The sequence below is a fragment of the Vigna umbellata genome, chromosome 3, assembly GCF_029865625.1.
Source record: "Vigna umbellata cultivar VRB3 chromosome 3, Vumbellata_1.0, whole genome shotgun sequence".
NCBI lineage: Eukaryota > Viridiplantae > Streptophyta > Magnoliopsida > Fabales > Fabaceae > Vigna > Vigna umbellata.
In genome coordinates, this window is record NC_142167.1 from 17,423,205 (window position 1) to 17,546,650 (window position 123,446).

Here is a 123,446-nt window from a genome sequence, read left to right on the forward strand (position 1 = left end):
AAATATATTAATTAAGAGTGAAACTTATTTGTATGTCATGTGTTGCATTAATAAATTTTAAAGTGAACTACATCAACTTCTTTTCCTATGTTTCAAAAAAGTGACTGATGTTTTTCTGCCTCGTGATTGGTTTTTCGCGCATAAACGTGGATATAAATTTCTCTCACTTTTTTTATATTCTGAAGGTTATAATATGAAGGGTTAAATATGTTTTTAGTTCCTAAACTATTGGTCGTTTCTGGTTTTCGTTTCTGTTTTAAAGTAAGGTACAATTTGGTCTTCATTCTTCATTTGTTGTTAAATGAGGACCAAATTTTTAAACCGTGTTTAGTTTTTGAGGACTAAAACGAACGTTTCGAAAAAAATCAGAACCAAATTATACCTTATTTTGAAAGAGGGACGAAAATAAAAAACGGTCAATAGTTTAGGGACTAAAAACATATTTAACCCTATTCTCAAAGTATATGTTAAGGATTACTATTTTGTTGCACAGTATTTATCATTACCAAATAAAATTAATTGCATATTTTCCTGTTTTTGACTTCACGGAGATATGTTGCAGATATTATGGATAATATTTTCAATTGTATTTATATATTTAATTTGACAACATGCATTGAATAAGATAAGATGGGTATATATAATAAAATTATAAATGTAATTAAAAATTATTAATAGTACTACTGTAGTAATCTTTGTCCGTTAAAATTAAAAAATACTTAGAACGAAGAAACACGCTTTTTGATACAGTTGTGCCAAAGTAAAAACAGCATTCATGGGAATAATTAATGTCAAAAAAACTAATATTTATGTATTAATAACACTAACTATAACTTACATTTTAATTAAACTCATAAATGAACACGTATTCCTAAGCTTTACAGCTTGAATTGAGCTCAAATTCAAACTAAAACAACCAATTTTACCACACACATTCACAGCTATTTAAACTCCAAACAATTCATAACACAATTCAATAACTCTTTAAAACGTCAAAATCAAAATTTAACTATCAAAATATCATATCTTTAACCATTAAAAAAACATAATTCAAACAATTTTCGTTAAATAACATTCGTACAAAAAGTATATATTATTGTGATCAAGTCACGAATAAGTAATTCAAATCTTTAAGATATTATTAAAAATTAGGAAAGTTTATCTAAGGTTTAATTCTACCCAAACTTAAACTCCAACTAAACTCATATATGAAAGACTTTGATATTTTGGAATGCGTACAAAAACTTTCCAAAACCAACTAAAATAAAAAAACTTACCATAAATAAAATTATGATAAGACAAGCTTTATCCTCTAGTAAAGTTATTAAGACAAACTCTGATATATGAAACGGGTAAAATTTTTGAAAAGAAGTCAAAAAAGACAAAAGAAAATTCATTTCTATAAAGGTAATAATTTTTTCAAATGAAGTTTAAATAGTTAATTTTTTCTATTTATAAATTTAATATTTAATGAAATATTCATCATTCATCTCAATTATATAACTTCCAAGTTAAAACTAAACTTTTTATTATTACTAAAACTCCTCAACTAACTTTCAAAATATAATAAACATTTATTTTTTGTATACTTTATTGTATAAAATATTAATGTTAGAATTTGTTGGGTTGTTTTGTTATATTTTTTTATCTCACTCTTGCTTTACTCTTGATTTCTTCTTTTTACTTTTTAAAGACACACACCAAGAAATACTTCAAATGATGTAAAATTAAAGACATCTGATTACAAAAAATAAGAAAATACTTTTTAAAATTTAAATAGTTTTAAAATCATGTAGCGCAATAAAATACAAATAATTTTTTTTATGTTAGTATAAGAGTACTATAAACTCCCGTTTCAATAACTTTTAATTTTAATTTAATTTTTTAATTTAAAAACATAATTATTATATTTTAATGTTACTATAAACTTGAATAAGCATTTTTAAAACAGAAAAATATTTGATTTAGGAGTCGATATTTAAAATTTTATAAGACTTAGCATATTTAAAAATCAATAATGTTACTTTGATAATATTTTAACATCATTTATGTGTCATTTTAACATCATCTATGTGTTATTATGTGATTAGTCTAAAATTACTCCATAATAAACAATAATAATAATCATAAAAACTAACATAAACCAACCACATAATAACACGTAAATGATGTTAAAATGTTGTTAAAAAATGTTGTTAAATATCATTATCTATTTAAATATTATTTATGCAGTAGAGGTGTTATTCATGAGAAGCGTGTTGGAAGTGGGCAAGGTCACGTGGAATGGTTACTCATTCAAGAAAAATGTTTAAAAGTGTGAAAAAAAAAACAGTGAAATTCACTACGGAACAAAAATAAAAGATCGTTGAATTGACAGAGCAAGAAAGAGATTGCGACCGAAAGTGACTATAAGACGCAATAAGTGTGTCATGACACATCCACTTCCCAATATCATTCATACAACAATTAACTAATCCTTATCACTTTTAATTCTTTTTAACGTATTCAGATAATATTTAATTAATTATTTTCTAGTTTCTATTTCTATATTTAATATTTAAAGAACATGTATTTTCCCTTTTTTTTTAAATATTTCATTTTTTATCTACGTCACGTTTTTATTTTTTTTCCTTACAATTTCGTGTCTTTATTAAACATAACATAATGTATTATCATCTACAATGTATGATAGTTTTCTTCACAAAATATATTTTTATGATAATTTTTTTGTTAAGAAAAACATTAATCATCATAATAAATATTACAATTTTGAGCATGTTAAAAAAGAGAACATAATTGCATGTTGTATGGTAATAAAGAAAATTAAAGTTATAGTTTGATATCTCACTTTGAATTTGAATGTATACGTAGAAACAAATAAAAATAAATATCTCTTATGAGTTTTTTTTTTAGATAAGTAAGGTTTGATTTCATTTCTTATTAAAATATCAAAATCTATTATGTTATTGACTATTACACCAATGTTGAAGTATTTATAAATGTTTAGTTTTATTATGAATAAAGTGTGTTAGAGATCACATTTCAATTAAAGATAAAATTCAATTAAAATATATAATGCAAACAAATTTTTAACATACTCAAATTCTTACTTACCATGTGATTGTTAATTCTCACATTTTCATCCTCTATATACAATTTTGTTAATTTATTTTCTTAATATAAGACCACTAAAATATTTTTTTTAAGAATATTATTACACAATTGTAGAATATTTGACATTTATATGCTTACTACATTCTTTGCATAATTTTGATATATATAATTTTTAGTTGTACGTACTTTTTTTTTAATTCTCATATATATATATATATATATATATATATATATATATATATATATATATATATATATCCATTGGGTTAAAGAGTCAGACACAATGTTGGTGTTTAGTATTGTTGTAATCTTCGATTTTGTATCCCTATTATGACATGTCATCACATTTTTTAATCACTTTAAAAAATAATTACATCAATTATTTAAATAAAATTAAAAAAATTTCAAGTTTTAAAAGTAAACTAAAAGTTCTATTTATCCTTTTTATGAATAACAATACAAAATTATAAATATAGTTGAAATTTTGAGTCTTGATTAATTTATATTAAGAGTGTGATTTATCCAATTCATATGTTTTTTACATTTCACCAAATATTTTTCTCTAAATATATAAATTCTCCTAACTTTCAAAAATCAATGTTGGTCAATTAATTGTTTCAACTACAAATTATGCCACTACAGTAACAAAAATAGGTCTAAACCAAAATGACTTATGATTTATTTTAGAATAGGTTACCTTAAATAAATATATGTTTTTAACTAAACATGTTTGATCTAATTTTCATGTAAGTTAAGGTTGGACTAGTTCACATATTGATAACGGTTTTTAATTAATGTATCTAGAATATTATTATTAAATGTATTATTATGCGATCTTTTATTTAGATAAATTTAATATAGAGGATTTTGAGAGGTAAATAAAATATTTAATCCTTACTTTAAACTAATTAGTAGATAACTTCAATTTAATAAAAAAACTTAAAAAGCTCTCCATTAATTAAGTGTGAAAGAAAAGAAAAATATACGGTGGCTCTATGCCATGTGTTTACTCTTCAAACATATATATCATTTTTTTAAAATATATTATAAAATTTTTAATTTAGTTGATTTATTTGATTTTTAGTTCGGACAAACTCATGTTGACATTTGGTTCAAAATGACTTGTCTCAAACTTTAGTATAAGTTAATTTAAGACAACTTTTGGTCCAAGTGTTGAATTCAACCAAATTTATGTAGTATCGCACTTAACTAAATTCAATAAATTTTTGTTGTTGTTAAAAACGACTTTTGTCAAAATTCGATCAGGGTCAATGTGGCCAAATTTTAGACAGGACAGACTGAATATTTGACGACCCCGGTCGAAAATTGGTCAAACTCAACTGTGACGGCCTTGGCCAAAATTTGCCTGAATTTGACTTATTTGACCTCGGTTCGATTCAACGAGTCATCCCCAACTAAATTTCTGCTGAGTTGGCCTCGACCGAAATTTGATAGAGCACCATTTTCTCTTGGTTCAAATGCAAAGTTACATTCTAGATCTTTCCTTGGTTACTTTACTAGGGCTTGGTTGCGAATTTTGGAACTCAACTTTAATTCTTTGAGAGATTGCTGCAAAATCAACAAAAAATCATCAATCTCCGTATTTTCTTCTTTTCGGTACCTCGTTTTGTAATTATAAATTATAAGGGATCGTGTTACTTATAAATTATGATCAATTAAAACATTATAAATGTCAAATTTATATGAAAATTTTTCGTATTCTAAACACTTACCAAACGATCACTAGTAACTTTCTCTAGCCAATGAATATGAGAAGCACATGAAACTTGGTGCTACCGGTGAAGAAGCTGAATTAGTAAAGTGTTTACTTGTGCTAAATTGTTTGAGGTAGTTAAAGACTTGAGCAACCTAAACCATGATATAACTTATAAATTGGTTGGAGCAGTTTTTGCAACTTGAAATAACTAGTTTTGGACTCAAAGAGACAAATTAATCAAACTAACTTCACCTATGATAACCTGCATAGAATATTAAAGTTAATGTGGTTTACTTAATACCTATAGTCTTGAAGTTGTGTTTCAACTAGTTTTGGCAGTTTGTATATAATTTTAACTTATGAGTTTCATGACAAGTTTTAGGAGGTTTTGTAGCTTTTTTTGGTTTTAAATCACAACAATGTGTATAAAGCTTGTTCTTAAACATAATTCATTGTTTTTCAATACAACTTTCATTGGTATAACTTCCATTAGTATTAGATTCCTTGGAGTAATTTCTGAAGTTTTCAAGCTTTCAGATAACTTCATTATGAAATCTTCTTAACTAGGTGAGATAGGCATAAATAACTTTAACATATTTGTAATTCTAAACTAGGTTCTATTCAAATCTATATTCTCTTTAAATTTTGTCTTTTATGGTTGTTTTGGTCGATTTGTCAATCATCTCTACTTTCATATTAGTTTTTTCTACTCATTTTCATTTGCAATGCAATTAATCATGTTTGTTCTCTACTTATAAAAAAAGAACCTAAAATGTTATCCACAAAGACTCAATTTTCACTCTTACACCTAACTAAAGTCGATTATGGAATCGTGTTGATGTTATAGTCATGATTATACTCCAAGAATTTAAAAAATGAACATTGGCAAGTGAAATTGAAAGTTTTTGAACATGAACAAAATTATTAGTTTTTGGTTTAGAGCACACATTTTTTAGTTTCACTAAAGCTAAACATATATACATTTTTTTATTTCTTAATTTGTTTTTCATCAAACTTGTAGTCCTCAACCTATTTTCATATTAATAAACATGTTCAATCATTTGTTTCCAATTTCAATCTAGATTTCCTGCTTTTTACACTTAGGTAGTTATTATTGTTAAAATTCTTGTGCATTAGTTTTTGCTTCGTTTAAACATTGAATTTTAGTTTTTGTGATAATACTACCATTAAAGGTGTCAAATTAATACTATTTATAATAACTTCAATGTTGTTTAAACACTTAATTTTTATATTGATATATTTTAACACATGTTATATTGAGTTTTTTTTTATTAACAAGTCTAGTTTCACTAAGTAAGCCAACATTATGAAGTACAAATAAGTATTTTTTTTACCAAGTCATTTTTTACTCAAATAATTATTATTTCAACAAGTCAGTCCTATTTTAACTTGGGTATTTTTTCAGTTTCTAACCATTCTTGATTGATTCCTTTTAAGTATTATTTCGTTGAACCACTTCTTACTCGACCAAATATTATTTTAATACGACACTTTTGACTCATCCCAACTATTTTTTCGAATTTAAACCATTTTTAGTTGACCTTGTTCAAGTACTATTATAAGAAGTCACTTTTAACTTAACTAAGTATTCTCTTGATGCGTCACTTTTGACTTATACAGACACAAAGTTTGAGTGATCAATAAATCACAATTTTAACTTATTAGAGAGGGTAGCATATTTTGATGTATAGAATGGTTAAACTCTTTCAAGTAGTTTGTTATGAACACAATAATATCATTTCTCACAATAAGCATATAATATTAACAACATCTTTTTCAACAAAATCTTCTATATTTATAACTTAAGAGAAAATAGTTGTTGCACATCTTTTGTAGCTTTTATGAGTGTCTACCTATGAGATTTTAAAACGCATTAAATGTCCTTTAATTACCATCAGGCATGGTAATGCTTTACAAATTTAGTTAGATGACTTCTTTTCACATTTGGACAAAGTACAGAGTTTGACCTTACAAGGTGATTTCGAAACATCTTTTGACACATTATTCAAAAGATATTTGATAGATATAATCTGGAAATACTTGGAAGAGACATACATGTTTTACAAGTATAAAATAAGTATTTGTTATCGTTTGACATATACTATAAAATATACTTGTGTTTGTCAAACAAAGTAAAATGATACACGTGCACAACACTTGTTTGAGGAACTAAATTAAACCATTAAGACACTTTAAATTATGTTTTATACTTAAATGCTTGAACACATGATTAAACTTAAAAAATAATATGTTGATTTTTTTTCTAACAAACAAATTATTTTTTCCATTACTTTTCATCTCTTACAAATTATTACTTAAGAATAATTATTATTTTTATTTACTTTTATTTGTTTTTGTCACATATATTGTAAATGTTGAAAAGGTAATACACCATTTTGAAAATAATTATATGAATTTAATTTAATTTATATAGTTAAAATTAAGTTAAATACGTTTTTAGTTTTTAATTTTTGATGTGAAATTGAAATTCATTTTTTTATGTCAAATTTTAATGTAAATTTGATTTTAAAACTTTAAAATAAATAGATATAGTTATTTTAAACCAACTTCTTTTTTTTAGCTTATTTTATATTGGTATTTGAACTGTTCCCATTTTTAAAACATCATAACTCAAATGTCAGCTTGGAAAGTCATTTAATATATAAAAGAAAAAATTTTATGGGATTAAGAAAATTATATTATTTTTAAGATTAAAATCAAAATATATTTTGAGATAAAAATGAATTTAAGTTTTTAATAGGTACTACAAATATAAAACCCTTTAATTATTTAATTAAGTTTAAAAATAAATTTTAATCATTAATAAAAATCATCTTATATCATAAAATAAACACATGCCAAAATAAGGTGTGTAGACTCTTTTGTAATTTTAATATATTTATCTTGTAAAAGTATGAAATTAATTTGAATGTATTGACGAATTTATATACTAATATTATATTACGATTGTTATATATATATATATATATATATATATATATATATATATATATATATATATATATATGTCGCAACCAGATTCGCGACGGGACGACGATCCAAAAAGAAAACGGGTTTTGAAAAGAGATTTGGAGTCGCCACCATAGTTTATTATGGAAAACTACGGAAAAACCTCAAAACGATAAAGCTCGGTCCACGAAAACCAAAGATTGGGTTCGGGAGTCGGTTACGCGTGGGGAAGGTGTTAGCACCCCACAACGTCTGCCCTGAGGCAGTACCTTTAACTAAATGCACGAATATGATGTGGTTTTCAAAATGTTTAATTATCCCCTAAAATAAAATTATAAATAAACAAAATATATTTTTTAGTTTTTTGGGCCCGACAAAGATTGACCTTGCTCCTACGTATTTTCATTCAAAATGAGAAATCAGGGTTACGTAGTTCTGGTTAAGAGATTGTTTGTTGTTTGGAAAAGCAGATGTTTTTAATTTTTGGAGATTTTATGTTTTTAATATTTTCGAGAAAAAGAAGGTAATGAGTACTAGGCCAACGCGAAAGATCGCACGAGTACTCATACCTTTAAAACGATATTTTAATATGTTTAATTATTTTTTAAAAAGAGAAATAACGATATTAAGCACTAGGACGATGCGGACGATCACACGAGCACTCATACCGTTATTTACTTATTTAGGAAAACTTGAGAGTATTGAGTGCTAGGCTGATGCGGACGATCGCACGAGCACTCATACCATCGTTTAATATTACGTAAATAAGAGAGAAAAGTATTGAACACTAGGACGATGCGAACAATCACACGAGTGTTCAACCTTTAAACGTATTTTTTGAAATTTTATTTAAGAAAAGAAGAAAAAGGTTTTTAGCACAAGGACAACGCGAGCGGTCACACGTGTACTTAACCTTCAAAACGTATTTTTTATGTAAATTTATTTAAGGAAGAAGAAAAAGGTTTTTAGCACAAGGACGACGCGAGCGGTCACACGTGCGCTTAAACCTTTAAATATTTTTGTAATAATTTTTATAAAAAAGAAGAAGAGGTTTTTAGCACAAGGACGACGCGAGCGGTCACACGTGTGCTTAAACCTTTAAAAATATTCTTGTAAATTATTTTATTTAACCTATAAATATTATATATTTCAGGATAAGTACATGTCTAAAATAAATAGATAGAACAAAATAAGATAAGAGAATAATAAAAATAAAATAAATAAACAAAAGAAATCAAAGTGGCCGAACGAGCGTTCGTTGGGGATAGGACGAACGTTCACTGGTAAAGGACACTAAATGACGAGCGTTCGTCAAGAGAGATAACGAACGGACGTTTAAAAATGTGGGATGAATGACGAACGCTCATTGAAGACATGACGAACGGACGTTGAGAAATTGATGTTGAGAGACGAGTGTTCGTTGGGGAGATAATGAACGAACGTTTGGTCAGGAAGCTTAATGATGAACGCTCGTTGAAGACATGACGAACGGACGTTGAGAAATTGATGTTGAGAGACGAGCGTTCGTTGGGGAGATAATGAACGAACGTTTGGTCAGGAAGCTTAATGACGAACGCTCGTTGAAGACATGACGAACGGACGTTGAGAAATTGATGTTGAGAGACGAGCGTTCGTTGGGGAGATAATGAACGAACGTTTGGTCAGGAAACTTAATGACGAACGCTCGTTGAAGACATGACGAACGGACGTTGAGAAATTGAGGCTGAGAGACGAGCGTTCATTGGGGAGATGACGAATGGACATTCATAAATGGAAGCCTAATGACGAACACTCGTTATTGAACGGACGCATAAACAGTTACTTAATGACGAACGTTCGTTATTGAAATAATGAACGGACGTTCAAAAATGGAAGCTTAAGGACGAACGTTCGCTATGGACACGACGAACGGTCGTTCAAAAATTTAAGCTTAAGGACGAACGTTCGTTATCGACACGACGAACGGACGTTCAGAAATGTAAGTTTAAGGACGAACGTTCGTTGTTGAACGAACGTTTAAACAATGTAGCTTAATGACGAACGTTCGTTATCGGAAATGACGAACGGACGTTCGTTGGGGAGATGGCTAACAAATAGTCTGTCCACGAAATGTCCGAACGGACGTTTGAATACGGGACTAAATAACGAGCGTTCCAAAAAGGCCAAAGGTTCCCGGACGTGCGTTCATTTCTGGGCTTGGCCCACATGGTTAATTTCTAACCTAGAATTCCCCAGGGGTTCCGCCTTCTCATTCTCATTCACTCCTTCACGCCGGCTCGTGCCCTCTCTAGAGATCCAAGATCTCTTTCTCAGCACCACGACTCACCGCCATCTCTGCCAGAGCCGGCCACCGACGCTTCAAACAGAACGCGCCTTGGCCTCGCCGGCGACACCTTGCGCCACCAGAACCACCGTCAGCCAAGACACCACCGTCTCCACTCTTCTCTCTTCGAAAGCCAGCAATTCTCAGGGAGGGTTTTCCTCCACCTTCATCTCCGATCCGTTCGTGTCATCATCACCCATTAACATCAACTTTTACCATCCATGACGAACACAAACACTGCCACAATAAAGCTCCCCGTGCCTATCCTCGCCCTCCTCCTCGGCCACCTCCACGGCCACCTACACGGTCACCATCACACAGCGGACTACTACTTCCAAACCGCTAACCACAAAACAACCAGCCACTCCTTTCCTCTCAAGCCTGCCCAAAGTAGGGGTATTAAGCCATCGCCTCCAGCGTCCCATTCATCCTCACCGAAAGAGCGAATCCAGTGGAGGAGATTTCGAATTTCAGAGGGTCCATTTGAGTCTTGGGACGTAAGGGTTTTCACGAAAAATGGTGCAATGAGTAAAGTGGATATTACTGGGTTAGCGTTTTTTGGCAGTGATTTTTACTGAGTTTCCAACGAGAGTATGATGTATGTATATGGTAACTATGGAATCAAGCTGACCGATGATGATAGCAAGCGGTCATGGAGAAGGATGATGACCACACACCATAGTGTTTTTGAACAGATTATAGGTAATCCTCGTATGCGTTATCATTCTAATTTTATCATACTTCATGAGAAAGAGAATAAAGGATAAGCTGCATACCTGAGAATGCCTCTGGTATTCGTCACTTCAGATCTCCTCTGCCTCCCTTCGATGATCTCCTCTCGTCACCCTCTAAAACCTTTCTTTTCTCCTCTGATCTCTCTCTCCGCTCTTTCCTTCCCAAAGATCTCGGGCCCCCCCAAAATCCCCTCTAACCACCTGGTCCCCTTTTTTCCCTTTCCAAAATCTTAGAAAAATCCTTTCTAACAACCCCGGTCCCCCTCCTTCGGACACGTCTCACATACCCATTTCCCACGTTTTCTATTTTCCCCTTTTTTTAATTTTTATTTTATTTATTATTTTTTTTTAATTTTATTTTTAATTTTATTTTTCAATTTTTTAATTATTTTGATTAATTAACTCTACTAAAACAAATTGAAGATAAGAAATAAAAATTGAATTAAAAGCAAAAATCTAAATACATAAAAAAAGAATAAAACAAAAAAGGTAAAATAAAATAAAAAAACCAATAAAAATCCATTTTTTACAACCCAGACAAAATTGAGTGTTGACAATATATATATATATATATATATATATATATATATATATATATAATTTTTTATTTATTTATATCTTGTTTTTTTCATAATAATTATGTTTATATTAACGACTTTTTTTATATAATTATTAACTGATAATGCAGTATAAACTATTAAATACAGATACATAGTTATTGATTCACAATATTAAATGATCGGAAACCACCAAAAAGTACAAATATTTAGTTGTCATATTTGAAATATTGTGTACATGTCAACCAAAAAAAGTTTAAAATAGTTTATTTTTTGAGAAATGAGAGTAAACAAATATATAATTGTATTGGCTTTAGTTATCCAAGTGGAGATTGTCCACTTTTATTTTATAATAATTAAAAAGTAATATTTTTTTCTTATTTTTATTAGGTTTAATACCTTTTTTGGTCCTCGAAAGGGACAAATGTTCAATTTGCGTCCTACGTTTTTTAAAAAGTTCAATGTGATCCCAACTTGTGAAAAAAGTGTGCAATAATTAAGGTAAGGGCGTTCATTTTTTAACGGGCCAGCTAACCGGGTGTACTTATTTCAAGACACTTCCTTCACAGTGATAAATCCCAAATCCTAATTTCTCTGCAACCCAAACTCTAACCTCTGATTTATTCACCACTGCCACGTTATCTGTAATAATATAACCACGTATTAACCTCATACAGTCACTTATCAACCTTCCCCAAACACGTTGCAATCTTCAGTACACCCTGTTAGCTGGTCCGTTAAAAAGTTAACGCCGTTACAAAAAATGATTTAATTGCACACGTTTTTCACAAGTTGGACTACATTGAACTTTTTAAAAGAGTAGGACGCAATTGAACATTTGCCCCCTTGGAAGGACCAAAAGAGATATTAAACCTTTTTATTAAAATAAAACATATTATTCAACTTATAGAAGATATATTTTTAAAAGGTAATTATAAAAAGCTATCTCTACGAGGGAAAAACATGTTGCATGTTTATATATTTTTGTGTGATAATAAATTATTATTTTGAAATTAAATATAATTTTTTTTATAATTTGATTGTAAATAATTTATATTTAGTTTTATAGGTAGTTTTACAACTGAAAAGATATTTAAGTTTAAGAAAATAGTTAAATTTTAAGAAACTATAAAATTAATAAAATAATTATTTTAATTTAAGAAAACACTTATTTAAAAGATAAGTTTGAAAAACAAATATGAACATTCAAAGAAGAATTTAAGTATAGATATAAATATTTTCATAATTTCATTGTAAATAATTTTAATTATTTTATAGGCAATTTTACAATTAAAAATTATTAAGTTTAAAAAACGACCAAGATTAAATACAAAGAAAATTTGAAAATATGATACAAAAAGAGAATCCTTGTATATATAGATTTAAATATAAACAAGAGTAAAATTGATAATAAAATATATAAAAAAATGCATTCACTAAAAAGAATTTATTTATTAATAGATATAGATATTTAAGAAAATTTTGAGCTGGACTATGCATATTATATTATTTGAACAACATCATCTCAGTTATAAGAATATTTGTATGATCTGAAATAACATTTGTGAATTAATAACTTCACACCATGATAATAATATCCCAAAACATTTAATCAAAGTCCACAAAGAAATTGTAAAATTGACTTAATTTGTTTTCATCCGTACTTAATTTATATTAGGAACATTAATCAGATTAATATAGTGTTTAGTGGCAGAAAGTTTTGCTAATAAATGAAACAGTAGAGTAGAAATTAGGCCCAAGGTGATTCAATTGGGAACCCTATGCTTTGGAACAGAGCGCAAAAGTTATACATTTTATAAACCTTCTCTCCTACTTTCAAACCCAACCCAATCTCAACCATTGATTTTCTCTCTCTTGTTTTGTATCTTTCACTTTCTTTTCTCTGGTTCCGATTTAGGGCACCCGAACTTGGTCTTTGACTCAGAACTAGCTCTGATCTGCTTCTCAGGTACTCTCTCTTCCTCTCCGAGTTGATCCCGACTCGTCTTAACTTCGATCTACTATGCTTTCCAGTTCATCATTGTCTTCCTTTAGATCCTCATAACTGTTTTTCCTCACTCCTAACTCTGCACGCTTTTATTCAAGTTCTTCAGCTTCGAATTTAGGCGTAGGTTATTGTTCATAATTTGATTCTCTGAAGTGAAACCTATCTGTTGTTGCCAATGGCTGGTAGTGTGGGGCTGTTTCTTTCTGTAATATGTTACATGCTTGCTTGCTCTACGATGTGAAAGGATTGAGGAATACGCAATTGCAAGATTTAACGCGGTTGAGTTTCTGTTTCTTGTTGTTGCTCGTGATTATAACTGTGTCCGCAATGGTTTCTGCTTCGAATTTATTTCTTTTCCCGCCTTGGTGTCTTTATGAATAAATTATATACATGGTTGGAAATTAATTTAGATTTAGGGTTTGCGTATCGTTGCTACAGCTAAGCTTAGCGCAGTACGTATATTTTTAATTAGTGAACGGGGGAGTTGTGGAATATGCGTCGGTTGTTTCTTTCGTGTTTTTAAATTGAGTCTGGAGTCGAAGTTTTTCTGTTAACTGCAAATTGGGGTTGACATGAGTGTGTTGGGACTGTTGTGACATGAGTTGTGATGAGTCCATCTATGGTTTTCTATTTTTGAAACAAAACTGGAACGTTTCGAATTTTATGGATGCATTCCAGTTGTTTGGGGCTTTTTGTATCGATAGGAATCACTTCACAATTGTGAGTTGATGTGGTTGTGGACAATGCTGCAACTTCAATATGTAGAATGCCAGAAAATAAATAAATAAAATGTAGAATCAAGATCTAATAGAGGTTTTATTTTTCCTGCAATTTCACGAGGTATCAAGGATCGAACAAACTTGCATGTTTAGAATAAATATTATATCCACCAACAATATAAAGGGTTTTTATGCTGCTACCCAATCACAAACCATCGTTAGTGATAAATTTGTTAGTGTTTTTAATAATACCCATAAAAGCCATACTTAGGATGAGGTTTGATATGACTATGAATATTAAACTTTTAACTTAATATTGCATGCCTGTTAAACTCATAATGTTAGTTCGTTTTGCAAGTTTTACCTCGTTTGTTCTTGAAGTTTGCGGACGTTTTCATGCTATTTGTTTGAAGAAATAACCTGGATTTATAGAGTACCATGTTTAGTTATTAGGGACTAGCCCCGTTGTTTTTTCATTTGGAATAACCCAAACTCTGGTTGAACTCAGCTTGTGTCTTGATCAGATGAGTTCAGTGAGGTTTGGGCTGTTTCAACTAAAAAATCATGATAAAACATGGATGATTTTCATGTTAGTTTGGGGGAAGGAAACGGGATCTAATGGGAGAACTTGTCTAATGTAACTTCATTTTTCATTTTCACTAGTTTGGTTTAGTTTTCTTTTATTGTTGGTTACAAAGAAGTTACTGCATTGTATTGTGTCTAATATTGTCTTTTACGTCATGTTATTTTAGGTTGTTAAGGAAACACTTCTCATATTGTTCTGAGGACTTTGAATACAAAGGAGGACCATTTTCAGCAAGGGATGATTTTTGGCTTGACATTTTGAAATTCATGCCATGTCGGGGTTACTTAATGTATTCCCTTATGTCCCAAAAAGCTTCTCGCTTTCCCATCTTTGTTTCATTTTTGTCTCTTAGTGATTATTTTCAGTACTTGATATTTCCCTTCACTCTTTTTCTTGGTCATGCCTACTAAACTGTTGTAATGCTGTATTTTAATTTATTTTAAGGAATTTTTTTTACCTTTCTTTTGCTAAATTGAAGTAGATGACTTATATTGGGGTTTATACGATTTCTGTTCTCAGTTGAGTTACACATTTCATCTTGATATATTTTCCTTTCATTCATGTTCAACTCATTAACATTTCTAGTAATGGCTCTGTTTGGTGTATGATGTGTTACATACAGGCATGGTAGCATGGTGCTTTGATTAGGCTACACGGTTAAAATATGTCTCCACTCACCAACGGCCATTTGTTATAAGACTTTTGTGGTGTTTAAGGATTTTAGTAGTACACACCTTTTTTAGAATGCTTTGCCAAAATTTTGAGGAAAGAGATTTTGGAGATTTAAACTGTCTGACAAACAAAAGGACAGTGGCATCTATTCGAAGACTGTTATATGATTGGAACATTATAGGACAATCAGGAGTCCTCAATTCATCTTTATTATTCAAACACTTTTAATCATGTTATCTAAAATGTATTTTACGAAATCTTTTTATGTGCTTGTTTACTACTGGCACTTTCCTCTGTGCATGGTTAGAAAATTACAATAATTTTTAAAACTTCAGCCCTTTCTATAATATTATACATACGTATCGTAAGATGCTGATTTCACTTTGCCTTATGTATTTTATTTTTTTAGCATGCTTATCTTAATTTTTAATCCTAGAAGAGTTTTCCTTGCAGTCTTCTCTGAATGGATCTGCTTCAAATCTTCCGGATGGTGCCGGACGATCTTTTGCGACATCGTTTTCTGGTCAGTCTGGTGCAGCCTCCCCAATTTTTCATCACACTGGTGGGGAGCTTTTACTGGATTTACTTCATTTCATCTTTCCGTCTAGTTGTATAATTGATAGGTTCTTGCTGCAGGAGCTATTCAAGGATTGCACAATATTCATGGGAGCTTTAATGTTCCCAACATGCCCGGTTCACTCACATCGAGAAATTCAACTATAAATAATGTGCCATCGGGTGGCGTTCAACATTCCACTGGAAGCCTTTCTAGTGGAAGATTTACATCCAACAATCTACCAGTTGCATTGTCTCAAGTATGTATTCTTGGTTTTTGGGAGTTTGAGTGTAACAATTGAAAGTTTGTGTGTATTCTAACCTCTCATTCTGTTATTCTATTTTTTTGTTAGGCTATTTACTGGTTTTTCACCTGTCCCCATTATATTTGCAGCTATCTCATGGAAGCACCCATGGACATTCAGGAGTCACCAATAGAGGAGGTATAAGTGTTGTAGGAAACCCTGGATTTAGTAGTAGCACAAATGGAGTTGGTGGTTCTATTCCTGGGATTCTTCCTACATCTGGTGCAATTGGTAACCGAAATGCTGTTCCAGGATTGGGAGTATCCCCAATTTTGGGAAATGCAGGTCCTCGAATCACTAGTTCTGTGGGAAACATGGTTGGTGGAGCGAATATCGGAAGGACTGGTGGAGGATTGTCTGTGCCTGCTCTTGCGTCTCGTCTAAATTTGGGTGCAAACAGTGCATCCAGTGGTTTAGGAATGCAAGGACAGAATCGATTAATGAGTGGTGTGCTTCCACAAGGTATGCATTTTTATTGTTATAAGTGCATTAATGGTGTGATATTTTTTTCCAAGGGATTAATAGTGAGGTTATTCTTCATATTTAGCATCAAATTCATATAAAAACATTTATATATTAATGTGTGTGCATGTAAAATTTTGCGCAGCAAGATTTACTGCTACACTTCTTTTTAGGGATAGCTTTTCCTCTCTTTCTAGTTCAATTTCTTGGATACTGTTTTGTGATGCCTTCTTTGCAGTATCAATTGACAACTGTATTGGTTTTGCAAGTTACTGGTTGTGACATGTTGGGTAATTTGTTTGAGTCTCTAAAAGTCTCTTTGCGCAAGGCTTAAAGCTGCATAAGATGACCCTCCCTATCTTCACGTAATGTGGAGCCTTCATGCACCAGGCTGGGTTAGTTTAGTCCTGTATAAGTTACATCAGGGATGTGTCAACATAATCTGCTTTTTCAGACGGGGTTTTGGTCACTGTTGTTAGATATTAGCTGGCAACAGAAATGCAATTATAATGGTATCACATTGTGAAAGCCACAAGAGACATCACTGTGGCTGCTTTTCTCCTTATGGCTACCTTGCGTTTCATGGATATTGTGTTTTGTGTCCGGAAATGGCAGAGGGGTGAGGTTTTAGAGCGAGCCCATGCCCCTCTTGTGAGATAAGAGAAAACAACTGAGCCAAATTAATTAACTTAAGAATATATGTAAAATATAATTTAAATATATCAACTTGTTGAATAGCGCCCAGTACGTTGACTGCGTTGTTGATTTGATATAGGAGTGGGCTTTGTCATTTATGATTGTAGCTGGTGCAACCACTTATTGTGGTGAGATTATGGCAATCTTTCGTGAAGTAGGAGTGTCTTCAGGGTCGGATCAGAAAACTCGTCTGGGCCCTGAATCATATCTGGTTTTCGCAGGATAAAAGAATCACGTTTGTCTCATTCACATTTCATTTTTTTTTTAACTTTTTAACCCTTTTCAAATAAGAGCTCCTATTAATTGTTGTTACTTTTTCTATTTTTGTTTTTATCTTTTTTTTATTTTATTTTATTTAATCTTGTCTTTAGAGACTCTTTGATGTTTGGAAGTCCCCCATAACTTGTCTTTAATCTTGGGGTTTTACTTGTATAATCATCAGGTAACTTCACTTAAAGCCAATAGGTTTCCTGATGAAATCTAACATGGTATGTTAGGAGTTCCACATTGAGTAGGATGAGGCACTTAAATCATTAAACTTAAGGGACTAGTCTCTTGGATTTAACTTTCCTTTTGTTCTTAAGTTGGTGCTTTCATTGTGAGTTGGGTCATGGAAAAGGCTACCTATTGGTTGGTCACTCTGATTCTATCTAGGGTTGACTCCTTAGGTTGCCATGGTGGATGGCGTTGCAGCCGTTGTTGCTTTGAGCAAGGCAACCACCAAACAATAGAAACTCCTATTTTGGACAACTATTTTCGTTGTTGAGATTCCTGGTGGTAAGATATCATGCATTTTGGGGTTTTCTTTCAATTGCGATTTGTTTGAAAACTGGAGTGATCAAGATACATATAGTGAATTCTGTGTGTTGAATTACCCCACGGAAAATAAATGTTTGTGCGAGGAGTCATAAATACAAGACCATGCAGTTATTTTAGTCAACATAATTACAACCATGTAATCATCCTTTTTTATAATAGTTCTAGAAGAGGGCAAGCCGTGTATTGGCTTTAAGTCCAGAAACAGCCGTTGCAGCCGTTGTTGCTTTGAGCAAGGCAACCACCAAACAATAGAAACTCCTATTTTCGACAACTATTTTCGTTGTCGAGATTCCTGGTGGTAAGATATCATGCATTTTGGGGTTTTCTTTCAATTGCGATTTATGTTTGAAAACTGGAGTGATCAAGATACATATAGTGAATTCTGTGTGTTGAATTACCCCACGGAACATATATTTGTGCGAGGAGTCATAAATACAAGACCATGCAGTTATTCTAGTCAACATACTTACAACCATGTAATCATCCTTTTTTATAATAGTTCTAGAAGAGGGCAAGCCGTGTATTGGCTTTAAGTCCAGAAACAGCCTGTTTACACATTACAAGGAGTATTTGATGCTTGGGGTAGGTTAGTTTTACTACAATTAAATGTTTCTGGGATTTATAGTTTGTGGCCGTTATGGTATGAAATTATTATGTGATTGCACCACATGCAGACATATTTATAGATATTTTAATTGTCAGGATCTTTTATTTATAAGATTGTAATTCATTTTGAAGATTTCCTATCGTTTGCCATATGTCTCCCATGTTCCTACGACATTCCACAACCAAACCTATTTAACCATCTATGTTTAGAGTAGAAGATATAAGTTTGAATACTTATTTTCTCAACAAAAAAGAGGTGTTGAAGTTCTGTGGTTACTCAATTATGGCTCCATTGCTGTTGCCTTGTAGCAATTCATGTGATTTAAATTCATACTGCAATTGTGGACTGTTGTGCTGTTGTGGGTACCTCTTTAACAACAGTAGTGCAGCTACAACATTGTGTCCACAACTTTTAACTCTGTACAGAGCTGAACTTTTAATGAAGCCAAAGGCTGAAAACTTGGAAAATTTTTAGTTCTGAAGATAATTCCCATGTGTCTGTCTATTCATTCTTGTCTCTAAGCGACATTATTCTGCTATATTGACAATCATGGACCAGACTGGTGGATTGTTGTCCTTGAGAGTAGCAGCAACTCCCTGTTTTTTTACCTTTTTTTAAACTTGATAGTGGGACATGCCTTCTGGTAAACGTATTCCTCTTATTTTCCTGCAAATTTGTTGGCTGAGGTGTCACTTCGCCATTTTGTTTGTCAAGTGATATTAAGAGTTTTCTTATGTGATTTGCGGATGTTGTGTCTATGGTAGCAAAATCTGATTGGAAGCAACTGAAAGAACTGCTTGTTGAGATATGTATGAATTGCATGATTAAGTTTTTTGTATGTTTCTCTGTGTTGAGTATGTAAGTTTCCCCTTTGAATGGAGAAGACTGGTAATGAACAATTTTCTTGATCCAGGATCTCCACAGGTAATTTCAATGCTAGGAAATTCTTATCCCAGCGCTGGAGGTCCACTTTCCCAAAGCCATGTTCAAGCAGTAAGTAACTTGAACTCTATGGGAATGTTGAATGATGTGAATACCAATGACAGCTCCCCTTTTGATATCAATGACTTCCCTCAACTGACAAGTCGTCCCAGTTCTGCTGGAGGGCCTCAAGGACAGTTGGGTAAGAGAAGATAAATGATGTTTTATGATTGGTTTATTTGTGCACCTTAAACAATAAATAATGGTATTACCAAAAATATTTCAGGTTCTTTACGAAAGCAGGGTCTTGGCGTCAGTCCCATTGTTCAACAAAACCAAGAGTTTAGCATTCAGAATGAAGATTTCCCAGCTTTACCAGGATTCAAAGGTGTAGTATGCCTTCTATTTTGAAGGTTAAAGAGTGTCTTCTTAGAGAGAGAGAGTGGTTGTTCAATGAAATTTATACTATTTATTAGGAAGGTCTTCTGGATCTGTATGCATGTTTACTTTCAGAGTTGGCTTTATTACTCTCTATACTTTTATTATTCTCAGTATTGTTTCATTACTTGGTTTTGATATTTATATGCACCCTGCTTTCTGTTTCAAGATAAGCATCTAAATTATCTATTATATATTTTTGAGTATGCTTTCTTGTCTCAATTTTTGCAAGGGAATTAACTACTTTTTGGTTTGCGCTGAAGAATTTTTTATTGCCTAGGTGGAAATGAGAGCTATGTTTTTGTAATTATTTTTGGTTACAAGTGTTGATTAACTGAGTTATACTTGAGCCAAAGTTGCTTATTTGATCTCAATATTTGTTTGTTGCCATATTCTTTGGGCAGGCGGTAATGCAGATTATGCTATGGACATGCACCAGAAAGAACAACTTCATGACAACGCTGTACCAATGATGCAATCACAGCATTTCTCTGTGAGCTACATGTTATAAAAGATTTTGAAATCTTATCTTCTGTACAATATTGATGGATCTAAGAACTGTTTAAAAGGATCTAGAAGTCTATTTACATTTCTCTGAACTTCCCATGCTTTCTATCTGCAGATGGGAAGGTCAGCTGGTTTCAGCTTGGGGGGTACATATTCGTCACATCGAGCACAACAACAACAGCATGCTCCTTCAGTCAGTAGTGGCAATGTCTCTTTTTCATCCGTTAACAACCAGGATCTTCTCCATTTGCATGGATCAGATATTTTCCCATCTCCACATTCAACCTATCATTCACAGGTGCAAGTTATATTCATCAATGGGGGAGCTTGTTTCATAATGAATAAGCTCCTATTCCCTACTTTCTCTTTGGTTTATCTCGAGATGTGCTTTCTGAAAATGAAATTTCATATTTCTCACTGAAGTATTACAAAGTGCTGACATTCTTATTGCTGTTGTATTTTGGTTTAGACCAGTGGACCTCCTGGTATTGGATTAAGGCCTTTAAATTCTCCAAATACAGTTTCTGGTATGGGTTCATACGACCAGCTTATCCAGCAATATCAACAGCATCAAAACCAGTCGCAGTTCCGCCTACAAATGTCAGCTGTAAATCAATCATTTAGGGATCAGGGCATGAAGTCTATTCAAACCACACAACCAGATCCATTTGGTTTGCTTGGCTTGTTAAGTGTGATCAGGATGAGTGATCCTGACCTGACGTCTCTAGCTCTTGGAATTGATCTAACTACACTGGGGTTAAATTTGAATTCATCAGAAAATCTTCACAAGACCTTTGGTTCTCCATGGTCTGATGAACCTGCTAAGGGCGATCCAGAGTTTAATGTGCCACAATGTTATTATGCTAAACAGCCACCTGCTCTACATGTGAGATTTTTACATAATGTTTAACTTTCAAACCATTTCTTTGGGCTAATTTTTGTTATTGCATGATGCAGCAAGGATACTTTTCAAAGTTTTCGGTGGAAACATTGTTTTACATATTTTACAGGTGCCTATAAAATCTGAATATCAATTACTTTTTCATTGACTTGCCTGCTATTTTATAATCAAATATAAAAATAATCTTTTTTGCAGCATGCCCAAAGATGAAGCACAATTATATGCCTCCAATGAGCTGTACGCACATCTCCCCCAATCTGTCCTTTGTTTCTTTTGTTGATTTTTTGGATGATTTGAACTCATTTGTAATTTCTTTTGGGATTAGTATAATTTGGGAACAATTAGACGGTTGGTAAATTAAATAATGCATAGTTTGTACATAACCACTTACTTTCAGTGTTCCTAAATTAAAACAATTTAACAAATTCCTAACTTTTGATTTTCGGAAATCGTTTTCCCAATTGGATAACTTCTAACTAAGTAGGGGTTGTTGCTCGCAGTTACAACAGAGGTTGGTTTTATCACAAGGAACATCGTTTGTGGTTTATAAGAGTTCCCAACATGGAGCCGCTGGTTAAAACAAACACATACGAGAGGGGATCTTATCACTGTTTCGAACCAAGCATATTTGAAACCGTCCGCAAGGTTAGTTTTTGCAAAAATTATACTCTATCGGTGGTGCTCGTGAACTCTTCCTCCTGCTCCCAAGATATATTATTTTATTCCCCAATAAGTATTGTTCTGTTTGTAGGCTCTAATATACAACCTCCTTGCAGGATAATTTTGTTCTTCATTATGAAATGTTGGAAAAGAGACCCCATCTGCCTCAACATTGAGGAGGAAACAAACTTTATTGTAAAGTTTCATTTTGGATTTAATGCCTTGGAGTCATTTTGCAGCATTAGTATTCTTCAGTTTGGCGCCTCTTCCAATCCTGTCGCTTTAGTAATCCAAGCTATTATCATCATCATCATTATTATTACTACTACTATTATTATTTTTTTTGGCTTAAAACGGACAATAATTTAGGATACATAGGATAAACCTAGCTGTCTGACAAACATGGTTTTCTGGCCATTAGCTAAATCAACGTAGGAAAAAACCTGAATCCAAAATGGATGTACTTTCAGTGAGTTATATCTCCGAAATAATTTAACCTTAATCTGTTAGGATCAGATATAAAATTGGACTGGTAGGGAGAAAACCGGAATCCAAAATGGATGTGCTTTCTGGGAGTAAAAATCAGTAAATGAAAAAAGTTTTGAACTGATCTTTTAATAGTTCTTCTAGTTTAGTTATTCAAAAGTACTTTTAAATGAATATTTATGCATGAGTCGAAGTATGGGTTTTTATTATTTATTATGATATTTTCATTTTGCTAGATGTGTTATATAAATTTTTAATGAATTTGTATCATGTTTATTGCTGACTATTATTTTATATTTAAAACATGTAATTATTTGAATTAATGAATTACTGAAAAATCTATCTGAATTATTAAAATTTGAATTTAAAAATGGTTGCCTCTGCGTTGGAATTTTTAATAAATTTGTTTAAAACATATTGCATATTTTCCACCCTTCTGATGAAGGATTTGAATAGAAGTTATTTTTCACCTTTTAAAATATATGTAGATTAGGCTATCCTCTAACTGGAAATAACCTGCGTATTAGTATATTGCATAGCTTATGTAGAGGGTGTATTAAGCATCACAGGCTAGAATGCTAGATTTAATTCAAAACCCATTGGCCACACAGCTTTGAATACCTCAAACTTTATGTTGTATAGCTTGGAGGTCAAGCACATTACTTTTAACTTATTAGACGTCGACACTGCCATTTGTTTTCCGTTTTTTTTATCGTTGACACCTGAAGGTTTTCCATTAATTATAAATTGCTGAATGTAATTGGGAGAGAAGTTTGGGAGATTATGTGAAAGCTAGCTTTTGTGATTGCATTTTGAAATTTCTTCCGCTGAGCATATGGTTGGTTCTGTGATTGCGCATCGAGGTTCTGTTGCGTTAAATCAAAGATGAGCCTGAGTGATATCGAACTATTTGTCGTCAACCAATGACTCGCACTTTATTGATCTTTTACCTGTGACTTCATCCCTCTAACATCCCTGCACCCTCATTCATTTCCTGAATTTGATTTTATTATTTTCGTAGTTTACTTTATCCAATGTATCAGACTACAAATATTATGTTGAAAACAAAACCGTAGAAATGACTGGGTAAGAGGCGAAAAAGTCCAAACATTTCAAATCGTCACCAATCCAATCTTTAAAAGACGCTTCGATTCACTAGCCGCAAAGCAAAATCAGTCGGTTCAGAAACAAATGACTGAAGGTGGGAAAATATAGAAACTTTTGTTGCACGTGCTGATCACAAAAGACTTGCTTCGACCTAGTTTACACAAGTGTATATTTAAATTAAAAACTAGCATATCACTGCTTTAAATTTCAAATATCTGAGACCAATTTATACAATTATTAAAAATAAAATGACTAAATGTCATTTTGCAAATTGGTTTACTCTACACAGGCTTCTGTAAACCAGTATACCTTCAATTTGTGATCGGTGAAATTGGTTTATAAACTAATTTTGGATCTCCTCTACTAATCCAGAATAGTTCATAAACCAGTATACCTTTACAGTTATAGAACAAAGTACAGATCTCTGTTTTAGAGGTTCTCCTGCAAATGTGAATTAGAGTAAATTAATGTCCACAATAAAATCCTAATCTAATTTCCCAGCATTTGTCTACTTTAGCAAATTGCAGCGTATCAGAGAATTTTTGCACCTAAGATAGCCAGTACAATCAGGGCATCATTAGGACAAAGCTTGACTTAGTAGTCAATATGGCTTAAGAAACATTTTATGAAGATTGGGTCGAGCCCAAAACCAAGCTTTTGAGGTCCTTCATTTGGCTCTCTAGAAGTTCCCTTGTACTCAAAATCCTATCAGATGCACAATCCTCATCCTGTAGAAGATGAGAAGAAAAACAGTAATGCACAATTTGCATTATTCCAATTATTCAAAATAATCTAAATAAAGTGTGCATGTTTGAAAGCAATTATTTTAAGAAGATAATCCATTATTCTTTAAAAAATTTACGAAAATTAATAAAAATAAGTGATTATTTCTTTTAAAAAAATAAAACCAAACGCCATAAACTGGGTGTTCAAAACATTCGCGAATGTGTCACTCCCCATCCTCAGATAATGAGAAAGTCCGTCCTTCAAATATTGCTTCTATTGATTATTTGCTGTTTGGATACGTTTTTAAAATAAAGAAATAAACTAAATATAGTGTGTTCAGCTGCTACATTTTTCTTTATAATCTTATAAAATAATTGTGTACTTTATAATCTAGCTATTAAAAAAAATCAACTGCACAAGAAAAATTAACTTGAAAGCACAAGCCATAAAATACCATTTCGAAAAATAGCACTACTTTAACTTTTTACCTCGAAGGGAGACATACACAAAACTTATATGATATGCATTGTGAGAAGAGTACGGGATGAGTAGTTACTCACCTCACCGGGTGAAGCTGCTACAAGTGTCAAAAGAGTGACTGTGGCAGTCTGATAATCAGTTAAAATCTTGCATGCCGACTCGTCTACCTTATCCTGAAATCAATACATATTAAATAAAATCACGGAGAACTTCCGAAAAGTTGTTGTAAATCATTACATTGACTAGTTGCAGTCAAACTCACAAACTAACTGCAGAATGGAAATAACTAGGGTAATAGATTACTTCTCTCAACACTCCTTTAGCCCTTTAGGCGTCCCATGCTATTCAGCTTTAGATAGTGAGCAAAATAAAAAATATTATTTGAGTGTTTTTCAATTACAACTATTATTTTTATTAGAATCTTGAGGTTTCCTTTTTCCTCGTTATCGTCAAAGCTAAACGTGCCCAAAACACTCATTGTATGTGGTGTTAAGCAACACAGGTGTCACATTATTTTCAACAAAAATGTGTAAAAAATATTACAACATTTACTACTTGCGTTAATATTATATCACACTGCAGCAGCTGGTAGATCATCAGGTAACAATGATAAAAAAAATAATAATAAAGCGAGCCCCTCCAACCCCGAAAGAAATACAGAATAGACACTCAATAATCGAGTATTGAAAAGAGTTAATTCAACCCAACTTAGTCCCTCAAGAAAAAAAAAAATCAACAAACAATACTTAAACATTACTTTCATGGAACGCTTGCGATTGAATTGTCCAGCTTTTTAAGGATCAAAGTGTCTTGGAAATAGAAAATTATTATTACTGGAAGTACAAAAAAATCTAATTCCAAGGTTGTTGCCCATCTACCATTGTTGTCTTTAGTCTGATTTATGCAATCCGTGTATATTTGATTTTACATTACTAAGTGTTTATAGTTGTGATTTGATGCATAACTAAATCAAATTGACAGAAAGAACATACCCTTAAATGAGAAATGGCAACGGAAATGGCCCTTCCAGGAGCATGAAGAGCTTTGTGGTAAACCTATTCATACAAGGATTTATGTTTATTAATTAGACAAAGGGAGGTGGGGACAAAAAAGAAAGACTTTAGTTACCTGGATATAAAGTAAAGAAACAACTTTTGCTAGAAGTGATACGGGGTCAGTCTCAGCAGAAACTTGAGATGTCAATTCCTGTTTAATAATAATGATAGAAGGCACTCAGTTTAAGAACAACCAAACTGTAGGGTATCATTAAAAAACTGATTTGAGTTTTATGTGGAATTGCTTCCCTAACTACTATTAGGGAGAATTACAATCTAAGAAGTATAAAAAAAAGATATCTAATAGGGGAATTAACTGAAAGAATAGCAAATCATGTTGAAATTACAATTAATTATAAAGATAAACCGAACCAGAAAGGATCAGTTAACTATACATTGAAACTCACTTAATATTTTCTTGGAATATCTTAGATGTTCATACTGGCAGCTAGCAAGTATTCCATGCACTGCACAGGTATGCTTAAATAAGAGAAAAACTTATTTATGAATAAAAAAAAATTAAATGACCAATGGATTATTTCATTATTAACAAATAATATTTTATTTTATTATACAGGAATATATGAAATACATAAGAGTTTAAAATTGGCTAGAAAACTTTGAAAGTAAATTATTTAAATGAATAATATCCCAATTGATATGGTGTGTTATTAATTTATATTTTAAAATTAAATTAAAGTTAAGACTACCAAAGATTACAATAAACATTAAACACATGGTTCATTCTAAAGAAGTTATCGCCAATTTGATATCAAGTATAAAGATGCAAATTTTAAATTTTTAATGAAATTGAAGATAAACAATTTTAAGAAATAATATTTGAAAGGAATAAAAAGATGTAAGAGAAGCTAAATGACTGAATGAGGAAGAGAAGAGAATGTCTCTTTAAGAGTGAGGACTCGAATTTATAATATAGGGGTGTATAGCATACATGTATATATAGCAAAACAAACTAACGAGCAATTTTAGGAGTTAACTTACAATTTTTATTCATTTAATAATTAGGATTGAATGTTGTAATTGTTCTCACATCCCAGATTGATTAGAGATATGACTAAGTTGAAGTATATAAATGGATACAAATTTCGTATTACAAGTTGGTTTTACGAGACTATGTTGGGTTTAAAGTCTACTTAATAAGATGGTACAAGAGTTTATCCTTAATACATTTTGTTAGGTCCATCATCTTATCCACTATTGGACTATCCATCAATATTTAATCATGCTCAAGATATCTAGTTCTGAACATGGGAGTGTGTTATAAATCTCACATTAACTAAATATATGACGAAATTATATTATGTAACTAGGTGTACACCTTACCTTACTAACCCATTACGTAAAGTTGAGTTAGATTTAAAATCTATTTTCTAAAAATAATTAATGTTTGCACTAATACTTTGGTCCAGTGGTCCCATAATCATTAAGTGGTAGCCTGATCACAGCCTTGTCCAAGTGACGGCAGAAATTTGTGGATTGAAAAGATACTACACTTGGAGTCTCCTTTTCAACTATTGTCTACTGACAGAAGAGTGTTATCTCTCTTGCTCACAATCTGACTCTCCATACTCACTAAGCTCAAAAATATTGACCCGTTCTGTCATTTTCCTGCCAAGCAATTGTCTGTTCAGCACATCCCAGCTCATAATAAGGCTGAAGCATCTTGAGACAAACTCAAGATACTTTAGCCTTATTCTAAGTACCACCCACCTTGAGTTTGTGGGTAGGGGGAGGAGAATTGTACAAGAGAGCAGTTCTTTGCCTGACTCAGGCAATTAGTGGGTGGTTAACTCAATTACACAGTTGTCATAATGACAGCTGTCCTACAAACACCTCTTTAACACTTTGATTCTATTAGAAAGTGGGTTTTTAAACCTAACTCAACCCCACAAAACCGGCTTGTAAGGTGAGGTTTGCACCTCACTTATATATTATCATTTGGCCTTATCTCTAATCGATGTGGGACTTCCAACACACCCCCTTCACGCCGAGGTATAGACATCTCGTGCGTGATAGTAGAAATGGGTGGTCCGATAGCGGCCCGATTGCGGGTGGAAGAGAAGAATAGAATGCCCACTTAGAACTCGCTAGGATAGGCTCTAACCATGGCTCTGATACCATATTAGAAGTGGACTTTAAGCCTAACTTAACCCCACAAAACCGGCTTGTAAGGTGAGGTTTGCACCTCACTTATATATTATCATTTGGCCTTATCTCTAGTCGATGTGGGACTTCCAACAGATTCAGTGCAAGTAATATGATATATTTCTTCTCAAATTCTCTTTGAACCATTCCGTGTTAATGCCATAACCAGCATCAACAATATTTGAAGAAAAATCTAGCCTCCACTAAATTCTAGTAAATTTTTTCATAAATGTAAACATATATATACCTTACGATATGAATGTAAGAGTGTTCTTTCTAGTTTCTTGTCAAGCTTTTTCAGAGGCAGCCCACTGGAAAAATTAGTGATGAACTATGTATAAGGTATCACATCATGAAAGAACAGTAAAATCAATGAATAAGTTCTACAAACAAATATAGACTCAATACCTCTCTTCTGTAACCATTCTAAACGCAGCCATGAATGTCTCCACACTCTGTTGTATTGAATACTCAAATATTAGTTATAGTTTTAAGAAATAACACAACAATATGCCTTCTTGGATGAGTTTCTCTCTATAAGCTCATTTTAGAAGAGAAAAAATAAGAGGAATAATTGAAATTAGTTTCTTCATATGCTAAAATTAGTTTATGCATGAGTTCATTTGTAAAATCTTTATAATACAGTTTTTCTACATTTTTCTTCGAACTTGAGCATAAGCTAATTTTAGGTAATGGAGAAGTTAATTTCTTCTTTTTCTTCCTATTCTTCTCTCTTAGAAAAGTTTATGGAGAAATTTCTCCAAATAGACCCAACTCCAACCAACTAGCAGTATTTGTTGAGAACTGAAACGTCAGGTAAACCTATGTAAAAAACCTTTAAATGAGTAGTGTTTCTGAGTTAAAAATGCTGACCTTTCCTTCCAATGATTCGACAACAGCAAGAGCCTTGTTTGCAAGAGCTCCTGGAAAACTCTTAGACTGCAAAAGAAAATAATATAAGAGATTGATATCATTCTATGTGGTCCTTCAAAATGGTGATACTCAGCAAAAATATGACACTGAACCAACGTTTGCTCACTAAACAAAAATATGATGCCCAGTGTCAAATACTATATAGAGCCTTATTCTTACAATTGCAGTTCTGTCAGCAGGACTAAGTGAAACAAATTCAGAATTTGGAGCTTCCTGCACGTCAAGTCCATTCTTTAATTTGTTGTGCTCATCCTGCAGATGATAATTTAGAATTAGATTTAGATCTTATTAAACTCGAGAAACATTAACAAAGGGTTAGATATAATACCAGGTTACGAAGAAGCAAATCCACCATAGGAGCTGCTACTGTTCTTAGTAAATGCCTATGCAGAACAACCTGACCATCAAATAAGCGTTAACTTATTTAAAGTTCATCAATGACAACAACACAAAATTCCAAATAACTGAATCAAACTTACAGAAGTTGATTGATCATCTTCAAACAATTCCAAGGCTTTTTCATACAGCTGCATGTTTAAGAAAGACTGCCAGAAAAAATAAACAATCAACATAGGGAAATGTACACACTAATTTTATATGTCTAGAAAAGTATCCCCAAATGAAAGAAGGAAAGAAAGCTACATAAAGACAAAACAATAGTGAATGCAGTAAAACAAAAAAAGAAATGCAATTTTAGCAGTCAAACCTCGTCAAGTTTCTTCTGCAAATTATCAAGCAAACGTTTCATTCTTTCTGCATTGTTTGTATGCAGTGCCTTCTTTTTCTCCACCCAAGAACTGATTATTGTAGGCCTTAATTGGTTAGCCAAAGGCCTAAGAATTATTTCAGGATCATCTATACCTATCAATTTATATCACTACATTTGAGAACATTGGGTAAAATATATATGAAAGAAAGAAAAAAATTGATAGCTAAGTCAACAGACCTTGTTCTTCAAAATCAGAAACTAATGCTGTAATTTTCTGCATGATCCATTCTTCTGAGGGACTGAGATCTTCCTCTTTTATTTTAAGCAACTCTTTCCTAGAACCTGTCTTTGAATCAGATGTTTGTGCAGATGTGTCCTTACCTCTTTTCTGGCCTCTCTTAGATTTTGTCAAAGTCTGTTCCTGGTTATCTGCACCACTTTCAGATAGATTTACTGCTGCATTCCCTGTGGCTTTCCCCTTTTTCTTCTTTGATCCTTTATCAGCTTGCCTGTTGGCACCAACATCATTTACCATCTCATTGGACTCATTCAACCTGCTCAACTCCCGCCCTACTTTAGCTTCATTGGGTACTTTCACATTTCCAGGCATGGTAGAGCCAGCAGACCTTGAAACATCTAACGTCTCCAACTCTTTCACAACATGATCACAGATGTCCTAGTAGATGATGGAGAGAAACATACAGGCATCAGAAAACCATCGATAAAAAATAGTTGGAGATAGATATTTTCATTCAACAGTAACTTCTACACTTGATTTTCAGGTCTTAAGCAAGAAAGGAGAAGAAGCAAAACAAAATCTGCAAATTGTGAAGGAAATTAATCACAGAAAGGAATATAAAGCCAAAAAGGTCATACATATGTTCATCTAAAAAAGGGTCGAACATATAAGCTATCATCTAACTCAGTTCTAAACAGTAGATGACAATGCAGGCAGTTTATATCACTACTTTTTTTAGGATTCCCATTGATAGCCGTGTATGGAGACCTGAGTAGTAATTTTCTGAACTGTTTATTCATGGCAGTCCTGAACCCCTTGTAAGACAATTTCATAACAGACGTCTAACACCTAAACTTTTGTTCTTATTGCAATAATAAATCTGTTAAACCAATCTTCAAACTGCACACTAGCAGTAGTGCGTGTTTGCCTAACTAAATAGACAACTTGGTTTGTAAATTAAATAATTAAGTTGACATCTACAAAACTACATCAAATACCACATCATACCTTTATAAAGCTGCTGCTCAACACATAAAAATCCCCAAAAATGTGTGCTTTGTTAGACTGCAAAGAAATTAAAGCTTATCAACACATGAATCAACAGCACTGAACATAAGTCTGCGATATAGTTTAGTATCACCTTAAGAGCATTTTGCACAGATTGACAAAAGGACAACATTTTAGAAGCATCTTGAGGTGTAAAAGATGAAGGTAACAAGGAAAGAGAATCACTCCTGCAACATTGTTATATTAGAATACAATGCTTTGAAATAATTGTGTTCTAAACAGTAAATATAATTTTCTAGAAACATGGAATTATCCCGTTCTGCCTAATGAAGACAAAAAGTGGGGATAATGGAAAGAAATTTTAAAGAACTTACCAGCTACCACGGTCAATAGCATCCTCCGTAGCAGCATCTAGCATCTCAATCATAGATTGATGAACAAATGTGGTAACCAAAGGTTTGCCTTCAGGGTATCTGGACTAAATTGGATTGCGCAAACTTAGGCTTCATTAACTAAGCTAGGGAAACAAGTAGTACAAAATATTTATTTCACAAATATCTTTGATTCTAAAAAGAATCAACACAAGAAGAAATTAGCTACCTGCAAAAATTGAATGGGCTGGGGAATTCCAAGTTTGTGCAGCGCCTCATAGGTTATGAAAGAATTCTATAGCATACAAAAAAGATGGCATAAAATGAATACAGCAGTTTGGAATTTTTCTTTACCAGAAGAGACTGTGAAGTTTACAAAGGCATTTACCAAAAATATACATGTAAAAGATAGAATATACAAAGAATAAACGGGTAGAAGTCAGTCATTACACAAATCCAATCTAGCGAACTTGTATTGAAAGTTTATATAGCTCTGATCAACGGATCATATGAAATAGGCCAAAATGTTGGCAGCTTCAACAAAAAGGGAAAGATTAGAGAACTGACAGATCATACCTGAGAAAAAAATGACTCCACAAACTCCCTTTGTGCAACAGCAAATACCTGTTGTGTGACAAAAGTAGCGTAAGTCATAACAAATACTTCAAAGATCTATTACCTAAGTTTATTTCCTGAAAAGGTATAAGCTATTGCAGTTTATTTCAACCCATGGCCACTAATGGTCACACCGTCAGGGAATTTATTGATGCAAACTAAAAGCCTAGTTAGGGAAAGCATCTATTAACAGGTTAATTATTACGAATGTATAAGCTTAGAGAACAATTGATTCTGCATTAGAAACTGCATAATAGCAGGTGTACAAGAAATAGCTGCTGGCAATTATGTATTAGATATATATTTGAATGTAGATTGTGTAATTAGGAAGGGTGCAGTTATTTGCATTTTGTGGACAGAAAACATTCTCTGTAGGAGACTTTCGTCTGTGAAGCACTAAGTGTATAGCTGCATTGTTCATGATTTCAGTGCTAATGTCATACTTTATCAATTGGCGTTCTATAAATATTGACTGACGAACAGGAAATATACTTGAATCAAAAGAATACCAAAATCCTCCCAATTACTGTCAATTAAACACTGGGTGGACATGGATCCAGAGGGGAACCACTCCACAGGCCCAAAACAAATATGAGAACCACAATCCAGGTATCGCTCTAGCAATGTACAGAGGAATTCAAAACAGGCCACTTACAGCCGGTGTCCAATGTACTCCTGCACGAAGTGACCCTAGAACCTCCCCTTCCTTCACCAGTCCGTTAAACAATGACTGGAAGAAAGATCCTTCAACAGCCAAACCGCTGGTTCCGTCAATTTCTTGCAGCAACTGCTGCAACGAACTCCATACCACAGTCAAATTGGTTGGAACAGTGGTACCCCGCACAGCGCCTCGAACCATGGCACCAACACGAGCCACGTAGGCAGGAGTATACAGTTGGCCACCTTCAAGCCTTCCTTTCACCTATTTTCAAAATCCAGCACTCATCAAAATGCAATTCTCACTCTCCTTGAAAATTCAACAAAGCACATTCAAACCAACACACACAGACTCACAATTCTTCCAAGGCGCGGGTCCAACACGGAGGCAACCAAGTCCAAACCGACGTTCAATTGCGCCGCGATCTCCGTCAGCGCAATCTGACTACACTCCTGAAGCCTCTCGTTAATCTCTTCCGCGACTGAGTCCCAATAAGAGCTAGACATGATTTCTCCCTGAGTCAACATGAGTTCTCGGTGTGCTGTTACAACGCTCTGCGCCTGCTTCTCCACGTAGTACAAGTCAACTCCAGTAGAGTCAGCGAGATCGATCAAAGAAACGCGCCCTAATCTCTTCACCTCAGCCACCATATCATTCCTCAGTTGATCCTATCAACATGCGCAATCGCTTTAATAAACTTTTGATTAAGATTAAGCATTATCACAACTCAGTGAACGAAGCTATGGAATATAATAGATTATCGGTTACTGAATCCATTGAAAATGAAAATTGCGAGCGATGAAACCTAATCGGCAAAAGAAGAAGCAGAGAGAGCGTACGAGAGTGATGTACTCTTTGCCGGAGACAGTGTGGAGAAGTTCGAAATCAATGATTTGGAGTTGCTGCAGTTTTTGGACCAATTCGACGACGTTTCGCTCTGATAATCGAATGCTCGACTTGGCTTGCTGCGCGAACTCGAATTGTCGCTGCAGCTCGAGCAGTTCGTCGTCCATGGTTTGATCTTCACGCACACTCCGAATGCGTTTCTCTTTCGCCCTTCGGAAGATCACTGAAATGTTCTTCGGTTTGTATTTGTAGTGACCACTGAAATTGTGTTTAGTTACACGTTTTTGTTGAAGAAAGAATTTCGATCAAGGAACAAATCAATAGTTTCCCAGTGCTCTTGTTTATTAACTTATTATTTTGTATAGTTTTATAATATAAAATTTAATTTTTATGCGGAAATAATTTTAAGATTTTATTAAATTTCAACTTATTGATAAACTTGTGTATTTAATTCTTTTGACTTTATATTAATTTTTTTTCTGTAATTTATATTTTTTATGGAGTTCCTGCTATATAGCTTTTTTAATTGGTCGAGAAATGCTTAGTCAATTTTTTTATTTACTTTCACAAATTAAAAAAATATAAAAATTTGTAATTAATTTGAATCAATATTAAAAATATAAATGACTTTGATTTTATTATAAATGTTAGATAATATTTTTCTTATTTATATTAATGATAAGTAATAGTTTTTGAGCTATTATAAATGAAGACATTACATTGAAGAATATGTTTGACTTCGACATGTATAAACAAAATTTTAATTAATGGAAAAACTGAATAATATATATTTAATTAAAAATATAAAACATTAAAAATACTAAATATTAAAAATATTAAAAATTTAATTAAAAATATTTAACTTTATAATAAATGCAAAATTTAATTTTAAATTACAAAATTTATATGATATTCTTCTTTCATTAAATTTAAAGTTTTATAGAAGGGTGTTGTTCCTCCACCACCACTCCTTGTTTCCTCCACTTCTCCAACCCTTTACAAAATAAATTTAATTACAAAAATAGTCTTTTTTATTTTTAACCTTATTTATTTACTTTATTCTGAAACCCTAAATTCCTACCTATTTTTATTCACCCATTTTCACTGCACAGCCCCACTATCCCAAGTCTCACTTTCTCTCTTTCCATATTTTCACCCCCTCCAACTCTCATTGGATCCGTTTCTTCTCATCTCCCAATTCTTACTTCTCTTCTCCATATTTGTTTGGTTCTTCTTCATATTTCTGTCTCCATATCCGTTTGATTTCTTAGTGCGATGGTGTGGCTTTTCGTGGTGCGGCGATGCGGGGTGTTTGCGGTGGTCATTCGGCAGTGCAACGGTTTGAAACGATAATGAATATTTTATGACTAACAATAATGAATATTTTATTACTAACATCATAAAAAAATAATTTTATTGACATTGATAAAAAATTCTAAATGACATCAATGGAAACATATATCATTACTGTTGGTAAAAAAAATGATTGCAAAATAAATCTGGAAATTAACCACAATCGATTATAAATATTCATTATTGTTAGTAAAATGTGTTAAAGTATATGTATCTCAATTTCAAAATAATAACGGAATAAAAAGATGAAAAATGTATACATGAATTAATTAAAAATTTTCAAAAGTTCAAAATTCTTACTATTTAATTATAATTTAAAATTTTCTAAATTTAAATGATCAAATTCCTCTCTTAAAGTTTTAAAATTTCAATATTTTAATTTTTTATTTAAATGATTATATAAAATGTTTCAACCTTTTTATAAAATTAACTATCCTCCACAATATTTTTTTTGACACATTGCGACATATATTTATTCCTCATGTATCAACATTTTTTTATGTGAGATTGCATAACTCTTCGTACGTTGGTGTGGGTAAGATAAACAAAAAGTTCAAAAGATACAACAATGGAAATAAGCATAAAAAAACAGAGAGACAAAAGAAAATGAAACATAGAAACATGGAACCACCATTAAAATGATTGTGTTGTTTGGATAATGAGATCGAAGAGAGAAAGAAACAACATAATTGTATGCTTGTTGGTTAAGCATAAACAAGACCATCGCATTCATGTAGGAGATTAGAATGGGTAGAAGTTAAAAAATTATTAATCTTAAAAATAAAATTGTACTTAATGGTAAAATAAAAATAAAAAGGTGGAGGGAGGAATAAAACATGAATAAGAAGAGGTAGAAGGAGTAAGAGGTGGTGGTGGAGGGAGCAACACCCTTTATAGAATTTATATGTTAAAATTTTCTTAATAACTTAAATACTATTTTGTTTCAACGGTAAACCACTCTTTAATCAAAAAGGATAAAAATCCTTTTTAACTCTTAATTAAGTTTATTAAAGAAAATAAGATTTGAACTCGAATCTAGATAGTAGATGGACTTAGATTAACTATGTTGACCCATTTATTTGGATTTAGAGCTTCGACCTTGGGACGTTTTTACTTTTTCGTAAAAGCAAACGCACTCTTTGTTAGGAGGTTGATCCACAACTCTTCTTATCCACCATTTTCGAATTCGATGTCTAATTATTACTTGGTAAGTCGTCATTGTACCCATAACCAAATTAAATATGACTTTTTAGATAATTATTATAAATTGGAAAAAATTATCGTGATATTAATCGAAAATACAATTTTTAATATTATGAATCTATAGATTATTTAGTATACTCTTTATCTTCATAAATTTTTAACAATTTCTTATTTTTGTATTTGTAATTTGGTGGAATAAACTACTTTTTAATAATTTTTAAATTGTAATTTCGTCCTCAATTTGGCATGTAGCAGCGGAGGCCACGTCGGGAAGCATTGCAGGGGTTGGACACGCTAGAGGAAGAAGAAGGAGATAATTTTGTCATTTCGTCACTGCTTTGGAGGTGTAGGAAGGAAAAAGGGAGGTGCAAGAAGAAAGAACCCTAAGTAGAAGGGTCCATGGGCTTTAAGCATATATAAAATTAAACTGATTATATGAAAATAAGCATCCACTTATAGAGTAAAATACTTTTACATTTTCATTCAATTACAAATCGCATATATGATAAGCATGCTAAATTTAATGATAATTACGTCAATTATAATCGGTTGATAATGTAAAATTTGTTTTGCTAAAAGTACATACGTATTTCTTATAAAGTCTCGTCCTCAAAAAATAACAGACTCATAACACGTTGATGAGTAAAGATGAGTAGAGGTTGATTCAGATGAGAAAGTACTATATATGCTAACGGTATAAATCTTTTTGACATTTCACCTAACAAAGTAATGAAAAACTATCACCATAAGAAGGTCATTGGCTTTAATAATAATTACCTTAAAATGTATATTAATCATGTTTTTTTATCTGGTTAAGAGTTCTAAAACTTTTACATTAACAATATATAATTATTAAAAGTCTAATGGTTGTATCTTATCTACATACAAAAAATGTATACATTTAACTCATTAAAAATCGTTGTTGATATAAATTTTAAAATGGTTAGAGTAAAAGTTAAACAAATTTATAGACATACTACTGTATAATTGTTTTTTCTTATATCTTGTACTCACCATCAAAGTCTCTTTAAAATGACAGTTTCAGTTAAACCCTTTTCAATGTCTACCTGACAAAAAGAGAGTCCAAACCAAAAAGTACACCGATGTATTTTTCTGTGGATAGTAGAAAAAACTACTGAACAAAGAAACAAAAATAAAGACTGATTCAACCCAGGTCATTCATTCAATCCAGAAATGCTTAGACCCAATAACAACCATTCTCTTACCTTTTTATATGTCTTCATACATTTTGTCGCATAGCAGAACAAACGGTTCACTCTGACAATTATTGGGACAGTTTTTTCTGGGCATCTTGTCGTTTTGCTTTTTATTTGTTTGTTGCAACTTCATTGTACCAAAGATACTAGAAAACTGTCTCGCCTGGTTCAATGAACTGAAAGAAAAATTATGTTTCTTTTTATCTTTTTAGTATTATGGGACACGGACAAATTTACATGACTTTTATATTGGATAATAATAAATAACTTTACATTCATTAATCATGCATATAAACTTTAAGAGATTAATTATTTGACCCATAGTGTCTGTAAGTTGGGTTAAAAACCTGATTAATCACTTAAGAGAATCTTGTTTAAGAAATCTGGGTTATATTAAGCTGGTTAACCAAATAAGGTATATTATGTTCATGAGAAATTGGAATCATCAAGTAAAAGTAAGTGAAGTTTTTAGTGGTTGGTGTTGCAGTAAGATGGGAGAAAGAGAGTAGATAATCAGGAAAGTGTGATGATAATCACTGTAGTTGGATATAAATCCGTGAGGCACAGAAAAGAAGAGAGAAAATGAAAAGAGGAACCAAAGCTTTATTAGTGATTCTATATGGCATAAAGTATCTTGCGGTCATTGTTTAGTAGCTCAGAATCTGACATAACTGATACTGAAAAAGACCTTGACCTGCTTCCCATTGAGGATTTCCGAATGCTCCTTAAATTTGAGGCCTCAATGCGATGCCTAATAACCCAGTAACACATGGTGCCCAAAGTTGTGGCCATTATAGTTGTCCCTATGATAGTGACTCCAATTGCAAGCCACTTTTGATCCTTTCCCACCACTACAAATGAAAGTGCTAAGAAGGCCACAGAAATTAGAACACAAGCCAACCACATCAGCTTGTTAATGATGGCCATCATCTGCTTCTTTGCCTTGCTTTCTATGATCACAACCGAGGTCTGCACCACCACCACAGCCAGAGAAATGAAGAGGGCAATGGAATCAAAGACAAAGAAAATGAGAAATGCAGCTTGTGGGGCTATGTTTGCTTCACCAATGGTCATCCCGGAAGCTGGAGGAATGTCTTTTGGATCATCAGCAAATTGGCCAGGGACAGTGAAAATAGCTGCAAAGGCAACTGTGGCAATGAGGACTGCAACCACAGTGGTGGAGTTTATTGCATTGTTGAGTCCTTCAGCATGCATTTTGTTGATACGTTTAGCTATGCCTTGAACACCTCTTCTAGTTTGGCGAGTGTGTTCCAACTGGTGGTGGACTTCATGTTTTATGTCACTCACAGTTTGTTTCAACTCACGTGCTGTGGCTGTTGCTGGCTGAGTCTTTAAGGCTTTGGCACTTCGAACACCGTGTTCCAGTAGAATGTCTTTAACTTCAGAGTTCCCAGCTTTTTCAGCAGTGTCTAGTGCAGTTTCGCCAGACTTGTTAACTGCCAAGGAATCTGTTTCTGTCTGTCCAACAAGCAACTTAACAATCTGCACAAACAGAAATCAAGAGTTCAGACACTATCATTAATCCAATAAAAACTATTAAAATTAACTTTCTTCTGGATCAAGACTGATTCCTACAATTGTTTCAACATCGTTTCTGGTAATTGATGCTTCAACTCAAAAAACTAAGCATGAAAATAAGATCATGTTCTCAAAAATCCCTTGTATTTCTTTCATTATTTTCAAAGGCCAAGCATGTTAAAACCAGATCTAATTTCACCCCTTTAGAAAGTAGAAGCCAAGGGCCAAAATCTTCAAAAGAATTCTACCATGAGACCTCGGTCTTAGGTAAAGATCTGAACTTGAACGGTGTAGTGAATATTATAACATCAATCATAAAGTAAATTTCAACCAAATGATAGGCAAATCTATTGCTTCATCTTTCATCTGTCCCAGGAACAAGTGCATAATAGGTATCAAAAGTGTGATTCAAAATGACTTTTGCAAAATGATTACACAAATATTCTGGACTATCACTTCCTTCGTCTTCATATTATAGTAAACATTATGAGCTCGTTTTGAATTAAAAGAACGAAAGAATGAAACAACTTATGTGATCAGGAAAATATCATTCAAGCTGATTGCTACCATGAATTCCTAACAGAGTACTATTCTTGTTCCAACTGCAGGATACCACATGGACACATTTATCCACATGCATGATCTAAATCACAATCCATTTCTTATAATCATAACCTTGCATATGAAGTTTTTATGTAAATATTAGCTTCATTGTGACAGGCATGGTCTAATTTACCTGAGCTCTGCCCTTCCTAGTTGCTATATGCAGTGGCGTGTTACCCTTGTTATCAACCATGTTTATTGTTGAGGGATCAGCTTTTATCAACTCTTCCACCACCTCAAGATTCTGTCCCTTCACTGCCATGTGAAGTGCTGTCTGTCCCTTCTTATCAGTTCGCGTTGCAACTGCAGGCTCCTTCTCCAGAAGTGCTTTCACAACCTCTACATGTCCATTTCTTGCTGCAGAATGCAAAGCCGTTTTTCCATTACTTCTACCAATAGTTGCCAGACTACTACCTGCTTCCAATAGAAATTTTACAATCTCAATGTGCCCTTGTAATGCAGCAGTGTGCAGGGCTGTGGTGTTGGATGGATCCACTGTCATTGACAACTCAGAATGAGCCTCCATTAGGATCTTCACAATATCTGCAACAGAGAAAATTGTTAACCATTTACGAAAATAATAAGAAAAACTAAGAAAAGACGACAGTGACCAACATTCACAGGTAGAAGAGAGATTCAAATTCTTATTAGATAACAGATACAAAGAGTCTCAATCAATGATTCAATGAAACAACCCGTTATTTTACCCCAGGGCCTAAACTGAAATCCAGTAAACTGATTCAGATTTTGAATTCAACAAAGATGTCCTAGTTATTGTTAGCATTAGTACATCTAAGAACAAAAGGGTATCCAAAATAGTCCTAGATTGTAGAACAAAAGGGTATCCAAAATTTACACCTACCGAGTAGTGATTACAAGTTAGGTTACAATCCAGGGTGACCCGTTGACAAAATATTCAAGGAATCTCAAAAGAAACACAATTGAGATTCCCTCCGAAGATCACACACCACAAAAGAGCAAGCATATAAAGTCATATTGAAGGCATACCTAAATCGCCTTGTTTGGCAGCAATGTGGAGTGCATCAAAACCATTCCTTGCCTTAGTTCCAGCACCAGCAAGATCATAATATTGAATCATCTCCCTAACTATATCAACATAACCATATTCAGCAGCAACATAAAGCACCGTTTCTCCAGCATGGTTCTGCTTTGTCAACAAAGCACGCAGTTCACCCCCTTCAGTGCAACTAACTGTGTCTTTCAGAACGCTCAGATTCCCTGCTCTTGCTGCAGAATGCAAAGGGGTATCATCCCTTTTACCTGTCAATTGTTTTGTCATTTTTTTCCTTGGCGTGCTTGCTGATACAGCTTGCGGCTGCACAGTTGGTGACTCCATTGGATTTGGATTCACACACCACCCTAATTAATCTCTCAGTTTGACTCCAACTACTGTATATCAGAATTCAGAACCTTCTTTTCTTCCTTCCAGCAAAAACCCAGATCAACACTAGCATCTTTCATCCCAAACAACTCTCTCTCATTGAAGCAACTCAAAGGAGAGGATCATCCAAATCAATACTCAAAAACAAAACTCAAAACATCAGAAACTTTCTACCCTCCTGCAAGACTCCAGAATCACTGCACTGATCACCCAGAAAAAAAAAAACTGAGTTCAAACTTAAAAAGTTAAAAAAAAAACAAAAAACAAAAAAGCCACAGCATCAAGCTATGATTTTTCTTATTGCATTTTCTTCATGCTTGAGAGAAAGTGTGGGGAGTGCAGTTTCAATAAGAAGCAATCAAGAGGTGCAAATTTGATAAAAGAAAAAGTAATCATGGGTGAGTGTGAAGGAAGGTTCTCAGTCTCACCTGGTTGTGTTGGGCTTGATAGAAAGCATTGAGATTTGAGGGTAGCTTTGGTTGGACACCCTGTAATGTAAAGAAACCAACTTTGGAGACAGAGAAAAAAAGAAGATGGAGAAAGTGATTGGGTTGAAGGAGATGAATATTTAGAAGGCGTAGGCAATAGATGGCAATGATTAAGACATAAGAGACGAAAGTCACATGTAAGCAACAACTTTACGCGAATCTATATCAGAGATAACTTCCAACTTAACATAGTAGTGACGATGGAAGAAGGAGAAAGCGTTGCGAATGATATGAATGAAATGATGGGAATAAAAAACTGAAACTGTTTGATGGAAAAACAATTCAGAACAGAACAATTAAAAAGGGAAAAGAGTCGCTAACAGCAAGGGCGGTGGCTAATGTGGTGAAAGAGATGCACGAGACCAAAATCGAAAGAGTCCAATGAATGAAAACGGAATTAACAGAACCACGCGCATTTGAATTCCCACTTCCGCGAGTGCGCCACGCTTTTTCTTCACGCGCTATAGTTTTTGCCCAGTTGACTCCTCCATCTCTAATTTATGACCTCAATAAAATTATCCACAATCTATTTAATTTTTATTTTTTCACTTTGGCTGAAGAAAATTATTTTTTTATCAATTCAACTCGTTTTGAAAGGAGTTAAGATTAATTCACAAATAAGTTAAAATATATTTTTAAAATAACTAATATTAAAAAAAATTAAGTTAATTTTAATTTTTAAGAAATTGCTCCTACCATTTTTTTAAAAGTTTGTCTAAAATATTCGGCATAATAAAAATTTCCTCAATCTCAAGCATCACTTCTAACACAACCTTTCCTTTATTCGAATGTTATTGCATGAATTCAAAGAATCTGTGTTAATTACATAAAATAGAAACAAATTGCGTATAATATTCTTAATTCTTAAGAAAGCATAGTTTAATGTGTTTCATAATGATTAAGTAGAGTCTAAAGCACAAGTCATTATTAAAGTTTTTTATTTTGGCAGATTAGTGCTACTTTACCTTTTTAAAAACTTTTATTGAGTTTTAATTTAATCATTAATACTCTTTTTTCTTGATTTTAATCATTAAAATTTTGCTATCGTATTTCGGTACTCTCTTTGGTTTCTATCATAAAAGTTTGCTATATTATAGTAATGTTAACTTTTCATATTAATCTTTTAAGATACCTTTTTTCTATTACTTTTTAAACATGACTTTTCCCATTAATCCATAGTAAGCTAAAATGTTCTTTTCACTTAAAAAATATTTTTTTTTATCAAATCGAAAAGTTTAAATTTAAAAAATATTAAATTGAACTTAAATGGAAAAAAAAGTTAGAGAACTAAAATACTATTTTTTTTTCTAAATTTAAAATTGTAAGCTTGTAAAATTCATTCTCAATAATTATATTCACTTTTTCTGAAGTAAACACCACCAACCTATATGATTATGTAACAATTAATGGGTGATCCAAGTAAAATATACGGTACTTGTTCTCATTAAGGCTTAAGATTCAATTATAAGAAAAAGCTAGTGTCGTTGTGAAGATTACATATTACTAATAAAAGATTTGCCTATTATAAAAATATTTGTAGTGTCATTAAAAAAACACTCATTCCAATTTTAATTTAATTTTATAAAACAATAAATTAAATATTTTATTTTATTTATATTGTTTTTACAAAGTCAAAAAGGTACTTTGCAAATACTTCAATTTATAAATTTTACAATTTTTATTATCTAAAGTGTTTATTCTCTTCCTACGTAAAATGAACGAGGATTATGTTAAATGTCAACTAAAGTATTAAATATGTAATTAATGATAATGTAAATAAAATACATAGATAATATTGTTATTTATAATATAATTTATTATATTTTTGGTCTCATTTATCTTGCATGAGTTTGTCTTTGACCATATTATGCTAAATTACAGAGTAATTATTACACTATCAGTTCTAATAAATCGATAGGTAATTGGTCAGGCCATCTAGCAATAGTCACATACCATACCATGGAGGTTAGACATGTTTAGAAGTCACGTATTGGATGGTTGTTATATGTCATATCCTCCTACAATGAGACCAATAATGATGTTATATATATAGGGGTTTGCTAACGTGCGTACACCTGTTTTTTAGTTGGTATATTTTAGCAATGTGTACCGGGTTTTAGTTTTAGTAGACAAAAATATCCTTATATAATTCTAAGTTTTAAGGTTAAGGGTATTTTAATAATTTTCATTATCAAAACTACAAAAAAAAAACCCCAAACTCATACTCACCTCTCTCATTCCTCTCAACCTAGGGTTAGACAAGTGTTTCTAATTTTTTTCAATTGGAGCTAGAGTAGGAATGACAAAGAAAAGGTTGGAGTAAGAGAGATGAAAGAGAAATGGTTGAGAGGAATGAGAAAGGTGAGCATGGGTTTGCAGGTTTTTTTTTTTTTTCCTTTTTTGATAATGAAAATTATTAAATTATCCTTAACCTTAAAACTTATAATCCATTATATATAAGGATATTTTTGTCTAAACCCCATATATATATATATATATATATATATATATATATATATATATATATATATATATATATATATATAAAATTTTTATTTTGACACACTCCAACTAGAAGTAACAAAGGTGTATGCACTTCATCTTATAGTAAATTGATTGAGACACCGTATAATTTAAATAAAAACCGATAACTATACGTTCTAAAATATTACATAAATGACACAACCTTTTCAAATTTAAGTAAAATTTAAAATATATAAATTTAGATAACATACTAAAATGAGCCTAACGTAATCTCAACAATTAGGTTAGTGTGACAACTTAATGGATGGTGAAATTCAACCTTAAGAATATTTAAATTATACATTTTTATCTCATTTAATTTTTTTATCTCAAAAATATATAAGATATTGATTATTTGATACATTTTTGAAAATAAATGAGCATATATGACATAAGAAAGCTTTGAAATAACTTACATATACCTAATGAACCAGTTTAAATCATGTTCAAACTCTTTTATATTTGTCATAGCATTGGATGGTACCATAAAACAGTGGGCGCCAAATGGAGAACATAAAACAATTTTAGTGGTTGTGTCAGACACCACTTTAGGATCATTGGGTGCTCGAAAGTCAATGAGTTTTAGAGTTATGGCACTGACCATTTTTGACGTTGGTGTCACCTTGACTTTTTTTACCGAGTTGTCTTGGTAAAATAAAGTTTTCCACTTCGTTAACTGTTGGATTGAACTAAAATTTTGACAATTGATTCAAGACACATAATTATTCATTTTGACCGTAAGGATCTTTGATTGAAAATATGTGGTTATGGGAATTGTTTTCTTAGTTTTGATATAATTAATGGAAATATTGTAATTAAATATTATATATTAATGCAACATAAAATAGACAATGAATTATTAACATGTAATTTAAAATAAATAGTAGGTGATTTGTGCTATGTGATGAGTTTGGATTGAGTTAACATATATATTTATGACATGATTTAAGATTATTTGATAAATGTGATGTCTTGATTGTATTGAATCCTAAAGAGGAAATATTATATTGATGTGATATGGTGTTAGGTAGTGAATTGGGAGAGATTCTGACTATCCTAACTTTGCTAGTATCTTAATGATGTAGAAGAAGATATCTAGTTGTGAGAATTGAAGAAATTTTCTATAATTTGGAGCTTGGATATGAAAATGATTGAATCTCACAAATATAAAGAATTTACCTTGATCATACTTTAAAGAGATTGATGTCTTTATGTAAACTTATAATTATAGCTCATGAGAGGTTTTAGACGTTAATCGGTACTTTAAAGTTAAAAATAAAACATAATTATGGGTTTTAAAATCATTATTATGAAAGATATGAGGAAATGTGATAAATGTAGTGGGATTTTGACTTGTATATGAAAATATGTGATGTGATGATTAAACTATTAGTTATTGTTTAATTATATTGTTGATTTATACGCTATTACTAAATTTTCATTGGCTCATCCTTTTTCTTTTGTTTTATGGTAATTTTTTACCTGCGATGGTTATATATATATATATATATATATATATATATATATATATATATATATATATATATATATATATATATATATAAAAGAGTAGATGATCTGCAGGTGATAATGAAAAATAACAATAATGAAAAACAACAACTTTATAACTAATATTTATTTTATTTTTATACATCTATCAACTTAATTTATAATATTAAGATTAGATAAAATATATAAGTGAAAAAAAATTAAAATACGAATAAGAGAAAATAAAAACATCATACATGTATACTAAATAACATTTTGAAGTATATAACTTAATTGTAAGTAACAAAAGATACACATATAAATAGAATTGAAATCTAAGTGACCAAAGAAATTATGTGGCGAAAATAAAAGTAGGTAGAATAAAAAAAATTTGAAGTTGTCAAATGAAAGTAATTTTTTATCATAAGTTTAGTGTAGTTCCATACTTTGTATTAGTTTTTTAATTTTTTTAATAAATGAATTTTAGGACATAAGTGTAACTTTATAGCAAGAACTAACATAATTTTATTTAAAAAATAAAAATAATATAGAAATGATAATTTTAAATATATAATGTACTAAAAATTATAATTATTTTGATTCCTGAATTTAATTAGGTTCTCCTATTTTTGTGTGAGCGTGATTAGTGATTGATTAAGGATTACATTAAGTTGACTTAATGTGGGGTCCACTAGAGTAACTGTTTTTGGAGGAACTTGGAAAGTAAACAAAGACCTATGACTCGTGCTAATTTTTATTATATATTTTATAATTCACCGATTTAAAAATTAGGTCAATAATGGCCATCGCAAGATTCTTTTATAAATTTTCAGGTATTGAAGCACATGGTGCGTGCAATTCAGGCAAAATTAGAATCAATCAAGCAAAGTTGATTCAATTTTAGAATCCCAATCATATATTTTTTAGTAATTTACTTTAAGTTTGATTTAAAATTTGTAATCTGACTATAATACATGCATAAATTATTCCAGTACAGAAATTAAATAAATCAAATTGTAAAACTTATTTTTAATATGTAGTAGGGATTTAATATACAAATTAAAACTGCAAGTATTCAATTTTATTTATAAAACTTCAATATCTATTTATTTTTCTCTCTTAAAGTCTCTACAATTATTTTCTATGATACTAATGTTTTTTTACAATTTTTTTACTTTTATAAAAAAACGAAAGTTTAGAAGACAGCAGAGATTAAAAGAATTTGAGAAAGTTTTTATTGTCTTTGTATATCTAGTTTTCTTCTCTCTTTTTTTGTTTTAAACTTTTATGCATGAATTTCTACTATATGTACGTGGAATATAAGCTTATCAGAGTTAGTGGCTGATCTTCAAAATATAATGAGGTGTCAAATTTTTGTATAAGTCTATATAAATTTGGGGACCAAATATATAAAAGTTATTAAATTTTTTAAAGAAAAATACGTTTACTTATATGTTAATTTTTGTTTATGTAAAAAATTGGAAGGGCCGAAATCTCCTATTGGTAAAAGTATATAATCTACATGCAAAACGATTATAATATATTCTTCACACGTTTTCAAACAATGTTGGTAAATTTATTCTTTCTACATGCATATTATATAATATTTCTTTTACATTATGTTAATAAAAGATATAGAACATTTTACTTAATCACTTCACTAACAACATTACTCCCACTTTCAAAGGAAGAAGTGTTAAAAGTAATGAAGTGGGTAACGAAGTTGAAATTGAAACTATTTTACTCGTATTAAGATCCATCATTACTCCTACTCGAATTAAATTTCTCTCATTTGAAAACTTTTATTCAAACAAATAATTTTTTAAGAAGCAGTTTTATTTAAACATTGCTTAAGTGATGCTTTTATGTTATATAAGAAAATTTTGATGATATATTTTGATAGCATATGTATTATATATATATATATAATTTATGTAAGATGTTTATGTTGTCGATGAGTGTTGTGTAGCTTTCTATGAGTATTGTTATTCTTTTTATACAAAACTTATTAAGAAAAAAAAATCTTTTTCCATTAGTAGCCGAATACAATAAATTAAAATTTATGAAAAGTTGTTAGAAACATAAGTAGATCTATTATATCATTCTATAACATCAATAAACTTTTTCATGCGTTAATTTATTATAATATATAAACGTAATTTTTCATTTTGGAAGATACATCTCGTATTTCTATTTTGTCCTTATAAAATGATAAAAGAAAATCTATAACAATATATAATATGATTTCCTATTTTAGTTACATTCATAGTTACTCAATTATATTTTAAAATTATAAACAATGCCTTCAAGATTCTTTGTATAAGTGCGCAGTACTCAGAGTCACTGTACATTATATACTATAAATTATCTACTACCATTTTTGGAAGTTATTATATTTTTAAAAAATATAATGACACAAATTACCTATTTTTTACACTAATTTACAATAATAATAAAATAATAATATCCAATTATTTATTATTTTCAGAGATTACTTGATCCGGCAAAGACTGAACAAATGTAGTGGAAGTGATGTCAGATAAGACAAAGAAAAAAAAAAGGTAATTATGGCAGAGAATATTGCCTTAATTTTCGCAAATAATATCTATTGTGAGGATTTGCACACAAGATAAGGAGACATCTACCCGTATGCATAAAATTCCCTCATAATTATTGTGTCCCCCAAATATTAATTCCCTCAACTATCCATCTTTCAACCGTTATTATGAACTCACATGTGTCTTATCTTGTGTTTCTCAACTTAAGTTATTTTATTCACACTTCTTATGGTAACCCTCCCTTTTCAATCTATATATACAACAAATTTTTAATTTTCATTGTATTTCATTCTAATAATGTATATACATTTTTTCTCAATAAATATATATATATATTAATATATCCAATAAATAATAAATTTATTATATAGATTTTATGACTTTAATAGATAAATTCTAAATTTAACTTAATTTTTAAGATAAGATTTACTCTCAAATAAATTAGTTTTATCTTTATATATATATATTATAATATGATAAGTTTAACAAATAAAATTTGTTATAATAATATATTTTTAGATAATTATAATAATACTTTAAAAGATAAACTTTAAATTTAATTCGATATTATAAAATTAATTTGCAAGATAAAATTTACATCCACCTAAATACAATAAATTTGTCTCATCTATAATGGTAAAAAAAATAAAAAATCTTTTATAATAATTATAATTAAAGATTATTCTTAAATAAAAGAACACAAAAGATACCGTAAATATAATATTAATTAATAATGAAGAGTTTAATTTTTTAATTACTTATAAACTTTCACACACATGAATAAACCTAAATTCGCGACAAACACTTTATTCCTAACGAAAACATTATTATTTGATGAGCAAGGAAATCCAAATAATGTTATATTTTATCGGTCCCATATGTCTCTTGCACGTGGAATGTTGTATTGATAAACTAATACTGTAAAATTGAGATTTGTTTCGGTCTTCTCACAACATATATTTTTCCTTTTAAGTAATTTCATAAGATTATTTTTACTTTTCAATGAAATTTATCAAGTAAAACAATAAATTTTGAAAAATAAAAAGGTAATACAAAAGTATAAAATATACTTTACCGAATGACAAATTGTACTATGTAATTAAACATTTCTAAATATTAAAAAATAACAATTTGAACTAATACTTTTTCTTATTGGATGAAAGTATTAGTGTTTTTAAATTTTAACCTTTTACATAATTAATTATACGAATAAAATAGTCTGTCATTTTCAGTGATGAAGTTAGCCACTTTTGCTCTTATCGGTAATCGATTTTCTCTTTGAAAAACTTCAACATAAAAATTATTAGCGTTGACATTTGAAATTCAAATTTCTATGGGAAGTGCATTTCAATAACATATATTCTTCAAACACCGTTCAAATTCACACAAGGACTACATAAAAACGTGAATCACGGCTTTAGCATGAAACAAAGCTACGTACGTTAGTTTGTTAAATATAAGGATTATAAAATTTCGTAAAACTTTACATTTTTAAAGACTACCAATATATTTAAACAAAAAGTCAATGAAACAAAAAAGAATGAAAGAAAAAAAATTAAAAATGAATTAAAAGTTTCACATTCTATAAAAATAAATAAGATAAATAATATGAGTAAAAATACTCTTGCGTTACGTTAAGATTGAAAATTCAATATTAGTCTAAGTTTATAAATAAAAAGATGAAATAAATTATTAATTTATTATCTTAAAATTTTTATATAAAACAATGTTAATTCTTATATGATTGGACTCCGATCTTATTCTTATGTTCATAAATAAACTTAAGAATGACAATGTATTAATTTTTGGGTTAAATATATTTTTAGTCCCTAAATTATTAGCTGGTTTTCGTCCCTCTTTCAAATTAAGGTAATCCTCGAAATTTTGGTTTTAATCCTCATTTGTTGCTAAATGAGGACCAAATTTTTAAACAATATTTAGTTTTCGAGGACTAAAACGAACGTTTCGAAAACAATGAGGACCAAATTGTACCTTAGTTTGAAAGAGGGACGAAAACCAGAAACGACCAATAGTTTAGGGACTAAAAACATATTTAACTCTTAATTTTTTATATAAATCCTATTCATTACTTGTTAGTGTAAGTTTTTCTTGGTGTCTCTTACAAAATTTCATAAAAAGAAGCTTACATCTACAGTGTCATCACATGGTTCTCAAAGCATCCAAAGAAAATCAACAATCTGTTTCATGACGATGTTAGTGTTAATGTTCTTGATGGAGATGGGATCTTTGTAAGAATGAAATGAATGTAAAAAGCACCAACTGACCAGGAGGGAACACAGCAGCAAGACAAAACAAGTATGTTCTGTTTAGAAGGGTTGGTGGAAGATGAGAAAGAGAAAAACTTAAAAATTTGAATAATTAAAATAAGTGAAAATATGAATTTTTAGTTTCAGAACTTATTTTTATTAGAGATTAAAGTAAAATTTAAAAGTTCCGCATTCAATAAGAAAAAAAAAACTGAATGACATATAAAAGAAATAAAAACCTATAAACATTAAGTTCTTTTTATTATGAATCTTGTTTTTTCCCTCAGTGAGCAAACATTACAAAATCGTGGTACGTGGCTTACGAATGCGCGTGAATGAGAAATTTTATTATTGCAAGTCCACTCCATTTGGTCGTTAGAAATATTCCACCGTGCCATGAATGGGTTAACCATGTGGTTGGTTTAGTTTCAAAGTACGTGCGTTTTTTTCTTATGAAATTGCATCAAATATTGATAATAAAAAAACGAGAGAGGTGTTTCTCTTAATTTAATGATGTGCATATTAAATATTGTTTTTGTAATACTATTTTTTTATATGGTAGGTCGAGAATTTTAAACCTATTCACTTAATTCAATTTATCTCTTCTTTAATATCTCGTTCACTTTCTTTAATATAGTCCATTTTTGAACGGCTGGATATATATATTAAAGATACTTCGATTTGAAATGGATTTTTATTAGGATTGATCCAATTATATCATAATATTATCTAATTATATTTTTACTTTAATCAAATGATAAAATCTTTAATGTGCAAGAGACCGAATGATCATCAAATCGGTAAAAGATTGTTTGGTCTAACTTATTTTGGGATTTTTAAAATTGATTTTCTATGCAGTTAACCGTAATCGGTATGTATAATACAAATGACGTAGACCAGTCGGTATGTCAGTATGTATAGTACAAATCCGATTGTTAATTAGTTGTTATTAGTTTAATATTCAAAACAGTGTTGAGTTAGGTAGTAAGAAATGTGGTAAATTTCTTCTGCTAAAGGGTATATGGAGAATAAGTCTTTTTGTATGATAAAGGCGTGTGAAGAGTTCGGTTTCTCTAATTTGTTGAATATTAAATGGTAGTAGGACCTGTTACTATAACCCTCATCATCAATTCTTGATGGTAAAAATTTAACAAGACTTTTTTTGTCATAGTGGCCTTTGGTATTTCCTTCTTGTAGTGTAGTCCAAAAAGATCAATTAAAGTTTTGGTTTGACGTGAAATCAAAGTTGACCGGGGAAGATGACAGTTTTTAATATTTCGGCCGTTGACCATTGACTTAAACAAACATTGTGCATGACCTGAAATACGAGTTTGATCCACTCTCCCAGTATGCCCAAGAATAATCCATAGGGTATTTTTCAAAGTATAGCATCTGTATTCGTTCGATTATAGAACTCTTCGTGATGTATAAGATGATAATTAGGTTTTATCTGAGTTTTTGATGTGAAGATAATGCTTAGAATCTGATCATATCATTATCACGCACGCACGCACGCACCATTAATACAGACAGCAGAACAACTTTTGTCAGAAACTGTGCTCGTGCCATGTCACGAGGAAAATTTACTAGATGGGTAGGCATAATTACAAAGCATTAGGTAAGATTACATACACATTCAAACTGGACAAAATTAAACTTTATGAAAATCTTCCAAAATAATTACAATAAGTATACAAAACAGTTGACGTAAGAAATTCTTTTGGCTGAGAGATCACGGCCTCCCTATTGGTACCTATCACAGCTAGTGAACCCTTGCGCCAGTTGAAAAGCTTATTGTTTTGTATGAGTGAATTGGAACAATTTGGCCTAACTATGAATTTGTAATACTTTATAGCTACTTATATAGTCAGCTCTACAACAATTTTTAACGATCAGCTAAGGTCACGGTGCCATCCGATGGATAGGCATGAAGAATCACAGTTGACACTTTTCACCAAGTAAACCCCACAAAGGAAAAAAAGTCTTAAAGAAAAGCAAAATTTTGGTGCAGTGAAAAAGATCGATATTAAAAGGGCTCGACTTTAGAGATTTATATTAAATCATTTAAAAATTAATTTGCAGCATTTTCTCAATGAAAGAAAGTATCAGTTAAAAATAGTCACCATGAAGTATCACATATACGTCCAATCAGAAAATTACATATGCACAATTAGAAAGTAACCAATGTTAAACGGACATCAATAAGCAGATTGACAATTGAAGGCACTTGAGCTTAAATGGTACGTTTTGTGGAGGGTGGACTCATAACGAATATATTACACAGTGGTCAGTGAAATAATGCTATTCATTATTCTTGATATGCTATAAAATATAAACAGCATTAGATTTGCCAGTTTATTTTATTTGGTATGAACTGAAAAGGAGTATTAGTACGTATATCATCCGTGTGTATCATCCCGTTGGAAGATTTGAGCTCGGTTAAATCATATTTCTTTCATTGATTGGGTGGAGAAGCGGAAAGGGAATGTCAGCTTCAAACTACATCACCAGTGAAAAATCCTTTTCAAGACATGTAGTACAACTTGCAACACCATGTTTGAAAACTGTGAGCGCTACAATCTTCCATCAAGTAATCTTTCTGTTGTCAACCATCAGTTTATAGAGAGCAAATCCACCTCGATGACAGCCAGGCATCCTAGAAGTCATATTTTCTACTTCAACCTGAGATTAAAAATCAGAGTCATGCTTCAAAGACTAAAAGATTGGGGTTGTAAATATAGGCCTTAAATTTAGAAACAGTAGACTAGCTACTAAGAATAAAATATCAGGTATTTTTGTTCCAACAGATCCCATTATAAGCTAGAGGAAGAAATATCACTAGCATTTAGTGCTAAATATGTAGCTATGTCATTATCATCATTTTATCATGCTACAGCTGCAAGGGGCTTCGTCTGAAGTCTGAACCCACAATCATTTTGATGGGCCTTCTGTCGCACAAGAAAAAAAAAATAATGGCCATGCTCGTGTCTCTTACTAATGCCACTAACGAAATAGTGCAAATGTTCTTAAATGGAAACAGCCAAAAAATAAAGTGAAAATAATCACATAATTATTACTAAGAACGGGTTTCATGCCAACAAAATAAGAACAAGTTTTAGATTCACCATTGGAACAGCATATAGCTGAGTCGATTCATAGCCATCTTGTGCGCTAGAATAAAACTGCTGAACTTCCTTTGAATCAAGACTACATTTGATAAAGAAAAATGCAGCCGGTCTTACATTCAAATTCCTGCGAGATATACCAATGAACGTGGGGATGCTCTACATGACAAACAATCAAAATTAGATACTGAATCTTTTAATACCCATTCAACCCCATTTTAAAAGAAAAAGGAAACAGAAGATAAAGATTAGCAAAGCATCTGGAATTTTATCTGCAATCAATACACACAGAAAAGGTGTATCGAAAAACCCTAAACATAAAAGTCACAAAGTCTACCAAAGCTAGCATAGTGGGAGGCTTTGAAGTTCACTAACTTATAAAGGTAAAAGACATGCATATTGTGTTGTCACTGTCATCTTGAAGTAGGAATTATTAAACTTACAAGGGATGAGGCTGGCACTCCAATTTCTTCAACTACTTCACGAACTATGCTATCAAACATCTCCTGTGAAACCTTTATGTTAAGAGATTCTGCCAACTCCTTGACATATTGATGAGATGTTATATCAATTTCTTGAGGCTGTCAATCATTAGTAAAGAAAAGTCAATGTATAGCAAAGTCTACACAGAATTTTTATCAACAAGAAAAATTACGTGCTTCTATTCACTAATGAATCAATCATTTAATAGAAGACAATACAATACAGTAAAAAAGTGCGGAAAACAAGATAGTAAAGCAAAAGAGGAGCAGATATCATGACAAATAAATGCATCACACAGAAAAATCAAATCAAAGATTATTTTAGAACTAACTGTCCGTTCCAGATTTAATATAGAAAAAAATGTACTATAGCATCAAAAGGATTTAACACGTTCATTTCACCATTTAATACCTCAGGATGGCCTCCAGGGAAAACAAAATGTCCAGGAAATTCACCAACATTATTACTTCGTTGTAATACAAGTATTTTATTGTCTTTTGTTTCCACCACTGCACCATTTCCTAGTGGGCTGGAGGTGTGCTGACAAAGAACGGAATCATCTGGGGAGAAGGATGTAGGTAAAAGATTATGACAAATAAATCAATACCACTTCAGCAGCAAAGAAATGATGAAATAGGAGGAGGCAGAACCAGAAGGAACATAACAGCTTTGCAATTTTGGTCTATATAATTACATCCATCATTGTTTAATAATATTTAACCAAAGAGATGAAATCAAACAATCAATACATACAAACCTAGGATGAAACTACATGTCTGTACAGTGTTTGATAAAAGCTGAGTAAACTTTGTGACTTTGACCCTGAAAAGCCATGGATAAAAAACAAATATACAGAGAATCTGAACTATGACATAAGTACATTCTTTTCCTATGACATAAGTACATTCTTTTCCTACAACTAATCATAAATGGACTTCTCTATCTTCCATCTGTGACTAGTAAGTTATTTCTTAATGAACACAATCAACTCATGAAACAACTAATGTGTCATACATGATCTACCCTTTTCAATTTTTTCCAATTAAAATTGGAACACAACAAATGAAAAGAAGGCACAAACGAGGAAGGAGTTATGATTTAAATGAAGATTATGGTTCCTAAAGGAATGTTGTGGAAGAAGTTAGATATCTAATACTAACAGTTACGGAAATGGATAGTTATATGGTGATGACATGCTCAAGTTCCCAATAGATAATGATTAAAGGATCCAGTTATATGTCCTCTACTTGGGAATGTAGAGAAGAATGAGAATCATATTTTCAGACATAAAGGGAAACTCCACAGTACCCAAGCAGAAAAACAGAAGAGAGACGTCCTACTGCCGCCTTAGATTTTCGTGACTCAACTTTGATCCCCTTCCCCTTTCTTCCATCCTGATAATTTTATGGGAATCAAAGCAGATTCATTTTGAAAGTCAGGTGTCACATTGCCTAAGTTCAGGAGCTAACAGTGCAAGGTCACAGGGAACAACAAAATAACATTATTAGAGTTAACAGGGTGAAAAATTGTAATGATTTTACCTTCTGATGGGACCAGGAACCTTTCCCATAAAGGACTTAAATTTGTCCCCACAAAAGTCCTGAAGCAAGTTTAAAATAATTAGTAAATAGAGGGAACTAGAACTGATAGGAAAAAATACAGGAGAGAACAGCAGTAAGATTCAACTGTGTGCTTAAAGCATGCATTGCAGAGATATCCTCCAACAGTTTCAGACAAACAATAAAGATAACTAACTGTACAGCGTATAACATGTCAACGGCCACAATGTATACTATGAAATTTTCTCAGCCAAAATCACTGCTATATAGAAATTTAATTTGGAAAATGCACAAGTTTCCGACTAATTTACCAAATACGATAAACTATTCTCAACCTATCAACAATAAAGGCATATTACAGTCATGAATATGAACAATGACAAAGATACATTAAGATCATTAAAGTATCCTAATGAAAGCTGAAACTATAATTAATTTTTAGTTCAAGATTATAGAATCATTATAATCCCATCAAGATCACTACTCATGCTAATCAGAAAACATACATTTAAAAGAGGAGCGCTGAGGTCACACCTATAATCCGTCAAACCCAGGTGAAGGCATAAACGAGGTTCATGGTTGGATACATCTCCTGCGTCCAGAAGACAGCCTCCATACTGTGTTAATTGCAACAGAAAAAGATATAACGCACTATAAGGGATAGTCCTTGACAAATTCAGACGACAAGGCCTCCAACTTCACTCTAGCTACAATAACACCTCTCAGATGCATGACATTACATGAAAACAATAAAGGACTAAAATGAAGAGATTGAAATCATTGCATTATATCGTGGAATATACACATGGATTAATAAACATGCCATGACTCCATGGGCCACATTTTCCTTCATATAGCACCATCGATTATTAAACATTAAAGCTTCTATCGTTCAACTGATTCATACCATAACAGTATTAAGATACCAAATACTCTCAGAACACGGGGCCATCAACCAGGCAAATACACATTAACAAGAACCAAAAAAACCGTATAATACAACAGTAATTAGTTAATATCTTCAGAAGTTTATCAACGGAATCAAACTTAATATAATTATATGTTAATATCACTAGCACGTACGGTTATTAATTACCAATGTCAAGTGTTATGACTTCAATTTTGGTGAATTAATTTGAGAGAAGGTAAGAGTATCTCATTACCCTAAACTTCTTTCCATTGAACAGTGAATTGTTCTTCAGACTCCTCTGCTCCCATATCTACGCAACGGAAACAGAAGATAAGCGTAAGAGGAAACGATAGCACAAGAAATCGAACGTAAACGAATGCGATCCACCTCGGAAATTGTGTTCTCCAAGCTGACGTCGGAGTGGAGGATACGGTCGTAGGCGTCGCTGAAGTCCACGGAAATCTTCAAAAACAGAAAATGTTGGTTAGCGAGAGGCGTTTGAGGGGAATGGTGAGGGTTGAGAGCGTAATGAACCTGTGAAGGTGAAAGGCCAGAAGGAGTCGACACAAGAACCGTGAAGGAAGAAGGGTTCACGGTGGTGGCATCTTTCTCCATCGCAACGTCGACGATTACCTTTTACCGAATTTCGAACTCCGACCCCGGCTTCGTCAAGAGCTATAGGGCCTACTGAAAGGTAGCATTGAGTTCTAAGGGCCTTTAGTTCATGCACCCCCTCAATTTCTTCGCGCACCCCTCAAACTTTAAAATGACCGTTTTACCTTTTCGGGAAATTGATTTCTAAATTATATCATTTAGAAACTTTTCAGAAAAAACTTTTTAAAGTTTACAAAACAATATTTTTGAAACAAAAATTTCAGCATATAATTTTTGAAACATATAAAATATATTTTGAAATAATTTTTTTTATTTTTTTCGAACATATAAAATATCTTCTAAAATAAATATTTCAGAAAATTCATATATAAAATGTCATATGAGATGTGTTAAAAAAAAGCTTTCCAAAACGCACAAAATATATTTTGAAATTAATTATTTTATTTTTTATACTTTTTTTTTTTTTTTTTGCATTTTCTCTCTTCTTCTTCGTGACGTCCTCATTTCCATCTTCTTCCTTTACAGCAGTGGTGTGGGTGGTGGTAATATGGTGGTGTGGTGTGGTACAACAGTGAAGGGTGTTGTTGAAGCAGTTTTAATTTGGGCTGCTATTGGGTTTAAGCTCAATTGCAAACCATTATAGTTATTACATAAAGCGATCCGAACCTGTTTCAGTTCTTGTTTTCCTTCACTTCACAAATTTAAAAAATGTTGGTGAGGCGTTTCTCAGTGAAATCGCCGTTGAATTGCGCTCTTCCCTCAACCGTATTTCCACACTGGTTTTCAAGCTCCAATGAAAACGATGACGTACAAAAAGTGTTCGGCATACTCAGCAGCACCTCCACGCCGGAGCAGCTGAAACAATCCCTGAAATCAAGCGGTGTTTTCCTCTCCAATGAATTGATCGATCAAGTTCTCAAGAGGGTTCGCTTCAGCCATGGGAACCCCTCCCAAACGCTTGAGTTTTTTCGTTACACCGGAAGAAGGAAAGGGTTTTACCACACTGCGTTTTCCCTCGACACCATGCTCTACATTCTTGGAAGAAGCCGCATGTTTGGTCACGTTTGGGACCTCTTAGTCGAATGCCGTCGAAAAGACCAAACGGCCATAACGGCTCGCACCGTTATGGTCGTGTTGGCCAGAATTGCCAAAGTGTGTTCAGTTCGACAAACGGTGGACTCGTTTAGAAAGTTCAGGAAGCTGGTGACTGAGTTTGATACTAATTGTTTCAATGCTCTGTTGAGAACGCTGTGTCAGGAGAAGAGCATGACTGATGCTAGAAACGTTTACCATAGTTTGAAGCATCAGTTTCGCCCTAATTTACAGACTTTTAACATTCTTCTTTCCGGGTGGAAGACCCCTGAGGATGCTGAGGGGTTCTTGAAGGAGATGAAGGAAATGGGGGTGACACCTGATGTTGTTACATACAATAGTTTGGTGGATGTTTACTGCAAGGGGAGGGAAATTGAGAAGGCGTATAAGGTGCTTGAGGAAATGCGTGAACAGGATTTGTCGCCGGATGTGATCACGTATACATGTATCATTGGTGGGTTAGGGTTGATTGGGCAGCCTGATAAAGCCAGAGATGTTTTGAAGGAGATGAAGGAGTATGGGTGTTACCCTGATGCTGCAGCCTACAATGCTGCCATCAGGAATTTCTGCATTGCAAAGAGGCTTGGTGATGCTTATGGTTTGGTGGAGGAGATGGTGAGCAAGGGTTTGAGTCCGAATGCAACTACTTACAATTTGTTCTTTAGGGTATTTTACTGGTCCAATGATTTGCATAACTCTTGGACCATGTACAATAGGATGATGGTTGAGGGGTGCCTTCCGAATACGCAGTCTTGTATGTTCTTGATAAGGTTGTTTAGAAAGTATGAGAAGGTGGATATGGCGCTGCAGTTATGGGGGAACATGGTGGAAAAGGGTTTTGGGTCGTATACCTTGGTTTCTGACGTGCTGTTTGACTTGCTTTGTGATATGGGGAAGTTGGAAGAAGCAGAGAAGTGCTTCTTGGAGATGATTGAAAAGGGGCAGAAACCGAGTAATGTGTCGTTTAGAAGAATTAAGGTTCTCATGGAACTAGCGAATAGACACGAGGCCCTTGAGAGCTTGACGCAGAAAATATCCATATTTGGGCGACCACTCCAATTGCATCAAAGTTCAATGAGCAAAACTGAGACACCGGATTCTCTCTTTACTAATAGTTAGAACTGATTGTGGCAAAATGAAAGGAAGATCAAGCGTCTTAAATCTGTTACAGAAGTGGTTGGAACATTCAATTATGCCTTTTAATATTAGTTTGAGACGTTTGCGATAAGAGAGTTGAACAGTTATTTACGTGGAGTCAGAATAGCAAAGATTGCACATTCTATGTACCGCAAGGTTATTGGCTCCATTGAGCGTTTTGAAAGACGCAGTTAGTGGCACTGAAAGGGGTGAACTGTGTGCATTGTTGACAAAGCAGAACCATGCTGGTGAAACGATGTTTTATGTTGTTACTGAATGTGGTTATGTTGATATGGTTAGGGAGATGATTCCATATTATGGATCTTGCTGGTTTTATGTTGTTTGGAATTAAGGCAAGGAATGGTTTTAATGCACTTCACACTGCTTCGAAACAAGGCGATTTAGTTATGCCTTCAATGACTTTCTATACTTGTTCTTTTGTGGCGTTTGATCTTCCGAGGGAATCTCAATTTGTTTGTTTTCAGATTCATTGATTTTTTTTCTAGCTCGTCCAGTAATCAATGCTCCAATAGTGTAGGTTTTGGATACCTTTAGTTCTATATTCTGGACTATTTAAACCAAACCAATTAATAATTCTTAGATGCACTGATTGTAAGATCGGGAAAACTTGGCATTTTAAAGTGATATTGTAACAGGGCTTATGTTTATTTAATAAGAAAAGTCATGTTTTTTAGAAGTGATGTGTAACTCGGTGAGAGCTCCTTCTTGAACTGGTGGTCTTGTGTTCAAAACCTGAAGTTTGTGGTGCATGTTATAATCAAATGAATCTTGATAGCTTAATGGTTGATATGATTGTATGACACTTAAGGTAAAGGGGTTTCAACCTATGATATGGACCTAGGAGGGTTTTAAGCTTTGTTTCGTCAGTTTTTTTTATGCATTAGATAAACTAGGTACTTTGAACCTAGACTAGAGTGTGCCGTGAGAGAGTTGGTGGCTGAGAAAAAAAGGGGCTGGTGTGTGGACTGTTTCTGTGCAAGGACAAAGGCTGGGAGAAGCTATAGGCTGGTTCTGTGAACTTGTCCGTGAGAGGAAGAAAAGCTAGGATAAACCAATGTAAGGGATGCTAAACTGGTCTTAATTCTGGAAAATTGAGAATGCTGGTTCTGAATTGGCTTTGCTGTTCCTGTTTTACTGCACCGGCTTGAACTGATGTATGTTCACATGTTGTTTGATTGGATGCATCATTCCCCTATTGTTGATGTCAAAATTGGGGTGATCACATGATAAATTAGTTGAACTTGAATTGCTGACGTGAACTGAGCATACACTGCTTGTAATACTATGAAATATATGGTTAGGCAATTATTTCTTGGAATGAAAACTGAGAGCAGGGGCAGCAGCCAGGTTTGTACCAAATCCCTAGTATAGTAGACTTCAATCTGTTTTCTGTGTAATAGAAATTGGCCTGAGATGTTTGGTTTAAGGAGTGATTTCACGTGCCTGCTGGTCCTAATTCTGGAAAGGTTTTGATTGACTGCCTTGATGCAGAATTAATGTTGGGTGCGTTAGGTTTGAGGGGTGCTTTAGTTGCTATATTGTAATATTGCTTGCAGTCAATACAGGATCAATTCACTGTTTTATTGAAATAAAATTCTAGTTTGATAAGTATATGAATCCAAATTAGTTGAATAGTCTAAGCATGCCTTGAAGTATGGTCGTGGCTTGTGTGTGTTAGTTTTGAGTTTATAATAATTGGAGGATAGTCTTAAATATTTTATTGAACGAAAACTGGCCTAGGTGCTTCTGTTTCCTCTTTGCCTAATTGGTTGAATGATAATTGCATGTGTTGAGGGCTGGAATGAAGGGAATTGAGGTGAGTATTGGGTGCAGGGCAGTAGCTGACCGTTGTCTGGTTGGAGGTGTTTTAGTGCAAGTTTGGGGTTTAGATAGAATCATGGACTGGTGAGGGGTTAGTGCAGACTTTCTCGGTCGCCCTAACCAAGGCCGAACAGTAACTGCCGTGGAGAGCCGAGCGGACATCACGGAGAATGTGGGGACCGGACGAAAGGAAAGAAACGTGAGGGATCTACCTTATGAGGAATATGAAAAACGGAGGAAAGAAGGAAGGTGCTTTAGATGCGGCGAGCGGTTCGGTCCTGCTCACCGTTGCCCGGACAGGAGTTTGAGACTCCTGATATATGCAGAGGACGAGGAGGAATTTCCACCACCCAAACCTCCAGACTTGAATTGATGAGGAGCCATGAGATCAAGCTCCCCAATCCAACCTTGGGGACAAGGTTGTTTTGCAGCGGGGTGTAATGTTAGGGTATAAGGTGGGAGGTAATGAGAAGGAGAAGAAAGGTAGGAGGGAAGTGAGGCCGAACGGTATTGACCGTAAAGGCCGAACGGTGGAAGACATGGAGAGGTTAGGCCGAACGGTGGAAGGCATGGAGAGGTTAGGTCGGACGGAGGACAACGGGGCCTGACCAGGCCGAACGGTGGGAAGCAGAGAGAATATTCAGTATAAGTTAATTAGAGTAAATAAATATAGTATAAGTTAATTATAGTAAATAAATATATATTCAAGGAAATATTCAATATAAGATATTTATAATTAAGGATATATGCTAGGATAATATACGGAGAGATATTTATATTAAATATAGGGATATTTATATTAAATATAGGGATATTTATATTAAATATTAAATATAAGGATATTTATATTAAATGTAGATATATTCTAGAGAAATATTTAATAAGAGATGGGCGGGAAATAATTAATATAAATAAAGTTTGAGTCTAGGGTTAAAGACATGCTTTTGATTATTGAGTTTTGTGACAGACATTATTGTCTTGTGAGGGAGGTTATGCTCTCAAAGTAATTGAAGGAGGTTATGCTCCCAATTATTGTTTACCCTTGTTTATTCAGATATTACCATCAATAAAAGAGATTCATTCATCCAATATCATTCGTTTATTGTTCTGTTACGTGTGAGAGAGTGTGAAAGGTTGTATTTGGCTAGTTTACGTACTCAGGTACGTAACAGTCTTAGTGCCAATCAGCTGTCAGGAACATGGTTACTGGCCTAACTGGGAAACTTTTAGTGGTAGTGAGTTAGGTACATGGTTTTGAGAGTGAACCGTGAGCTAGGTGGGGGAATTAAGGTCAGATGCAGCAGCTGGTTTAGGGGGTCTGCAGGAGAAAAACTGGTCCTCGTATTACCAATTTAGTCCTTTCTGTGAGTGGTCCAGTATTGGTTCTATAGCCTCCCAAAACTGTCTTAGTAGCAGTAGAATAGCTAGTGTGGTGAGCATTTCTGGTTTGTTCCCGCAGCTTCCATTATTGTCTAGAGTAGCACCAAAAGTGGTTCAAAGTGGTAAGTGTTTCAGGCTTGTTGTTGTAGTGTTAATTCTGGCCAGGTTAGCATTAAAGATGGTCCAATATAGTTAGTTTCCAGAGGTGAATTATGCAGTTTTGAAACTGTCCAGATTAGCTTTAGAATGGTTAATTATAGGGAGTAGTTCAGGGGCTGGTCTGCAGTGTTAAATTTAGTCAGTTTGGCACTTGTAGCAGTCCAATATGGTAAGCAGTATAGGTCTGTGGTTGCAGTGTTTAAAATTGTCCAGATTAGCATTATTATGGTTCGATTAAGTGAGCTTTCCAGTGCTGTTTCAACGTTTTTAGCTGTCCAGTTTAGCACCAAAATGTGGTCCAAGATGGTCATGTTCAAGGCCTGTTACTACAACGTTTTTTCTGTCCAGTTTAGGTTTAATTAGGATATATCTAGGAGGACTAGTGGTTTCTGACTTTGTGCGTGATGGCTACCAAGTGTTTGAATGAATCTGAACTGTTTGGGCAATTGCAGGTGCTGTTTTAGTTTATATTGGCTGTCAAATATTCTTTGAATAACTCCAAGCTGTCATGTGAGTTTTTGACGCTGATTTGTGTGCTCTAGGCAGCCGAATTGCTAGAGTGGACCGAGACATTCACAGTTTTTGTTACCCCTGTATTGTTCTTTGGATTTAATTTTAAGACAAAAATGAACTTGCTGAACAGTTTCCTTGTTTTAAATGTGTGCTTTGATTAGTTCGTTTATTTTAAATGTGTGCTGAACTATAGGCTGGTTTTGTCGAAGTCACGTGAAGACTTTGTATATATAAAACCAAAAGTTCAAGGCTATATACTCACTCCCTTTGTTCTTCCTTACACTACCTAGCATAGCCTCTTCAACCAAAACAAGGAAATGGAGGGAGATCAATATCAAAGGTTGTTGATCAAAGAGCGAACATCAACATCAGAAGAGGAATCATCACTGGTGAAGAGGGTGCGGAATGAGAGCAAGTTGATGTGGATAGTGGCAGCACCAGCCATATTCACTAGGTTCTCCACCTTCAGTATCAATGTTATAAGCCAGGCTTTTGTTGGTCATATTGGTTCAAGAGAACTCGCCACTTTTGCTCTTGTTTTCACTGTTCTCATAAGCTTTGTCAATGGTATTCTGGTACGTTTCTGGTCTGTCCCACTAATTATCTATTTTTCTGGATGAATATTTACTTCATAGCATAATCACTCTGTTGGTTTTGAATGAGAGAAAAAAAGTGTTAAAACGTTAACTAATTGTATATACTATTTATTGGGATTATACTCTTAAATGTTCTTTATAATTATCTGATGTTTATTATTAAGAACCATCTTTTATTTTTAGATAAATTCTAAGAAAAGATGGATTAGACAAAAGTTAAATAAAATTAAAACAATAAAATAGTATTAATTACCTCCTTTTTCTTCCTGTGTCAATAGATTTTTATTATATAATGATTCTAAGAAAGACAGACATCTGGCCTGTCTTGTGTTTCATGAATGAGTAAATTAAGGATTTCTTGACTTTTGTTTTTGGTTATGAATATTGGTTTTATAACAGTGAATTTAACCATTAGTGAGTCAGGAGTTGTAACGAAAACAAGTAGATCAATGATTGAAATGGAATTATAGTAAAAGTTGAAGCTGAAGACCTGCTATGACTATATTCAAATATTCACAACGTGTTTTCCGCAACAGTAGTATTGGGCAGATTATGTATGTGTATTTAGATATAGTTGTCAATAATAGCACCAAATAGCAGCACTTGGCAGAATCACGCTACAGAGTGGCTGAAGCATGCCTGATGAGTAGAGTGTCTTTTTCGTTTGTTATCATTATTGTTTGTATTTGGTGGTGTGCTTCTGAAAGAAGATGGAGAACTTAGCATCAACAGTTTTCAATGTTTAACTTGTGTATTCATTCTACCTAATATAGCTAAATCTACGTGTTCTAGTTAAATTGATCTGGTCTTATCAGATGCATTGAGCGTTGGTTTAGAATTTTGTTACTGCAGTATAATTGGGAAAAATTAGTATAGTTTAAACACTGGGAGACAGTTTATTACCATTCCTTGTGATTCATTTTAAGTAGGTGATGATCACAGTATCACGGTATTAATGATAAACTCACAGTGCTATTAATACCGTATCACAGTATGATATGCTTTCATCATGTTTCTTTTTTTATTTTATCTAAAGATTCCTAGAGGTTTTCAAACCCCCTTATTCGACACTAACAGTTTTCTGTTCAATACAAAACACAAACGAGCAAACATGAGTGTAATTCAGTTTAAAATTAGTACAGTTAAATTCAGTACAGTTAATAACAGTTCAGTTTAATTTATATTATAGTTTATTGTGATTCGGTATAATTCAGTACAGTTTGATAAAACAAAAAATAGTTCAATTCAGTTTGTCTTAGTTACTTTTTGTTTAGTTCAAACGAAACTATTTTTTAGTTCACTACAAGTTTTAATAGTTAACTACAGTTCAATCAATTTTGCTCACCCCTACTTATCAATTATGTTTAATATCTGTCTGTATTTTTACTTTCAAGTGAACAAGATCAAGAACTAAAACTATCTTGTTGGCAGAGGTCTCCATTCATACCGCAAAATTATAGAGAACCGTTTTTGTTTGTACAGTGTAATTATCTTTAACTATTGTCTCTTAAAGTTGTATGTAAAAGAATAGAATGGTCAATTTCCTTGCACTATTGTTGGATAATTTTGTTGTCATATCATACTATACTAAAAACTACATTTCAGTTTTTTTAAAGGAAAAATCTTATTGCATTTTTCTTTTTGTTTCTTTCAAATTACCTCAAAATCTACTACAATGTGGTCCAGCATGAAATGAAGATTCATCTCATGAAAAGTTAGATTGGATAAACTGTGAAAGGTTGTTTGATAATTTTCATTACAGGATAAGACGATACAGATATAGTTGATATAGACACACAGCTTGAACATTGCTATAAAATATTTAAATTGGCAATCATGATTATATTTAAAATTAGTTATAAAAATGTTAGTCAAATATAATAATGTTTAAACTAGGACCGGACATAATTCAACAAACTGTATTAAAACTACAGCTAACCATATTATATTATACTTGAAAAAACTAAACTGGTTTTCACTAAAAACTAATTAAATTATTCTATAGTTCAGCTAAAAGAAATTGAATGGTTAAATGTGAACCACAGATTTTTTCCTAGTTGAGAATTTCACCTCAAATTGAAAACCCTCAAAGTTAGGGTTCGAGAGAAATGCGAAGAGAGTTCCATGGTTCCTTCGTGAAGATGCACTAAGCAGCTTGATTCAATGGACCAACTTCCAAGCTTCTCCCTCGCTTCCGTTTCCTCATGTCCTCCCCTTTCCTTCCCTCTACTTTCTCTTTTCAAACCCTAGCCCTTTGGATTTCTTCTCCGCTTGCTCAACAACACTATTGATTTTCCTCAATCTGTTGCTCTTCACTCGATTGTTCCCTGCCAAATTTTCATCATTGTCTTCTTCTTCCTCTTTTACTCACCCTGTGGTGTGGTCCATTGGGTCGAACCCCAAGCAAGTGAAGAGCACAAGTTGGGGACATTGGGTTCAAGTTTACAGCAATGGGGATGTGTACGAGGGTGAATTCCAAAAGGGAAAGTGTTTGGAAAGTGTTGGGGAAGTGGGGTTTATCACTATCACATGAGTGGGAGGTATGAGGGGGATTGGGTTGATGGGTATGGGTGGAAACATGGGCAAGGGGGAGCAGGTATAGAGGGCAGTATAGGGAAGGTTTGAGGCATGAAATGGGGATCTATAGCTTCTACAGTGATGTATATGGTGGTGAGTGGTCTAATGGGCAGTGCCATGGGTTTGGAGTCCACACTTGCTATGATGGGAGCCGCCATGTTGGGGGGTTCAAATGGGGTGTCAAACATGGGCACGGAGAGTACCATTTCAGGTTTGTTTTTGCTTTTCAATTTACAATTTGTACAAATGCTTTGGTTATCTTGTTCGTTTAGTACTAGTTAATAATTCAAAGTTCATTACAAAATCTTTAAATATAAATTTGAGATAAATAGATAATTGATGACATTTATTAGAATATTTTCTACTAGTAATCTTCCCATTAGATTAAACAGATAAGAAAACAAGTGGTGACAAAAACGAACATTGCAATAAAATTTGGAAAACATATAAACTCGAACCATATAAATTCGAAAAATCTGAATGATATAAATACATTTTAATGTCATTTTCATCCTTCTCTTGAACTGCTAAGACCGTGTTTGAAAGATCGCATTCCGTTTCATTTTCTTGAGTTATGAAGATGTGTATTGATGATAATGACTTTACGTTATGAAATGTTTTAGCATGTGCTTAACGGATACCTTACACTTCAACTTGCAAAACAACTTTTAAATCCATGCACATGCATTTAAATAATATATTTCCTCTTATATTTCTCCTTTTAATCAATATTTAATATTCTTAACAATTATTGTACTCTTCAAAAGAAATCAAATTTGATTTTTGATTCTTATATAAAAAAAAAACTATTTGTTTTATGTTTCTCTAAATTTTAAAATTATCACTTTTTATATTGTTAGGATAAAAAGTTAAATGATCATTCCAACCTACACATGCTAGTATTACAACAATTTTATAGGACATTATTATTCTTATAATTTAAAAGATTCTTTGGATTCATTAAACTTTATAATTTTATAAGAGTAACATTATTTAAGTAGACGAATTTAGATCAATATGGTAAGTTAATAATATTAGTTAAAACAAACCAATAATATTAGTTTAAAAAAAATCTAAACTTGACGAGTTTAATAGGATCCAAAAGTATTTTATCTAATCATACTTTTGGTAACATTGATAGAACCTACTCGTATTGTTCAACTAATTAAAAGCTTCAACATCAATTTTTAAGTTTAAATTATATATACATGACATTTTTAGCGAATTAGGTCATGAATCTAACCCATGTGTCTATTGATTATACTTTGTGTGATAAATATCATTTGATTTTATTCACACAATCTGAAAGCACATAGAGAAGAACCAGACATCTGTAGTGTTCTGGACCTCATCACCATCAAGTGGCATTTAATTCACACAAATCATGTCATGTATTATTATCTTCTCAAAAGTTCTCCCTTTTCGCCTTCCATCAAAAATGGTGTTTTAAAGCTATACCAAAAAAATATATATTATGAAAGTATGAACTTCTTGTATTTTGAGTGGTGTAATTGTTTTATCGAGAGTTTGTTTTATATCTTTTGGATGTAAATTTAGTTTGATTTTCATGTTTCGTATTGTTTTACTATTTATGTGATAATAAATGATAAATAAACTTTAAAGTATTTCAGTCTATTAATTTAAAATGTTAAGATTCACAATTATATTTATCATATGAAGTTTAATAAAGAAAACTACTACTTCAACCATGGACCATGTAGTCAAAAGTTACCATCTCGTTTAAAACTTAAAATTAATATATTTTTAAGTTTTCTATATTATATAGTGTTCTTTCTTAATCAGTGTGGTATCGAATTGAGATTTAAAATTTTAATAAAAATTGTATAATTTTTAAATTTAACCTACTTTTATAAAGTGATATTTGCATTGTAATTTTTGTACACATTGAATCTTTCAGCATTTGTGCCAATTCACTGGATCCCAGTAGTCTTAATTAGCATCACGCTTGTGTTGTTTTTTGGCAACACAAGTTCCCTCAAAACAAACATTTATTGTTCTGTTGGGTCACTCGGGTATAACAAATATCATCACTTTCACGTCGAGGTACAGAAAAGTAAAATAATGGGTGATTTAGATAGTCACCATAATGGGTGAAACAGAATACTACGTAAAATTTGTTTAAACAAGACTCTAATCATAGTTCTGATATTACGTAAAAAAATGAGTTTTAAATCTAACTCAATCTCACAAAATCAGCTTATAAAATAAAGTTTATATCCATTTATATATTATAAATTAGTTTTATCTCTATTCAATCGAGACATTTATCAACTTTAAAGTAGCTTTTATTATGTTATGATATCTCAGCACACTATTGCTGCATCTTAAGAGACTTTTATTGAAAGAGGAAAGCCGTGAGAGCATAAACCGGACCACAAAAAAACTTACCATTTTATGTATTCTATCTAGCTAGCTGTCCTCTGCTATTCATAGCGTGATTCTTTTTTTCTTTTGAGAAGGACCACAAAAGACATGCACCTAACTTTTCACAACACTCTTTTCTTTCTTTCCTAGATTTGAGTTCAATTTCTTCCTTAACGCCAGAACATTCTTGTATGCAGCAGACCTATATTCATCTTATATTAGAAAAATTCAACTTTTTAATACGTTTGCAGACTACTTTTAATCAGTTTCACATCATTTTAAGGAATTTTTTTGGCTCAGCTTGTCAAATTATACATGTTGCTTTAACTTTCATTTCTTAAGAACTACTGCTATATTTTTAAAATATATATATGATGCATGCATATATAAGAGACTCTGTATGTCTAGATCAGCATATAGAAGTTTGATGAAGTTTCTGAAAAAATTAAAAGCGTAACACTTGTAGTTGTGAGCTTGAAATATGACAGTGGGATGGATGGTGCTAGAAATTATTACAGGTGTATTTATTGAGGTTAATTTTTGCTGCAGAAATAGCCCCACAGATGGGCTCCCATCTCCTGGTTTTTCCATATATGAATGTTTTATATTCCAATTTATTGTGTTTCTGGATAAAAGGCAATTCATAAACCATGTGGTCTCAACAACTGTGCTTTTCATCATTTCTTTTTATTTTTTATTTGCTAAATGGTTTTAAAAATTCACCAAGATATATATATATAAACTATTATTATTAAAGATTGATTCCTTTAGTTGATGATAGTAGTACTTTTTCTTTGTTCAGAAATTATTTTCATGTACTTTACTCTTAAAAAACTGTTTTACTACTTGATATGATCAAGAATTCCTCGATCATATGACAATGCAAACCAGACTACATAGCTTGCTCAATATGTCTTATGTACTTGTACTTAACTATGTACTATCTACATGGTACGTGATTAGTACTAACTCATACTTATGACACACAAAGTATTTTATATTGTTATTAAAACATGATTAAACATTCTTATTTTACTAATAAATGGGTCACTGAATCCAAATCTAGATCCATAAAATCTATAAATAATATAATTATTAAAGTGTTTTAATTATGTTTTATTAATTACGTATATATTGTTTGTTAATGTAAAAGATGGGTTTGAATGTCGAAATATCTTTTATCACACAACTTTCCTTTATATTATTGAGGATAAATACTAAAAAAAAAAGACAAATATAATGAAAGACAAAGTTTAGAAACGTTTGAAAACTGCTATAATTCAGGATAAGCTTTTTAAGACCAGTTTCTAAATTATGAAACAGAATCCAATTATCAAAATGTAATTTTTCTTTCATACATTATAAGATTTAAAAATTTTTAATTCCAGGAATATAAAGTTTTCATTATATATCTTCGGCCACATTGAGCTCCAACAACCGGGTTGTTTCCATGTCTGGTATAAGATCCTATTGGCTAAGCTATCAGCCGAAAACTTAGATGGGATAATTATTGTTGAGTTTTAATTTTCTTTCTCCTACATTGAAACTCTTTTTAAAATATAAAATAATATTTTGATGACTCCTTCTGTGACCAATTAGTAATTATATAATAGTAATATCTAAATATTATTTTACTTACTCCAATATTCATACATTTTCAAATAATTATATACAAAATAAAAATTATTAAAATTTCATTACTTGTTAATATTTTGAATTACTTTATAATTATTTATAATGCATTTGATGTAGAGTGTGTCACACTTTTTATACATATTGTAGCTTTCTCTACCTTAAAGAATGGGATGACTTTTTAAATAATGTTTTTAAAAAAATTTCATGACATGCATTTATATATACATAAATGTTAATAGTAATTAAACTCTTCATATGTCACACAAAATTAAAAACAATAATTTATATTTTAGAGAAAACATAATACAAATTGGATTTTTTAATATTCAATCTAATCTAATAAAATTGATTAGATGTATAAGTGATGTTTATATTAATTCTACAATTAGATTTGAATTTCTTTTCTCAATTTAATTAAAATTGAATTAAAATATAGATGAAATTCACTTTGTTAATTATATTAAATTTATGATTATCTAATATATTTAGCGATCAGGTCCATTAAATATAAGATAGATCGACTCAATTCGATTTTCAACCGGGGTTAACTCGACTTGATTTCTATGGAACTCGATTTAAGTCAACCTTCAAAAAGAGTTGGCTCGGCTTGACTTTAGTCAAAACTAACTTGGTTTGACATTTAGTCTTTGATTAGGGTCGACTTGACCTGAACTTCAGCTTTCGCAAGGCCAACTCGTGTTGACCTTCGATCGGGGTCGATCGACCAATCTTTAGCTAAGGCCAACTTAGTTGACCTTTGGTTGGGCGAACTCGATCGATCTTTGGTCGGGTTAACTTGACTTGAACTTCGACCAAGGTCGACACGATCGATCTTTGGTCAGGTGAGAATCGACTTTGTTCACCTTCGACATGAGAGAGCTTGGTCCACCTTCGACAAACGCCAACTCGATCCAGGCTGACTCGATTGACATTTGGGTCGGGACTCGGTCGACATTTGATTCGGCTTGACCTTCAACTTGAGCTGACACAACTCATCCTTCAACGCGAGACTACTTGGCTCAACCCACCATGTGTTGGTAGGTTAAACGGGTTGGTTCACTGACTCACTTAATTATAAGTTTTTTTTTAAATAAAAAAATTATAATTTTTTTTAATTCAAATCTAAATAAATTTCACTCTAAAATGATGTTAAACTCCAAAGACAATACAAAATAAATAAATAAAAAATCATACAATGCTAGTTTAATCCAAAAACATGCACAAAAGACGAACAAATAAGTTTTTAAAATATTGATAATTTTTTGTATCACGTGTCCATTTATAATATTAAAGTTTTGAATAGATAAATCTATAATATTTTTCTCTCTTGAAACATTTTTTTTATCCCCATCTACAATATAATAAAAAATGCTAACTAATAATATCGAAACACAAAAAAATAAATTAGGTGGGTTGGTGAGCCAACCCAGCTTACCACGAGTTCAACCCGGATGAGTCGGGTTCTAAGTGAGCCGGGTTGAAAAATAACCCGCATAAAAAAATTACATTTTTTTCAAACTCAATAGAGCTCAAACTTGTGGTGAGTCGGGTTGGCTCGCGAGTTACAACTCATTTTGACAACACTATGAGAAAGAATAGAAAAAAAAGTGAGGCAGTTTCAAACTGAAATTAAATTAAAGACTAGAAAAAAAAGTACACATAAACATATACATCTTATCCTTATATCCAATTTAAAGAATTAAATACTTCTTATACTTACAACAATATTTGATCAAAAATTTATTATCAAAGTTATAATAAATTTTGACAATAAAAACTTGAAGATAGTGAATATATTTTGCATTGAATCTCAAATGGAAAACTAAAACTAACTCAATACAACAATATATTTAAGCATACAATTAATCACATATTCAACATATAAAAAATGAAGAACATATTACAAAATCATAAGGTCATATTAAAAAAGTAAATTTTAAACATAATAATAGGAACCTAGGAGCATGAAAGACAGACAACAATGGTGAAGAATGAAACTGCCAACGTTTCGGAACGATACAAAATCTCACCACAAAAATACACTACCTAAACACAAAAAATACAATACTAAACATAAATACAAATAACATATTAGTCTTAGGAACCAAAGCAAACACAAAAACACAAAAAAAAAAATGAAGAGAATCGTATTCACCATCACACAGAATACAAATGAGGAAAGCAAAGAATGGATAAATGAATAACCGAAGTCTAAAAACATATTGTCTCGATTATTTTAATAATCGAATCAATAAACTGCTCTCAGTTTTACCAACAACTGATGTCTGTCATCAAAAAATAAAAAATTAAAATTTTCGGTGATAATTTTGAAATTTGGTTCAAACACTTTTGGTAGTAAAATTGAAGCATAAAGACTGATTCTCAACGGAACCGAAGCAATAGATGTTGTTCAGGCAACTCAATTAATGATGAATTCAACGGTGAGTTTTGAAAGACCTATGGCACCGGTTATGTTAAAAATCAAAGTCACCTGCCCTGTTAAGAAAATGTTCAACTTAAAATCCTAGTGTCAGGTTCGAAACGTTAGGATCCTATCACACCGGTTTTATAAAGGACTGAAGCCATAAGTCATGTTCAAAATGTGTAAGATGAAATGTCAGCTTCAGATGAAATGTCAGCTTTAGAAGAAATGTGTAGGATCGTATGATTCCAATATTATAGAGAACTAAAGCCATAAACACATTATTTTTTAATTTTTTATTATTATTTGACACATCTTTAGACTCTGCTGGTTGTTTTTTAACCGAGGAAAAAAAAAACATATAACTTTATTTCTTTAATAAACCAAAATTTACATGTTCACGAAATTTATAAAAAATTTCACTGCTTCTACAGTTTCATCAAAACCGAAAGGTATTAAGAGTTAAAAAACCTAATTTTATACTAGTAACTACACCTTCATGCCCTACATTTCAAAACCCATCATACTCTATCATTCGCAGGAGGAAGCGAACAAGTGGTAGAAAAGAACTAGGATCTTAGAGATGGAGAAGAAATGAAATTTTGTAAATATTAAATTAAAAAGGTCAAATAAATGAGAAATAATTGAAAAAAGAGAGCCAAGACTGAACTTAAATTAAAGACTAGAGAAAAAAATATATATAAATATATGCATATTATCCCTGTATCCAATTTAAAGAATTAAATCTTTCTTATACTTACAACAATTTGATCAAGAATTTATTATCAAAGTTATAATAAATTTTGACAATATCTCGAAAAAAAATTATTTATCATCTCAAAATCAATTCCAAAATTTAGTTAAAACAAACAGTGGTAATTCATACTAAATCACTCCCAACTAAAATGATATGCTATATTATATTATACGAGTTATAGTTTAAATTTATATTATAGTAAATTGTACTATATGTTAGCTGTTTATTATATGGGTTGTCACTAAAATTGTGTATTATATGGGTCTAAATCACACGGATGTAAATAGTTCGATACTACATTAATTTCAATAGTAATAATATAATAAGTATTATTTTATTTATTTAGAAAATTGAAAGTATATTTATTTGTACGTAGTTTTTTTCAAGTAACTTAAGATCATGATTTTGTACCATGCTATTATAATATAGTCATTTTGTCTTATCCATTAACCAGCATATACAGGAAGAAAGAAGAAAGAAGAAAGAGAGACCCATTAATACAAGACCCCACAGCTCAAACACCCTCATCAACCATTACCTGGTCCCTTTCGTGCGTTTACTTTCTGTGGTTTCTGTATAGAAAAAAGAAGCAAAATCCATTTTTTTTTCTTTCTACGTTCAATTACTTGCAACCACTGCTATTAACCCCTCTGCTGGTACAATTAAATTCGTCTGTGAAGTTACTATAAGCCATATGAATGAATGTTTGTGACATATTCAATTGGAATTTAATTCATAGTTGACCGATATTCGGCAGGAAGAAAGAATGTACTCGAAGAACTGAACGATACATGATAATGCAAAGTAGATAAAACGCATAATCTAATTGAGAAAAAACTAAGAAAAGTTATTAGATTTTGTGTGAAAGAAAAAAAGAAACGGGTTATTATAAGAGATTTGAAACAAATAATGCAAACGAAAGTAAAAGTAAAAAGAAAGAAAAGCATAGTACCCTTCTGACAGTGTGGCTAACTTCTTGACGGTGTTAGAAGCAGCACACGTTATTGGGTAATGAACCCTAGAGGCCTGGGTTCAACAATAATAGTAAGTGTATAGTTTACAGAAGAATTGAATGCACAATTACATGAATGCACCTGTAAGGAGAGATCTAAAGAATGAAGAGGGTCCCTTTTTGCAACAGTGATCACTTGAGAAAATCAGGGATATTTTCGTAAGTGTAGGGGTCTTCAACCTCGTTGATCCAACCATAGGTCTTCATGAAGGGGTTGTCCAGTGTCTCTGGTGGGTAGTCATCAATGCAATCGTCCCACACATTTGGGTCTCCCAGGTCTTTCATCACCTCCCACAAACAGCTGTTGCATTTAAAGCCTGCTCCAAAGCTTATCATGAACACCGTGTCACCCTTCTTCAACCTCTTCTTCGCTTCCATGTATGATAACACGTACCACAAGCTACCCGCCGACGTGTTTCCGAACCGGTGCAGCGTCATCCTCGCCGGTTCCAGGTCGTACTCGTTCAGATCCAAGCTCATTCCAATGCCTTCGATCACGGCTTTTCCTCCGGTATGCAAGCAAAAGTGATCCACCCCAGTTCTGAAGTTCAACGGAGATTTTGTGGCTCCGGTGATCGCAGACTTCGGAGTGTTGTTCTTGTTGACTTTTTTTATAAGCGACATGAACAGAAACCTGAGCAACTCACGGACAGGTAATATTTTGGGTGCCATGACTCGAAGATTATCAACGAAGGCTCGCGTGGCAGCCTTGGGAAGCGTCTTCTCAAGGTGAAACCCTAGCCTTCCCTGGTCATCTTCCCGCTGAACACAACAATTGTAAGCCTCTTCTCTGGCACCGTGGTGCGTCCTCACCAGGCACTTCAACCGCAGGATGGCTCTGTCCTTCAAGGACCGTTTGTTGGTCAAGAGAATCGCGCAGCCGCCGGAGCGGAACAGGCAGTTGGCGAGGATCATGGATCTGTCGTTGCCGGTGTACCAGTTGGGGCTGAGGGACTCCGAGGTGATCACCAACGCCATCTTGTTCCTCTGCGTCTTGAAGATGTTTTTCACAATGTCCATGGAGATCAGGCTGGCGCTGCAACCCATGCCGGTGAGGTTGTAGACCTTGACGTCGTGGCGGAGCTTGTAGCGGTTGATGATGCGCGAGGAGAGGGAGGGGACAGTGGCGAGCATGGAGATGTTGACGACGAGGATGTCGATCTCGGAGGGGGAGACTTTGGATTTTTCCAGAAGCTTGGGGATGGCGTCGTTGAAGAACTCTTCCATCTCTTCGATGCTGTCGTGCAATGTGGGCGTTGCCTCTCTACCCTCGAAGATGTTTCTTGGCGCGTAAGTCTGTTCGCCGATGCCGGAGCTGACGATGGCCTTCAACAGAAAACGGTACTCGTTGGGACCCAAGTTTTCGGAGCGTTTGATGAGTTTCCCACAGAATTCGGTGCCCAGCATGCGGTCGTTGGGGGGCTTGAAGCATTGGTAGTTCAAGATGTAACACTCCCTGTCGCGTCTCTCCTCCAACATTTTCCAGATGAGTAAACATGAGTACAACGTTGGGACGAGGTACAGTAGATAGAGCAACTCCATGGGAGAGTGTTTCTTTTTTGTACTGTTTTTTAGAGAGAGAAAGAGATGTGAAGAAGAGAATTATGGTGGATTAAAAACTATAAGGGTTGTGTATGTTTTATAAGAAGGGTTGGAGTGGGTGAATGAGTTGGGCAATGGGCATGTGAAGATAGACCTAAGACACCATGTCATGTCAGTGTCTCAACCCCCAACAACTCACTTAATATTTACAAACATCATTTTTTAAGAGTGGATTTGAGGGAGAGTAATTGAGGGGATTTGAGAGGATTTGAAAATAAATTTTTTTATTGTTTATTTGAGTTAATTTGGAGGTAAGTGAGAATGAATTTGGAAGTAAAGTTTGTGAGAATTAGTCTAGGATTTGATTGACGTGACAGATTAAAAAAATTTACTTCCAAATTCAATCTCATTTACCTCCAAATTCACTTAAATAATCAACAAAAAAATTTATTTTCAAATCCTCTCAAATCCCTTCAATTACTCTCCCTCAAATCCACTCAAGTGAACAAGACCTAAATCTTCTAAGTAATAACTAAATGTTTTTTTTTTAATTATAGTATTTGAATTATTTCCTGTTTTAAAATTCAGTCACTCTGAGAATGTTTGTAGGAGTTAGGAGGAAATAAAGTATATTTATTATATAATTTTAAGAGAAATTTGTTCACCTTCTAAGTTTCTATGTGAAAATTTGTATAAGTAGGTATGAGAATATGTATTTAATCAGATAAAGAAAAGTGATGATATGACGTACTTATTATATATAGATGACTTGAAAGAGTGATGAGAAAAACAGATTTTTGTAATGTCAACCTTTGATGCTGTAACGAGTCAGAGCATTTGCTTTCCTACCGAGAATGTCTAACTCTTTAAGAGTTAACCACTGGCCCCTTCTCTAAAATTGGAACATTGGAATGTATAGTTTTACTTCAAAATTAATTATGTGTAAACAGTATATATGGTATATTTATTAATTTTAGGTTAATTAAGTTTCAAGTAGTTCACAAGATTGTAAAATTTTAAATAATAAAATTATATATGATGGCAATCCAAGAAGAAGATAAAGAGAGATAACAATTATATCAGTTATTTATAAGTGTAAGACCCTTGATTTTTAGCAAAAGATAATTTCTGACATCCTCACCATTAATGCACGCCACATCATTTCTCAGCCAGTAAAACCCACTACCTAATCTGATCCCCTCTCTCTTTGTCGTACACGGAAAAGCTGCGCCCATCATTTTTTCTGAAACATTAAAAACGTACCAAACCCTGCATGACACACGCAACCTGTCACGGGAGAAGCGTCCCATTTCAGAGTTGGTGTGCAGGTGTCAACTTGGGAGACGTTCGTCCGAACGAACGTGAGTTTAACATAACTAGAATTTTTGAAAACTCTCTCTCACCTACATCATTCATCTTCTTCCTCAGAACCCAACCTTTCGTTTTCTCCAACTTCTCTCTAGAAACCCTCACCTTCTCTTTACTGTAACTCATCACCTTCTTCTCCGATCACGTTTCAGAACCGTAGGAACGTTCCTGGCACCGTGAGCTTCAATCCGACCCGAACAGATCCTAGTTCTGTAACCGATTAAGTGAAAGTTGTCGAGCGAAACCTGAGGGTAGGACGCTGTTAGAGGACGGACAAAACCTTACTTTTCGGGAGTACACTGCTATCCAAGTAAGGGAAGCTTATTAAATTTAATTCGTATGTTTGTCTTGTACTGTATGAACATTATGTGTGTCGCATGAAGTATGAACTGTGTTATCTGATTGTTGGTAGATGATCATAAGTATGAAGTGTATATTGGTTGAGTATGCATGGTCGAACGTTGTTGTACTGCATGAATATGGTATAGGTTGGTTGAAATGTATGATATGAGCGATACGTATGAATATGAAACATACCTGCTTAGAAGTAGTGAACGTAAGTGAAACTTGAAGATCAAATTCCCTAGGATAACGTGTGTCCGACATTAAACGGTTCTCGACCGTTTGGTGTTCCAGTAAACTTCTTTGAAATGGAATACTTTCCTTTGGGAAGGATTCTGGTCGAGCATGAGTTATGTAGGTCTTTTACTTAGAGCTCAAAATGAGCAGTGTCGATCTTACACATAGTAATCGTATTGGGTAGTGCTCGATCTTACACCAAGCGCTCTTACTCTTTTCTTGAAAAATCCTTGAAATACAGATCCTTCATCTGTGTCGACCGTCAATGTCGAGCATCCTCGTAATACAGATCATTCATCTGTATCGACCGGCAATGTCGAGCATCCTCATAATACAGGTCCTTCATCTGTGTCGACCGACAGTGTCGAGCCCCTTGATCATACCGATCATCCATTTGTATCGACGACAGTGTCGAGCACCCTTCGTAATATAGATCATTCATCTGTGTCGACCGACAGTGTCGAGCACCCTCCTTAATACAGATCATTCATCTGTGTCGACCGACGGTGTCGAGCACCCGTTCTCGGTCGTCCTCGTTATAAAGAGGGCTGAAAGTTCAATATTTACGTACTCGGACTGAAAGACAAAAATGAGAATAAAAGTGAAAGGTTTTGAATGACGAACATAATATGAGATGATTAAATGGTTATGATTGTTGTACGAGCGTTCCAGGGAGGAACGACTCACATATGTTGAATGTGGAATTTGGTAAAGTATGACTGTGGGCATGCTAATGCTGGCTTGGTCCATCCTGATATTCCGTGACACTCGTCTTCACGTAGAGGAGAGTGGTTCATGTGTGGGAATGGCAGGAGGTCTTTAGTCCATAAGTTAACATGGGCGACGTAAGAAACGGACTAACCTCGAGTGGCAGCTGTCGAGTGTAATACAGTTACTACACCACTCGGGTGCAAGGACGCCTGTAGCTACACAGATTCATACGGTCCGGACGGTCAGTCTAGTATCAGGAATTGATTTGAGTTAATGGATTGATTTAATTATATGTCGTGAAATATTTGATATGTTGATGTACTATGAAATGAATGATTTTACTTGAATTAAATTCAATAAGCTTACCCTGTGTCCTCTTCTTTGTGTTGTCGATTGTCTTTGTACGTCCGTCTTGTCCTTGCGATGATCATTCATGTGGATGGGAGCAGATGGAAGTGAGCTGCTGGAAGAGGCGCTGGCGGAAGAAATTTCGGAAGATGTCGATCCGGTTGAAGTAGGGATTAAGGTCGAGCCCTAGAGTGCTCGACATGTGGTAGCTGTTAGTAATTTTGTTTAGTCTTAGAATTTGTATACCGTCGGCTACATTACATTTTGTATCTTAAGCCGTTCGACGTTTTGGACCTCGTATCTTTTTGTAAAGACTGCACTGTTTTAATGATTAATGTAATTAATTCTGATTATGGTTATCACTATATTTTGGGATGTTACAATAAGTCACGTAATTCAATTAACAGAAAAATTAAAAAACTAATATATTTTATTGAAAACTATAAATATTTAAGTTTAGTTTAATTTTATGCAGCATTTTCTTTTATATCATAGATTATTTTAAATATCTTTATTGATTTAGTAAAATAAAAGCAACATAGGTCAACAAAGTTCATATTTAAGTTAGGTTTAATTGTATGGAATAATTTTTTTATATCATGAATTATTTACAAATAGCTTTTGATATAAATTTTTAACTAATTTTCATAAAATTGATGGTTTGTCTGTAATACTACGAAAGGCTTGTAGAATACTTTTTTACAATACAATTTAAATATACACCAAAGTAATATATAAAACTACATATTTATACTATTATATAAAGAAAGTTTTCTATTGTAAAGAATTAAAAAATAACGTTTTTTTAAAGTAATAATAATTTAAAAATAATAAAACTTGATTATTTTAATATTAGAAGGCTTTAATATAAATAATGTTGTTAGATAGGAATTTTATTGTTTTAAAACATATAATTTATTTAGAAACCACTTTTGTAGAGTTTTTTTTTTACTATTTTTTAAGAGTTCTTCCTCTCTACTCATCTAATAGAAGAATGGAGATTGTAAAATTGATCATTGGGACAAACTTTTAATTTAGACGGCAGAATTGTATCTTTTTATTTTTAAGTGAAATACTAATGTGAATGGATGAATTGGAGGACATTTCCAACAAGGGAATCTCATTGAATGTGTTTTACTACTGTGTGCATCAAGGCAAAGACTATTCCATTTTTGTGTAACCATTTTAAACTCTACTATAATCATTCATACTCATGTAGAAAAGAATGATTAGGTGGTGAGAATGGCAGAATGTCCTATTGTAAAGACGACTCTAAGGTTCTTATGACTGTGACATGGACTAACATAGTGTGTGTCAGCTCGGTAGAGCAATATTTTTTTGTTACCAAGTACATAACTTCATTAGTTTGACTCAATGACACATATTTGGATAAATTGAGTTTAGAAGAATCTGATTTCATGTATGAATATGTGAAAGTTGTACAATGAAACTTAACATGTCATTAGGTGTTTTGGTATTTTTTTATATTTTTTAGCTAGTTGTTTTAGAGAATATTTTTAATTTTATTCAATTCTATAAAAAAATTGTTGAAGTATCATAATCATTTTAAGAGGTGGTTTAAATATTATGTTTCAGGAAATAGACAAAACAACTAATGTTCTATATTATGGTTGTTTACATTCGAATAAAGAAGCCGCAAAAGTAGTAGATTGAAAAGACTTTTTTTTTATTAGAAAAACAATTTTAAAATAAGTGAAGAGACAGAAGTATAGTCTACTATAAGTATCTTACCCAATATAGTTACGCACATTTAAGGAAGAGGTAACATTTTCACGTTCTTTTATTTTTTTTTTTATAAAAACCTTCTTTATATTTTCTGATAAATTCACCAATTAAACCATCTCTCCTTCATCCTTTTAAACAAATAATTGTCATAATTAACTATATTATATGTTCTACAATAAACAAATGCAAGTTGATAAAGGAAATGCATCCTTAAAAAAATAATTAAACAACCAATTATCATCTATAATATATAAAAGATACACCTCTTTTTGGTGTTCTCTTTTTGTTTTTCCAATTTTATCCTCTTAATTTTTATATTTAAAATTTAAATAATTATTCATAATAAAAAAATATTTATAATTTTATCATTTTAGTACTATTTTTTGAATTCAAATGATTACTCATTATGAAATTATTATTTATATTTTACCATTTTAATAAATACTTTTTAAAATTTAAATAATTATTCATAATAAAAAATTTATTTACATAATATTTTTTATTTTAATAACTAAAATATATTTTTCAATTTTATCTTTTCAATTACTAATTTTAAAATTTAAATAAATATTTATAATAATCCATAAATTCTAAATAAATATAATTTCATATATTAACTCAATAACATTGTAGTATCATTATCTACTAAATTATAGATATTTAAAAAATACATGTACACGCACATGTGTTTACATTAATAAAAATAATATATATATATATATATATATATATATATATATATATATATATATATATATATATATATATATATATATATATATGGTTTGCTAATTTATGTAATTGTACTAAATTTTAAATTTTAGTTGATAAAAAAATCTCAATTCATAAAAAAAAGATATATTTTAAACACAAAGGTTAATAATTTTTATTTTTAATTTTAAAAAAATATAGAAAATTATTTAAATATCTTTAACTTAAAAGTTATAATTTATAATATAAGAGAGTAATTTTTTTTAACTAAAATTTGATATAGTTACATAAGTTACAAACACACACATACATACATATATATATATATATATATATATATATATATATATATATATATATATATATATATATATATATATATATATATATATTATTAGTTTGTATCTTTTCCTTTTTTTAGTAAGCTTAAACCTCCTATCAAAAAAGTTATAACAACCATCAAATGAGTAATATTTTGTGGATATTTATGATTTTAAATAGCAACAACATCTCTAATTCTTCTGTCTGTCATAAAAGTGAATTGTGGTTGGTGAATTTATTTTTCATCACATAATTATCTGAATAATCATTGAAAAAATATTTAATGTTTAGTGTGAGGTGAAAACTCTCAACACAATGAATCATATTTGTTTTCGAATGTATAATGTTTTGCAATATAAATATTTTAATTTATTTTTATTTCGTTGTTAGTTTTATTTAATGTCTTATTCAAATATTTAATATAATTTTTATTTTTGATAAATTATGTTCAATTTGATATTTTTTATTATGTTATATAAATTGTTAATGAAAGATGATTAGTGTGTAGTTAGTAATTTTTTAAGTTATTTTTAATTTTAAAAAAAATTGTTTATATGTTAAGTCTATACTGTGCCACATGATAACATTGATGTTACTAATCAAGTCAATGTCACGCGTTAAATTAGTATAAGTGTCACATGTCAAATTTATATTTAATTTAATTCTCATTTTTATTAATTTTGTTCAATTTAGTCTCATTATTCGTTAATTTTGTTCGGTCACAATTTTATCTCTCTTCAAATTGAAACTAAATTTAATTTTTATTGAAATTCACATTTTTATTAAATATTTTTTTCATTATTTTTAAATCAAATCTAACTATTTTATTAGAATATAATCATTAGATTAATGTTTGATTTTTTTTTAAATTTAGAAAATTAGGTTAGAGTTAATTTAAAAATAATCATGAATTTTTCTTCTAATTTTAAAAATAATAAAAAATATTCCTTCTAATTTTAAAAGTAAAGTATATTTTTTCTTCTAATTTTAGAAATAAATTATAATTTTATTTCTAATTTTAAAAATAACTAATAATTTTCATTAAAAATTTAAAAATAATGAAAAGTTTCCTTCCAATTTTAAAAGTATTGGATGATTTTCCTTATAATTTTAAAAATAATAAAGAAATTTTCTTATAATTTTAAAAATAATAAAGATTTTCTTCTGATTTTAAAATTAATGAACAATTTTCCTTCTAATTTTTAAAATAAAAAAGAATTCTTTTTAATTTTAAAAATAAAAAAAAAATTCTTTTTAATTTTAAATTTAATGAAGAATTTTTCATTTAATTTTAAAGATAATAAAGAACTTTTTTTTGTAAATTTAATATTAAGATTTAACTTGAACAAAATTTGAAGCTAAATTAAATACTATTAACAAAAATTGAGACTGAACTCATCTTCCATTAACTATTTAGAAGATGTAATGAAAAATATCAAACTGAACTTACTTTATCAAAATAAAAATCACATTAAACATGAAAAAAATAGTCTCATATTAAATAAAATCAACGAAAATAAAAATAAAAGAATATTTAAGTCTAATAATTGAATTTATTCCATTCCAGTTATTTTTTAATGATATTATTGTTAAAAATTGTTTTAGTTCACAAATATTTCATCCTTTTTTTCAAAATTCCATATTTTGTGTCTCATATGTAATACAAATATCAAAGAATTCATATCCAGAACAACAGGTATAATACATGTACAAATAATATACTTTATTAATAAACAACCTATAATGCTCTAAGAGTAGGAAATACGCAGAGAATGATAAATAAGTGAGAAAAAAATCTGAAGCTGAATATCTTAATGTTTATGGAGAGGGCTAAGCTTCATTATTATGAAACCTTAAAAACATAACCAATATGAATTGAATGTTGTGAAAGTTTTGTTTCTCCCTCTCATCAAGTCTACAACTTCCACATGCACCAAGGTTTTCAAAGTCAAAGTCCATAAAATCCCTAACCAATTTTCGTCATATCATAATTAAATACCATTAATACATTCACTTACCCATAAACAACCAATCAAACAACAGGATAGGAACCCACTATTAAATAACAAATAATATCCAATCAGATACTATTAGTATTATTCTTATTTTTAAAATATAATTATTCTAATAAGTAACTCTTTAAATTATATGAAGAAGAAGAAAATATAGAGGATAAAAGATAATTCTGAGTTACTCTAGAATGAAGAGTGAAAAAAAAAAAAAAACTTTTGTTGAGAATTTTTTAAAATGTGTTTTTTAAGTAAAAAGTATCAGACATAGCTTTTTAGAAAAGTGTTTTAGTTATATATATATATAAAAAAGTGCACTGTGTGTTTTTGTTGTCACTGCTTATAAGATTGTATTTTCGAGTAATTATAAGAATACTTCTTGAAAATCATAAATATACTATATTTTAGAATGTGAAAAAAGAAATAGTATTTTATAATTATCAATAAACATAAAAAAAAACACTTTTGAAATAAAATTAATGATCAGTTTCCTTGTATTTGATTTTATTTTTGTAAAATACACATGAAGTATTAAAACATTATATAAACATTTATGTTGGATTTAGTCTTATAAACCCATCCAAATGTTCGAATGAAAAAGAATGTTGCATTAAGATTTTTCAGCGGCTATGAATATATATATATATATATATATATATATATATATATATATATATATAACTTCGATAAAAAGAAATTAATAAATAATCGTATTTTAAAACAAGATTTCTTCTTATTTTGTCCAAAATCATGTTTTCGAGTAAATCATTTAAATTTTAAAGTCGTAGTTACTAAAAAAGTATTCATTTATGGTACATTTTTTAAAATTTATCTATTTCAAAAATAAATTAAATAAAAAAATTAAGTGCAACTCACTTTGATATCTGAAACTATCTAATTTCATATTTTGATATATGAAAATATTTTCTTTTAAACATGAAAATAAATATCACATACGGTGAACTACATAGTCAAAGTAAAAGTGTATGTTTAATATGAAAGGTACCCAATCCTATTTTCAAAGATATAATTTCATCAAAGTAATAACACTTTTGATAGGGATAAGATGAAATGACCTTTCCAGTTACAAAATTTAATAAGGATAAGACTGAAATTATATAATATAATATATATATATATATATATATATATATATATATATATATATATATATATATATATATATATAATGTATTGATGTGAGATAATTTTATTCCGTATTAATGCTAAATAAGTTGACTTCTTTTAGATAAAGACATTACAAAATAGTAAAGTAAGGAGAGTTTAATACATAGCTAGAATAAAATATTTATTTAGATATATTTAATACTAACTCACCGTATTCTCATATCATATTCATTATTTCGTGTGCATAAAATTTGTGCACTGCTGTTATTATTATTACATACACTTTTGAAAACAAGTCATAATTATAGAAAAATATATTAAGTTATAGCAAAATATTTTTTAAATGCATGCATATAGCTTCTAAAGTTCTTCCTTAAACATAGATTTTCAAATTATTTTCTTAAATTTTATTTAACTAATAGCTATAAATAAATTTTACTTTTAAATAATAGTATTTGTAGAATTTTTTTTAACTTTTACTTGGAAGAAAAAAATATTAAATTTTTTTTATATTGAATATTTTAACGTACGCATGGGAGTTGGAAGTTGATTGAGATGTTGACTTTATATTAGTCGTGTTACTAAGAAATTGCTGTCGTTTAGAATATTCTCCCCAATCCTAATCATACTAATACATCGGCATTAAATTTATACTTATCAATAAAGCAATTGGATTAGCAAAATTTAAGTTTAACATTTGGTTGTAATCAGAGATGGATATCTGTAAGGACAGGGACAGTTCTCCACTCGTTGGTATCGAATGCATATTAATTGATTTCCGTAATAAGAAATGCTGAATTATTGAATTATTTTTGCTTTTTTTTCGAAATAATTATTGAATTGGAATGAAATTGGTTGAACTGCACTTTCAGAATTTGGATGATTTTATTATGTTTCGGTAGGATTTAAAATCCTAATCCAAAATATTTAAAGTTGTCTGTTCCGATGTTTAGTTGTGTTGTCTTCTCTCTTCTCTTTGTCCGAGCCGCAGGGGAGGATACCTGCAAAAGACACTCCGACCCTCAAGTTAGTGACTTTGCGTAATAATGTTATAATCAAGATTTAGTTATCAGAGCTCTAAGTTTCAATTCAAGTTATCTGTTAGTGACGGTCAAGTTACCTGTCCCCTTTGCCAGACAAATATTTATAAATTATAATGAGCTTACCGTTAGGTATGACTCATTAACCACCAATGAATGACAATATTAATTGTCAATAAATGATAATTATTTTCATTAACTCTCCGACAATTATTATTATTAATTACCTTAACGGCTGATTTTATCGATCGGTTCACTAACCTGAGAGGTATCATCAGTCGGGCTAATTTTACCGATGGGTTCACTGAGACATGAGAGGTATCATCGGTCGAGCTGATTTTATCGATCGGTTCATTGACCTGAGAGGTATCATTGATCGGACGACTCTTCTGCACTTTTATTGTTCGGTCGGCTATGAGCCCATAGTAACACATTGAGACTAAATCAAAATGATTAAAGTTTATGAAATTTTGAGTAAGAAAATAGAATTGATAATTAAAAATTGAAATTAAATGAAAATTTCAATTTCTTTACTAGTCTCGTTCTTCTTTTTATCTAAACCCTATGGTATATTAAAGTTATATTAGACATTGACCGATCAAACCAACTTGAATCTATTCAAATGGAGAATTATTTAAAGATTTAGATTTCACCTATAAGGCTTGACTTCAAAGACATTATTAATACAAACAAACAAAACATTGGGAAAATGAGCGTTAGTAATAGGGATGACGACAAAACAGTCTCCCTATGTGTTACTTGTCCATATATATGGTTAGTCATTAATAAGGTCTCTACGATTTTTATAAGTATCATTAGTATTTGTTAATATTGATTGAAATATAAAATTCTAAAGAAGTAAAATATAAAATTAAATTAAACGTAAAGGATACTTATGGTATAAGTAATTATTCTTAAACATATATTTAGACTACAAATAGTTTTAAAATATATAGCCTTATACTAATAATATACACATTAGAGTGATTTATTTAGTATATAATAGTATTTAAGTAATTTTATATTACAGAACTTGCAAATTCAATTTACGTTATTATTTTTCTCCGTTATTATAATAAGTGATTATCTTTAGACATACACTTATAGTAAAAAGGTATTTTAAAAATATATACAGTATTATACGAACAACAAATTAGAGTAATTTATTTAATATATAATGATATTTAAATAACTTCACATCACAATATAATTTCTTTATTATATAATAGTAATTACCTTTGTAGAGTTCAATTGAAACCTTTTCATAAGCACTTAAAAAAATCAAATCAACTTGTAAACTAATTTATAGAAATAAGTTTCTATTAACTTCTCGAATTTAGTTTTTTTTTACTATAAATTAATTTTAGTTTATGAAATTGTTTATCGTATCATTTTCTTCCATTTTCAACGGTAACAAGTATTCTCCATGAGTACCAGGGGGTCCAATTGAACTAAAAATAATAATAAATATTTTTTTTTTCTTAAATTTGATCGATTCGTTCAAATTTAAATACACCTTTTGAACTAGTAAAAGAAAACTATTTCTTAGAGTATTAAATATGTAGGCTTTTGTTTACAAACTTTTTAAGCCATTAATAAAAAGTTACAACATTTGCTTTTTGAATGAATCAATAGAATCATTAATATAGATCTAGAAAATTGATTATCAACAACCGCACATGTACAGTTTGTTTGTTAGAAAAGGAAATATATATATATATATATATATATATATATATATATATATATATATATATATATATATATATATATATATATTATTCTTAGTTGAGTGAAAATTTGATTATTACATCTACTATTTATAGGTTTTTAGTCTTATCCATGAAAATGCAATAAATACAATTATTACTAAAATATAATTAATACATAACTAATCAATTATTACTAAAATAAAAATTAATAATTTTCTAATTTTAAACATATCTATCCAACAACTACAATTTAATAAACTCTATAATTATTACTATGAAGTACTCGTATTTTTTGAATTTCTTTAACTATTCTCATTTAAATTTATTTAACAAAATTCTTTCATAAACTTAAATGTTGATTTTGTCCTTTATTCCAATTATTTTCTTGTTACTTTTGAATAGAGTGAGTGATTGATATTAGTTTTGTGTACATGTCCGCAACTTGTGTTCGACTTCTACATGTTTCAATTTTACTTTTCCCTTTTTTTACTTGTTTTTTTATCAAGTGAAATCGATCGTCAATATATTTACTTTTATCATGATTTGCAAGATTCTTAGCCAATTCAATAATCAATTTATTGTGCATTCAAATCAAAATTCCTTTTTTCTGGCCTCATTTCCAGCTTACTTAGAAGGTTCTTAAGTATAAAAAAAACCCTTTAAAACTCTTCACTGCAATAATGATTATACTATGTTTGAATATACTAATCAATTATGTTGGAAAGTAATCAATTATGTTAAAAAAAGAATTGATTATCTTATCAAAATCTAATTTTCACATATATAGCAAATTATTTTAGATAATAATCAATTATGTTAAAAAGATCTCAATTCACAAAATAATTAATTATGTTTAATAATAATTGATTATGATGGTTCAAAATAGTTTCTAGATTATATTTAAAAATAATCGAATATATATATATATATATATATATATATATATATATATATATATATATATATATATATCAGTTAGTTACTTTAAAATTTCTTTGAAAAAAAAAAGTTCTCATCCTTTTGAAAACACTTTTTACCTGTCGTTTTTCTAATGTAAATATCTCTGTTGTGATTTAGAAATCTGTTTTGGAAAGTACTTTTTACATATTTCATTTGTTTAAAAAAAAATGTTCAATACTATATGATAATTATGTATAAAATCTATCATACATGATGTGATATCTTTCTTTATTTTCTTTTCTAATTTGATTTGAATTTCGTACAGTAATTGATGTTTTCTTTATGTAATTGATTAAATTCATTACTTTCTGTTTTTCTTTTCTTTCTTAGAGTGTGTTTCAACTGAAAAGTTGATTTTTTTTAAGAGGATCTTGTAATAAAACTTTTTTTCCAAAATTAGTGAGAAATACACCTAAGATTGTGTGGATTAAACTTAGCATAGATTTGGAAATAATCAAACCAGTATAAAAGTAATTTGTGTGATTTTTTATTATTTTTATTATTTTTTTTATATTCAATAAGATTGTTTAAAAGTTTCTTCCTTTAATAAATTCAAGATAGAAGCTTTTTAAATAAATAAAAATCGAAGTTTATATTTTACAATAAATTCACTCCTCTTTGATTGTGAATGAACCATCTTCTCTTCTAACAGGGTGGAGGATAGGGTCAAAACCCCATGAACCGTAGATGAAAACATGCGGAGGAAACCAAAGTTCAAAAACATTATTCCCTGTCGAAAAATGAGCAACTTGCGGCTGAAGTCCAGCCCTATACCTTGGAGAGAAACCACCGTCAAGAAGATAACAACATCCATGTTGCTTATAGCTGCAAATTAGTGATGCAAGGCAACGTGTTGCAATGTGTGTTTGTGGATATCCAGATCACTGGAGAAAAAAAAGGAAAAACTTGATGGAAATTCAAGTGTGAGTATAAGTCTCACATTGGATAGAAATAAGAAAGTAAAGCACTCTATAAAGATGAAAGACTCATTAACTCATTGCTTTAAGGTTTTGAGTAGAGAGTGATATCAATCCTGGTTGTGCTCATATCTTTTTGGTATTGTGTCTCCCTGGTGAATCTCCACCTGTTAGACCCAACCCTTGTGGAAAGGATTCACCCTTAAAGGAGAGATTTCTGTGGCAAACGATGGTAGATCAGTGAACAAAAACATAATCTAACGGCAACTTAGAAGTTACAAATCGATTAGATATTAAAGATAAAGTGTTTCAGTAGGGATGTGAAGACCGAGATACCAACCTAATAAATCTGGACTGCTTGTTCTTGTGATGTCTATTACGATGCTCCCTCTCTCTCTATGCTCTGCTCTCTGGAAGAAGATGGGCTGGGTACCTGCAAAGGCTCTCCGACGCTCAAGTCAAGAAAGGAATGTATGATCAATCTTCAGACTAATAATCTCTCTCCTAATTTCTCTAAAGGGAAAAACGTACCTTTTTTCCGGTGTGCTTTGCATATTTAAAACAGTAAAATAAACCGTTTACCTGAAAACCCGGTCAGTTACTGAAGTTGAATATTTGGAAGTTATAACTGCTAGGTCGTGTTTGATACTGAGTCAATTACCTCCGCGATTCGTGGTGTTAGCTAATATTCGTAACTGCTTATTCTTAACCGCTTAATCGTATACTTACGATATTGCGCTCTGCATGTCGATCGTCCTGTGTAACGACACAAATGGGCGACTTGTCGCGCGAGCGCTATATGTCGCGACATCACTGTTTGGTTGTCGATCACCAAGTGGTCGACATCAACATGTAAGCGTGCGACATTACGACCGTGAGAAGGCTCTGCATTGCATATCCTTATTATTAGCGACTTGTCGCGCGAGCGCTATATGTCGCGACATCACTGTTTGGTTGTCGATCACCAAGTGGTCGACATCAACATGTAAGCGTGCGACATTACGACCGTGAGAAGGCTCTACATTGCATATCCTTATTATTAACTTTAATTGTCGTCAGGTCGCCTGGGTTACCGGTCGACCATTGGTGGACTAGGTATCCTATAGTACAAATCGATTAGATATTAAACATAAAGTATATTTAAAATATATATATATGATTGTATATTTTATCTTAATTTTATAAAATTATATTAGATTTAAAATTCATTTTTGAATGCGTGCCTTTTAACCTGTATCATTTACTGTCGAACTAATATTGAGTATTTGCACATTGAATTTTATGCACAAGATGTCCATGATTCAACATAAATAGTTGCATTAAAAATCCTGCATCTATTAAAAATAATTATATTTTAAAATATACAAATAAGTTTGATTTTATGAAGATGAAATATCTTACATCTTATAAACTCTTTTAACATTGTGAAATCTAACAGAGAACATAGAAACGTATACAAAATAGTGGAACATTTATAAATTTGTGCGTGTCGTACATGTTGATGGCCATGCTATTTTTCTTGAGTATTTAAATTTGGATATAAGTATGTTGTACTATAATTTATATATATATATATATATATATATATATATATATATATATATATATATATATATATATATATATATATAAGAATGTTTCATTCTATATACAAGATTAAAATTATATTACACCGAGTCCTATCTCTTAAATCTATATATCCTGACCCTTTAATTAATAAACATAGAAACTGTTTACATGGCAGTGAGATAGTTCTGGGTTGTACAAAAAAATCATTCCAATTCAGTTTCCTACAAAAGTAATAGAAAATATGAGAATTACAGTGGTTAGTATAATAAGCTTACAGAAAATAAGATAATGGTAATGTTGAGTAATCTATGTAAAATTATTTTTGTAAATGTGATGAGTAGAAAACAGTATTTAAGACTGAAAAAAGAAATAAAAAAAAATAGAGGAAAATTTTAATAGCGTATATTGATACATCATATTTAGCTATAAGGTATGAAACAGTTGGATTGGTTAAAGAAAACATGGCGGCATGTGATGAAGATATTGGCATGGTGTTGAAAAGGTTTAACACAGTGTTGTCAGCAAGTACATGAGTTTTCCTCTATGAAAGACTCCAGACAGAGGTCCATTGTACAACTACCTGAGAAGGATACGTCATCTTTACCTAAGATCACACCACTTACGTACTTTGATTCATACAACCAACATGTGCTATGCTGTATGTGTTTTATAACGATATTCTGCTAACTTTCTATCTGAGATAAATAAGAAAAATGTTTTTAAATTATCTTAAGCTCAATTTTTAAATAATGTAAGACTATTTATTGGGATGAAATGCAAGCAAAACCATAGATGAAAGCCATCGTTCTGAGATTAATTAGGTTCAGTATGACAATAACAATAAACTCGGATCCACCTATCATAAATTTGGTTGGTATTTGAGACAGACATTATATACTTATTAACCTTGTAAAGTCATTATCTATTATCAACATGTGTATCAGTGCCTTGTACTGACCCTATATATCCCATGATATATATATATCATAAATTTTGGTATCTAGAGAATTAATGATTAATATTTATAATCCTGTTTTTGGAAGAAACTATTCGATTTGCTATGTGTAAACATATTGATACATTACTAATTAATGTAATTAAGTTTTAGAATGTATATATATATTATATAAATGAAAATATCAATATAATAAATATTGTCATATTTTTGTTTTTAATAATATAATAAAAAGCATAGTCTTGATATAAATATTTTAATTTTATTTGAATTTCACTAATATTTCAAGTAATTAAATACGTATTTAGTTTTTAATAATTATTACATGTGTTTATTAAAACGTTAAATGCAATTACTTTTAAAACAACCATTAAGAGAGATACGAGCTAACATAACAAGAATTTTTCAATCAGTTATGTAATTTGTTTCTCACTTTTCAATTAACGGAACATGATAGAAATTTAATTAAATTGGCAATCATATATGATTTTTCAAATGCAGCCAATGCAGGTGATGCAGAAGCTTAGCCACATGATGGATCCACAGAAGAACTATATAACGAGAAAGTCATGCATTCACTCATCAAGATCTGCATGCATGAAGATTAAAACATGATGAATTCTTATATACATTTTTATGGATACGAGATATTAGTCGACCAAAACACAAGTCATTTTAAAAAGAAAAAAAAGTAAATGAAAATCTGGAGAGAAAATAGACCCCAGCGATGTCAGACAACAAAGAATGAAAGAAAATCCAGGGAGAAACTCGAACACTGTATGCCCACCGGAAAATGATGGATCACATTGACCTAATTAAGTGACAGCCGTTTAGTTTGATTCACAAAATTCATGGTCATGGTTTGAAGAAAATATATATGTCGGTAATCACTCGATAAAAATCATTTTTCTCTAAAAGAAAGTGAGCATAAATAAAATAAATTTATATAATAAATTTAATATATTAGACATGATACTAATTTCATTCGTAATATAAATGTTATTACTCAATATTTAATATTTCTCACAACAATTATAAAGTCTCTCATGTCATTGTAATGTAATCACTAAATTAAAATAGGTATATTAAATCAGTTCTGGAACGTAAATTAGATCGGTTTTACAACCAATCTAATATATGTCAATATAATATATCGAAGACATGTCGTTCTAGAACGACTGATATAATACTTTTAACTAAAGAAAAAAGAAATTTCAAAATGGTTTCTATGTACCTTACAATCACAAATGTCATAAAACTTACCAATATGAATGAATAAGAGAAATCTACATTAAAAGAGAAAGTTTTGAGGCTTCCAAATTAAGAGAGAAAGTGGTGAGAAGATAAGAAACTTTGCGAAAAGTAAAAGAAGGGTTTTGCATTGATAACCAATTAGTTTTCTTCATAACCGATCTAATGTGCATACATATTAAATCATGAGTACGTATAACCATTCTAATGTAGTTCTTAATATTTACAAAATTATTACCGTATTTTACATTACATCATTGGTTCTTCTACAAACGATTTAATATAATTTGTTTTAATATGTGTATTTTGCATTTGTGAATAGATAATTCTTACAAAGGAAAAGAAAAAATGTCAAAACTCACGAGTATTTAATTATAATAAAAAAACTTAAATTAACTTTTCATTTTCATAAATATATTTTTATTAATTAGTTTGAAACTTTGATGAACTCATGTCCGAATCACCTACATGATGTCTAGATGTTGAAAAGGGTGTATATATGTATGGTAACTCTTTATGGTCTTGCTCTTTAAAGAGGCCCCAGGAGAGGACCAAGAAAACAATTCAGGAGAAAATATAAACACTGTAGTTGCATATGACAATGATATATCGCATATACAGGTCTCAGGTAATTTCTTTAATTTCATTACAAAAGTTGGACACACCTAGGTTTTGAAATATATATTATTTTGTATTTTGTCTCTTGTGAATGTTTCCAGTTTTGTGAAAGTATTTATGCAACTACCAATCATTTTGGTTTCTAAATATTACAAGACTTCCATTGTAACAACAGAATAAGGATGAAAGAGAAGGAATGCATGATCCTTGGGTAAAATACACTGCAAGTTATTGAATGTTATAGAATGAAAAGGCTGGATTTAGAATGAATGTGAGCACATGGAGAATTGCATAATGTTCAACTTGAAGCACTGACAATACATATGTTGGTTAACATGAATCTGGGATCCACAACCTTAAATTTGGTTGGTGTTTTCGGCCAGGCTATGAACCTTGGGAAGTCATTTTCTGTTACCAACATTTGCATGTGTTTTCTATTCGCCCCAACTCTTCATTCACACAAGGAAAATGATGTTATTGTTTTTTCCAAAGACAACTGGTTCAAATATTTTTATGATAATAAATACTCATCAGCTGCCCTGTTTATGTAACTATTAATTATCACTATACCATAATTGTGCATGTTATGACCTAAATGTGAAAGAGCTAATTACCAAGATCAATATATACAACTCTATAAACAGTCATGGATAATCGTATTAACTAAATTTAAAATAATATCAACTAAAAAATTTACCTTCATCCATGATCATCAAAATCTTTTCCGATGATGTAGCAGAGGAATTTAAATAAAAAAATATCATATTTTGTAGAAAGTATGTAAAATAAAAATAAAAAATCTGTTAAAATAACTATATCTTCCTTTCTCTTCGTTAAGAATCGTATTAAAATTAGTATATATTAAAAGATTGGGTTATGAACTATCTGTCAACACTCAATATAGTGACAGATTAATATATGTAGGTTCAAAATCAGATTACAAAAGCTTTTGTGGACCTTATACACAGTTGTACTCATAGGTATAGGTTACATTAAGTCAATGCTTAGAATATTTCAAAATGTCTATTCAATTCATTGCATTCACCATGTAATACAGGATGAATCTATCATAAAAGGGATCCAACATCAATATCATTGTATAGACAGTGAAAAGAAGAAGAACAAAAGGTGAAAAAAATGTGATAAAGTAATAAAAGTAAATTAATATAAATGCAGATTAAAATTATGGATATTAGAAAAGATAGAAAAAGAATTGAATATATTCATGTATCATGAATATAGCTGGTTAGCTTGAGCATGATTTATCATGAATAGTTCACGAGTGGATAAGAACAAGTTGGAAAGTTTTGCCTTTAGACTTCAACATGCATGACCCAAGTTAATTTTCATTGACTTTTTCTTTCTTCAACGGGGAAAAAGCGTGATTTAGCTATACGTATACATCAATCTCCATCTATGTTCTTTGCTCTTAATTACTCAAAGTTTGTTTTCGTTTTGAAATTTGTTACTGATTGATTCATCTACTAGAGATAAAAGGAATTTATATAATATATAGATAAAATATAAATATTATTTTATAAATTACTTTTGTAAAATTAAATTAAATTTAAAATCAATTTGTTGGTACTACTTGAAAATATTATGCTCTACAAGAAAGTCTGATATGTTAAATTTGTATCATTGTAGCTGTAAGAACATTATACACTAAGGCTTTGTTCACTTGAATAGATTTGGGTAAGAGTGATTGAAGTGTTTTGAGAGAATTTGAAAGTAAATTTTTTTTGTTGTTAATTTGAGTGAATTTGAAAATAAGTGAGAGTCGATTTTAAAGTAAATTTTTTAATCTGTCACATCAATTAAATCCTATACTAATTTTCACAAACTTTACTTCCAAATTCGTTCTCATTTACCTCCAAATCCATTCAAATAAACAACAAAAAAATTTACATTCAAATTCTGTCAAATCTCCTCAATCACTCTCCTCCAAATCCATTCTGAACAAAGCCTAAAGGTGTGATTGGAAAGTCTCAAACTACCACACTAGCCTAATGTTAACCACAGTCACCCGTTTTGAAATTCCTAAACTTTAATTTTCTGATACATTAGTGGAATAAATATCGCATTAACTCAAAGTTAGCAAGTTATGTAATATATATATATAGTTGAAAAAAACTCATAAAAATCAAGGGTTTTATAATATGATACAATTTTTTTTGTGATTTATATCTAATGGATGGTATAGATTTCCATTGGAATTATTGAGTTGACATAGTCACACCATAACAATAATGGTAGATTCATGGTAGTAGGTTTGAATAGAAGTGAGAAGAATCTTTAAACATGTCTTTCTCTTGTTGTAATTTGATCTTGTAGGACTTTGAAATGATATATTTATATTTGAAATGGACTTACATGGTTGATATTGGTCAACATAAAGAAGATAATGCAATAAGTTAATCACAAAGCATACCAAAAAGTTGAAGATAGTTATAAATGATAAATACGACAAATCATTGACGAGTGATAGGTTTCTCAACACTCCTACAAGCACCGCCATGAATAATCACTACAAAAAAAATCTTATTTAGAGGGGGTTATTTTGGAGAGGGTATAAAAAACCCCCTCAAATTAACACAACTTAAGATGTTTAATTTAAATTATTTAACTAACAATGTTTGTGGGAGTTTTAATTCCTTTTAAGAGAGGTTTATAACCTCCTCAAATAATAATATATATTTTTTCTTCATTTACTAATTCTTTTACATTTTTCCCTCTAAAAATTTTACAGTAAGTTTTCTTTTAACAATCCTAAAATTTTATTCCCTTCATATCTTAAACCCATCTGCTTAAACCACTGAACCCTAAAATCAGTTCCCCCCTTAATTCCATCCGCAAAATCAGTTCCCCCTTCATTCCATCCGATTTCTCCCTCGCAGGTACGCAATCTTCCTTTCTTCCTTCTTCTATTTCCTGTTGTCATTCATTTCTTTCATTTCTCCTTTGGATTGCCCGTGTTTCCTTTTCCTTTCAGATTTGCAGTCGGTGGACGAAGCTGCAACGAGGGTTCTGCGGACCGGCAGACAGCGGAGCTCATAACGTCACGGAGGTACATCGTTCTACAACTCTTTGTGCTTTTATTTGGTGCAACGTTTTATTGAGTTCATTCTGCGTCACTTTAGTGGGTTATCTTCTTCCCAGTTTCAATCATGTTTTTCCATAATGGATAGGGGAAGATTTTGGAGGGCTTGTTTTCGTTGCTTTTAGTTCTTCTGTTATTTTGTAGTTAGGAGGACTTCTTATTGTCTTCTGGACCTTGTCAATTACTATATTTCCTGCAACTGAAATATGTATTTATACTAATGCAGATTAATGCACAGTTATATTTTTCATTTCGATTACGTACCCGTCCTACCTTTTGACAATATATATATATACTTATTATTATTGTTTATGTAAAAGGAGTTAGTATGTAATTGGCGTTTTACTAATAGTTAAAGGAAAAAATGTGTATTAACTTTTACATTCATAATCTATATATATATATATATATATATATATATATATTATGCTACAGGTCATCATGCAGATATAATATTAATTTGAGGATTATTTTTATTGTAAAATTAAGTTTAGTAGAAAAAAAACTTAAGTAGTAACATCTGTAATGAGAGGACACTATGTCATCCAAAATGGAAAAGAGAAGCATGTTAGAGAACAAAAAGATGTAAGAAAAAAAAATTGAATGTGCTCAATTCTTATGCATACATGTGAGGGTGTCCCTTGTGATGGTGTGTAAAGGCTCGAAACCAATATTTATTGACTGTTTCTTGGGGACCAGAATAGATTTATTTAATTTAATTTTTGAAGTGATATAGGTACCTATTGGTATGGGGTTTTTACTATTTATTTGGTGTATTATATTGCAGGTGGAGACCATTTTGGACAGGGATAACTTTACTTTGGATGAACTTCTTGATGAGGACGAAATTATTCAGGAATGCAAAGCTCTCAATAGTCGCCTTATAAATTTGTAATCCTCTTCTTTTCTTCTATTACAAATATCTTTCATATGTGAAATTATTGTAGTTTATTATTTAGTGCATTATAATAAACTAAAATGTTTTGCATCCTATTATTATATTCTAGCTGGTCTTTTTCCATCCAATTAATTGGGAGTTTTGTTTTGGAATCCGGTTTTTTAAATCTTTTGTTGAATTTTTACTCTATACTTGTATTCCTATATTTGTTTAGGAAGTTATAATCTGAAATAAAAATACTTTATATGAGCGGCTGGTTATTCCTTCAGCTAGTTTTAGGTTGGAACTTATCCTTAGTATAAGAGATGAGTTGAACACTTTTCCAAGGGATCATCATCCTCATCTTCTGTGTTTATGATTTCATATATATATATATATATATATATATATATATATATATATATATATATATATATATATATATATATCTAGATATATATATATATATATATATATATATATGTATATATATATGCATATATATGTATATGTATGTATGTAGGTGAACCTAGTGCAAGTAGTGTTGAAATTGTGATTCCTGTATCCCACATAAAATCCAAAGCTCAGTTGTTAATTAAGCAATGAAAAACCTATAGATACTGTTACTCTTTATCCTTTGCCAACTGCACTTGCAGTGGAGATATTAACAATGATTCCTATGTTTGTTCATTTTTTATTTGTTTGGTTCTTATTATTGAGGCTTGCATACTTGATTGATATATACTGACATTTAGACTCTAGACCATATTGAGATTGCAGGCTTGTTTAGTTCATAAGTTCACAGTTTAAACTGTGATGTATCTTGTAATGAGATAATGTTTTATTTTAAATATTCAGACCTAAAAAACTAATACTTTCATCAAAATTCACATATGACTATGGTTTAAAGTTTAATGACTCTCAACTTTATTCAGACCTATTTTTCACTGAACCACTTGCTAGATCTTTTTGTTGAAGCACACTAGGTCATGATTTATTGAAGTCTAGCTCTGTAGTCTGTTAACTGTGGCTCTAGGTCATGATTTACAGAATGCACACTAGGTCATTCTGTAATGTTGTGCATTTCCCCTACTTCTGCCACTGTCATTATTATATAAACAGCCTTTGGTTGGCGTGATCACTCTATATATGCAATCGATAATTACCATGATTCTTAGAGGATTTTGCATTCGTTATTGGAGACCCAGTTATATAATTTGAGTTATATTATATTATTTTGAAAGACTGAAATGTAAGAAAGACATATCTCTAAGAATATGGCTAGATGTTTTTGCAAGCAATTAAAGTACCAGCGAACGCCGGGCTCGAACTAAGGTAGGCTCATTTGGCTTTTTACTAGAATGGTTGGCATGTAAATGTAATCAAAATTTGTTGGATTCTTTTGTTCCACTGTTGCTTTTAGACTCAAATTCTCCATTTTCCGATAACTTTTTCTCACTTGGATTACTTATGGTTTATATGGGGTGTAATTGATAGTGACAATGAAAAGTGTTAGTGGACATGAACCATATTGTCTTGTGCAATGTGTGGTATATTTATATTCTCATTCTACTCAGCAAAAACAATCAACTTGCTGATATGAAGGGTTAGGTTTTTGTATGACTAGTAAGATAGTAGCAATTAATTTTCACACACTTGTTTCTGGTGCAGAATTACATCCCTTCTGTTTTAGTGATTTTGAAACAGTCTTGTTGTTAGGTTGGTGAAGGGAAGGGATTAAACAGGGGTTTGGTTGATGGTCAAACCATGAGGTAAGCTGGTGGTGGTGTGTCTAAGCATCTGAGTAGGTTTCTAGTTTGGAAAACATATAACGCCGATTATGAATAGAACGAGACTTGGAATAGTCTTTCTTTCTCTAGGTTAATTAGTTTTCCTTTAGATGTTTAAGGTGCTATCTGATATAGTGTAAAGTTTAGAGAACCGTGGGAAATACTTGATGCAATTGATACAGGGGCTGATACGGTAACTAACAGGTGTGGCTAGTGTGCTTAGAAGTAATTAAGGCTATTATTAATCAACCTTACAAACTCATGGCAGTCGAACTTTGATCATCAGTTGTTTATATACTTGGTAGCAGTTTAGACTTGTTATGTGGAGGCCTGCCTTTTAGCTATTGAACTATACGTCTGACTTGGTAGGTTGTTAGAATTGATAAGAGTGAATTTGATTATTTTTTTATATATTATTTACAAAATGTGAGTACATGTAATTGAGTTTATTTTATTAATTTTTTTTTATATTATTTCAGCAAGCTCCTGATGCAAATGAGCCAGAGTCTCCTTTGGGTGCAAGACAATCATCTGATGGAAGTAACATTTAGGAAGTTTATGATATTGTTTTAGGATAAAACTATACCTAGTTTATTATGAATTGAGTAACATTTCTTTCTTTGTAACTACTTTTGTAATGAGATTACATTGACTTATAGTCTATCTTGATGTGACTATAAAATTGTTTCTCAATTTATTTTTCTAAATTTCTTTCTATTCAGGGGCTTTTGTTGTATGATATCTTTTTTTAATCAAATGAATCATATTTGTTTGGTATTTAATAATTTTAGAAAAAAATTAAATTTATTTAATTTTGAAATTGAAAAAAAAATGGAAATAGATAGTTATTATATATTTTAATAATCATCAAACAAAAAACGATATTATATATTTTAATAATCATTAAACAAAAAAGTGACAAAAATATAAAGGAGGTTAAAAACCCCCTCAAAATAATAGTCAGTAATAGAGGAGGTTTTTACCCTCCGCCGAAAAACCCCCGCAAATTGAATATATAGAGGAGGTTTTTACCCTCCGTAGAAAAACCCCCGCAAATTGAATATGATACCAGGGGGCGAAAAAAACCCCCGCAGATAATTTGTGGCGACTCAAACTGCGGGGGTTTGAAAAACCCCCGGAATTTATTTAGCGGAGGGTAAAAACCCCCGCAAATTGAAAAAAAAAAACCCCTCTAAATAAGCTTTTTTTTGTAGTGAATCACGATACAGTTCCATCGCTATTTCCAACTGCTAAATTTGACCTCCATTATTTCAATTTCTTACAGAACAAACGTACCATACATCTGCATTTTTTTTCCATAGCAGATTTATATCTGTATAGATAGATGGTTAAAGCAGTAGCATCATATAAGGAGAACAGAAATCATACTTTCTACACACGTAAATTTTTTTATATTTATTTGATATTATTTTTTATTTTAAAGTATACTAATTTACCTTTTTATAATTATTTTATTTTTATAATGTATATCAAATAAATATAAAATAATGACACATAATCTATTATAAAAAAAAATTTAAAAAATTTGTTAACCTATCATATTCTTGTTACATAATTGTTTAATCTGACTTAGTGTACAAGGACATGTTTTGATAAACTTTTAAAAAACTTTTACAAATGTGAAAATAATTTTTCACTTAAGTTTGACTTGTAAATTAAAATTAGTTTTTTCCTTTTTCGAAAAGTTGATGCAATAAATATTTTTCCAAATTTTAATTTATATGAAAGTCTCTTTTTTGTCTTGTTTCACGTGTGTACTTTAAAGTCCTACGTGTTTGAATTCAGTATTTACATGGCACCTTTTCCTTTAACGCTATAACTACTATAAACAAACATGAATTTACAAACTAGAGTTTCACTGATTATTTTTAAAGTTCATGAATAATTTCTTTTCATATTTTATTCCCACATAACCTATCTTAGAAATTATTACACTGATGTTTCTTCCTCGTAGTAATAATTATTTGAAAAATATTGTATTGTATATAGTTATGAGAAAGATTTATGCCAGTGAGATTCTCCCTTACACTATTCCGGAAAGTCCTTATTATTAGTTGAAAACTTATTAGAAGAGCCGAGAAAAGCACTTTTTGTATATACAGTAAGCACTTTTTGTATATACAGTAAGCACTTTTTGGTGAGTTCATTATTAGATTCTGGCTTCAATGGCACAGCCGAATTATTGGATGAAAATTTGTAGATATTTTCAACTAATTCTCATATTTTTTTCAGGTTCTTTCAGAGATTCAAATTTGTGATTATGAACTGGCTATCATATTAATGACAGGAATAAGTTTATTCAATGTCATCAAAATTATTTAAATATTTATTTAAAGTCTTGTGATAATTAGAGAAAAAACTAAATCAAATTATATATTTGAATACAAATTTTATTTTATAAATAAAAATTTGATAGAATTAAATTAATTTTAAAGTTTAATTTTTAATATAATATTAGAATTCTAAGTTAGAATTGTATTATATAAATGGATTATGTAGATAGTTTTAAAGTTTATTTTTTAATATAATATTACAGTAATAAATTAAAATTTATCTTAATAAAATTTATGTTTGTTTGATATATTATATTTTATTAAACTATCTATTAATATTTAGTTATACATATATGTATTGAAAATCTTATTTCGATTAAAGATAAAACTAATTTATTATATATATATATATATATATATTGATTTTTAGAATTGAATTAGGTTTAAAATTTAATTTTTAATATCATTTAAATAAAACAGAAACAAATATAAGATTATATGATCATAAACTCATGAAAATAATGTAATTAATAGAAAAGAAATGAAGAATGAAAAAGTTAATCGGAAACTTTTGTAATGTTAAAAGAAGAAACTCAATCCGAAAGACTAAAATGTAAGATAAAAATAGTTTATAAATATTAAAAGATTTTCCAAGATATTAATATAAAGAATTTGAGTGTATGTAAGAAGTGGATGCATGAGTGGTGACAGCTGTGTGATGAAGAAGAAACAAAGAGAGAGCTTTTGAGTTTTAATACGAAAGGAACGTGACGAGTATTAAAGAAGAGGTGCCGTGAATTGCATTAATTACCTTTTGCAGAAAAAGGTCCAACAATCACAAAAAATGTCCAATTTTACATAAAAGATTATTAATTTGGATTTTAAAAGAAATACTATGTAAATAATTAACTAGTGTTTTGGAATAATGACTTGTAAAATAGAAGTGTGATTTAATTTCTTTTAAAAAAAGTGATATTATGTTTATAAGTAAAAGTTTAACATTTTTTTTAATTTACATTAATCTCATTTTCTATAAGCACAACTTTTAAAAAAAATCATTAAAATTATGTTTGCAAACAAGAGATTACACTATTTTTTAATTTAACATTTTAATTTAATATGAAAATGAAATAATCAATTTTGAAAATATAACTTCTTTATACAGTCGTAACCAATTATTTTAGTGAATTTTCAAGAAAATAATTACTTTTAATTAGGAAAATAAATAAAACAATTTAAAATTGAAAAGGTGAGACCAACAAGTTGTTGATCCAAAGTTTTTTTTTCTTAAATGATGTTTTAATTTCAGTATTATAGATAAAAATGGGATTATGAATAGAGATTTTGCTAACAACTTGTCAAAAAAATTTACGTTGAAGAATAACTAGCTACGTAGTGCTCGTTTTATTCTTTCTAATTGGTTAAAATTAATGAAACTACAAAATCATAAATATGATTTGGGTTGTTTGTTATATTACTTTATATTCAGCTGATAAATTCAAAAATTAAAAAGCACTTTTGGATTGTCGAACACACTCAAATTAGTGGGTTCAGGGGTCATGCGTCAGGCGACACTTTTCCAGCTTTAGGCACCACCTAGTTTTTCTAATCAGTATCATCTTGGGAAATATGGGATTCCTACTTTGTTAACCGTTGGATCAAGCTAAAATTTTGACAAGAAAAAATTAACCTTGTGAGTAATATGGTGAAACTTATTAGCAATGGCTCTAGAGAAGTGAAACTATTGGACGTGGATTGACAATGGTTCTATAAAAGTGATACTATAGGACATGGTAGGAACATAAGCCCTTAGTCGAGGTCTAAGGAGAATGATTGGTCATCCCCAACGAAGGACTTAAGGAACCGAAAGTTATGTTATTGATCCCACGGTGGACAACAATATTTCAATCCTAAGTTCGTCGAGTGACATCGTTGAAGTCAATCATCATACATAGTGAGATTTCATGTTTGTTGGACATATTGTTCTACCCGTTATCGCGCCGTTATCAGACCATCCATTGATGTCTAGTCGTCCTATGCACAAGACATATCTAACTCAACGTGAGAGAGATGTGTTGAAAGTCTCACATCGACTAAAGATAATGTAATTTTAAAAAAAAATATATATATATATATATATATATATATATATATATAAAGTGCAAACTTCATCTTATAAGATGATTTTATGAAATTGAGTTAGACTTAAATTTTTCTTTCGGACATTCTAAAAAATAATTATGAAATATCTTATTTTATTAGTTTTATCCCACTAAAATAAATATTATCAAATATAATTTATTTGAATTTTATTTTGTCATGACTTCAAACTAATGTAACTTCTAAACGCTTCTATAAAATATATTTATTAAATAAGATAGAACGCGCAACATTATTATTTTCGATCAATTGTGAGCAGAGAAGATATTCAAAAGAGTGTGTTTAAATTTTGCTACTAATACATACCACACTACGCCGCCAAGATTATTTGCAACATTTTCTTTTTCTTTTCATGAGAATAATATTTTTTTATGAAAAATAAAATATTAGTATAACGTAACCAACATTCACAGTACTAATAAGACATACTATAGTCTGTCATATAATTCTATTGATATAAAAAGGAATATATGTATTATTAATACGTGAAATGTTGGTATGATGAGTTGTTTTATCACTGTCGAAATTCGATATTGATACTTTTTATTATTATTAAGCAAAAATTATACAAACAAAGGGATCAATCTCATTGTTAACATTTTTACGTTTTTAGTAAATAACTAATATTTTGGAACTGTAACCTTATGGCTTTATTTTAACAAAGGTATTCCGATACATAAATAGGTTATTATGTGTGACTATTTAAACAATGGTTATTGATTTTTCGACTAATCTATACTTATAAAAGAAATTTCTTTTTTGGTGTCTAAATTATTTTTAAAAAAAAGTTTTTATAAATTAAAATAATTATTTATCAATTTTACTGTTTTCTAAAATTTAACTGTATTTTCAATTTGACCACCTTTTTAATTTATTATTATTTTTTAATTATAAAATACCTATAAAATAAATGAAAATTATTTATAATAAAATCATAATTATTTATATTTAGCTTCAAAATTATAATAATAAAAAAAAATTTATTATGATAAATAAAATAAACATAAATATCGTGTTTTCACCAGTATTTTATATAACAAGTCAAGTTTCATTAACTCTAATAGTTTTTGCGTAACCATTAAATTGTAGGTTCCTTCATTGTTAAATAAAAATATTATCATCATAACTAATTAAAATTTTAAAAGAATGAAACCAAAGAAGCGATAATGAAAATATGAAACTATCAATGAAAGAAAGTGAAATTCATTACAACATTCACAATATAGGAGGAAGCTAGAAAATGAGTCCTGGCCCAATTTAATGGCTGTGTTATGGGCCGAATACTTGAAGAAGCAATCCGAAAGCAAAAATCTGCATTTGAAACGGGCACGAAAAATCTATTCCAGCCACGCTCCATCATACTGCAAGGATAAGAAAAGCTTTTCCCTGCATCTCTAACCATTTCTCCCACACTTCTAAATTTTTTTAAAATTTTAAAACTATTGCCCATAAAAAAATATTTAACTTAAAAGTAACCTTTTTTAAGTTTTTCTGTTTTTACATTTCAAAACATCCGCCTTTTGTGTTTCAAACAGATTTTGAAATCTATTAAAAAAATTTCAAAGGCTTTAATAAATTTTAAAATCTGTTCTGTTCAAACTAACGAAATTCAAAATTTGTTAAAAACATGAACAGATTTTAAAAATTATTGAAGAATTTTTGAAGACTTAAACAGATTTCAAAATTCGTTGAAATCATTAAAATTTCAAAATTTGTTGAATGTCTTAATAAATTTCAAAACCTACTATGGAGATGCAGTGATTACTCCTTACAAATTTTGAGAGTTATTTTTGAAAATAGGAGGTGTAAAAAGAAACATTTAGATGATCAGAGGGAGAAGTGTTATAAGCTTTGAATGGAAGCTCCGGTAAACGGAAACCCGATAAACAGCGGCAATAACTCTAACTGTCCTAAAGCAGCGAAATTCCTTATCGCATAAATAGCGACCTGCACGAATGGTGTAACGACTGTTCCGCTGTCTCTGATATGGACCCGGTGAAATTGAATTCTCCGTAAAGATGCGGAGTACCACCGGCTAGACGGTAACTATAGCTTCGCAGTAACAACCTTGATAGAGAAAAACACCCAAAAATAAAGGCCAGCCTCTTTAGTAATTTTTTCTGCTCAAAGTTCAACTTTCTTTCATTAGGGTATTTGTTTGTCTTGACGTACTTATTTTATAGAACTAAAAGAAAATTTAAAAATTATTTAGTTTGATGAAATGTTTTAAATTGGAGCAAGAATTGATTGTAATTCAGCCCAATGCTCCATGTATATTCATCGTCCAACCACTAAGCTCACTGGTTAATCTGAATCTAGGCTTCAAGAGATATTGGAACCTTGACCAAGGTAAAATAAACCAGATAAGAACTTTATATGGCCCTTTACGTAATAATAGTATGAAATTCTTCTAGCCAAAAGTATTTCGTTATAATTTCCAGCTTTTTAGCTTAAGCATTCAGAATTAAGTATATATGTTTGTAGTGAGAGATGTATTTTATAAGTTTTAATTAGTTGCTTTGTTATCTTTGCATATTAATTAATAAGTAACTAACAAGTCCTATAATAAGTTTATTCCTTTTCAAAACTTGATACCTCATCCTACGACTGATACATACTACCAACGATGAAGTACCTATATTTTAATGCGAGTTGTGTAATTAGGGTTCATTTTCTGTCTTGATGTTATAAGATCTAGATGTTTCAACATCTATTTAGCCACCTTAAAATAATAATATCTTAATATATTTTTTAATTAATCAATAGTGTTGATTAGTATTAGGATTTAGTTTTTTCTAGCCTCTCTGATTCCTTTCATACCAACAATGGATTACAGAAAATTCCTTGGACGTTACGCCTCTAAGGTCTTCCTTGAATCACTATATAAATTAAGAATAATATAAAGTAAAGCAATTAAATGAGCAAAAAAAGTGTAGTATTAATGTACCATCATCAAAAGAAAAAGAAAAAAAAGTGTAGCGTCCATGAACACGTTACAGATAGGAACATTCACTGTCTTGTCCTCATTCTATTTTCTCTCTCAGGACAGTTTTCTTAACGTTTAACTTAAATTACAAATAAAAATAATAAAAATGGAATATAAAGTCGTCAGTGATCGGCGACGTTCTCAAGTTCACCGCCGATTAGAGCGATGGGAAGACGACGTCGTTGACGAAGAATGTGAGGAGACACTGCCCGAATCTCCATTCCCGCACAAAATGTTGGACAAGTTTTTCTCAATATCTTCGGGCAAAATAAACCGAAAGGACTTTGACCCGACCCGATTCTTCTCGTAAAATTCGCTGTACTTTTGCATCAGCTTCGAACCTATCGAGCCTTTGATTTCGTCTCTCAATTTCGGGTCGGATACCACCCACGACGACTGTTTTCTGCACGTTTCATGAAACGCAGCGTCGAACTTCATGAAATGGGTCCTTGCCTGCTCCGCCTTCACCTCCGCCGCTGGATTTTCCGGTAACGACGCGAACACCTTGCTCCACCCGACGCGCTCGTACTTGGACGCGTACTCAGTAACCTTTAACTCGTGCTTCGCCAACCACTCCTCTCCGAGAAGGAACCCTAGGTTCGATCTGCGCACCTTACTCACGACGTATTGCATGTTGTTAGCCAGAAACAGGTATGAAAGCTCTACGTTCTTGTAGAATTCCGCTTTGCCGTCGAGCTTGCACAGCACAACGAGAATGAGCCACGCGATTTTCTCGGATAACTCCGACGCCGGCGGGTTTTCGTCACGCATCGGGCTACGGTAGTAAGACTCCGGCAACGGCGATTGCGGCAAATCAGGGATTATATCAACCAACACCCCGCTGTAATCGGCGAGGAAAGTTAGGTAGTTCATCACGTAGCGCGTGAGAGGGTGGACCCCACCACCAGGGACCGTTGTCTTGGAGGAGTCCTTCTGAATCGCGGTTTCGAAGTCCGTTAGCATCGTTCTAACGGCTTCCCCGAGTTTCACCATGGACGTAATGGCCTGTAAGCGAATGGCAGACGTGGATTCGAAAGAGAATACGGATTCGATCCGAGTCCACCGGTCAGAGATCGCTTCGTACAAATCCAACGTCCTGAACATTTTTTCCGGTGATTTCTTGCACTTCGCCACCATTTCGGGGAATCCGAACAGGGAAAAGGCGCCGTCTTTGGTGATTTCAGCGAAACAGGATTCGGAGATCCTCTTTTCGGGATTCGAGGAGAAGACGTGGTCAGCGAGGATTCTCTCGCCGTGGAAGAGAGTTCCAACGGCGACTTTAACAGCGTTCAACCATTTCTTGATCTTCAACTCGAGAACCTCCCAGTCCAGTTTCTGAACCCGAGCGAGGCTCAATTTTTCCACTCCGAGATGGTACAGCGCTTCGTCGACAATAGATTTTCTCATGAGGATGTAAACTTGGACGCACTCTTTCCCGTAGCCCGAGGAAATCATGCAATCCGCAATGGCTTTCAAATCCTCCATGGCGAGCATTGACACACGCTCGGTCTCGGAGATGCGGAAGTCATCCTCGGAGGCTGTGATTTCGTCGTCGTAATCGGAAACGTACTCAGAGACGCTGCTGCGGAGATCAATGGAGGAGCGCGCGGAGACAGTTTCAGGATCCAGGTGGTCTCTGTTGGAGGAAAGAATCTGGTAGAACTCTCTCTGAAGCGTCTTCATGGCGAGTTGCATGAGGAACTGAGCGCGCACAAGAGTGGCGGAGGTGGAATCCTGTGCGACGAAGTACTGCATAGCGGATTGTAGTCCCTTTACAGCGTCAAGGTACCTTCTGGCTTCCTGGCGCGTGCCGCTGAAAAGCGGCGTTCCGAGTTTGGAATCGTCCCATTTGGTTACGAGAGCCTCTGCGATTTGTATGTTCTGTTCCATTAAGGAGTCTGAAAATGTGCGGAGAGGGGAGGGAGGTGGTTGTGATGAGGTGGAAGATGAAGGAGAAGACGATGGCCTGAAGAAAATGCTTCTCATTCCTTTTCTCGGCATTTTGTTGTGTGAGTGATGAATTGATGACGATTAATGGCTTTAAGTTCAGTTAACGTGTGTTGGTTTCTTCACAGGGTCAGTCTTGAACTGAGTTGTTGCAGAGGAGAAGAAGAGAGAGAGAATGATGGAGAAGTTTAGTTTGTGGGTGTGAGAAGCGTGAGGGATTTAAATAGACGAGCGTTTGACTAATTGGGGTTGACTTTTCTGTGGTTGGGTTCTGTGGATGGGACTGAAAGCGTAATAGCTTGCGTTGGATGGATTTTTTAACGCGGTAAGGTAACAATGTTGCAATGCTAATACTCTCCTCCTGCTCCTGTGTTCCACGAAGATGCCAACAAGATTCATCAATTAGCCACAGGCTTACCTCATTTAAATCATGAATTACTATTTTTCAACCTCAAATCAAATCGTCCTTTCTTGTTGCTCACATAATCACAACAAAATTAAGCACTTATTTCCAAAACTAAATTCAAACCAAAATTGTTTCCGCGTTCACCAACACCTACAAATTTTCAGTTTTGCACTCAAATCTTTTATTTTCCTTTTTAAAATTCTTTCAACTTTGGAAACGGGTAACAGTGTTTTAGGAAAAACCATTCCTTTCGTACAGTTGTTTTTACACGCAGAACTTCATTACTCATCATATCCAGCTACGAACTCTTTGGAATAGTTTCTAAGAAATGAAACGTTACTAAATAAAAGTTCACTTCACATAATAACAACTTAAATAATAATAACAACAACAATAATTTTTCTTCTTGCCGAATTTGATTGAGGTCTCTTCCAAGTAAATTATAAAGCTTTCAAGAGTCACGACGTTGTCTTTTGATGAAAATTGAGTGTTATAAGAAGATGGAGTGTGAAAATTGAATAAGTGCTCTTTTAGTAAAATATTGCATTTTTGTATGAATTTGTAGGATCGAGAGATTAATCTTTTTGACGTGATTTTTTTGTTTTTCGATGCTGGAATTGAGTGTTCTATTCGCTTGGACTCTGTTGACTTCTGTATGTCGTTCAGTGCTCTTGATGGAGGAAGTACCTGCAAAAGGCACTCTAACGCCTAAGTTAGAAGCGATTTTGTGAATTTTTATCACAATTTAGTATTTAAGTCCTGATGGGACGTAAGTAGAACGTAGTGGAGTCAGTTGAACGTATCTGGCATTTGGCCATATCATTGTATTTTAACCGTCTCCTGGACTTTTTGCCCAATAATGATTTAAACGATGGCCTAATTATGATCCAACATCATTTAAGCTAGTTGAACTTAGTTAGTGTAGCGTCTAGACCAAACGATCCTGGATGGTAATTGTTCAGCCCATACTCTATACGATACAACATCCAAATAATTAAGTCTTATATAATAGTCTCTTGTGAATTACATGTATTGATGAATAATTAATATAATTTTATATATTGAATTATAGGTTATGTATATGATATTCTTTTTGTAAATTAATTTATCCTCCTTTGTACTGTACTTGTGTTTTTTTTATATGTTTTTTTGTAATGATAACCTTTATTAATGTGAGCTGATAAAGAAACATGAGTCGACCTATCTCATGATAATGTTGTTATTGCAGTTTCATTATACGTTAATTTTTTCTTATTCTTCAAATCTTATGAAATGCTCTAAATTTTTTTGTTTTACCATAATTTTCTTGAAACTATACATCTTTGTATCTTTTGTTTTTATAATTATATTTTAAGATAATTGTAATTATAATTATCTAGATAATAAATTATTTGTTTTAAATATTATTATGAGATGTTTTATTTTATTAGTTTTATATTATTAAAATAAGATGTTACAATATATATTAAAATTGATATTTTAATGAAAGGTGTTGTAAGAGTTTTTCTTGTAAAATGTGTAGTAATATTTTTGAAAATTTTAAATGTTTTATTTAGTTTTTTTTATTGTATTGTAGATAACATAAATTCTTTCTTTTGAAATTAAAATACATTTAACTGATATAATTTTTTTGTATAATTCCACGTTCCGAGCAATTTACAAATACAGGTCATATAAAATAAACATTTAGAATGTGAGCTTAGAAAAGAATAACATGGATGCACGCATCTTCTATTAGAAGAAATATCTCTTATTTTGCTTTGATTTCTCTTTCTCGTCTTTTCTGTAATCCCTTTTTCACGCGTTATTTTTCTCTGTTCCTTCTATTTTTATGATGAAAAAACTAATTGTCCTATTCAAATAAGACAAAAAAACATAATGAGTTTAAATCGTCTATGTAATAAAGTATTTAGAAAGAACAACTAATGGAAAATGGAAAGTAATTTAAATTCAAAATCTTCAAATTTATCATACAACCATGTTTTTATATTTTCCAAAAAATTAGAAAAAAAAAACTAAACACTTTGATCGTTTCAAAAATGTTATATTTTAGTTTTTTTTAATTTTAAAAGTAATAATAATATTTTAAAAAAGTTAAGTTTCATTAATTAATGTTTCCACAATTTCTCCTTATTAAAATAACCTTATTTAATCTTTACATATCTTACCTTAGAGGGCCATTTAGGCTAAAAATAAAATTGCATCCATTCCAAAATATTAAATTTTTAAATGAAAACCCTTTTAACTGGTATAAACAATTTTCTTAATAAAAACTCTATTTATTATACATAACAGTAATCAATACAGAGAAAAACTATTATAAAATTAGGAAAATTGTAATTAAATCTCAATAGATTTTTTTTAAATCGTTGTTTCATAAGTTTAAAAAATTTATCATTTTAAAATAATGAATGTAAAAATAAATATTTACTAAATGGTTCTTAATGACGCGTAATAATCTTAAACCTCAACGGCTAGAACGGAGTAGGTGACATTTATTAAAAGTAAATTTTACTAAGTGTAATTAAATATTGTACGATCATAGTATTTATAAGGAAAAAAAATTAAGATAGAAATTTAAATATTTCACAAATCTGAGAAAGGCCAATCAATGTAAGCCTTTAATACTAAAATGTCGATTAATTAAAAAAATTAGATTATGTTAGGCTTAAATAGGATTTTTTACTCTAAAATATTATTAAATTTGTTTTCATCTTTAATAAAACATGAATTTGTTTTTTATAATGTCTTTTTAAGTTATTTTATTTCACAGTTTAAATTAGTTTGGAAAAATAAAATAAAATTTCTATTAAAGGCGAAAAAAGCGTTAAAGAAATTTGTCAGAGACAGAAAGAAAAATCAAGAAAAAAGGAATATTCTTAACTATTGATTTTATATATTGAAAATCGCGCTTGAGCATATAAGAGTTTAATTTTTATATTATTTTACTATAAAGAGGTAAATTATCGTTGACATATTTTAAATAATAAAAAATAGAAAATGAATATGAACTAACTTATAATTAAATACAAATATAGTAATTGGTTTAATGTCTCAATAGGTCCCTATTTTTGTTCAGAATTTGAAATAGGTCCATTTATTTTTTGGCGTTTATTTTTTGACGTCTCAATTGGGTCCTTATTTTTGTTAATTTTATGCAAATAAATCCTTTCGTCAATCTCATCAAACGGCATTAATGAATGTGTGACGTGGCCTTACACGTGTCAATACTGTCCTCAGGCCACGTCACAATTCATTAACGTCGTTTGATGAAATTGACGGAAATGATTTATTTACATCAAATTAACAAAAATAAAGACCCAATTGAGACGCCAAAAAATAAAGGGACCTATTTCAAATTTTGAACAAAAATAGGGACCTATTGAGACATTAAACCTATAGTAATTATACCATTCCCTCCTTATATACAACTTTAAATGGCTTATGAATACTGTGTAACTTTAAAAAGAATTGACAGAGACACATAATCTTTTATGTGGGGAGTGTACAGATAAAAAATTATATTAATAATATTTTAAGAATATGTTAACTCCTCACATAAACACAAATATATTAATCATAGTCCATTAAATATAATTAAATTTTCTTTTTCATTAATAACCTTTTTATTTAACATCACTAATTTAAACTATAAACTACAAAGTAAAACTATCACATTATCTTCACAACATACTCAAATGGTGTTAAGATTTTACATCTTCAATAATAAAAAAGTTTTCACAACATAATATGATTTCAATATATTATATCACGTCAAAAATCATTACATCATTACATGATTTCAATACATTTGATAACATTTGGTTTGAAAAAATAATTAACTTTAATTGGAGTCATATCTTTAATTTTTTCGAAAAAGTTATCATTTAACACAATTTCACTTTAATGACAAAAAAAAATGTTTCAGCATCACATGATTTCTTTCTTAATTTTTTTTTTAAATTTATAGCAATCTAGTAATTTCACAAATTAATTACCTTGTTACGATAAAAATAAAAATAAAAACTCTATTATTTCTCAACATATTTCAAGTACTTTTAACTTCTTTTATTAGTTGAAAAAACAATTTAATTAACACTGTTTGGAAATAAATTTGAGTAGAAGCTTCTAGTGTTTTATAATGCTACTTAAAATAACGCTTCTATTCACTTTAGAGTAAGTTTTCTTTTCCTTAAATATTAAATTTATTTTTCTCTGAAATTGCATGTGAAATCTAAATGATTAGATTAATTTATGCTAGTTCTTAGTTGTGTTTTGTTTCTGAAGTAAAGATGAAGAAGTTAACAGATATATATATATATATATATATATATACACTCCATTAAAAAAGATAATGTTGATTAATGGATTTGAATCTGCATATATGATTGGTGTTTTTTTGGGGTGTATAAATTTTGAAGTAAAACATTAAAAAAAAATGAGTCTTTGAATGTAGAGTATGAATATAGTCTTTGAAGAAGCCAAAGCTTTGAATATAGTAGTATATTATGGTTTGTTTTGCTTCTAAATTTAAATTTTAAGTAGATGATATTATGGTTTGTTTTGCTATTGAATATAAATTTTAACTAAATATTTAGAGTTAAAGATAATATTTGATGTTATAACCACGTTATTTATGTTAAATGCAATTGGAACTTAAGATAGACATTCTAAAATAAACTTAGTTATTTAAGTTTTGAAATATAAAACCACTGTGTATTTTTGCTTTATATATATTGGAATAATTAAGAAATAATTTAGATTGTTTTTATAGCTAGAGGATTTTTTTTTGTATAAATTTTAATTTTTGATGTTTTTGTTTAAACATATATCCTCTTTTGGGTGGAAATGAGAGTGAAAATAAATTTTCCTCTCAACATTTTGTTTGTTTAAAGAAATTGTTCTCACTTAAATAAATATCAAAGCAAAACAACCATCTATTCGAAAGAATTATTGTTCAAATAATACCATGTGTGATTATATGTATAATTAAGGGATTTTTATTTATATAATTGTGAGAAATTATGTGAATTACATTTACAATAAATATGTATATACAGAGAGAGACGTAGACAAATAGATAGATAAATAACTTCATGGTATAAGATATCATTTGGTAAAAATTAATGAAAACTCTGATATAATTGTAAATGAAAAATTAAACGGACTTTTTTTATCCCTTTTCGGAAATTACATGTTTATTTTTTATTTTTTATTTTTTATTTTTATACAATTTTTTGTTGCTTAAATTTTTATAAAATGTCACTGTAACCATAATCCTTCAATATTTAAAAAAATGACAAAATATTAATCGTTCCCACCAATTTTTTTAACTCGAGTATTATGACTAATCAATGAAAAAGGCTGGCATGAGATCGATGCTCAACTGAACACCCAAAAAGGTACTAGCACATCTGTTCGAGAAAAGGTCGCAATTTAATTTTTACTTAAATTAACAAGAATAATAAATGTATATTATTTTTATACGTTGAAAATATAAATAATGATTCATTTGAAGATCAATTAGTTAAAAATAAAATGAGTTAATTTATTTTTTCATAACGCTTTAAAATTCACATAAGATTAAAATGAAGAGAGAGCAGTATTAAGAAAGTTTACTGCAAAATTTGACTGAATCATCTCTTATTTGAAGCAGTTGACTGTATCAATGGTTATAGAAATAGAACGATTCTTGATTCGAATATACTTAAACATGAAATTATCTTAATAAAAAATTATCTTAGATTCGAATATACTTAAACATGAAATTATCTTAATAAAAAATGATCTTAGATTAAACCAAATCAAGAAAGTAAAAAAATAAGAAGTTGAAGTCAAGGGACGTAGAGGTCAGAGAGAACAGTTGCACTAAATAAATACACAGCGGTCAGAAATAAAGCTGTTGATGACTCCGTCTGCTGTACTCAACAATAATATAGTACTTCTCTGCTGTGATTAAATTACTGGTACGTTTTTAATTTATTGTTTTAAATATAAAATAACTATTTTCAGTTAAAATGTGATAGGGACTATAGTTGGAGAAAACTTCTCCTCTGACCAACCTAGATAGTTTGCTGAATTTAAAAAACTCCATTCATATATATTTAAAAAGATTTACTGATTAATATATTAAATAACTTAAAGTTAATTAAAAAATATTAAATTTTAAATGTGAAATAAACCAAAAAAAATTGAAATAGTAATTCAATTAAAAACACTTGAATTTATCAATTACTTTGAAATTTAATTAAATTTATTATTGTTAACTAATCCTTGTTAATGAAATTAAAGTCAGTGAAGATGAAATCTTAACTAAAAATACGAGCATTTTGTAACTATACCCATTATAATGGTGGAAGGAATAACGCGTCAGGTGCATCATGGCTTAGTCAACAACTCAACTTTGTTGCGGTTTTTTCTTCTTTCTGGACGGCAACTAACGCATTCTCAGTTTCCAACTCTCTTTTCACCCAAATAGAGGAATTTAATTCTTAGGCTCTTTTTGGTCTTTGCCTTTTGACTTTCAACCTTATTTGCCAAAAAGAAAAAGAAAAACACTTTTTATTCTTTCCTTTATTGAATACATCGAACAAGTTTACAAACCAAACAGAGAAAACAAAACCACTTTTAATTCTTTCATTTATTGAATACATACAACAGTGTTTTAGCTTTTATTTGTCAACCTTTCTTAAATATTCGTACAGTTCAATAAATACCCAACATTAATTAATAATATTTCATTTTTAAAAATGATAATTTGATATAAAAATCCACATGCTATAAGAAAGAAATAGAGAAAATAAATTCTAACGTTGCCATGAATCTTCCAAGACAATTGTAATTTATATGATATTTTATACTTAAACAGCTCGTGTTACAAAGTAGTATTTTACACTTCAATGCTCGTGTTACAAATTTAATTTTGCTATGTTAGCTAATACTTTTACACCTTTTATATTTATTTATATAAACCACTTTCTCGTTGCAAATATGTTTCTTTCTTCTATTTTTTATCATATTTTTTATAATATTAAATTTCACAATTTTGAATTTTGTATTTTATATTTTAATTGTTTTAATTAAATTTTATTATGCCATTCACATGTAATATATTAGCAATATTATAAATCGCACGCCATGTAATTAACATGCATGCTTTATTAGTTTACACACTATAGATAATTGTAAAATATATATACACAGACACAAGTAGAGTTATCTTAAAAAAATTTATTAATATTTAATCAAATTGATATTTTCAACGTATCTTTTATTAGTAAAAATGTTAAGTATTAATTAGTTGAAATATGATATCCTTATTTATTTATAGATAAGTGTTGACTTAACAATGCAAAGGATAAATTGGAATCTCAATATCAAAGAAATACGTGTAAGCTAATCAATACGCGATAAGATCGTATCGCACCAGAAAAAAAGTGATAATGGAATCGATTTCAAGACTTATCTATAATAATACTTAACTTTGATAAGTCAACTAATTGCAAGGCGAATGCGTAAATTAGCGAAATAATATAGTATTACCAATTTATACACACAATTGATGAATGTGCAAATTAGTGAAATAATACAGTGTTAACAATTTATACTCACAATTAATAAAATTAAATAAATATGTTTCTAATTTTTAAACTTGTAAAATTAAAATTCATTTATGTTTTAAATTTTAATATATTTATGTGTTTATATTTTAAAAATAAATTAATATAATTCTTTTAATTTAATTATATTAACTTTTTACGTATTAAAATGATGTTTTAAACTAATATTTGAATTAAAATATGTTAAATAGAGTAAATAATGACTTAATACATCAAAATAATTTTATACAATTACATTAGAAAGACAAAGTAACTCGAAATTATAATATTTAACTTTTTAAATTGGATATAATTTTACTTTCATAATAGTTTTTAAATTACTACCATATTTATGATTTATTTGACATTTTATTTTAAAATTTATATTATTATCAATAAAAAAATATTTTTTATTACTAGATTTTTTATAATATTTTTTATTTAAATTATGAGTTTATTAAAATTATTTAATAAATATGTAAATGAGTATCAATATAAAAAGACGACATGATGTTTTATACGTATTAAATTGACACGATCTTGGTTCAGAACTTTACTCAGAAATCATCTTAACCGAACTATACAAAATTTTGGTATTTTAACTCAGTATTTACACCAACACCTAACTAAGAAATATGTGTATTAATATCAATATATTTGTAAATCAATTCTTGCAAATTTTTTAACGAAACAATAACTCTATTTAAATATTAACAAAAAATAACAATTTAACTTCATAATATCCCAAAATCCATAAACTCATTACGATAGATATAGTTCTAAGTTAAGGATTAAAGGTAATGGCAACAGACTCCACTTTCATTTATTCGACAACCGAATTTTGTTGAATATTGGATTCCTAATTAGTGATGTGTTTGACTTTCTTGATGTAATTTATTTCTTCTTTTTTTCGAAAATTTGATTAGAATATCTAAACATATTATATCATTATTTGAATAAACGCACGTTTTTTTCAAAGAATTTCCGAGCCTACACCAAATAAGCCGGGGTAAAATATATTACCTACTTTATTGGAAAGTCTTTTGGAATAAATTAAGTGAAAGAAAGAACCATCCGTGGGCAATTAACATTAAAATAATGATATGAATGTGACTGCAAAACTGTATTAATTCTTATGTAAAACGATGACATCATATCTCGTTGTCTTTAGTGCTTTTTGGCATGTCTTTCTTTGCTTAAAGCATGGAAGAAAAAACTGAACTACAGGAAAACACATCCAAATTAACAATGGCATATGCTCATAATTATGGTTCCTATGACTTGATCAAAGAAACAACAAACCCAACCCTCGTGCACTCAACATTGCAATATAATTTAAAAAAAATGAAGATGATGAAGACGTAAATGAAAAGACGAAACAGGATACAGTCATAAGACAGTGAAATGTGTAGAATAGAGTAGAAAATTAATTAAGACACTGAAATTTAAATATAATTTAATTTTATAAAATCGATTTATTTATGAATTTATAAGTTAGGGTTCTATTCACATATATAACACATTTCATCACCTTAATTATATATATATATATATATATATATATATATATATATATATATATATATATATATATATATATATATATATATCGAACTACATCGAACTATGATAAATTTTAACTCAGAGTTGTGATACATAATAAAAAATAAATTTTAAATTTTATAAAATAAAATTTACATACATTTATATATTTTAAAAATGGACCTATTTAATTATATATTTTAAAAATTGACCTATTTAATATAAAACTTTCAAGATAATACAAAAATATATAAGAGAAGTAAGTTGAAGCACAAATATATATTACTAAATACAAATTTCATGGAGGAACAAATATTCCTTGTATTTAAGAATAGGTAAACATGTTTTACCGTAAACATTAAATAGTAACGAATCAATAGAAGAAGAATAAGAAATTCTAAACAAAAAAATAAAACAGAAGTAACGAAAAGGATGTTTGGTAAATTCAGCCAAACTTTTAGCCGGATTTCATGTGGTTGTCCAATTCAAAATGTTTTCGAAAAATATAATATTTTGCAGTTCAATTTGCATGAATTCCAACTGTTAATGTTTAAAGCTGACTCAAAGTTTAATTTTCAGCCTATGACTGTTTTTTTTATTCGTCCTCCTAGTGAAAGCTTATGTCTCTAGAAGGGAAATAATATTTTTTTCTTGTTAAGTTTTAAATTTATAATTTTATGAGGTTTAATTTTTTATTAATAAAAGTGTAAATAAAGGAATAGATTGTTGGTTTAAGTAATAGCAGGTTTATCTTTTGAATTTTTAAATTTGAAATTCATATGGGAAAACGACAAAACAAGGCAGTATGGTTTAAAGCAAGTTAGCGAATTGGCAGTATATTTTTTTAAATATATTTCATTATGTGACTATTTTATAATTTTTAATTTATTATTTAATATATTAATAAAATAAATTAAGAAATTTTTATTTATATTTGTGAAATTGTTTTACTATAGTTTATGATTAAATTTTATTTAATAAGTGCTAATATTTTAAATAAGGGGTTTCCTAACGCGTACGCCTGTTTTCAGTTGGTACATCTTAGCAATGTGTATCGGGTTTTAGTAGACAAAAATACTCTTATATATCATGGATTCTAAGTTTTAAGGTTAAGAATATTTTAATAATTTTCATTCTCAAAACTAAAAAAAAACCCAAACCCTTACTCACCCCTCTCAATCCTCTCAACCCTTTCTCTTTCATCTCTCTCACTCCAACCTTTTCTCTGTCATCCCTATTGTAGTCCCAATTGAAAAAATCATAAACACTTGTCGTTAAACAATTTGCCTTTGTAAAGACTTGAGTCATTGACATATTCAACTTCACGCAAAGGTTCATTCAAGATCTCTTCAATTTCACCATCTTCACTAACCTCTCTAATTTCATCATGTGCATATGTTGAATCATCGTCTCTAAAAAACCCTCCACACCAATTACCAATTCGTTCGGATGTCATTATGCTTGTGAAAATTAGATAAAATTATATACTGATAAAAATTATAAAATGAAAACTCATTACAAAATCATTTTTTGTAAGAAATTGTTTAACAACGAGTGTTTCTGATTTTTTTTCAGGCCAATTACCAATTCCTTTGATGTCATTATGCTTGTGAAAATTAGATAAGACAAAAATTATAAAATGAAAACTCATTATAAAATCATTTTTTGTAAGAAATTGTTAACCGCCAGTATTTCTTATTTAAATCATTTTTTGTAAGATTGTTTAACCACAAGTGTTTCTGATTTTTTGAATTGGAGCTACAGTAGGGATGATAGAAAAAATGTTGGAGAGATAGATGAAAGAGAAAGGGTGGTCTGGGGGTTTGAGAATAAAAATTATTAAAATACCCTTAGCTTTAAGACTTAGAATTCATTATATATAAGGGTATTTTTGTCTATTAAAATCCGGTACACATTGATAAAATGTACCAACAGAAAAACAGGTGTACGCTAGGGATGGCAACGGGTCGGGTCGGGCACGGATAGTGCCTACCCGCAACCCGACCCGACAAAAAAAAATCCACCCGCTACCCGACCCGCTACCCGCATGGATACCCGCTTAAAAAATATCCGCGGATATTTTAAAACCCGCGGATACCCGTGGATATCCGCGGACCCGCAAATATTAAAAAAAATATATATTTTAATAAATTATTAAAATAAAATTTAAATAGAATTACAAAAAATATATAAAATATAATATAAATTAAATTAAATATAAATTTAAATTTAATTTTAATTAAATTTAATCTTTTAAAATATAAATTAATGTTAATTTTAATTAAATTTAACTTAATAAAATATAAATTTTTTTTTTTTTTATTTTTTGCGGGTAGCGGATATTCGCGGGTACGGATAGTATAATACCCGCACCCGACCCGTTTATAAGCGGGTATTAAAATATCCGCTACCCGCGGGTTGCGGGTAGTAAATATCCGCGGGTATCAACTATCCGTCGCGGATTTTATCTGCGGATATCCGCGGACACGGATTTTTTTGCCATCCCTAGTGTACGCGCGTTAGCAAACCCCTTTAAATAAATATATTATTTATATTTATACAATTCAAACGGTATAACCCAAAATTATAATACGTAAATGTTAATATTATCGACAGACTGAATATTATCGACTGGCTGTAGAGCCAACTCTGAAATCTCCAAAATATAAAAATTAAAATTCTGCAGATGTATGTGATTTTTTTTTTTTTTTTTAAAAAACCTTGTTCAGTCTAACTCTCATAGGACTATTTATGGCATATTTCTTTACAAACAAGTTTATTCATATTTATAAAATTTGAATTTCTTAACTATGTTTGAAAAGGTTGTCCTTGATAAAATTGTTGGGGATAATTTTTAATGTCAAGTATGTTTTGTGGTGTAATAGGGATTCTGAAAATTGATTTTTTAAGAGATATCACAATAAATTAGAAAATTTTAATTTTGTATAAGAAGAATAAATTATGGAATTGTTAGAAGACTAATATAATCAGTGGTCAAGCTTAAAATTTTAAAATAAAATTTGTATAATTTTGTTTTGTTAGATTTAATTAAGTTTTGAATTTATGATAATTTTGAAAATTTTAATTGAATTTCTGTTATATTTTATTGTTTATTGGGTCTTTAAAATTTATTTATTTTTAATTAAAAATTTATAATTAGCTTTTTTTTTACTATTTAATCTTACAGATATATTGTATTCGTGCTTATAATTTTATAACTTGTCACCATGCTTTTTTATAATAAAACATTACAAAATAATTACCACTTCTGATAGTTAATAAAAAAATTATTTGTAAGATCTTCATAGAAAAATTTTATAATTGTAAGAACTTAATAAATTAAAAAATATATATAACAAAAATTCAATTTTTTTTTAATTTATTACGATTCAAAACTTAATTAAATATTTTTTTTTATATAGTTTGGTATAAAAAGATAAGTGAAATTGTTGTGGACCACCCATAACCAAATTCAATCCCATGAATTAGGTTTAAGAGATGAGAGTTCATGAAATTAAGCTACACCTTTGAGCTCAACCAGAATCATAGAATCATAATGATTATTGTTAAATCTCATTTATGTCATTTGACTTGAGTGTTGGATGGTTGTGAAAGTAGTTATAATTGAACTCTATTGGGTCTATTCCTTGGAATTACCGAAGATCAAAAGCACAACTGTTTACACTGTTTACAATAGTTCCAACTCATTATCGAGGATCCAGAACACAGCAATGATGTCCATAACATAAGTGTCTTGAATGGAAATTATTAAATAGACAGAAAACCTTGGAACCAAGAAAACCAGGCACTCCGAATTGGAAACCTAAGACGTGTTGAATGATAAATTCGATGAAAAAATATGGAAACACAAGAGAACAAAATGTTGCACGCCAACAATGCAGCGCTAAAGAATTTTCAGCATAGGGATATTGATTTTCCCATTCTAGAATGCTATTTCTCACTATACATTTTCCTCCTTCCCCACATTTCGCCTTACCTAGTTACAACTTAAACCTCCAAAGGGATATCAACCAGTCAAAAATCTCTTCTAGAATACAATTTAATTACTCTTAATATTTCTCACGAAAGCTTGCATTATTCCTCTTAACATTCATGCATTATATATGGGTTTGCCTACGCGCGTACGCTTTAGTTGATACATTTTAGCAATGTGTATCGGGTTTTAGTAGACAAAAATATCCCTATATATCATGGATTCTAAGTTTTAAGGTTAAGGGTATTTTAATAATTTTCATTCTCAAAACTAAAAAAAAAAAACTCAAGCCCTTGCTCACCTCCCTCATTCCTCTCAACCCTCTCTCTTTCATCTCTCTTACTCGAACATTTTCTCTGTCATCCTATGGTAGCCCCAACTGAACAAAAATCAAAAACACTAACGGTTAAACAATCTTAATAATTTTTGTCTTATCTAATTTTATCTAATTTTCACAAGCATAATGACATCAAAGGAATTGGTAATTGGCCTGGAAAAAAAAATCAAAAACACTCATTGTTAAACAATTTCTTACAAAAAAGGATTTTATAATGAACTTTCATTTTATAATTTTGTCGTATATAATTTTATCTAATTTTCACAAGCATAATGACATCCGAAGGAATTGGTAATGGCCTGGAGGGTTTTTTTAGAGATGATGACTCAACATATGCAGATGATGAAATTAGAGAGGTTAGTGAAGATGATGAAATTGAAGAGATCTTGAATGAACCTTT

General features: G+C 30.8%; 7 protein-coding genes, 1 non-coding gene and 1 pseudogene across 15 annotated transcripts; 3 read left to right on the top strand and 6 right to left on the bottom strand.

The window, feature by feature from the left end:
- Positions 1-13,253: 13,253 nt before the first annotated feature.
- On the top strand, positions 13,254-22,614 carry LOC124843714 (putative NOT transcription complex subunit VIP2). 5 transcript variants are annotated; one of them, XM_047320519.2, is made up of 15 exons: positions 13,254-13,405; positions 14,916-15,038; positions 15,875-15,983; positions 16,058-16,236; positions 16,371-16,419; positions 16,534-16,743; positions 19,779-19,988; positions 20,073-20,174; positions 20,629-20,717; positions 20,847-21,029; positions 21,201-21,617; positions 21,689-21,741; positions 21,828-21,869; positions 22,133-22,277; positions 22,409-22,614. In XM_047320519.2, the coding sequence occupies exons 2-15, from the start codon at positions 15,021-15,023 to the stop codon at positions 22,466-22,468; spliced, it is 1,866 nt and encodes a 621-aa protein (XP_047176475.1). In that variant the 5' UTR covers positions 13,254-13,405; positions 14,916-15,020; the 3' UTR covers positions 22,469-22,614. The 5 variants fall into 5 exon arrangements, with proteins under 5 accessions (XP_047176475.1, XP_047176473.1, XP_047176474.1 ...); XM_047320517.2 differs by having other exon boundaries at positions 16,371-16,743; XM_047320518.2 differs by having other exon boundaries at positions 15,875-15,944; positions 16,371-16,743.
- On the bottom strand, positions 15,903-15,983 carry LOC124843735 (small nucleolar RNA snoR35). The gene has a single exon (XR_007029306.1). It is a non-coding gene; the product is annotated as a small nucleolar RNA snoR35 (small nucleolar RNA).
- A 1,440-nt stretch (positions 22,615-24,054) lies between the features above and the next one.
- On the bottom strand, positions 24,055-34,005 carry LOC124843726 (E3 UFM1-protein ligase-like protein). 2 transcript variants are annotated; one of them, XM_047320537.2, is made up of 20 exons: positions 33,684-34,000; positions 33,201-33,512; positions 32,842-33,108; positions 32,148-32,195; positions 31,801-31,866; positions 31,575-31,678; positions 31,334-31,427; positions 31,201-31,257; positions 30,192-30,630; positions 29,952-30,106; positions 29,725-29,790; positions 29,574-29,642; positions 29,405-29,497; positions 29,186-29,251; positions 28,721-28,767; positions 28,560-28,623; positions 26,220-26,297; positions 26,084-26,146; positions 25,172-25,264; positions 24,055-24,613 (listed from the first exon to the last, which is right to left on the bottom strand). In XM_047320537.2, the coding sequence occupies exons 1-20, from the start codon at positions 33,855-33,857 to the stop codon at positions 24,509-24,511; spliced, it is 2,460 nt and encodes an 819-aa protein (XP_047176493.1). In that variant the 5' UTR covers positions 33,858-34,000; the 3' UTR covers positions 24,055-24,508. The 2 variants fall into 2 exon arrangements, 1 of the variants encoding a protein (XP_047176493.1); XR_015784818.1 differs by lacking the exons at positions 24,055-24,613; positions 25,172-25,264 and adding an exon at positions 26,554-26,613 and having other exon boundaries at positions 26,131-26,146; positions 33,684-34,005.
- Positions 34,006-38,046: 4,041 nt separating this feature from the next.
- On the bottom strand, positions 38,047-41,788 carry LOC124843728 (ankyrin repeat-containing protein At5g02620-like). 2 transcript variants are annotated; one of them, XM_088108793.1, is made up of 4 exons: positions 41,436-41,788; positions 40,614-41,204; positions 39,739-40,148; positions 38,047-38,966 (listed from the first exon to the last, which is right to left on the bottom strand). In XM_088108793.1, the coding sequence occupies exons 2-4, from the start codon at positions 40,960-40,962 to the stop codon at positions 38,079-38,081; spliced, it is 1,647 nt and encodes a 548-aa protein (XP_087964919.1). In that variant the 5' UTR covers positions 40,963-41,204; positions 41,436-41,788; the 3' UTR covers positions 38,047-38,078. The 2 variants fall into 2 exon arrangements, with proteins under 2 accessions (XP_087964919.1, XP_087964917.1); XM_088108791.1 differs by having other exon boundaries at positions 40,614-41,209.
- A 10,682-nt stretch (positions 41,789-52,470) lies between these two features.
- On the bottom strand, positions 52,471-57,100 carry NUDT9 (nudix hydrolase homolog 9). Of its 2 annotated transcripts, XM_047320540.2 has the most exons (9): positions 56,943-57,100; positions 56,796-56,870; positions 56,662-56,718; positions 56,033-56,115; positions 55,481-55,539; positions 54,351-54,499; positions 53,900-54,037; positions 53,457-53,615; positions 52,524-53,013 (listed from the first exon to the last, which is right to left on the bottom strand). In XM_047320540.2, exons 1-9 carry the CDS (start codon positions 57,021-57,023, stop codon positions 52,918-52,920), a joined length of 897 nt encoding a protein of 298 aa, XP_047176496.1. In that variant the 5' UTR covers positions 57,024-57,100; the 3' UTR covers positions 52,524-52,917. The 2 variants fall into 2 exon arrangements, with proteins under 2 accessions (XP_087964930.1, XP_047176496.1); XM_088108804.1 differs by having other exon boundaries at positions 52,471-53,013; positions 56,796-57,064.
- A 397-nt stretch (positions 57,101-57,497) lies between these two features.
- LOC124843733 (Pentatricopeptide repeat (PPR) superfamily protein) lies at positions 57,498-59,742 on the top strand. Its single transcript, XM_047320544.2, has one exon. It carries the CDS (start codon positions 57,732-57,734, stop codon positions 59,232-59,234), a length of 1,503 nt encoding a protein of 500 aa, XP_047176500.1. The 5' UTR covers positions 57,498-57,731; the 3' UTR covers positions 59,235-59,742.
- A 3,721-nt stretch (positions 59,743-63,463) lies between these two features.
- Positions 63,464-69,460, top strand: LOC148201746 (uncharacterized; annotated as a pseudogene).
- Positions 69,461-74,344: 4,884 nt separating this feature from the next.
- Positions 74,345-76,157, bottom strand: LOC124843734 (3-ketoacyl-CoA synthase 12-like). The gene has a single exon (XM_047320545.2). The coding sequence runs from the start codon at positions 76,070-76,072 to the stop codon at positions 74,663-74,665; it is 1,410 nt and encodes a 469-aa protein (XP_047176501.1). The 5' UTR covers positions 76,073-76,157; the 3' UTR covers positions 74,345-74,662.
- A 30,997-nt stretch (positions 76,158-107,154) lies between these two features.
- EXO70H6 (exocyst subunit exo70 family protein H6) lies at positions 107,155-109,584 on the bottom strand. The gene has a single exon (XM_047304915.2). The coding sequence runs from the start codon at positions 109,221-109,223 to the stop codon at positions 107,370-107,372; it is 1,854 nt and encodes a 617-aa protein (XP_047160871.2). The 5' UTR covers positions 109,224-109,584; the 3' UTR covers positions 107,155-107,369.
- Positions 109,585-123,446: the final 13,862 nt, after the last annotated feature.

What these genes read in the sequence shown, in the direction of transcription:
- LOC124843714 (XM_047320517.2), top strand. An exon ending in CCCAATTTTTCATCACACTG is followed by an intron (nt 15,984 to 16,057) that starts GTGGGGAGCTTT and finishes TTCTTGCTGCAG; the next exon opens with GAGCTATTCAAGGATTGCAC. An exon ending in AGGGCCTCAAGGACAGTTGG is followed by an intron (nt 19,989 to 20,072) that starts GTAAGAGAAGAT and finishes AAAATATTTCAG; the next exon opens with GTTCTTTACGAAAGCAGGGT.
- LOC124843726 (XM_047320537.2), bottom strand. Translation starts at nt 33,857, where the DNA reads ATGGACGACGAACTGCTCGAGCTGCAGCGACAATTCGAGTTCGCGCAG. An exon ending in TTCTGATTTTGAAGAACAAG is followed by an intron (nt 30,107 to 30,191) that starts GTCTGTTGACTT and finishes ATAAATTGATAG; the next exon opens with GTATAGATGATCCTGAAATA. An exon ending in AGAATGGTTACAGAAGAGAG is followed by an intron (nt 28,624 to 28,720) that starts GTATTGAGTCTA and finishes TAATTTTTCCAG; the next exon opens with TGGGCTGCCTCTGAAAAAGC.
- LOC124843728 (XM_088108793.1), bottom strand. Translation starts at nt 40,962, where the DNA reads ATGGAGTCACCAACTGTGCAGCCGCAAGCTGTATCAGCAAGCACGCCA. An exon ending in TGCCAAACAAGGCGATTTAG is followed by an intron (nt 40,149 to 40,613) that starts GTATGCCTTCAA and finishes TCTCTGTTGCAG; the next exon opens with ATATTGTGAAGATCCTAATG. An exon ending in CTAGGAAGGGCAGAGCTCAG is followed by an intron (nt 38,967 to 39,738) that starts GTAAATTAGACC and finishes CTGTTTGTGCAG; the next exon opens with ATTGTTAAGTTGCTTGTTGG.
- NUDT9 (XM_088108804.1), bottom strand. Translation starts at nt 57,023, where the DNA reads ATGGAGAAAGATGCCACCACCGTGAACCCTTCTTCCTTCACGGTTCTT. An exon ending in TCAATGGAAAGAAGTTTAGG is followed by an intron (nt 56,116 to 56,661) that starts GTAATGAGATAC and finishes CAATTAACACAG; the next exon opens with TATGGAGGCTGTCTTCTGGA. An exon ending in GTTCCTGGTCCCATCAGAAG is followed by an intron (nt 54,500 to 55,480) that starts GTAAAATCATTA and finishes CCTTCTCCCCAG; the next exon opens with ATGATTCCGTTCTTTGTCAG.
- LOC124843733 (XM_047320544.2), top strand. Translation starts at nt 57,732, where the DNA reads ATGTTGGTGAGGCGTTTCTCAGTGAAATCGCCGTTGAATTGCGCTCTT.
- LOC124843734 (XM_047320545.2), bottom strand. Translation starts at nt 76,072, where the DNA reads ATGGAGTTGCTCTATCTACTGTACCTCGTCCCAACGTTGTACTCATGT.
- EXO70H6 (XM_047304915.2), bottom strand. Translation starts at nt 109,223, where the DNA reads ATGCCGAGAAAAGGAATGAGAAGCATTTTCTTCAGGCCATCGTCTTCT.